This window comes from Glycine soja, chromosome 9 (genome assembly GCF_004193775.1).
Source record: "Glycine soja cultivar W05 chromosome 9, ASM419377v2, whole genome shotgun sequence".
Classification (NCBI taxonomy): Eukaryota; Viridiplantae; Streptophyta; class Magnoliopsida; order Fabales; family Fabaceae; genus Glycine; species Glycine soja.
The window spans coordinates 42,490,003-42,634,181 of record NC_041010.1 but is presented as its reverse complement, the minus strand read 5'-3'; the positions used below and the strand labels follow the sequence as shown (position 1 = coordinate 42,634,181).

Genomic DNA, 144,179 nt, shown 5'->3' with positions numbered 1-144,179 from the left:
AGTTGTTGAGTCAAGTTGAGGAAGAGTTTGGATATGATCATCCCATGGGTTGTCTTACAATTCATTGCAGTGAAGATGTCTTCCAACATATAACTTATAGACTGACATAGATTAGTCTAGACATTTTGTACCATAGGCATCTTTTCAACTTGTAAAAGTCTCCCTTTTCTCAAGAAATAGTGGGAAAGACCGTTAATTAGAAGTACAAATTTATACAGAATTTTTTAAAAATTTGTAGTTACTATGAATTTAACTACTCAAGAGCTTTTATTGTTCATTTGTTACAATAATCATTTCTCCCTGTGTGAGCAAGGTTATTTGCTGTAAGAAAAGCAAACATGATTTCTATCAAGGATAAAACAAAAGTATTTTTCCTAGGACCAAAGAGAAAGATAAATTTATTCAAGACAATGTCAAAATATATTTTTGGGTTAATTATATTTTTAATCCCTATACTTTTCCCTTGTTTTTAACGTGTTAAACGTGTTTGAAACACGAGTGTGAGATCATGGGTATTGTATAATTCATGAGCAGTGTTTGTGTGTAAAAAATATTTTAGGAGTTGGACATGAATCAGGAAGGTGATGCCCTAACGGATTCTTCAGAGTCTAAGCCTTGGGGGTAAAGACACTCGATTTGAGTGTTCCTTTAAACATATGTTGATCCTATATGATTGGAGCATTCTTGCAAAACGGAGTGACCGTGACTGGTCACTTTATAATTTTACTTAGTGAGAGTGACCTGACATACTCATTGTATGGTGTGACTTGTTATGTACTCCTAAGCGTCCTAGGGTGGTTTTTCACTGACATGATATCAGATTGCATATAGGCTTGAGTCTTAGTGTATCTATTGCATAACACTTGTGTATTTATTAATATTGATTGATTTCGTGATATTGTGTTTTGATCTTTGAGTACGTGAATAATGTGAAAATGAATGAGACGTATTGTGTTGTCATGTGATGTTACACGACAAAGTGGTGGAATTACGTGAGCTATGTTTAAGTAAGTTATATCTCATTTACATGATTTGTATATCTAGTTGTCTCGTTTCTCTATATTAGTTAGAAATGTGAGAACTCACTCCTCGTGTGTTATTTGTGTTTGGATCCTGTAATGATCTCGAACTTTGTGTTCGTGAAAGTAGATAGTTAGGTGAATGACTATGGAAAACCTTATGCTAGAGGACGTGGAAACACAATATTCTGATAGGATGTGACATTGGGATATAAGTTTTTATATTAGTTGCGTGAAGTCTTGGACGACCTTGTTTGATCCAAAATGATTTTATTATTTATTTGAACAAGTTTTATTATGATGCGAGAAAAATAAATGTGAACTTTTTATCCTTTTGAAAGGATTTTATTTAAATGTGTTTTAAGAACTTTTAATTAATTATAATTTCTTATTCCTTTTATTGTTAATACATATATGTATGGGGTAGAAGGTGTCACAGTTAGTTATAGATGTTATCCATTGAAATTGATGAGAACAGAACAGTAAATTGAATAAATATTATTGATAAATACTAATCCTGACTATGCCAAGTTCAAATTGCAGAGAAAAGTGAACATTGTAATCAATGAACAGAGTACTTAGCAATTGAATTCGTTGTCATTGCTAAAAAATGGGATAATCTTTACCAACTGAGAAGATGGCTATTGTATAAAATGTCTCCACTAATCTACGTCAGTCTCCTGCAGTGAGATGTACGTATTATCCACTCAAGTGAGAAGTTAAATATAGGAAGACATCTTCACTGCAAGGAATTGTGAGGCCAAACTCTTCCTCAGCTTGACTCAACAACTCTTGGAATGAAGGTTGGTTCAAGTATGATATGGGGATCACAAACCGCTTCTGTTTCTCTCCAACATAAACTGCAAGATATCCCTTTGGGACTTGTATAGATTTTGAAGCTGTGAATGATGCCCGTCGAATAGCAGGTAAACGGAAACCCATTTTTGTCCTTGTTTGAAGGAAGAAGAAAATCTCAAATTTACAAATAATGAATCTAAAAGTTGGTGCTTGAGGATGCCAATGACTTGTGTTGTTTGTGAAGGCAAAGGATAGTGTATATATATAGTTTTAAAGATTCCGTAGAAACTAAATTCACAGAAAATGATTGTTAGAGGATGGAGGGCAAACACATGAGATATCACGTGGACATGGTGTTGCCACTATCAGGGATAAAGTTGTGTAGACGTACGCGCGTGTTTAACCCCACCTTATCAAAACAATGGCACACTAACCATAACGTGCCTAAGTGAAACCAAACCTTTATTCATGCATTAATTGGTATTTCATAATTTTGTAAACATGCTTTGGACATGTTTACGTCATGTTGACAACGCTGCCTAAATTAATGCTTAATGTTGTACTATAGCTGGAAAGAAAGTAATTTCTGGCCGATGAATTTTGTAAGGCTATGGATAGCAAGAGATCATATGTTTGTTCTATTTCAAGTGGATTCGCTCCAGAAGGTGGGGCCCGTACGTATTATCTACTGTAACATGTTGCATTCATCCTTGAGAAAGTTCTCCAAGGCAACACCATATGTGCCATTGTCTCCCTGTGGATCCCATGACTCTAATTATATCATAGCCCTCACCCCTCAATCATCCATGTAGCTACCGATTTCTTACAAGTTCTTTCATCTTTATATATATCTTTGGTTGCAAGCATTTAGGACACCAAAAATATTCACATCCTAAAGCATTTGAATTTCAAAAACTTGCATCTTATTTACAAGTCCTTATTTTCAACTTTCTCTTCCCAAGTATCAACGCATATAACAATGGGTTTTCATTTACGCGGTATCAAAAAGGCATCATTTGCAGCAGACCAAGCATCTTCAAATGGTGTGGATGTGCCAAAGGGCTGCCTTGCAGTCTATGTTGGAGAGAAAATGAAGCGGTTTGTGATCCCTGTATCATATTTGAACCAACCTTCATTTCAAGATTTGTTGAGTCAAACTGAGGAAGAATTCGGTTATGACCATCCAATGGGTGGTCTCACAATTCCTTGCAGAGAAGATGTGTTCTTAAATACATTGAATAGGTGCTAATCCGATGTACACGAGGCTGATATGTAGACGTGTAGACCCAATTTTTTTAACATTGTGGCTAATTACCTTGAAAATATTCTCTCTTTTTTGTTATCTTACTTGGGCAAATGTTCATCTGAATGAGCAGTCTAGGAACATGTTTTTTCTCACATTTTCATTTATTCAATCTGAAAATTGAAGGCACTAACAAGCAGAATGTTCACTTTAGCTTCTTCAAATGATAAAACTGAAAATTAATTCTTTTCTTGATCCTCCGAAAAAGAAAACAAGAATTATTTTCACTTATAAAATCGATTTTCTTCCCCTTGTTTTCTGAAAGTGGGAAAGGTGCATGTAATTATATATGGCCAAAAATATTACGATAACAGAACGTAATTATTAAATAAGAAATTTGTTAAAAATGTGTTAATTAGAATAAAAAAATCCCAATGCATCAAATTTAAATAAAATTATTAACTATGCATTATATAAATAAATGAAAGGCTTAAATATGTTCCTTGATCAAGGATGAATTTTCTTTTGAATTCTTAATATTTTTTGTGCTAGATCCTTGGTATACTAATTTTTTTGTTTTGGATCTCTACTGTTAATTTAATGATCAGGTGTTAAAAAATTAACTTAAATATATTTTTGGTCCTTAAAAATAACTAAATTTTGTTTTAGGTTTCCAATAAATTTTTTTTGCATTGATCCCTGATATAATAAAATTTTTGTTGAATATCTGTTGTCAATTAAGTGATTAATTAATTAATTAAATATTTTTTTGTCCATGCAGTTTAGCATTTTTTTCATTTTTGTTCTTGTATTTTTTTCTTTTAGTTTTTATAAAATGTGTTTGTTTTATTTTTTTTATCCTTAAAACGCTTTAGATAATATTTTTTTTTACTATTTAAAACAGTTTTTGCTGTTAATTTGTTTTACAAGGACGAAAATAAAAAACAAAGGCTAAATTGCAAAGACAAAAACCCATTGTTATATGTGTTGATACTTGGGAAGAGACCTGTAATAAGATGCTAGTTTTTGAAATTCAATTCAAATGCTTTAGGATGTGAATATTTTGTGTTGTCCTAATATAAATGCTTGCATCCGTTAATATATAAAGATAAAAAAAAAAAATAGTAAGATATCGTTGGCAACTTGAATGGTTGAAGGAGGAGGGCTATGAGATAAGAGTCATGGGACCAACAGGGAGACAAGGACATATGATGTGGCCTTGGAGGACTTTCTCGGGAATCAATGTGGCATGTCCAACCTTTCAAAGTGAGTCCACTTGAAATAAAGTAGACTAATGATCTCAAACCTTATCTCAGGAACATATATATTGGTCTATGATCTCTCGCTAACGATTCAACAGCCAGAATTACCATCCAGCTGTACTTCGATCAATATTAGGCCACGTGAAGAAAACATGTCCAAAGCATGTTTGCAAAAGTATGGAATACCAATTAATGCATGAACAAACCTTATATAGGTTCTCACTTAGGCACGTCAATCTTATTGGGTTACATGCATGTGGAGGCTTTATATAAGTTGGCCATTGTTTTGATAAGTTGGGGTTACACACTACTTTATGATTGACACTAGTACTGAAGACAACTCCACGTGATACCTCACATGTAGACCCTCCTTCCTTTATTTTAACAGTCACTTTCTCTGGAAATTGGTTTATAGGGAATTTTAAAAGCTATATATACACTATCTTTTGCCTTCAACAGCAACGCAAGCCATTTGCATCCTTAAGCATCAACATTTGGGTTCTTCTTCCTTCAAACAAGCACAAAAATGGGTTTCCGTTTTCCTGCCATTCGACGGGCATCATTCAACGCTAACCAAGCAGCTTCAAAATCAGTACAAGTTCCGAAGGGCTATGTTGCAGTCTATGTTGGAGAAAATATGAGGAGGTTCGTGATCCCCATATCATACTTAAACCAACCTTCATTCCAAGACTTATTGAGTCAAGCTGAGGAAGAGTTTGGATATGATCATCCCATGGGTGGCCTCACAATTCCTTGCAGTGAAGATGTCTTCCAACAGACAACTTCTCGCTTAAATGAACAATAAATCCCACACTTTAGGAAACTAACATAGATTAGTAGATACATTTTGTACAATATAGGCATGTTCTCTAGCGTGTAACAATTGTTACCAATTTTTGAGTAATGACAACAAATTCAATTGCTAAGTACTTCTGTTTATCATTTATTATGTTCACTTCTCCTTGCAATTATAACCATAGACAGGATTAGAAGGTTGCTTGTTGCAAAAAAAAGAAAAGGCTTGATTGTTCTCATAATTTCCACAGCATAAATACCAGTGCTTCACAGTCTGGGAAGGCAGGGCAGAGCTAAATAGTATCTTGCTTCGGTCAAAGAGAAACATCAATTTATTTGGGATGGGTTTCAAAGGTTTTTTTGGTTTTATATTGACACACAAACATAAAATTAAAATTCGTGGATCCAATCATACACAAGAAGCTGTCCCTGCTAACTGCCAAGGCACTTATAATGGACTTAATATATGAAGGATTCTTGTTCCCATTAATTTCAATGAATAACATCCATGGATAATGAAATTTCATATTCATTTGATATATTGTTTGTCTTATATTTACAACGATTATCCATAATTCTTAACTTAAAAAATAAAAAATCATTGATCATTGCAGTATATATCAGATTTCGGGGCTAATGCTAAACAACTGAAGGCCAATTGGCAATTACAGTTTGACTGTTTCTTAGCAGGCATGGATTACTTGTAATATCTTATGAAGATCACATAATTATATTTCAATTTTATGAGAGAGAGAGAGAGAGAGAGAGGTTTCCTATTTTGGTTTTTTAATTTTGTAACATTAGAGAAGGAAGGAAAAATGGAGCAATGAATGCATGAATTAAGATGCTTAATTTTTGTTTTCCTCCAGACTGGTAATATCTTCAAATGGTTCAAGGTTTGAAGAGTATTCAATTAATGAAGAAAACCAGTCACTAGCATATTGGCTGTAAAACCAACTACTGATCATGTGAAAAATGGCGCTGCTGCTTGACTAAAAGAAACCACAAACCGTTTATGTTTATCATATATGGAAATGGGGTCTCCCTCATATGAGTGATTCAGTTGTGTGGTTCACAAAGACTTCTATGGATGAAATTCGATCTCGTGTCAGGCCATGTTTCAGTGACTACCATGCACTAAGTAGGGGTGGTTCACAAAGATCTAGGAGCCAGATAAAATTAAAGTGGTTCAGGTTCACAAAGAATTCTATTTTTCAGTGACTTCTATGTTTCTTCTTTATTTCTCCTTTACGTCAATCATTTAATTTAGACTATGTTTCTTCTCTTCCCGCCTCTTTAGGTAGTAGCTATTTTTCATTGAACTTAGCTGTAAAATAAAGAGTTAATTGTTTTATTTCAATTTTGTACATTAAGAATTATTTGATTTACTCTAAAAAATAATTATTTAATTTCAATCAACATATTTTTAGCTAATTAATTTCTTTTCAAAAATTATTTTCAGATAGATAAATGTAGAGAAAATGTAAGAAAAAATTTCTAGTAGGAAACTTCTCATTCAGATATATATATTTTTACACTTGCCAAGATAATAAAAATGGAGGGAGAGAATATCTTCAAGCTAAGAAACTATGTTACAACAAATGCTAAAGTTTAGTCTATATCTATGCCAGTTTCATCTTCATGGGATTAATTAGCAACTATTCAAGCGAGAAATGGTATCAATGAACACAGCTTCTCCACAAGGAATTGTGAGACCACCCATTGGATGGTCATACCTAAATTCTTCTTCAGCTTGACTCAACAAACCTTGAAATAAAGGTTGGCTCAAACAACCCAAGCCATTTGCATCCTCAAGCATCCACATTTAGGTTCATTCTCTAAATTTTAAATTGTTCTTCTTCCTTTAAAACAAGCACAAAAAATGGGTTTCCATTTACCTGATATTCGATGAGCATCATTTGCAGCTTGCCAAGCAGCTTCAAAATCTTTGGAAGTCCCAAAGGGCTATCTCGCAGTGTATATTGGAGAGAAACAGAAGCGGTTTGTGATTCCCATATTCTACTTAAACCAATCTTTATTCCAGGATTTATTGATTCAAGCTGAGGAAGAGTTTGGATATGATCATCCCATGGGTGGCCTCACAATTCCTTGCAGTGAAGATGTCTTCCAACATATAATTTCTCACTTGAATGGACAGTAAATTATCTCAAACTATAGGACACTGACATAGACTAGTTTAGACAATTTGTACAGTAGGCATCTTCTAACTTGTAACAATTGTTACCAATTTTTAAGTAATGACAACAAATTCAGTTGCTAAGTTTTTCTGTTTATCAATTATGATGTTCAGTTGTTCACTTCTCCCTTCAATTAGAATGGTAGAGAGAGTATTACATGCTTGCTTGCTGGAAAATAAAATAAATTTATAAAGACTTGATTGTTCTTATAAATTCCAGAGCATAACAAATGATGTACTTCGCAGTCAGGGCAGGACAGAGCTAATAGCATCTTACAATGGCCAAAGAGAAGCATTAATTTACATGTAAAATTAAAATTCATGATCCCAATCATACATGAGATTTTGCCCCAGCCAAGGCAGTTATAATGGACTTAATTTGAAGTTTTATTGTTCCCATTAATTTCAATGGGTAACATCCCTGGCTAAAGATTTCTATTATAAAGATTTGTTGGCACAAGAGAAATATACGAAATCAGAAACGTGAGAAGTGTTTCATTCAACTGCAGAATGCTTTGTTTCTGATATAGAATATTTGCTCATAAAAGACAGAACAACAAGTTCCTGCTACCTAACAGGTTAATAAGCCACCTGCCAACTTAATTACAAAGCTTAAAACACACTCTAAAATACTTTAGTCTAAAAAATACATTAACTACAGCATAAGACAAAAAATAAAATTACACATCCTAAAACTGTAGAGTACATCAGATATTTCAGCAGTTTAAGATTATCGTCTGAAGTCAACATAATGTCAATTTTATAAGAGAGAAAGATCCCTTATTTTGATTGTTTGATTTGTTAAACAGACATTGCAGTAGGATGAATATATGGCATAAGATACTTTCTGTTTTCCTACAATGAAAAACATGAGTAGTATCTTCAAATGGTTCAATTTTTTAAGAATATTCAATTAATGAAGATCTGCTGTGGCCGTAAAACCAACTATTTAACATGTTCATGTAAAGATGCTGCTGCTGCAGCTTGGCTCACAGAAATCACGAATCGTTTATCATAAGAAAATGGGGCCTCCCTCATATAAATGATTTAGTTATGTGGTGCTGGTGTGAAATTATGCAGGTGTGAAATTATCTATTTCAGTAGTGACATGAATTCGAGCTCCTGTTTTTGCTTAGTATATAATTTATGGATGAAATTAAATCTCATTTTTCAGTGACCACTATGTACTAAGTAGTGATGGATCACAAAGATCTCAGAGCCAGATGAAATCAAAAGTGGTTCAAAAACACTTATATTTTTCATACTTTACTTTTTGGTGACACATTTTAATAATTGACTCTTTTTTTTCCTTTCTATATCTCACTATTACATCACACATTAAGTCATCTTTCTTCTCTTCCTATATCTTTCTAAAATAGTTATTTTTTATTGAATTTATTTTTAAAATGTAGAGTTAATAGTTTATATCAATCTGATACATTAAGAATTATTTGATTTAAATCAACATATTTTTAGCTAATTTCTTATTCAATAATTAGTTTTTTATCCTATGTTTTTTTCGCCATATGGTTACAAACACCTTGCTCTTTTTCTGCAACATGGGGGAAAGAACCAATTTTATAAATGAAAATAATCCTTGTTTCCCTATTCCCTTTTCAGAATCAAGATATGAATTTTCCATTTTATCATTTAAAGATTCCAAACGGAACATTTCAGCCTATTACTTGGATTTTCAGACACATAAATGTGGAGAAAATGTGAATGAAAGGTTCATGTTCCCAAACTTCTCATTCAGATGAACATTTTTTTACAGTTGCCCAAGTAAGATAATAAAAATGGAGAGAAAGAATATTTTCAATGTAAGAAACTATGATACAAAAATGTGTCTAGTTTAGTCTACGCCCATGTCAGTTTCATCTTCATGGGATTAGCACCTATTCAAGCGAGATGTCATATCTAGGAACACATCTTCTCTGCAGGGAATTATGAGACCAACCATTGGATGGTCTTACCCGAATTCTTCCTCAGCTTGACTCAACAAATCTTGAAATGAAGGTTGGTTCAAGTATGTTACAGGGATCATGAACTGCTTCATTTTATCTCCAACATAGACTGCAAGGTAGCCCTTTGGAACATCCACAGCTTTTGAATTTCCCTGGATTGCAGCAAGGGAAGCCTTTCTGATACCAGGTAAACGAAAAGCCATTGTTTTATGTGTTGATACTTGGGAAGAGAAAGTTTAGAAAAGAGGTTGGTAATAAGAGATGCTAGTCTTTGAAATTCAAATGCTTTAGGATGTGAATATTTTATGTTGTCCTAAATGCTTGCATCCATGAAAATATATATATATATAGATAGATAGATAGATAGATAGATGTAAAAATTAGTAAGATATCGTTGGCTACCTGAATGATTGAGGGAGGAAGGCTATGAGATAAGAGTCATGGGACCAACAGTGAGACAAGGGCATATGGTGTGGCCTTGGAGGACTTTCTCTGGAATCAATGTGACATATCCAACCTTCCAAAGTGAGTCCACTTGAAATAAAGTAGACTTATGATCTCAAACCTTACCTCAGGAATATAATGGTTTATGATCTCTCGCTATCTGTTGCCTTATAATTCACCAGCCAGAATTATCACCCAGCTGTACTTCAACATTGGGCCACGTGAAGAAAACATGTCAAAAGCATGTTCACAAAAATACGGAATACCAATTAATACATGAGCTGACCTCAGGTTCTCACTTAGGCACGTCTCTTTTGGTTACATGCGTGTGGAGGCTTTGCGCTGGCCATTGTTTGATAAGGTGGGGTTACACATTTCTTTATGCTTGATAGAAGTACAGAATACAACACCATGTGATATCTCATCTGTACACCCTCCTTTTAACAGTCACTTTTCCAGGAATTTCGTTTCTAGAGAATCTTAAAAGCTATATATACGCTATTCTCTTCCTTCACAAACAACACAAGCCATTGGAAGCCTCAAGCATCAAAATTTGGGTTCATTCTCTGTAAATTTGAGATTGTTCTTCTTCCTTCAAATAAACACACAAAATGGGTTTCCGTTTACCTTCTATTCGACAGACATTATACAACGCTAACCAAGAGGCTTCAAAATCAGTAGAAGTTCCAAAGGGCTATCTTGTTGTGTATGTTGGAGAGAAACACAAACGGTTTGTGATCCCTGTATCATTCTTGAACCAACCTTCATTCCAAGACTTATTGTGTCAGGCTGAGGAAGAATTTGGATATGATCACCCCATGGGTGGCCTCACAATTCCTTGCAGTGAAGATGCCTTCCAACATACAACTTACTGCTTTAAGGGACAGTAAATCTCACACTTAGATTGACAAAGATTTGTACTTTGTAAAGATATTTTGTACCATAGGCATTAGGCATCTTCTCTAACTTGTAACGATTATCACCAATTTTTGAGTAATGACAACGAACTCAATTGCTAAGTATTTCCATTTATCAATTACAAATTTCATTTCTCTCAGCAATTAGAACCGTATACTGTCTTAGAAAGATGCTTGCTGGAAAAAATAAAAGACTTGATTGTTCTCATGAATTCAACAGCATAACAGCTCATGTGCTTCACAGTCTGGGCAGTGATAATAGTATTGTGCTACGGCCAAGAGAAACATCAATTTATTTTGGACGGATTAGAAAGATTTTAAAGTTTTACACTCACACACAAAATTGTAATTCATGGCCCCAATCATACACAAGATGCTGTCCCTGCCCCTGTGAACTGCCTAGGAAGGTAACAATGGACTTAGCCCCGCCTTAAAATTACTATATTTGATAATCAGGTAATAGTGAATTTTATGTTCAGAGTTGCAATATATCATTCAACTTTCTCACACAAGACTTTTATATATGGTGATTTTCTGTGTGCTATGTACCATTACTTGATCCCACCATACAACAATGTTTCAGTCTCCAATTAAATTATATGTTGCATTTTACTTTGCGTATTCTTCAGAACTCACAAGGATGAGTGGTTGAGGTTGTTATGATAAAGAATCGCATTGGTTTGACTGGAGACATTGTCATGTACAACCACTGAATTGAATTGAAGCTCCTGTGTACCAGACAGTTAATGTGCATATGATTATCAACAGTTGAAGTCATTTCTTTTAGCTGTCATGCAGCATGCATACTTTATTATGATTAATCCATCAAGTGACCAAGAGATATGTATGAGTTGAATTTCTTTATGGATTACTACTGATTACTTTATCACTTGCTTATTTTTCATTGATTAACATGGCAGTAGAAACTCAAGAACTTCTCAATACTCTACTGGACCTTTAAAAATACTCTGTATGAGCAAACTAATTGTTGGGTTTTTTGGGCTCCCTTCTATGTGGAGTAAAGACCCAAATAAGAAGACCCATTTTGTTTCACTTATTTAAGTGGAGAGGATTCAGATTAAAGAGAGACACATATTGAGAGATACGCGAGAGAGATTCATTTGAGAGGGCAAAACAGTTACAAATCATACAGACAGAAGGAGAGGGAAAATCATTGTGATTTTCGCATACTCACTAGAGAGTGTTTTTCATATTGTAACTGCGAATTTGTTCACCATTAGATCGGGCTGATTTTTGGACAACAGGATCTACTCGCGTGATACTTCAAATTTTTCGGTTGGATTGGGAAAAAGATATCTATAGAGAGATAAGTGTTTCACATTATCTGCTCTATATTTTGGGATTTTATCTTCTTGTCTCTATTGTACCAATTGGGGGGTTTGTTTTGATTTGACTGTTTGTAGCATGTTTTAGTACACTTGTTTGAGGTTCTCTTGTATCTTCATTGATCATAGTGGAGTTATTTCTTTGGTTTGGACTACCCGTGACTTTTATCCTTGCATTGAGGGGTTTTCCATGTTAAACAAATTGTGTCTTTGTTTTCATCTATTTTGTGCTCTATACTTTATTGGTGCTCCTCATAGGTTCTTACAAGTTTGGGGAAATTTATTTCCGCTGCTTATTCCTCTTTGATAGAGTTTGTTATTGTGTTGGTCTATTTCTCCATCAGAGTGGTATCAGAGCCGTTGGTTCGACTTGGACCGACTTAGACGAGTAAGATGTAGCTAGAGTATGTGGACTCTATTGGCTATACTCATGAATGATAATGACTTCCGCTGGAGGGGGAGACCACTGAGTCTACCATGTGGAAGAGACTCACACTTGAGGTGAAGTCTCACATCAGGTAGAAATGAAAAATTTGAACACCATATAAGTGAGGAGAAAACCAACACTAATTTGACTTTGCAAGTTATTTTTGTCTGCCAAAGAATATTAGACGTTTGAGCTCCTGTTTTTGTTTGAAATATATATGATCAAGTTCAATCTCATTTTTTAGTGACTGTTAAATTAATCAGCTGTAAAACTTCTTTAAATTTCCATTTTACTGATCTAAGTTAGGTTGCTTATTTCAGTATGTTTGCTTGTGTCAATGGTAATGTCCTGATTAGTTGTTGGTATGGGTTTAGTCTGATTTTGGGAAAAATTGCACTCCTAATGACAGTGGGTGCATGCCTTTTGCTGATGGCGTCTGCATGCATGGGTATGATGATGGGCTGTCGTTTATCATTTATTTTCACTTAAATATGAACCGAAGTATGGAGAATAGTATCGTTATGCAGCAAATACGAAAATTGCTCTGCTCCCCCATTTTCTTCTACTCTGTTTAGTGTTTTTATGGTTATGTTGCTATTGCATGCTCTAACTGTCCACCTTAAAAAAAAAAAAAAAAAAAGACCACCGTGTACTTGGTAGGGATGGATCACAAAGATCTCGGAGCCAGCTGAAATCAAAAGCAGTTCAAAAACAATAATATTTTAATACTTACATTTTCATGACACTTATTTTTTAAAATTGACTTTTTTTATGTTGCTGTTCCATCACTCATTTAGTCGTTTTATTTGTCAGGCCTGGACGAACCTGGTACATACCCACAAGTACCTAACACATACCGGGTATGGGTATGTACCCGTATGGCATGACTTTAGAAGTACCCATGCTTCAGATGGATTGAGATGCCTAATTTATGTTTTCCTCTGAAAAAAGATGGGTAATATCTTCAAATGGTTCAAGGTTGGAAGAATGTCCAATAAATGAACAACCCATCTCTAGCATATAGTCTGCTGTGTCTGTAAAACCATCTAGCATGATCATGTGAAAAATGGTGGTGTTGCTTGACTCACAAGGAAATGGGGCCTCCCGCATATGAGAGATTCAGATGTGTATGGTTCACAAAGACTTTATAGATGAAATTCGATCTCATGTCAGGCCATGTTTCAGTGGCTACCATGCACTAAGTAGGGATGTTTCACAAAGATCTTGTAGCCAGATGAAATCATGTTCAGGTTCAAAAAAACTTCTGTTTTTCATAATTGACATTTTCTCTTTGGTTCTCTCTTACATCAGTCATTTAATTTAAAGGCTAAAATATGTTTTCAATCCTTAATAAATATTCGAATTTTGTGTTTGGTCCTTGATAAAAAATTTCTTTGCATGAAGTCCTTAATAAAATAACAATTTTAATTTTGGTCTTTGATAATTTTTTTTAGTCCTTGATAAATTAATGATTTTTGTGTTTGTTCCCTAATAAAAAAAATTTCATTTGTTATTAGTCTTTTTTAAAGAGACTAATAACAAATGAAAAAAAATTATCAAGCAACAAATACAAAATCACACATTTATCAGCGACTAATAAAAAGTGTCAAGGACTAGAAATAAAATTTTTGTTTTATCATAGTACAAAAATGAAGAAAAAATTTATTAAGGAACAAACACAAAATTCGGATATTTATTAACGACCACAAGCATATTTTAGCCTAGTTTAAACTTATTTATCTTCTCTCCCTATTTCTTTATAAAGTAGCTATTTTTATTGAACTTAGTTATAAATTGTAGGGTTAATAGTTTTATTTCAACTTGCTACATCAAGAATAATTTGATTTAAATCAACATATTTTTAGCTACTTAATGTCTTGTTCAGTAATTATTTTAAGATTGATAAATGAACAGAATATAACTAATTAATGTTTTATCATAAACTGATTCAGCTTATTAACTCCCAGGATGATTTTGATATTGACAAATAACAAGGAAATGAGAGAAATGATAATGGTCATAAAGTTCATATTTGTATTAACATTTTTACACTTGCCTGAGTATAATAACAAAAAAGAGAAAATATTTTCAAGGCAAGAAAGTGAGTTACAAAAATTGTGTTAAGTACTATATGTCTACGTCAGTCTTATCATCGCAGGGTTAGCACCTATTGTTCAAGCGAGAAGTAATATCTAAGAACACATCTTCTCCACAAGGAATTGTAAGACCACCCATTGGATGTTTATACCCAAATTCTTCCTCGGCTAGACTCAGCAAGTCTTGAAACGACGTTTGCTTCAAGTATGATAAGGGGATGACAAACCGCTTCATTTTCTCTCCAACATAGACTGCAAGGTATCCCTTTGGCACGTCCATGGCTTTTGATGATGCTTGGTTTAATGATGCCTTTCTGATACCAGGTAAACGAAAACCCATTGTTGTATGTGTTGAGACTTGAGAAGTGAAGGTTCTGAAAAAAATACTTGTAAATAAGATGAAAGTTTTTGAATTTGGAATGCTTCAGGATGTGAATATGATTTGTGTTGGTCCCAAAGGCTAGCAGCTATGAACATATATAGATGTAAGGATATGCTATTTGGCTACTTGAATGAATGGTGGAGAGATATGAGATAGGAGTCATGGGACCAACTGAGAGACAAGGGCATGTGGTGCTGTCCTATGAATACTCTCTAATGGACCCCAACCTAATTTGTTATAATAGATAATAAAAGTCCCACTTTCAGGAGTGTATCCACTTGAAATAATAAATCATATGTATGGCAACAAACTTCAGGAATATAATGCATGGTCTACAATCTATATATATCCCTTGCCTCATAATTCATCAGGCAGATATTAGTTAGTTACCAGCTGTAATTCAGCATTAAGCTGTGTTTTCAAAATGATGGAAACATGTCTAAAGCATGTTAACAAAATTATGGAGTAACATTCAATGGATCATGAACAAACATTGGGCTTCGGTAGAGCTAGCGAGTCCTATTTGGTTGCAAGTGCATGCTCTATGCTGGCTGTTGTTTGAGAAGGTGGGGCCATGCACTTATACACAACTTTACCCTTGATATAGAAGCGTCTAAGACAACACTACATGCATGATATCTCAACTCTGTGCCTTCCATCCATTAATAATCATTTCTCTTAAAATTTCGTTTCCATACTATCTTGAAAATTATAAATACACTTCCTCTTGCCTTCACAAATCACTGGCATCATCAAACATCAATATTTAGATTAGTTCGTGTTAGATTTGAGATCTTTGCCCTGCTCTTGTTCCTACAAACAATTACACAAAATGGGTTTCCATTTACCTGCTATTCGACGGGCATCATTCAACACTGACCAAGATCTTCCAAATCAGCTGAAGTTCCAGAGGGCTATCTGGCAGTGTACATTGGAGACAAACAGAAGCAGTTTGTGATTCCCATATCATACTTGAACCAACCTTCATTTCAAGAATTATTGAGTCAAGCTGAGGAAGAGTATAGATATGATCATCCCATGGGTGGCCTCACAATTCCTTGTAGTGAAGATGTCTTCCAACATATAACTTCCCGCTTCAATGGACAATAAACCTCACACTTTAGGAGAATGACATAGATTAGTAGAGACATTTTGTACTATAGGCATCTTCTCTAACTTGTAACATGTTACCAATTTTTGAGTAATGACAACGAATTCAATTGCTTAAGTGTTTCTTTTTATCAATTACAATGTTCACTTATCCCTGCAATTAGAATGTAGACAGTATAGAAGGTTGCTTTCTGGAAAAGAGAAAGAAAAAACCTTGATTGTTCTCATAAATTCCAATTTCCACAGCATAACAAACAAACCGCTTCACAGTCAGGACAGGACAGAGTAGACCTAATAGTATTTTGCTTGGGCAAGAAGCATCAATTTATTTAGGAAGGGTTTCAAAGATTTTAACTTTTGTACACATAACACATGTAAAATTAAAATTCATCCCAATCATACATGAGATTCCGCCCCTGTCAATTGTCAGGGTAGTTTCAATGGACTTAATAAGAAGGTTTAATGGTTTATTTGTTCCCATTAATTTCAATGGATAACATCCATGGCTAAAGAGATTTCGTATTGACGTATGGTTTAGTTTATTAATATAAAGATTATTGTATGAAGACCGCGTAATTTCAGTTTTATAAGAGATTGATAGATTCCCTTTCCTATTTTGGTTGTTTGATTTTTTAAACAGACATTACATAAGAAAGAAAACATGGAGCAATGAAATGTATGGATTAATATATACTTTCTGTTTTCCCCAAAAAAAACAGTTAATATTTTCAAATGGATCGAGGTTCAAAGAATATTGAATTAATAAAGAACTGGTCACCAGCATATCATCTGTTGTGGCCATAGGTAAAACCAACATGATCATGTGAAGATGATACTGCTGCTTGACTCACAGAATTCAAGAATCTTTGATCATAAGGAAATAGAGCATGCCTCAAATAATGTGTTTCACAAAAACTTTTATGGATGGAATTCAATCTCGTGTGAGTCCATGTTTCAGTTACCAGGGATGGTTCACAAAGATCTCGGAGCCAGATGAAATCAAAGAAGTCCAGGTTTGCAAAAACTTAAAATTTCCACACTTTACTTTATCACAACTGACTTAAAATGACTATTACATCAGTCATTTTGTTTTAAAGTTATATATTTCTTCTCTTCCAATCTCTTTCTAAAGTAGTTTTTTTTATTGAATTTAGTTATAAAAAGTAGAGTCGATATAGTTTTCTTTCAATATGATATATCAAGAATTATTTGATTTAAATCAACATATTTTGAGCTAATTTCATATTCAATAATTATTTTGATCAGATTGATAAGTTAAGAAAAAATTTGAGAAAAAGCTTCATGTAGGAAACTTCTCATTCAAATGAAAAAAAATTTACACTTGCCCAAGATAACAAAAATTTAAATGAGAAATGGTACTAAGAACACATCTTCTCTGTGAAGGTAAGAAACTACGTTACAAAAAAATCTGTCAAGTTTAGTCTACGTCTATGTCAGTTTCATCTTCAAGGGACTAAAACCTATTTAAATGAGAAATGGTATCTAAGAACACAGCTTCTCTGCAAGGTATTGTGATACCACCCATTGGATGGTCATACCCGAATTCTTCCTCAGCTTGACTCAACAAATCTTGAAATAAAGGTTTGTTCAAGTATGATACAGGGATCACAAACCGCTTTATTTTCTCTCCAACATGGACTGCAAGATATCCCTTTGGCACATCCACTGATTTTGAAGGTGCTTGGTTTGCAGCTAATGATGCCTTTCTGATACCAGGTAGGCGAAAACCCATCGTTGTATGTGCTGAGAATTGGAAAGATATTGTTGTGAAGAAAGAGTTGTAAATAATATGCAAGTTTTTGAACTTCAAATTCTTTAGGATGTGAATGATTGTTGCTGTCCTAAATGCTTACAGCCATGAATATATTATATAGATGAGAGAATTTGTAAGAAATTGTTGTCTATGTGAATGATTGAGGGGGGAGGGCTATAAGATAAGAGTCAAGAGGGTGTTGCCTTGTAGGACTTTCTCAAGGATGAACCTAACATGTTATAATTTATAATAGGGGTCCCACCTTCTGGAGCAAATCCACTTGAAATAATACAGAATGTGATCTCTCGCTATCCATAGCCTTATAATTCATCAGCTAGAAATTACTCTCCAGCTGTACTGTCCTTCAACATTAGGCTGTGTTATCATACCAACCTGAAGAAAACTTGTCCAAAGCATGTGTGCAAAATTACGGAATACCAATTAATGCATGAATAAACGTTTGGTTTCACTTAGGAACATACGTCTCAGTTGTTTACAAGTGGAGGTTTTATGTATGCCAATGTTTGATAAGGTGTTGGGGTTACACAACTTTATCCTTGATAGAGGAATTGAAGACAACACCTCCTGTGTGTGCCCTCCATCCTTTAACAGTCATTTTCTGCGAATTTAGTTTCTAGGGAATCTTAAAAACTATATATACACTATCCTTTCCCTTCGTTAACAACACAAGTCATTGACAACCTCAAGCATCAAAATTTAGGTTCATTATTTGAATATTTGAGATCGTTCTTCCCTCAAACAAGGGCAAAAAAATGGGTTTCCGTTTACCTGCTATTCGTCGGGCCTCATTCAAGGCTAGCCAAGTAGCGTCAATATTTGCACAAGTCCCAAAGGGCTATCTTGCAGTATATGTTGGAGAGAAACAGAAGCGGTTTGTGATCCCCATATCATACTTGAACCAACCTTCGTTCCAAGAGTTGTTGAGTCAAGCTGAGGAAGAGTTTGGATATGATCATCCCATGGGTGGCCTGACCATTCCTTGCAGCGAAGATGTCTTCCAACATATAACTGCTCGCTTGAATTGACAATAAATCTCACACTTCAGGAAACTGACATAGAATAGTAGAGACACTCTGTACAATAGGCCTCTTCTCTAACTTGTAACAATTGTTACCAATTTTTTAGTAATGACAACAATGAATTCAATTGCCGAGTATTTTTTTATTATCAATTACCATTTTCTGTTCTCTCTGCAACACTATTATCGGTTGCTTGCTGGGAAAAGAAGACTTGATTGTTTTCATAAATTCCACAGAATAACAGCCTATGTGCTTCTCTGGGCAGAGATAATAATATTTTGCTATGGCCAAAGAGAAGCATCAATTTATTTGGGAAGGATGGTTAGATTTTTTAAGTTATATACTGTTTACGCTGAAATTTGGTAAACAATCGCTAGTCTAAGTTAATTGCTTGCGAGATCAACTAGTGAATCTCAGGAGCATGCCATTTGTGTGTTTGCTTTAGATGTAAAGCCTTTAATGTTCATCGTTGCAACAAACATTCATTGGTTTGAAATTTGTAAAAGGTAAAGTTCTTTGAAAGGAACGAAATGCTGGAAGTAAATTGACAAAAGAAAAGTAAATTGCAGAATTTAAAGGATCAGCGAATTCATTCGATCGAATGAACCCTTTGAAAGACAGGAATTATAAAGTGAAACGTAAATTGCATTGCACTTGAAATGTAAAGTTTACAGAAACTTAAAATGGTTCACAATCATACATTCCCCTTGCGTACTCGTTTCTCTCTGCGCTGGATACTTTGAGTGTATAAGGATTTGTAGAAATGATTTGCGACCTCCAAATCTGCCTAAAAAACTGCTATATATAGACATTCGAAAATAAACTGCCCTAACGGTCGAACACTATCCTAATGCCAAGTGTCCTGTTACGTACACCTTGCATGCACATAACTGCTCCTTAGAACGGTTATCCATATTGCTCGAAGTCGAACTAATTTTGTGAAGTTTTGTCAGAAATTGCGCTAAGTCCAGAAATCTTGTTGCCTTGACTTCGATTCGACCATATGCCAGCTCGATTCGTCCAATGGTTCGAAGCCCTCTTTCTTGTCTTAGCCTTGTATTTTGTAAATACTTCCTTGAACCTGTGAATCCTTTTCAATAGACTCTTCTTTCTTTTCGACTCAACAGAATCTGGCAAGCTTCTTGCTCTTTAATACGCTTCAAAATTCAAGACGACATCTAATGCGTATTTAGAGCATATTTTTAGCTCATCAAAAATATGGGCTAACATATACACACGTGTAAAATTAAAATTAATGACCCCAATCGTACACAAGATTTAGCCCCTGCCAAATTGCGAAGGCAGATAGTATCAAGGTTCATTCACTTAATTGTTCCCATCAATTTCTATGGATAACATCTATAGCTAATGAAATTTCATATTCATTTGACGTATGGTTTAGTTTATGTATGCCTGTAGATGCTGATCTTATTTCTTCAATGAAAAATTTAGCCATAAACCATGCGTTAAAATTACCAAAATTTGATGATCAGTGCAGCATTTATCAGATTTCAGAGCTAATAATGGTGTACAGCTGAGCTGAAGGCCAGTTACAGTTGCTCTTCAAATTTTCTCATCGTAGCAAGCTCAGTGGCTAAAGTGGAAAAATATCATAATAAAAAGGAAAGAATAAAATTTATTCAGTGCTTAAAGAACCCAGGAATCCTTAGGTTCTTTAACCAAAGGCTTCAATATTTGTTAACCTAATAATGGATTTATACCTTGTTAGGATCGATATACTACAAGTTTCCAACGTTCTTATTATTTTAAAACCTCTGGAAAACTCAAACTTTGGTTTGGTTTGTCTCTATCAAGTATCAACTGTATTTTCATTTGATTATTTAGCCTTCAGGGCATGCAATTGAGTAAATCAAAAAATTAAACATTATATTATTTTTTAGACTCCGTTATTTATACGTAGCTATCTATAGTTCCACACAACCCTATGTCACATAACTATCTGTAGAGCAACATAACGTAATGGATGGCTCATTTGTACGGCTATATATTAGGTACTCATAGCTAGCATTAGTTAGAATAAAATCATTAAAAGAAGTTCGTCTCTTGTCTTCAAACCGTGTGATTTAATAATTCAAATAGATTTTAGGGTTTATAGAGTACCAATATCTGCCAGTTGGCTTATAGAAATCATGAACACAATATTTGATACTATGTTTAGAGCATGTCTGAAACATGAGAAGTAGGCCACCAAGGTCTTTTCCATAAGCAGAATTTAATTACTATATCTCAATTAATCTCTGATGTTAACCTAACCAAGACATATCATGTGAACCTTAATGAACCCTGTCTCTCCCTTGACCCCATCAAATAGTACATTCACCTTCCAATTCAAGAGACAAAGGCTATCTATATATCTGTGTGTATGTCATTGAGCATACAAGCAGCACAAGTCATTCTTACACTGAATCAGCAGAATTCAAATTCATTGCATTCTTTCACTAGTCCTATGAGATCATTTTGTAGTTCATTGAGTGTAGAGCAAAAACAATGGGTTTTCATTTGGAAGACGGACATAATTTACTAGCCAAGCTGTTAGCAAGGTTGTGGAAGTCCCAAAAGGATATGTTGCAGTTTATGTTGGAGAGAAAACAAAAAGGTTCACGATTCCCATAGCATTCTTGAATCAACCTTTTGTTTCAAGAATTGCTAAAACAAGCTGAAGACGAGTTCCACTACTATCATCCTATGGGAGGTCTCACAATTCCCTGAAAAGAATATGTGTTCTTAGATATAGCTTCTCGCTTGAACATGCTATAGTCCATATTGTTCTGCAGAAGAGTAACATAGAGTAGTTGTGGTTGAGACAAAAATTGTACAGCAGGCATTATTGCTTTTCATTTTTATGTTAACCCAGATGTTGTAAAAAAAGTCATGACATCTCAATGATAATCTACCAAACAGACAAACAGTTATGATGAATTTATGAAATCCTTACTTTTTATCTATCTATCTGAATGAATTAAATACATACAGCACAAGCACGACAATCATCTTGCATATTGCCTCTCTTAACTGATCTTTTTGAGGTATTGCCACCAATTTTGCATTGCTGCAATCTCTAACATCTGTCACAAATTAATCCTTTACTGAGGCTCTATAGAAAAATGATATTGTATTGTTTTTATTTTTTTCATGATATATATTTAATGTTACATTCATGAAATTCCTTTGATATTTTAAATTGATACCAGATCATTTTTACTGTAAGTTCTTTCCTCAGCATGCATGTTATTGTTATTCACGCATTCCTTTTTCTGATTGTTGTAAAATTAAGCAAAATGATAAGAAACAACACATTTAAGAAAATAAAAACCTAACATCTGTTACTGCCTACTGGATTATTGAAATATGTCGTTCAACAGTGTCACGTGAGACATGTATTTATGGTGCTCCTCAATCTATGAGCTGTATAAATCCAGGTCGCATCTGTTATTACCCAAGTTGCATAATCATGTATTCCAACTGGCAATTTGACATAACACCTATAAAGATTTTCATTTTCATTGAAACATGATAGAATTTGGAAAGAAAGTAAGAGTTGTTTGGTTTAAGATTCAGCGAAAGCCAAGACAAACGGCTTAAGAGAAGTTACAAAAAGAATATAATAGAAATGTCATAATTTCTTAGCCTTAGGCTTCACCCTTTTAGAAAAGGTGAAGCACTTTTTTTACTTTTAAAAATTAAAATGAACTTAACATGTAATAAAATCTTAAGGCATGTGGCAATATTTACTTTTAGGGGTAAAAAGTAAATGTTAATAATAGTGAATTTCTCACCCTTATTGTTACCTGCAGCAGTCAAATTAGGGGTGAAAATGAAGAAAGGAATATACCGATGCAACAATGACAAGAAAGGAATATACCGATGCAACAAACCAACAATGTCTCAGTCTCCAATTAAATTGTATGTTGCTTTGTACTTGTTTACGTAGTAAATTGTGGGGTCTTGATTCTTGATGAAGAGTGCAATCAAAAGTACTTTCCGTGCTGTTCACAAGGACTTGTCATGCAAGCTGTTATCACAATGAATGGCATTGTACAAGTACAACCACTGAAATTTAAGTTTCCAGCAGCTTGCAAATGTGCAAATATTTATTTATCAACAATGAAAGCATATAAAGGTGTGAGAAACTGAAAATGTGAGATGTCTGGTGCATCTTGAACATTTAAAACAGGGCATTAAATAGCTTAAATTATAATTAGGTTTTTTGCTGTACATGCAATTCTCTTCCATCTTCAAGCAATAACTGTATCGGCCACTCTTCTTTAAAGTGGGCCATTTACTACTTAAAAATCTTCAGCAATTAAGTATTGATAAAGACATATAAGACAACACCACATGGTTCATGATCCCTTGTTTGTCACTAGACCCAAATAGCACAATAACCTTTCAATTTGGTAAGCAAGGTGATCCATACAAGCACCATATATATATATATATACCCCTCATTCCACTATCAACTATGCCATAGAGCTAGCATCAAACACTTGTTTGTCATACAAGTTCTTCAAGATCATTCTATAGTTGTGTTGTGTGTGTGAAGTAACAAACAAAAAACAAAAACCATGGGTTTTCGTTTGCTTGGTGTTAGAAGAGCTAGACAAGCATTGTCAATTAAGGGTGCAGAGGTCCCAAAAGGATATCTAGCCGTGTATGTTGGAGAAGAAAAGAAGCGGTTCGTAATTCAGATAGAATGCTTGAACCAACCTTCATTTCAGGACTTGCTAAGCAAAGCAGAAGAAGAATATGGGTACCATCATCCAATGGGTGGCCTTACCATTCCTTGCAGAGAAGATGTCTTCTTACATATCATGTCGCTTCTGGCTTGAATACTTCTCAACAAAGATACCAACATACATTAGTAGTAGTATGATATATAGTATCTAGTTCAAACAAACAATTTTGTAGAGATTCTTTTTTTTTCCCTTTGCATTCATGCAAAAGTGGAAGATGTGTAAAGGAGCAAAAGTTATTGGTTCCATTGATTGTGTTGAGGAATTTAAATATATGCACACTTACTGCGTTTGAGGCAATTTTTGGTTGTTGCATACTCTGTTACTATAGCACCTCACCAAAGTAAAAAAGAGGGGGGGAATCTGTGAACTCACTTAACTGTTGACACTTGCACTTACTCGCTTTTATTCATCCCGCAAGCTCAGTTTTTATACGAGTTTACTGTTCTAAGGGCTGCGACAAATCTAAGATTTTTTAGTTTTCAAAAAATTTTAACCAATTAGAAGGAGTGTGTTCCTAGCACTCCACCAAAACAGAAGCTAATACAATTAAATCAGATAGTTTATAAGTTTCTAGCTTTTCAACTCCTAACTTTTAACTTATAAGCTTTCAACTAGCTTATACACTAGTTTGACCAAACATATAGGGTAGGAAGGAAAGTTGTTGATTTAGGACCCATTTGGGATAGTTGCGAGCTTTGATTTTTAGTTTTCAAATTCAATTTTCAAAACAAAATATGTTTGGATAAAATAGAGTTAAAATGATTTTTAACTCATTTTCAAAATACTGTTACATTCATTTTCAAAACAGAAATAGAAACACATTTTCATTATATATTTAAACATTTTTTCAAAGGTGTTTTTGTATTAAAAAAACTAGTATTATAAGGTTTGAACTTAGCCAAATAAGGGATGAAAATAGCAAAGCCCTTCTTGATTTTTCACTACATGGCCTAAAGTGCTCTAACAATTGCAGCCGAAGGGCCTGGCCCATTAATGTAGGACTCTGCCATCATCACCACGGTTCAATTTTTTAAAATTATATTTTATTCGTTGTTTAATGTATAATAATTATTTTTCAGGGTTAGGATTTCTTCCCATCACTTTTGTAACTAGAGAATTCACAATCCCCTTTGTAAAAAAAAAAAAAAAAAAAGGAATTCCCAATCCCCATTTATTAACATTCAATCTTAACCTGTCCTCTTTCTTTTGAGCTCCCCTCCAAATTTAGAAGCTCAAGTTCCTTCCTTCTGTTGGGGCTGATGGCCTCACTTAGTTTCACATTAAGCTTTGGGTTACCAAATGTCCTCTGGTATACGAATATTTTGTAAATTGTAAAGTAATGCGAGACAGTGAGATATTCAACTATTAATACATATATATTCGATTTATTGATTAACACCCTAATGTATGTGCATACTTTACTGACATAATTCTATCAATTTTAATTTTCAAGTTTTCAACCCCACTTCATTTCATTACAAAAAACTCCTTCCTCTAAAAGAACAACATCATTATAATTTATTTTGCTTTTATTGTACAACAGTAACAGCAGAAGAGCAGGGGAAGAAAAATATATATTGAAGAGAATACGATAACAGTGGCTACCTGTCTGTATATATAATTTTTCAGCAGAGGAAGTGTGTATTAAAACTCATTGAAATTTGACCAAAAAGGAATTCAACATTTCTGTTAATGACTATCTCACTTACAAAAGAAGGATAAATAACAAATAGAATTGTCTGTCAAGTGTCAACTAATCTATGTCAATCTCCTTCAATATGATTGATTTATAGCCCATTCAAACGAGAAGTGAGGTCTAGGAAAGCATCTTCCCTGCAAGGAATTGTGAGACCACCCATTGGATGATCATACACGAATTCTTCCTCAACTTGGCTCAGTAATTGCCGAAATAAAGGTTGATTCAAGTATGAAATAGGAATCACAAAACGCTTCATTTTTTCCCCAACATAGACTGCAAGGCAGCCTTTGGGAACTGCTTTGGTTACAGCTAAAGATGACCTTCTGATACCGGGTATCGGAAGCCCATTGTTTTGAGTTGAAATTAATGCACAGAAAAACACAATACAATGAAAGCAAGAAAATGTTTGAATTCTTACTTAGTGAGTGACTTGTGTATTGCTTGAGAAAGTCATTATGAATGAGTATATAGACAGATATGTGAGTCAATCTATGTGGAAACAGTAGTTCTCTGACGAAGTGAATATATGGTTAGCGTGCAATTTGATGCTTGATGGGGTCTAGTGAGAGATAAGGGGTAATGAGGTGTCACATTATATTGTCTACATGAATTTGGCCAAGCAAGGATTACTTGAGATTTGAGAAAATTCGTGCCAACCAGCTGGCTGGCTGCACCTTTAGAAAGAGACTTTACAGCCAATAAGCAAATAATTGAATAATAACCAATACAATAGCCTTCTTCTTATGCTCCAGACAGGCTCAAAACATATCATATTGGTTCTTCATGTTGATAAACTACCACTTCCCTGATGACTAAAAAAGTAAAACAAATTTCTACTGTACTGTGGAGTGGTTATGTAGATCTGTTTCACCCTCCACATAACAAAAATAGGGCAAGAAGAGCATCCATGATATAGTATAGTCCCTGCAACACATGACTTAATATAGAACCAAGCCAAAGTTTGTGAGCTTTCCTACTTTCTTAATATGTATGAAGTACTTAGATACAAGCCAATCTTTAAAGAAATTGGTCAAATAACTTATATGCTAGTAAATATTGAAACTTTGGTTTCTTAATTCACCTAGACATATTCTCTTTTCAATTTTCCCCTTTGGATACTGCACTATTTAGAATGAGAAATTTAAAATTTTATTGCAATTGCAGTTGACTTTTAAATAAAGTAGCACTCAAATCTGAAAAAAAAACAGAAAATACTGAGAGGAAGGTTGAGTAGTTGAATTCATTGTCATTATACACAAAAAAAAAAAATTATGTTGTGATTTTGTCATTCTGATGGTCTTTCTTTTTCCTATTTCTCAAAAAAGGGAAATCTTTACAAGTCGAGACAATGCCTATTGTACAAAATGTCTCCACTAATCTATGTCAGTCTCCTACAGGGTGAGATTTACAGTCCATTCAAGCAAGAAGTTATATGTTGGAAGACATCTTCGCTGCAAGGAATTGTGAGGCCACCCATGGGATGATCATATCCAAACTCTTCCTCAGCTTGACTCAACAATTCTTGGAATGAAGGTTGATTCAAGTATGATACAGGGATCACAAAGCGCTTCATTTTATCTCCAACATAGGCTGCAAGATATCCCTTTGGCACGTCCACTGTTTTTGAAGATACTTGATTTGCAGCAAATAATGCCCTTCTGATACTAGGTAAATGAAAACCCATTGTTATATTGATTGCGTTAGAGACTGGAGAAGAGAATTGTCTAAGAAAAGACTTTAAAATAAACTTTTGAATTTTGAATGCTTCAGGATGTGAATGATTTGTGTTGGTCCTAACTTCTTGCAGCCATAAGTATATATAGATATGTAAGAAACCATAGGCTAGTTGAATTATTGGTGAAGGAGGGCTATGAGATATGGGACCAAATGAGAGACAAGGCATATGGTGTTGTCTTAGAGGACTTTCTCATGATTCAACAATACATGTTATAGTAGAAAATACAAGTCCCACCTTCTGGAACAGATTACCCCACTTGAAATGAAACAGCTGCTTCTATGAAAAAAGAAAATCTAATTGATCATGTTAACACTTATCTGTGGTGGCAGGTAGGAGCCACAAACTTCATTTATGTAAATTTCACGCTGTGTTTCTTAGAATTTGATGTACAGAAAACAAATGTAGTTCATAATGCCTTGTGATCATGTATTCAATGTTGGTTCTCTTCTTATCTCCAAAGACGGTTTCAGAGCTACCAATCAGCTCGGCTCAGCTCAAGCCTCAATGTTTACAGATTGCTTATTGTCACTTAGATATTAGTTGGTACATGGTAGATATATATCTATCTATATTATTATCATCTTCTTTAAAGAAACATGTGAAATGTCTAAAGCATGTCTATCATTGAAAATACTATAGCTCAATATTAGATTTCACCATTGCTGATGTATTTATGTTCAAGTGGGTAAATCTGTTCGCCATTATCTCAGAAGGTGGGGTATGGTATGCACTCCCATTTATCTTCCTAATCCTTGAAAGCAACCTCTTAAGACAACACCATGTGATTATGTGATCCCTTGCCCCTAAAAAACACTCATGGTGGAATTGGATTGCTGTTGCAGAGGGCCCATTAGTGACTATATATACACTATTTCTAGTGTTCTCAAGCAACACAAGTCATTTGCATCCTGAAGCATCAGGGTTCAAATATTTCTTTCCCATACAAGTCTTTTGGCATCACTTGGCATATTACTTGTTTGTGGAGCCAAAAAAAAAACAATGGGTTTCCGCATACCAGGTATTATTAGACAGGCATCATTTTCTGCAGCCAAAGCTACTTGCAAGGGACTTCAAGTCCCAAAAGGCTATCTTGCTGTCTATGTTGGAGATAAGATGAAGCGGTTTGTGATTCCAGTATCATACTTGAACCAACCTTCATTTCAAGAATTACTAAGTCAAGCAGAAGAAGAGTTTGGATTTGATCATCCAACTGGTGGTCTCACAATTCCATGCAGGGAGGATGAGTTTCTAAACCTCACTTCTCGCTTGAATGAGCTGTGAACCATGCTATAATGGTGACTCAGATAGATTAGTTGAGCCAAATTTGTACAGAAGAAACTTTCTTTTATTGTGAATATTTTCCATATTGTTTTTTCCGTTGTATAAACCCGCTGAAGTTGGAAATTTTGACTTGAATGGGAATGTTAACACAAGATATCTGTTTCCTTTTGTCCAGTCTCAGTGAATTCTGATATATACAACTACAACAGTATCATTACCAAATTTCATTTGGCATAGATCAGTCAGCCTATTATCTTTTAATAGGGATTAACTGCTGCTAATCTTTTGGAGATATTGCCCAAACTTAATAAAATAGATGTTCGGTACATCTGCTCTATTGCATTTCAATGTATGTCTTTGAGCTGAACATGGAACACGGAACACAGAACACATTTGTTCTTAAACAGCTCTAGACACTTGTTATATTTTTTTTATAATACGAGCTCATTTAGTTCCTACATGCAACATCACAGAATAATCTTGAGTTAATTATGTGTTCCTTCCTATTCTATCATCACTGAAAAATCACCCTCATTTCCTAATGGTCATTGATTCTTACAGTTTCCTAATTAAGCAGCACCATCACAACGATTATTTTAGTTGTTTCTTTGGCATAAATACATGGATTATCACTACAAATTACCCTGAATTTCACAACAGGAATATTTTGGTGGAAAGTGATCACCTAACAGTTCTGTTACCCATGGCCAATTTTTTTCTCCCATTCCTACTTATTTCCATTTACAAAATTAAAATTGAGAACTTAGATATCTTATATTTAAAAAGTAGTTACTTCGACCAGATAAATATTTTTGGAGGATACACAAGTTGATCGTGCCAATTAGCTCAAATTGAAAAATTATTTTCAGTTGATTGCACGGACTGTTTGAAATTTAAAGATTTGGCATGCACCCCTATTGTTTATCTGTGAAGTAACTATGATGTTCTTTTTTTCTCCTTTTTTGGATGTAAAAACTATGAATTTATTATTGGAGAAGTGATTGGAAAACCAGATAAAACCTCACAAAAACTTCATGGCTCAATTGTGATGTAAGCCATCTCCAAAAGAGATACATCATATCATACAACTCTGCAGTAATGGTAGAGCATCATGGTTGGAGGGAGGTGCAGTCTATGTCGCATATGACATAGTTCTTAATGCGAGACTTTCTATATAAATCCTTAACTTTTACAATACTCAATATCAGACTTCTCCCTTATCATTTTGGAAACCCTCTCCCTTATCACAGATATTATTTTAATTTAAAATGACAAAATCAGAGAAAAAGCATTGGCTATTTGACTTTTTTCCCAAGTACACACACACATCCCCCACTAATTTATTAATCAAGCATTACAGAAGAAGACATTACAAGTTAACAAAGGTAAGTGACTTCAAGATCATGTTAATCCATTGGATTATCTTATCTACAAGCGGTTCTTGAGGCCATTCATTGATTATCAAATCCAAATTCTTGTTCAACTTCACTCAGCAGGTGTTGCGTTGAAGGTTGGTTCAAATATGATATAGGAATCACAAACTGCTTCTTTTGGTAATCTCCTACTTAAACTACAAGGCAGCCCTTTGGGAAATCACTGCGCCTTTGAAAACCAGGCAAACAGAAATCCATTGCAGATCAAGAGAATGATTTGAAAAAGAGTTGTGTAAGAAGATGCTAAGGACTTGACTTGTTTGTGACTCCAACCACGACTATCCCTATATATACACATAAATAGAAGGTTTTAGAAAACTCTTAGATACAAAAATGATTGATGAAGAGTAATCCAAATGGAGGCTGGTGAGAAACATGTGTGAAGGATCACATGGTACTGTATACACTAGAATGTATTTTATCAAAGATGAAGAAATTATTAAGTGAAGCTGGATGTTCAAACAATTTTTTGAAGGACATCCTAATGGTAGCCACTTGATAATTAAAAAAGAGAGAAACCTGCAAGATCAAAACCCAATGCTTAATTGTCTAAACAATTTAATGGCTGACGTAGTGCTCTAGACATAATAACTTCAGACACCATGTTTGGTTCATATTGAACAGTCAACTATAATACTACCATATACTAGAAAGAAACGTTTAGGTAGATAAGGCGTTTGAAGTTGCTGGCATATACTTACAATTTTCCTTCAAAAAAATAGAGAATTAAGGCAATAATACAGGCAAAATTCGTTCCTCTACCTTACATGTTGTAACACCCGTTTTTTTTAAATAAATTAAAAAGAAATTTATTTTAAAAAAATAATGAGTTTTCGTAATTAAATAAATAAGGAGAAATAGATTTATTAATTAAAATAATGGTTTTAAAGTAAATAAAACGAGACATAGTTAGTTTTTACATTTACAGGTTTTCACGTTTTCCCTTCCTCCCAAGTTCGTTCTCTCTTCTTTATCTCTCAAATCTTCTCTTTTTTCACATACACCCAAATTTGTCCTGATAAAACTACGATTACAAACACGTTAATCGTTGGATCGTTCTCAAATTTGGACATCAACTTTGGAACTCATTTTCATACATACCCACTGTTGGGATTTACGAAATAATGTCTACAGACATAAAAATACCCCTCGCATGAAGACAATGAAATTGAGACTCTAATATCTCTTCTACTTCTCTTTGGCGCTTGAAAACCCTGGCAAAACAACTAGAGAAAAAGCTTGAGAAATCTTAGGGAACCGCTAGAGATGTCACTATCACTGCCGGACCACACACGTAAGTCCGCTTAGAAATAAGGAATGAGTTTATCGCAATTGGGGTTAGAATTAACATATATAGGGATCATTATAAAATCGAATTGGGATTTGTTTTGAGATGTTCACTATATTGTAATTTTGCCTTTATGATTATAATCATGAGATTTTTATGTTTGACAGACCAATTGATATCCAAATGCGAATTGGTTGATAAAATTGAGTGTTCTTGGTGTTTTCGTGTTTTTGAACCTATGATTTTGATTCCTTTTATTTTGATATGATTATGTGAAATTATTTTAAGAGTTTTACTTCGCATGTTGTGAGAAGTATTTTTATATAATTCGTTTGTGTTTTGGACAAGATTTACTAAATTAGCATTGTTTTGGCCTCCTCATAAGCTTATTACGTGTTGATCTGTGTGTGAGCGTGTGTGTTTATATGATTCATTAGGTGTGATAACATGTTGTGTTGGAGTATTCTCGCAAAAACAACATGACCCTGACTAGTCTCCCTACGATTTTACCTAGTGAAAGTAGTTTGACTTACTAGTGTATGGTTTGTCTTGTCATATATTTTTAAGCGTCCAACGAGGTTTTTCATTGATATGATACCACATTAGATATAAGATTGAGTCTTAGTATCTATTGCATAACGTTTGTGTAATGATCATTATAACTTGTTACGTGATAGTGGATAGTGAATTGTGTGAGTGTGAGATAGTATGTTGTACTTGAGATGTGTTGTTCTGAACACATGATTAATGTGAAGGTGTGAAATGTGAAATTGTAATTAAATCCTTAGGACTAGTGATGTTACGCAATAAGTGATAAAATGTGCGAATTATGCTAAGTTGAGCTTGTTATACTTATATTATATATATGTGTGTGTGTGTGTGTGTGTGTGTGTGTGTGTGCTTTCATTTATTTATCTTTACCTGTTTAGGAATGTAATAACTCACTCCATGTATGTTATTATTGTTTGAATCTTGTGATAATTTCAAACCTTGTATTCGTAGGAGCAGATGATTATGTAGATGATTTTAAAAAACCTTGTACTAGAGGATGTTGGGACACAACGCTTATTTTCATACCCTTATTTGATAAATTTTCAATTTGAAGAATAACGTGGATATATCAAACATGTGACTTTCACATTATTAACACCACACCCTAGCCAACTGAACTAATAGATCAATTGTGTTATAAAATAATTAATGTTGTTATATATAACACTAAATTTTTTAATGTATATTTAATATACATATAATTTTACATAATAAATTTTATAACAATTAATTTTGATCTAATAATATATTTTTTTACATATATAAATTGTAAATAAAAATTATAGGTATAATAAAAATTTATATATGTAAAAAAATACATTATTTAAAACCAAAGTTATTACTGATTTGCAATCCGTATGAGCTTTATGGAAGGACAATGTTGAAATTATCCAAAATCTACTAAGTGTACAAAAAAAAACATGGGTGCAGGAAGAAAAATCCTGAATTTGAAGCCTTCAAATCTTGATTTTGGGCTTTTGTCTTGGCAGTAGCCCAACTAAATAAAGGTTAAAATGCAGAAATGGAGTTGGCCTGCAATACTTGTTCTCCTAATTTTGTGCCAGCTCAAGAAAATTAAAAGAACTTTATTAACCATAACTTTCTATATTTAAAAAATTATATAATGAAAAATACTACACACTAAAATCAAGTTCCGGTGAATTCACCAAAAAAAAAAAAAAAAAGCAAACCTTGTTTTAAGATTATGGAAGGGCTAAAGGAATGCTAATAGAATTATAATCTATTACTCTGAAATGCCAAATTTTCTTTCACATTCCTTGTCGATTTTGTGTCTTTTAGAACTGTTTCACAAATTGAGCCTAGTCATGGGTGGGGTGGCCACTAAGCTTTGAGCGAGATTTGTAAACCGATTAATAAACTTCAATTTATTTACTCGTTTAGTCTCTATACTTATATTATTTTTACGTGTTAGTTCTTATACCTAAAAACTATCTATTTTATTCCTTACACATGTACTTTTGATATCATTGTAGTTCCTCAGGAAAATTGTCACAAATTTTCTTGCGATTATTAAATGGTCACAAATTGGTCTCACAAAATAAAATAAAAAATTAATGGATAAAATTTGTAGAGGCTTACACTGTCTAGAAATTTGTACTTGTTTTACACCACCAATTTTAATTTTTTATATAATTTTAACAGATAGGAACCAAATGACTAATTAAAATTAAATCATTTTCTTTTTATAGTCAACTATTGTTACACAAAAGTTTAAAGTGTTTGGCCTTCCAAAAATCGGGTCCAGTACTCAAATGGTGGGAGTATTTCACGTGCGGTGTTGAAAACAACTTTTATGCAATCACATGGACGTTTTCAGTTTTCTATTCAGTGGCTCTATTATTGGACTGCTTTATGAATTCAATGGAGGAGGATGAATATATAGGTGAAAAACAGATTAATTAAAGTGAAGTTGCGCTAACTAATTAAGCAAGGCATTCTTCATTTCCTACAATCTGTTGTGAAATGTGCAGTGCTTAATCCATGTAGTTAACAATCTATTAATCCGTCGCACCAAGTTACATACATAACAAGCACCTCACTACACCGAATTTGGCTTTTACATTACTTACTACACGAAACACTTGACACTTCAACCATATGAAAGTTGAGTTTGATGTGATGGGGTGCATATTATTATGTAACTCTGTATGGCAAATAGATTATTTACTACACTAAACTATGTACACTTTGAAGAGGAACTCAATCTGCTTATAGAATAATTGACCAATTGCCTTTAAGCTAGAAAGCCAATGTGATTGCCATTAATTAAATTATTTTCCCTGCGATCGATTCACGTTGAAGAGGAAACTAAGATATATATAAGCAGATAAAAAACGCTTCCTTTCTATTTTGAGAAGAGGAGGGTAATTGTTGCAGTTTAATTTATGCAACTGTATAAACCAATTAAGTTATCATCCTTCCTTTTGCAAAAAAAAAAAAAAAAAGATATAGCAGGTCTAATAGAGGGAACCACCCTTGTGTGAAATAATTGAGGACCTATTGTTCAGCTTTTTGTTTGGAAAAATGACGTAGTGCTTACCCATTAACTATTGAACTTATTTTGTATATGTTGGTTATATTTCTAAATGATGTGCATATATAATTTATGAATTGATGAAAATCATTTTCGTTTTAATTCTCTTTATATTACCGTTTGCAGTCCCGGCTGGGTTAAAGAACAAAATCAAACTCTAGCTACTATAGGTTATTGGATTGAGTAGGATCACGTTTAGAAATAATGTTTGCCTGCTTGAATTAGTCCAACATGCATGATATTAGGTAGGTGTGAATCGGATAATGGAATTTCATTATCTAGATTTGACGTTGTATCTACTACTATTTAGGATGGAATTTTTAAAACAGTACAATTTAGAAAAGGGAATGCAATATATTATTAGATTAAGCCAATTTGGACCAAATTAAATCAAGGATTAAGTTGAACCTAATCCAAAGATTATGTGAACCAGTTGATAGATAGGCATATCTATCTATTATCCACAACAGAGACTAATGTCTAGTGATGACAAAAAATTGCTACTAAAGAGCACCAGTCTAAATTCAAAGCTCCTTTTAATAGGTAGGTAAAACCAGTTCAACATATTTTCCAATTGCATGTTGGCATTTCATGTCAAGAACGTGCCTAGAATAAAAAGGGGTAAGGCATTATTCGTTCAAAGCAAGAAACAATAATCAACAAGTAGTACAACTTTTAACTAGTACCACACTTTTTTTTTCTGGCTCCAAAAATTTGTGGGTCCTCATGTTTTGGTCCAGATTAGGCACACTCATGTGAAGCTACCGCAAGTCCTACACCTGACATGTTTCTAAACATTCTTCATAGTTATCAAGCAATTTTAGTTAGTGCATGGCATACCTTGACCCCCTATATATATGTAATGTATTTTCTTGAGATGGCAATTCCAACCCAAGTGATCTTATCTAGCTCTACCACTTAATAATAATATCTTTAGACGTTGATTCATATATATCTAGCTTTCTAGCTCCATCATGAAGACTGGAAACAGATTTGTGGGGATAGCTCATGCCAAGCAGAAACTTCAGAGAACACTTTCACAAAGAATCAAAATGGCTTCAGCTGTTGCTGATGTTCCAAAAGGCCACTTGGCAGTGTACGTTGGAGAGAACCATAAGAGGTTTGTGATTCCAATATCTTACCTAAGCCACCCTTTATTCAGAGACTTGTTGGATTGGGCTGAAGAAGAATTCGGATTCAATCACCCAATGGGTGGTCTCACTATTCCATGTACTGAAGATTACTTCATTAGTCTAACTTCTTCTCTTAATTAATTACTATTACTAGTTCAAAAGCTGGCAATGCTTTCATTGGACATTGGTTATTTTCATTTTCCTAGTGGATAAGGATTACCACCAAGTTAGATTAGGCCTTCCATTCACATTTTGTTCTAGAGATTCTCCTTAATCCAATTGCATCCCAAGTGATGATGTCTTCAAAATTTGTATATATTTTTTGCACAATTGAGTTTCAAGCAAATTTATGTTTCCAAATATTGCTCTGAAAATTTATGTGTAACCTTGGATTAGCGTTGTCTCCATTTTAAAAATTTAGGCTTAGAAATGAAATTTGAAGTAAAGCGTGACATACATTTGCCTGATATACTGTGTTACAGACTAATTACGGTGATAAGTTCCAAAGGCCAATGGATTTTAATCATTTGGCTAAGTCAACAATTAGAATTTTGGGATATACTGTTTATCTTAATTCAAACGATGATTATGTGTTTAACTATGTAGTCTGCTCTGTCACTCTGTTATTATAGGGTTAAGCTTCACCAGATATACTCATCAGAGCTAATATGCTCTTTTGTATAAACATCAACAATAACATGATTAACATCATGAGCTTCATTCTACAACAAAAAAAAAATCAACAATAACATCAATATACAGTTAAGAAAGCTATAATTGTTTTAAAATGTCAAAGTTATTTTTATAGAAATTTGTTTCAGCGTTACTTGATATTCTTGAGACTAGAGAATGGTGCTTTATTTTATAAAGAAAACAAAAGTTTTAATAGTGGAATTTGAGCTCATCGCCCCTAGTTTTGTAACACTCCCAGTATCACACCAGAATGAAAATAATTTATTTTTTTAATCTATCACTTAAAAACTCTATAGTTAAATGTGTTTCACTTTAAGTAGTTATGAGACTGACTTTCTAGAAAGTTCAAAAAACATGTAAGGTAAGGAAGGAGACAAAGCATTCGGGAAAGTCTTGTGTTAGTTTGTGGGAAGAATTATTGATCCTATAAGGGTTACTTGCGGAGGATTTTGACTAGTGGAAGATTCTAATTGATAAGAAAATTGTATCATCGTGTGAAGTATTGTAAAATGTGAACCGTCAAGAAGTCAACATCAGATCTATTACAAGTTTCATATTTAACTTGAAAATCACATAGTCATTTGACTTATTTACAAGAAAATGTTTCTAAAAATATTCACGGATTAAGAACGAAAATATACCTAAACCCAAAAAACAATATAATTGAATCAATGTTTTTAAGCCAAGTTGACTTATCCCAGCTTGTGATCCAAGTGGTGGCATTAGGGGATCAATGTTTTTAAAATGTATCAGCTACTAAATTGGTAATAGGAAAAAATGTGATTTAGTTTTATAAACTTTTGATAAAAGAAAAAATAGTCATTACATTTAAAAGTGGTAGTCTCGATCTTTATATTTCTAAAATGTGGTAATTGTATTTCTCATCAAGTCAAAATAAAGGATAGGTCAAGATGAAATTTACTACATTTTAAAAATAGAAAACTATAACCACTATTTCAAAATGTAGTGGCTAAAATCAATTTTGTCTCAATCTTAACACTTCTTTTAGTAGAATGGATTATCAAACAAATAGAAAGGAACATTAAAGTAGAAATAGAGAGGAGATAGATTTTACAGTGTGTTTGATAACTTTGATAACAATGGAATAGGGTGAAAGAGAAATAAAAAAAAATGAGACTCACACCTTTTTATTATTTTTTAAAACGAGAAAAATAAAATATAATAGAATTTCATTAAAAACATAACCCAAACAATTATTTGATTTCCATAATCAATTGGTTGACACTATGACAATCAATTTTTAGGACCAATATGTCGATTATCAAGTTTCTATAATTGATTAGCAATTTGATTAATCAAATTTTTTTATTTCTATCTTATTTATTTCTTTTATATCTTCTAAAATCAAATACTTTTATTTTTATTCTATTTCTTATTTATTTTCATTTACCCAATTTATTTTTTCCTTATTTTTACAAAAATATTAATGTCTATAAATATATGATAAGAGCAAATCATATCTTAATAGACACTAATATCTCTGCACGAACCATAAGTATTTTCAACACCAATTGTTTAACGAGTTGTTTATATTTAGATATTATTATTTAATTTTTTTTTACCATTAGAAATGATTTACATATCATATTAGGTTACTTAAAATTAAGTCTCGATTGTTTATATAAATAACGGTTGCATGTGAGTTAAAAAATATTTTCTTACCATTTTAAGGAAATAATTTAAGAGTTACTTAAAATTATATCATTGGAATCAACTATGATGTGTCATTATAGAAACCAATTAACATTAAATAAAGAATTAAAAGTAGGTTACTTAAATTTCACCCATCAAACAATGGAACATATAACCATTCAATATTCATTTTCTACATTGTTATATACTAAAATTATTATGAACTGAATTTTCCTTCAATAAAAAATTCTTTTTAAGGATAATGCCAAATAACGAGAGCTCAATTTTATTTTAGTAATGTCCAACAAATTATTAAAAAATCTAATTTAGTTATTAAATAATATGCATTAGTTATTATAAACTCATAGTATGTGCTTGAATTCCTACTTATAAAAAAACAAATTAAGATGGATAGGTATTTTTTATATCCCTCTAAATTAATAAGTAAAAATTTGATTTTAATCTTTATAAATATGAAGAAAAAATTCATTTTAATATTTCTCAAACGCATGACATTAAACCATATGAATGAAAAAAAATATGACATAAAATCATACATCAAAGGTCTTCATAACACCACTGTTATGTGGTAGTGAATGACATATCATTGATTCATTTCCATCTATTCAAATTAAATGTGAAAATAAAAGAGATCACTTATGAGACATCTAAATTAAAAGTGGGGGATCAAAGTAGGACATTTAAATTTGAGAGACCAAATACATGAAATTAAACATATTTTAAATGACTAAAAATATATTTAATCATTAATTTAATTTTAAAACCATAACATCTCATGTAGAAATTAAGAAAGAACATCTTTTCAACATTCGATATGGCTGTCAAGGTTGATTAGCTGTCCTAGCTAGCAAGCATTGCGAAAATGCATTGCATATATGCATCCTCCTCGTTTTAGGGTATGCAATGTTTTGGGTTAACTGAAGTATTTAACAGTGAAGCATATATAGTAAGTGCACGTACTTTATTTAAGGAGCGAGTGCGAGTGTGAGGGTGCAAGTTCCGTAAAGTGGGCACCCTGGACATTGGACGTGGCCATCTTTCATCATTTATTCACTATTCATAACTCATTATTTTGGATCATAAACAATTAAACACTACAGAAATTCAGCAGCCAGAACAAATGGCACTACTGCCAGCTTTTTTAATCCTCTTTGGTGTGTCATTTCATGAATTAACTATATAAATTAAATATTCAAGAAAAAATATTTAGGCTTAAAACTATAGTAATAACATTTTTTTTCCGGAGTCAGAGAGAGAGATCATGAGTGTCTCTGTATCTCATAACTTATTGGATCGAAGATTAATTAATCTTGATCACTGTGCGTGGCTATCACTGAAATTATTAACATATAAATTGATTGTGAAATTTAACTTTTTATTAAAATAATTACAAACAAATAGAAAAGTATGAGTCTCATGACGATCTCTATCTCTACCAAAACACTAATCAATCCAGGGTTGATCTTATTTATAAATCTCATTTCAGCGACCCAATTAAGGAAAACCTGCTTCATCGATCTAGGTACTGCATGTATAATTTCTTTGATTTTTGGAACTTCCAAAATGCCATTGTGAGTTGGACATGGTCGTCTCACTTGCAATATACAATCATTCTCATGATTCCAATTTCCAAATATGTAGAGACACATGCATATCCTGCATCCATAACATCGGGTTCTAGTGGTCCACAATGTATTCTACTAAAGGAAGAATTAGTTGATGAAGACGCCATTTATAATAATATCACCAAAAGATACTGCATGCATAAATAACCATAAAATATTATAAGCAAATAATAAAATAAATTTCAAAAAATAATTATTTGAGTAATATACATCATAAACTCAGAAAAAAATATCAAAAACTATATAATGTAATGTAATTAAATAAAAACATTGCAAATTTGTTCAAGAACGCCAATTAAACGAAAATTGATACTTTTTTGTTGATAAAAAAGTGGAAGAACAAGAACTCACCAAAACTACCAACAGGTGCCAATATACAGCATGTAGGTTGAAGTTATCAGCAAAAACTTACCTAAAAGTTATTGTTGAAGCCTAAACTATAATAGTTTTATCTGATTATAGCTAGTCAATAAGTACTTAATTAGTTTCCAGTAAAAAAAAAAGTACTTAATTAGATATCAAGAGATCTATATAAAAAGACTTGTCACCAAGACAAAAAAAAAAGTGACGTCATTAGGGATTCAAATCTACATCTATAAAAAGGAAAAAAGTTGTACTGAATCTTTTATTTTTAATCTGTTATGTCAGCTCATATTGTCGTAATATCATTTATCTCGTATTAATTAACGAAAACTTATAAGTATATATGTAAAGAAATAATTAAACAAAATTTAATTAATCAATAGAGATACATATAACAAAGAAATAAAATGAAAAGTATATCTCCTTCTCTCCTCCACTCGAGAAGAAAATGATTTTTTATCACGACAACTTCACGTGAATTATTTCTTTCTTCTCATCTCAAATTAAGAAAGATACATTGATAATTGTTGATATTGTATTCTTTACAGTTTCTCTCTCTCATGACAAACGAATCTAGCTAAAAGAAGAGAGGAGAAAAGGTTGAATTCCAAATATATATATATATATATATATATATATATATATATATATATATATATATATAAAGAAATTGAAATAATTAAGCAGAAATAATAATTGACGGATTCTTGGCATCTATGCAAGCATTCATCAAATTAAATCACTGACGTCAAGAACGTGGCCACTTCCGGAACATTAGAAAAACAGTACATGTTTTAGGGGAAAACTGTGGGCAAGTAGAACGTAGAACGCCAAATTGAGCCTGTGACATGCTGACAGCACTAATATCTATAAGACTATAATGCAATAATTAATAACGGTATATCATATCATATGCTCAAATTTATCAATGAAAAATAACAATATATAATATTTCCTTATGGTTTAAGGCAAGGTTTTCCTCTCTCTGTACGTTGTGGTTCATTCAATTACATTTAGAGTTCAAAGATAGGCATTCGTCTACTTCCGGAGAAGTTCCAACATGTAAGGCTAGGCAAATTTTACTAGTGAGGTCTCATTCAACTCAAGGCATCAGTTTTCAGGAAAAAGGTCAAACATTTTTTTTATGTCCCAAATTAAAAGGTCATTTTGCGTCGTTGTATGTGGGAAATTAATGAGGAATACAGTGAGCGGTTTGTGATCCCATTTGTGATCCCAATTAATGAGGCAACCTCGATCTGTTCCCAGACTTGCTGAGTCGATGGAGCTAAAGAAGATTTTTTTTATCAATATATAGGAATTTAACATAGTATTAAAATATTTATAACACTTATATTTTATTCAATCAACTGAGTTCAATGTTGAAAAAGAGTTTAATTTGGTTTTTACCATCCAATTCAATGAATAAATCTTGTGATTCCATGTGCAATTGATGATTTTGTAAATCTCATCACTTCTCGTACGTTTAAAATCGTTAATAGGAGTAGTTTGATTGCGTCATATATAGCCACAATTTGTATTTAATACTTACATATATTAAATGTACAAGGGAAGATCGAGTATCATTCTATCTGCATTATTTTAGAATGCAGGCAACAATGATATTTACTTTTCAAAAATGCAAAGCATGCATGTTTAAATCACCTATAACAGTTCTATCTAACTTAAGCAATGTAGTATGTTAAAAAAAAAAAAACGATATCACTTTTCGCAGTTACAGATAACTAGTAATTGGATTGTTTGGCACTAATTAATTGGATTGAAAGGGAAATATTGCTTTTAGGTAATATTTCTCTCAATATTAACCTTTGCTTCATTCTTCTTTTTTTGTGAAAACCTTTTGCTTCTATTTGTTTAATAACTTTAAGTTAACTATAATGTGCAATTAATAAAATTAAACCCTATATTCTAAATTTAATGTCTCATTTATTTTTTTAATTAATCCTCTCTCTAACCTCTCCTGTATTATTTATTTCATTTTATTTCCTCAATTATTGCTATTTACATTTATATAGTTAATCTTAAATTATTTTATTATTAGTATTTAAAAAATTCCATATTCGTAAAACTGAGTTTCATAACTTTTTTGTATCGTCATCTTATTTTAAACTCAAAAGTCAGGTAAAATTATTAATATAAATATTGATACAATGCATACAATTAATACTTGCAAATTCTTGTGAAGAGTAACTATATACTTTTTGATACACCAATATTATTAGATGAAATTAATGTGTAATCTGTTAAATAATGTGGGTCTTATATTTTTATATAATAAGTCTCAAAACTTTTTTTATAATAATGTAATTAGAGTTTAATCATCAATTCTTTGAGGTGTTGAGATTAATCATCTAAAAATGTTTTATATATTGATCAATGATTGAACTCGGATCATTTACTACGAACTCAACAAACTCAACATGTATTGTTAGTTAAAATATATTCATTGGGTATATATCTCGTAATTTTACCCTAATATAAACCAAAGTATTTTCATTTTAAAAATATTTTTTATTTACATAAGCAATTAATATTTTATATCTCGATACCTTTTCAAATTAGTTCTATATATACGTACCATCATTTAATATTCTCAATAAATTATATAGTTGTATTTATTTAAATATGAAAATTTTCGATTAATAAAATTTAAATTTTGTTATAGTGGATAAAAATTGTAAACCATTTTTCAATAATAATAATAATAATAATAATATTCCACTGATAATTATAATCACATTGAATTATTCATATTTAGTATTCATAAGAAAAAACAGAAAATTGGACCAAATACCATAATCTAAAGGCTATACACTAGCAGGAATATATAGTTTTTGTAGTTTTCAAATAAAAAAAAAAAAGAGGAGATTGAAAGTTTTTAATGGATACAAAAGCCACACAAGATGACAGAATAATTAATGACATGTATATAAGATTGTTTCCACAAACCGGAAATTATGGAACAGACCAAATGACCGTCCTAGACTCCTTGGAGATTATTATGCGCCGTACGTGTAAATTTTGAAGAAGCTAGCATGCAGTGAATTCAGCAATATTATTAATTAGCACAGGGAAATATGTCCCAGTTATGTGCGTGCTTCCTCATGATCGATCTGTACCGGCATGGCAAAGACAACAAGTCTATAACTATTGTCCTATGAATTGTCTTTCATAATCTTAACATTATTATTTGGCCAAATCAGACAGTATAGCATGCCTACATGTTCAATCAATTTCAATTCTCTATCAAATTAACTTCAATTTGGTCACGAGGTTTTAACATCAATAATTCAGACTACGTACTTACCATCCTCATCGATTTACTAATTAATGATTACAGTGGTTTTATGTCCAGTGTGTTTGTTGGTTGCCGGTTTTCACCCGCAAAATGCGAAATAAGCTAGGTTCACGGGTTATTATATTAGATTAAAGAAGACATTAATTGCAAACGGTAAAGAGGCCAAGTATATATATATATTGTGAGTTAAGAATGTTCTAATTAGAACAGTAACAGTAAACTCAACACCCTCAAGTTTTTTTTTTTTTTGTCCTTCCTTTTTTTTTCAATTCCAGTATGAACAACAAAGTTTTCTTGTAAGTATTGTGTGCAGCCGCGCACATACTAGGACTCAAATTAAACAGGAATTACCTCAAATTAGTTGATTTATACGTTTAGTAGGAGCTTTTTTTTTTTTTTTTACTTTGAATATCTCAGTCGTGTTATGAATAATAAATTTTTGTTCTGTATTTAAGTATTTATGTTTTTCATAAAAAAAATACTATAATATTTGTCAAACCAACAAGTTTAACCCTACACAAACCACCCATAAATGCAAGATACCAGTTGGATCGGAAGGGGAAAAAATCTCCCAGCCCAACCCACTTTCAACGAATGGGCCAAGGAAAAAGATGTCAATAGGCTTTTGGAAAACAAAGAAGAATAAAATAAAACGAATACCGCTATCTTCGGGTGTCATCAAGAATCAAGATTGAAGGGACCCATCGATTAATAAATTATAGTCCTTATCGCATGGAGTTATAGTCATTCAAGAAAGATTCATATCTTTGGAAGAGCTATAAATCTAATACTATGAATTTATGATGATTGATATTGATGAATACCAACGTTTTTTATGAACGTACGTACATTTTAATTTGCAAGGTTAAGGTCCGTTAAATGATGATCTAGTCCTGTTGCTGTTGGGTTTTGCCCTAATACTAATTAATCTTTTGGCAGTGCGTCACATTTACATTTTGATGATATCCTACGTTGCCACAAAGAAATTTTTACATGATTACCAGTCACGTACGTACCGACTCTGACAAACGTACACTGCAATTTGCACCGTCTAGATATTGTTCTTTGACTGCTTTCTAATTCTGGTTCTCTTGTCAGCTATCACCTTCATTTTCTAGAACAATACATACTATATTGCCTTTAGATTAAATATTCATTTTTGCAAAACTAGGATTGCGTTGCATATGTTCTTAAATGCATTTCTAATGAACTAATTTGAAGATTAGTGTAACATATATACTAGTGTAGAATTTTTTTCGTTGGTTATAACATACTAGTGTGAAATTACAATTATATTTTCAATTTGATGTGTCAACTCTTGTTAAATTTCTTTTCACAAGGAATCAAACTTTTTAAACATGTAGTTTTAATGATACTTTTGATCTATATATATGTTTTTTGGTGTCATACTTTTTTTGTGTTTTAAATGGTATCTAATGTCATAATTGAATTACATACGATTATAGCTAGGCTAATAGGCTTGTGCTATGTTGTGTTATCTTTGTAATAGGATAAAAACATATCTAAGGAGTGGGGCATGGAAATCAACGGTGTAATGACTAGTGGACAATAAAAGCTAACTGGTGAAAGCATAATCTAAAAACGAAAAATAGAATTAAAAATGCTTTAGAGCGGTTTGAAAAGTATTTGGTTTTTCATAAAATTTTCCAACTTTCATTCTTGTTAACTTCCATCTTACTATAAGTTTTCGCGTAGAAATTTGATATGAAATATTAATTTTAAGGTAGTTTATAATTATAAAATTTTAACTGTGTTATAATTAATAGCCCTACATTTTGCTTTCAAAACAACTTATATCTATGTATAAAAAATATTTTTTTATTAAAATTATATACTTTTTATATTATATGCTCATTAAATTTAATGTTATAGTATCTTTTTTTATTAATTTAAAAAATAAGTTTACAATTTAAAATATTTTAATTAATTTTACAATATAATATAATAAGATTATACTAATCGAATTCGTATGATTATAACATTGCCGTGTTATATTTGTACGTAAAATTAAGGCTGAAAACATATCTAGAGAGTGGGACCGTAGAAATCGGTGTAATGACTAGTCAACAATAAAAACTAACTAATAAAACATCTCACCAGAAAAAAGGAAAATTAGTAATCTTAGGTGTTAATGCTTTTGTTGTTTGTAAAGTGTTAATGCATTTCATACTTAAACTTCCATCTTTGCTAACTACCCAATCCGAATCTTGTCGATCGGTTCACTGATCAAGTCTAAAATCCCTAAGCATAGTGTGTGTGCATGCCTGTCTTTATTTTGTTACAAACTTTACTTATTTTTTACGGGAAGTAATTTTTATCCTAATTTAGTAAAACTTTAGTTCTCTTTCAAAAATTTTAAAGCATAAAATGATAGAATGAGAATGCACTTCTAATATTAGTGGGCATGAGAACAATGACATGTTGGAGTTGTCAGAAGTCTGCTAAGAGGATTGATACATAGGTCGAAAGTCTGCTTAGAAAATTACTACACTGGTTCGAACCGCAAACAGTTTTACTTAATTTGTAGTTATTCAATAAGTCCCAAACGTCAAGGAATTTTCCAAAGAAAAAATAATCTAGAACAAACAAAATATGTCTCGGGCTCATCTATGGTGAATAATATTCACTATTGATCGCTTTCATTTCTTCTGTGGTGGGGAACTTGCGCAAAGAAACTTTAAAATACCACTTCAGTTTCTGACCACTCCACTTCAATATCTTTTTTATATTGATAGATGTTATTTCAATCAAGACGAAATTTAAGTTTTGTTTTTTCTTCTTCTAATATTTTGTGATGTTCTTTATTAAGAGTTTAATCTACATATATTTTAGCTGTTTTTTTTTTCAGTTTTAGCATGTCATAAAATAAAGGAAGCAAATTAAACTTAAATAATTCAATATTTTAAAAAAAAATAGAAAAATTAAAATTAAAGAGTGTGAATAATCATTTTTTTTCTTTTTCTTTAAATAAAAATCTAAATAAGATTTAAAAAATAAATAAATAAAACAGTATGAATAAGCATGTTGGGAATCCTAGTAGCCCCACCCAGCCAGATAATGCCCATGAATGTTCAGTATTAATCTATTAAATTAAGTGAAAGTCGATCTATGAAAGACACAAGAAACAAAAGACTAGTTTTTGGTAGGCAAAAACGTTGGAGGGTTCAATAATATATGAATGTGGAGTTACAAACTTATTTGGATCTTCTTGTCGTGCCTCCATGCCTTGCTGAACTGAAAAATCAAATTGGAGCTCGTTGTTTAATTAATCAAAGGTCATCTTGCCACAATTTTCATCTCAATATTTATTATTTTTTATTATCTTTTTTTTCTCATATTATATTTATACTTTAATTCGATCATTTTCCTCTCTAAATAATCAAATTATTCTCTATTAAAGATAATATTATTTAAGTCGAATAAAATTATTATAGTTTAAATTAAAATAACTTTCTATTAATTGATTTACGTGTTGATGATTTTTTCTCTCTTTATATTAATTAAAATACACTATCCACCCATCTTTATCCTTTTTTATATAGATCACTGAAGTGGCTCCATAATACACATCCACATTTCTTTCTCTTCTACTTCTTTTTGTATTTCTCTCAATTCAAACAACTTAAAAATTATTTATTTTCTATTCATTCTCTCTTCTACTATACTTGTCTTTTCTTACAATCAATCATCATCAAAATAAAGCATAATTAAGTGCCTTCTTATGAACGATCGAGGAGGAGGATTAAAAGAAGAAAAGAAAAGTCATAGTCCTGTATCTATATATCCGTAAGGAATCTTCCTAGAGTCAGGTAACGACATGGATGGACACTTATCGTTTTCAGCGTACGTACGGCACTCTGTTATACTCCAATGGAATTTAGCTGGCAGCTCCTCTGAACAAAGCCATGTGATTCTAAAATCAATATTATTATGATGTGGGACCCTCCTGAGTTGGACATGTACGGCTTTCCACTCTGTGCTCTACCATCCTATAAATATTATCCAATACCACACTCTTGTTCAACTTCATAACCAAACCATTCTATTTTACTACACAAAACAAACTTCATTGAACTTTGTTTGATTTATCTCTATTATATATGATGGGTATTCTTCGTTTGCCGTTTATGGTTCATGCAAATGCAAAACAGACATCATCGTCGTCATTCAAGTCCAATGTTCCAAAGGGGCACGTGGCAGTTTACGTTGTTGGGGAGTTGCAAAAGAACAAGAGGTTTGTGGTTCCAATATCGTATTTGAACCACCCTTTGTTTCTTGATTTGCTGAACCGCGCCGAAGAAGAGTTTGGCTTCAATCATCCCTTGGGGGGACTCACTATTCCTTGCAAAGAAGATGCTTTCATCAATCTTACCTCTCAACTTGTCAAAACTATTTGACCACTTTAATTTGCCTTTTCATTCTAACTCACTCATTTTGACAAACAAAAAATCTTCTATTTCTTACTACAACTATGTTCGCTCAAAATGTATTAACTGTCTGGAGAATCAAAATTAATTGATCGCCATGCCAATTGTAACTAATTCTACTCTCTTGTCTCACCTTTAAACTCCGATCCACAATTTATTTTTTTATTGTTTTAAAACCGTTATTGAAAATTAATTTTCGTCTCCACAGTTCAATTGCAGCCGCGGGGCGGCATCTTGTAGTTTCTAGTTTATTTATTTCTTTATATAGCGAAATGTAGTTACTAGTTAGATAAGAAATGAACGAGTTGAGATAATTGGAGTTATTAAATGTTTGAATATATTACAGTTATAAATCGATTTAAATAGAGGCCGCCGATATAGGCGAGTCGCCAACATGGTGGAGAAAACTAAGACGGGTTATAGACTAAGACGAACTATAGGCTCTGATACCATGTTAGATTTCAATTTAAAATCAATTGGCACTAAGTGAAGTTGTCCAACACATATATAAACTGCACTCCAAGAACTGTGACAAGCGATGTGAGACTTCCTAACAAATATATTTTTCATAACTGAGATATATCTTCTTTTTTTTAAGATCGTTACTTATTCAATTTTTTTTTATATTTTGCTACATGACATTTCTAGTTTTTTGGCTTTGGTATCTGACATTAGTGTTGATACATTAAGTGATAATGTGACAAATAAAATATTATATTATTATTGTCACATCATTGTCATGTCATCCAATAACATTTTATTGTTGTTGTTATTGTCGGCTTAGTCGACGCTAACTTTAGATCTGAGATTGTGCAAAAGGAATTGGGATCATCTCCACTCTACTACTCTCCTGTTAACTGGAGAGGTCCATGGTGGGGTTTGGCATCTTCATGGTCATTGGGCAATAGGCCCGCCTCCGCACCAGCCTCACCATTGTCCTCTCGATCCTCTCTCTGTCACCATTCTCCTCATTGTCATCGGCATTACCATCAACACAACACCCGAAAAACCTTCCTCTTAACCTGGCTCACTTCCGTCACCACCATTTTCATCCTTGCCTTCATCGTCATAGCATACTAGTCCTACTCCATTTTCAACGTCGCTGTTGTCGCTGTCTGTGGACCGTGGAAGAAGATGGAGTTATAGTATTGAGATAGATTTTGTACAATCTCATATCTGAAGTTAGCATCGACTAAGTTGACAATAACACCAATAAAAATATGGACACGTTATTCGCTAACATGAATGTGATGATGTGAACCAAAGTCAAAAAACTTGAAATGTTAGCTAACAAAATTATATATATATATATATATATATATATATATATATATATATATCTTGAATAAGTAACAATCTAAAAAAGAGATATATCTTAGAGAGAAAAATATATTTAAGTCATTATAAATTGTCATACATAATAAATTTGTTAACATTTAAATAATTATCTTAAAAATTATATAAGCAATTATCTTTGATTTGGCTGACAACCAGGGTTTAAAAATTAAACTCTTTGTATATTGATAAAATATTAATTTTATATAAAAAGAGATATTGTAATTTTATCACCAAAATCATTACATTATTTTTATTTAAATATTTTTTGACTTTTAATTGACCTAAATTGTTATCCAAAAAGTTTATACACTATCAATCAATTAGAATTCATCCTTATTACTTTTAAGATAAATATGATAAACATAACAAAATTATCAATACATGATTATTTACAATTGGATGAGAGTGTATAAAACTTTTAAACTATCAAGGCATGTATTATTTATTCAAACTTCTTTATTTTCTTTCTTTTCTTACTTTACATAAAAAAATATCTCTTAACTACTTAAAAAACTACCTAAAATCCCTTCAACTACGGGTGTACACGGGTTGAGTTAGGTTAAGTTTAAAAAAAACTCATCATCCAACCCAATTAAAAAATCTGGGGTTGGACTGGGTTGGATTCTAATGATTTTGTTGTCAAACTCAACTCAATCATGATCAAATTCAATTCAATTATGATCAAATTAGTCAGGTTTGGTCAATCCGGTCATGAAATTTAAAAATTTAAAAATTTAGAACAGATTTTTAGAAACAATTTTTTTAAATGTATAATATAATTATAAAGAATATGCAAATTTTTTGCATAAAGAAATTTTAGATTTTCATTATTTTTTTGTATTTTATTATAGGTTAAATTGTATTTCAATCCCTTACTTTTTTAAATCCATGATTTTGGTCCATTTAATTTTGAATTGTGAATTTGATCTCCTAATTTTATAAATTGACAATTTTGGTCTCCTAATAAATTATTAACTAATAATTATGATTAATAAAATTATTAAATTAATTATAAAATTAAATAAAAATTATTAATCATTCAAAAACTTTAATAAAAAAATTATGAATCCTAATGTGGTGTTGTTGTAAGTGAACTAGCTTACAGAGATGAGGTGAAAGAGGTATTTACAGAAAAGAGGAGGAACACAATATTGTAGAGAATTAGAATTAATAATTTTTTATTAAAGCTTTTAATAATTAACAATTTTTAATTAATTTATAATTAACTTAATAACTCTATTAATCAAAATTGTTTGTTAATAAACTATCAAGGGGACCAAAATCGCTAATTTATGAGACTAGAGATCAAATGTTACAATTAAAAATCAAGTTGACCAAAATTATGAATTTAAAAAATTAGAAAAATCAAAATTACAATTTAACCTTTATTATATTTTTATTAATAATATTAATATTTTTATTATTATTATTATAGGATTGGATCGGGTTGGATTAGAGGTTGACAACTCACAACCCATTGTCCAACCCGAATATAATCATGTCCATATTGAATTACATTTAATCTAACTCAAACACTTTTGAAATCTAACCCAATATAATTGGATCGGATTGAGTCATGGGTCAACATGGACCTGGGAATACTCTTACCTTCAACTTAAAATTAATTTTGAATCCTAAATCAATTTCTCAATGTAAATGAATATTTATCTAAAATCATGTTAATTGATATTTTCAATACGATTTTAAATAATTCAACCTTAATCCAAACACACACTAAAGGGACGAGATCATTATCAAATAGAATGATAGAACATAGTAGAAGAGCTTATATAAATATCAATGAAAAACATCTGATTTTTTCCCATTTGCCTATTTTTTAGTTTACATTGGAGAATTCTTGACAAAAAAAATACATATAACAACAGCACATACATGAAATATCTGGATCTCTATCATCATACATATATTTATATATAATCCGCGTTGCAAAGGCCATGACATAGCTGCAGGTAATCACAAAAGAACGAGTTCTGTGCCATTTGTATTCTATCGCGGGTATGACCTTGTTCACCAAAATGAACTTGCTGAGATGTCCTACACTTTCCCTGCTCCTAGCATTTATTGGCCTCAGCACTCAAGAAGGCATTATCTGCTTTCTTGGGTCTAAATCACTCTTCTATTATACCATTAGGATGAAGGAGCTTTCAACTTATATATTGAAAAACCATTAGTGGAGAGGGGACAGGAAAGATAGTATTAGGCAAAAATAATACATGTACACTTAATCCAAAGACAGATTGCCAGTTCGGATGTTTCGTTGCTGATTACTAATACTTTTGCCCAGTCGTGATAGGGATGAGTTCCAATCACCTGGTTTTCCACTGAATGTTGGAGATCCCATATTAACACTGAATGGATATGCAAGTTTCGGCTGAAACCATTTTTTCAGAGCCAAACCACCAATTCTAAGCTTCCCATTCGATTCACTACCCTGGTGAGGAATCTGAAGCCTCCTCAATAACGCTCCAACTGCTTGGCCAGCTCTGAAGCCAAAATATTGCATATTTGTCATACAAATTTCTTAAACAGTATTTTCTGAACACATTGTACAAGAGAGAATTTCAAACTAAAAAAATTGAATAACTTCACACAATAACACCTTCCAATTTTTCAGTCACATGTAAATCAGACATTTATGACAAACAATCTCCATAAAATATAATGCAAACAGCAAAAATACTCAGATGAACCTGCAAGTAAATACATATTACCAGGGGTAGTCAATCACCAGCTTAAAACTATTAAGAAAAATTTAAGAAACTTGAAATTTGACTTGCTCGTGCCATTTGACCACTGACCACTTAAGATATTGTATTTTACATATACATCTTGTTACTAACTCGTGGATGTGTCAAATACGGAATGACTCACAAAAATCACTATCAGTAAAATATACAAATGGCAGCCAAAAAAATATGCCATTTTGTACAAATGTAATGGATCATCAATGAAAATATAACACATGTAATAACTAATAGACATGATGTGTTTTCATTGGAAAACAGCACCAACAGAACAACGTCCATTAAGATTTCCCTATTTGATTTAGCAACCAAAAATATCTATATATAGGCTTCGTGCATTTAAACATAAAAGTGTGTTCCTCTGACTCAACAAATTTGGATAGTAGTTCATATTGTACGTTTGAAATATGGATTGTTGCAGATATGTGGGGCAACTATATGGTTAAAAAACATGTTGACAATGGATGCATTTGTGATTGACTATCTCACCTTCCTCCAAGGTTAATATTCTTCTTCCACTTCGGAGACACAACTTCTGTTTTCTCTACAGGCAATAAAATGATTATATTGGGCAATCTTGCACCTGCAAAGAAGATTTCATGGGGATCCCGACCAAAGAAGTCAGTAGACGATATGTAATGTAATATTTTCTACCATTGTCATCTGTTGGTTTAGTAAACACGTAGTAAATACACCTATGGTAATTATTAATAAAGTTTACTTAAAAAAAGATGGTTAAAAGGAAAAAATAGAATCCTGAAATAGTATATTAAAAGAAAAACTGCAAGTTGTAGACTTAAATCATCACCAATTGAAAATTTCAAAATGGATCACCAAGAGATTGATCCATTTTGAAACAAGGTTTTGTTCACAATATTTGTTGCATAGTACCAGAAAACAAGTCCTTATATTGTCAGCAAAATCATAAAATAGAAGGAAAGATAAAGCCGTACTATGGGATGCAGATTGACTAGCTTATGTTTGATAATCATGTTGTGTTGAAGCAGATAATGATACCCAAGTAAATAAAAATAAAGCATATTTTTGTTAATCGTCTGTTGCCAGCTTTTCCTTTCCATACTATCATAGCAAAGGAATCAGAAAAAATGAAATATCAACTTACACCGTAGATTGAATTCATTTCCTTATCCATATATCAGTATGTTTCATGTAAATAAACTCAAATTAGCAAATTAACTCATTTTTAAAGTTTCAATTGATCTCCCAAAAGAATTATAAATAAAGATAAGAATAGAAAATCTTTCTTTGAATGAAAAGTTCAACGAGTAAAATGTAGCACGGTATTATTAAATTATGATAATATTACCTGCTGCTAGTCGATGCTTGAGACCTTTCAAAACTGTTATGAGGTATACCTGTTAACATTTTCATGGATTTAGGGATATGGATTTAACAATTACGGTAGCACAAATGTCTATCTACTGCATATGTTTGCTGGTCAAATTTGCAAATGTTTCAGATGTATACAAAGTATGAAAGAGACGTGAACAGTGATGAAGGAAAACAAGAGGCTATTGTATCCATCATTCAAATTTTGGAGCAAATCTGCACATTAGTATCATAGTAGATTGCATATATACACCAAATATCAAATGTGGTTATAAAATAAAACCTAAGAGTACTGCACACATACAGAAAAAAAAAAAGGTAGAAAATCTCCCAAAAAAACGAGTAAAAACTAAAAGATAATTTAATGTAGGTAAAAATATTTCCATTTATTTATCTCCTGTGCAAATTATATGTGCAATGACTCTAAAGCACTTTTTTCTGCAACAATGTGAATGAACTTTAAGCTTGTTAGTTAATCTTGGAATATAGTAAGCATAGGAAGGCTTTGGTGACTATGGGATGGGCTGGGCTTGGGTATGTTACTTATACCTGACCTAGTTCCTATTGTTAGATAGTGAGTTATGAGACTAACTTAACCCTAAAAAATCAGCTTATAAGATAAGGATTGTTCCCCACTAATATAGTTTATCTCGGCACTATCTTTAGTTGATGTGGGACTTCAACATGTCCCCTTTTGCCCATAGCTAGCCGCTATGTGGGACTTTCAACACACCTCCTCTATATAGGGGTGACCACAATTTAGGTGGCTTTTCCAACACCTATAAATGGAAAAACAGTGATTGTAATCCCCAAATACAATTGAGTTAATGAATCCGCCACATAATTTCTCTCTTTCTCTAGCCTTTCACAGTTAAGAAGCAAACCTTTTATGCAACATAAATAATAATTGGAGTTAGACAAGCTCACCTCAGCAGTAGAAGCATTCAATTCCTTAGCATCAATAACAACAGGACTCACTTTAAGGGATACAGATGGAACAACTCCGTGTGAAGCAGATTCCTACACAATTATTACAACATCGTATGATGGTCCAGGTTCCATTAGAAACAATAAGACATAATATACTGAATAGAATTAGTTTCAGCTCCATACTGACCTCAAGTATTGAAAAAGCACGAGGATCATATTCACCAAATCCATCCATTAATGAACAGAGGTTTGAGCTTCTTGAAGTTTCCATGCTTACTCCTAGGTTCTCAACAAGTCTATTTTTCACAGATGTATCATAAGGGAGTTGCAGGCATCCCAGAATTTGCGACAATATTTCACTTGTAGGTTTTTCACCGGCTTCAATTGTTTCACGATACACCATTAAGGCCAGTGATGTCCTTTATAGAGTAAAAGCAGCATTAGACTTCCACAAAAAAAAAAAAAAAAAAAAAATCTAGAAGAGAAGCCTGAGAAAATTAATGGTCATAAAAACAGGGAATGGAGATTTACAGACTTCCTCATGTTATTAGTTAGTTTCTTTGACAGAGTCAATTGGGTAAGAATGAGAAAAAAAAAATTATTTCAAACAAAATGTTATTGAAATGCAATAGTTTCACTATAAAAAAGCAGCATCCTGACATGCATAAATTGAAAAAATAAAAATGTAAAAGAATGTCTATGCATAAATAAACAGTTAAATAATCGTGTCTTAAAAGACTTGCAAAAATTAAAGAACATATACCATTTATTATCAACTTGTGGCCGTCCTGAGTCAAAAGATAAAACAGGCTCACCAACAAAGCAAGCCTTCTCAAATCTTCGCTGGCACATTCCTTTCAAAGAAATCAAAGCGCTATCAGAATTTACAAACCATAAAACTCTCAAGGCATAAAATATGAATAGATTTGAGCCACATGATAACCAATATCCATGACCTTTTGCTTGAAGTTCTCAGAAAATTAAGAACTAATCCCATAAATAAAATTCAATGCATATCATGAGAGTAATGCATTTTTTATTTATTTAGGTGGAGGAATAAGAGTTCATCCTGATTTCTATATTTTTTTAATATGAAATGGCCTTATAGGAATATTTCCTATGCAATTGCACACAATTAACTAACAGGAAAACATGCAAATTGTGAAAGAATATGTAAGAATCTATAAAGCCAATATACTCCAAAAAAATGACAAAGTATTGCTGCTATACTTATATACGATACAAATACATGTATGCTATCCAAGGAGTATTTTCCAAAAGAAAATTATTTTCTTAGAAAATTATTGATACATTTGGAATACACCTCTGATGCTTCGAATAGGATTAAATTACACAGCTCCAATACAAGTCTATTCTCTTCCTTTATATCTTAAATATATAGCGAAAAGAAGGCAAATTTATAGAGCCAAAACTTCTTTTCAATAGGACTAAAAATTATAGTCACAACTCACAACTTCTTTTGAACAGAACTATGATGCTTTTTTGTGATGCTCTAATAAAGGTTGGGAGAAAATACAAAATTTTATGAAATGTTCATCGGGGAAAGAACATATTTTGATATGGTCTTTTGCTATGATCACAAGTTTCTTTTTCTTTCTTTTAAATAGTGTTCACCATCCACTAATGTGATTGCATATTAATGAGAAAGGATATGTCTCTTTACATAGTAAATTTATGTAAAATGTTTTTGTTTTTAATTCATATTAACAAATTTAATGCTAATCATATCATATCTTGAATTTTTAAGAATTTTTCATATCCTGTATATGTATCATATTGTACCCATGTTGTATTAAGTTATAAGTATTTGGGCTTTAAAGGTAATGAAACAAAAGAAAAATGCAAGAGAATCTATAACAACAATTTTCAATGTATTTGCAAACATCACATAATGAGACAACAATTTTTTAAGAATATAGCTCCTAATGTGGAAGGTAAAGGTATAAATAGAAGTAATGCAATAAACAGGTCATTTTAAAAGCAATATCAAAGAAAAAACTTGATTAAGCTGAACAATATAGGACCATAATTGAATCTAACAAAATCCAATGAGACTCACCAATTATGCATCGACACATGATGAGATTAGGGACTACACCATCTTTTTTAGCTAGAGAAAGGAGCATCTGAGCTGCCTCCATATCATCCTTTCTATCAATGCAGGCAAAATAGGAAATTGGTTGAGAAAGAACCTAAACTAAACATTAATTTGATGACACAATCCTCTTACTTAGACCACTTACTTCTCACTTGCCACTATAAGTATTGAGAATGTGATACTGTTTGGGCGCAATCCTAATCCTTTCATTTCAAATAAAACCTCCAAAGCCTTCTGAAATTGATCTCCATCACCTGTAGGAAACTCTTACAATGTTTAAACTCCATTTTCCCACTAATCAGCTAAAGTTAAACAATGCAAATGCACAGATCGGGGAAACAACTGCAGCAGCTCTAAAATTGAAAACAAAGTTGGAAGTAACCATAATTCAAGCAAAACTAAGGTAGAGAGGGTTGCCACCCATGTGTTTTACAAGAAATGCTTTAGGAAAAGAAACATTAAATAAAGTCAAATCATTTTGGAATTTATCTTAATTTACACTGCCCTTATCATATCTTAATAGTTATGTCATATTTTGGCACTTTGGTTATAGTTTCAGTTAGCAAGTTACTGAGTTCATCTACAAGTTTGTTAAAAGTTGCTTTCTGTAATTAGAATTTCAGTTACCTGTATAAAAAAGTACTCAGTAACTGTAATGGTGTTGAGGCAGATTAGCATTTTCACCATAAAATTCTCTCTATTTTTCTCACTCTTTCTTACCACCTCTCCATTATTATTCTCTCTTTATTCCTCTCATTTTTTTAATTCTGGTTGCCATATGTGACAAGTTATTAGAGTTGTTGCATTGGCTAAGAACTTGAGATTATATTCCTAGGGGCATTTTAGTACTTACATTCAGAGTTTTAAATTCAGGTATTTATTTGTCTGTGTAAGTAGTGGCTCATTTCCTTGTCAACACTTGTCCCAAGTCGAGCTTTAGCTGTTATTACCCAAGAATGAATGAAGAGTACATTTTCAAGGAAATGTTAGCTTTAGCTGTCTAGTCATGTGATGAGTCTCCTTTGGTCTCTCTTATCTCTCTATCTTCGGATATGTTTATGTTTACTAATCCTATTAAATTAAACTTCCCTGAACTCACAGACCTTTAAATTTGCAGTTATTTTTTTAAAAGGAACTACTTTTCCAAGCTATTGAACAGCTTCCTAATCAAACATTTAGTGCTGAAGCTGTGAAGCATAAAGAATTCACAGCTTCAAGAACCTGAATGAATGTAATGATCAACAAAAGAAAGAAAGAAAAAAGTCAAACTTACAAAGTGCAGTGAGCAAAGCATTAACTGTTGAAACTGTTATTGTCAATTTAAGAGATTTAAGATATTCATATAGCTCCAATGCTTTCTGCCAATTTCTTGCCTGGAATAAGCATTTGCCACTAGTTAGTAGCATGGTGAATTCAATGCAGGGGACAAAAGATTTGAAGAAACATAACTTACATGGAAAAGAAACATAAACGTACACATCTGTTGTCTCAGGTCTACTTGTACTACATCTTTTTTAGTTTCTAGATTCAGAGTCATCAACAAGAACAAAAAATCCTTAATATACTACACATAAACTAAAATATTCTACATCCATACATTTCTTAATTAAAATCAATAACTAAAATGTCCAAAAAATTATAAGAAACCCATACTTCATTACATCCCCACTCCCCTAGTAGAAAACCTAATAACAGTCATTAAATGAATTGAATTTCCTAAATTAATGACTTTATTAAAATAAAAATAAAAACATTTCAAATGCACTCTACTGTCCATAAACAGACCTTCAATCCATTTCAGTTCCTTTACCTTTTATTATGCATACTCTACAAAATCCATAATCCAATTTTTTTTATTTCATGACTAAAAGATTGCCCTGGGTAAGACCAGACTCATTAATGATTTTTCATATTCATCCATGCCAATCTTGTTTTCCTTTTCTTTTCAACTAAAATCATATTACTTAACCAGACATACATTGCTACAGGCACCCATCAATGAGCTATATGACATTATTCCAATAAGTATTCCTCCTTTACGGGCTTCTTGCAGGACATCAAAGGCAGCATCCAGCTTTTTAGCATGACCAGCAACATCTATTAGTGCACTCAGAAATATCTGCATGATGAACAAACTTCAGTAAGCAAACAACAGCAGAGAAAGGATAAAACTTTGCATACAAGAATCAATTCAAGAAACCACCATAAAATAAAAGCATTATTATTAAGCTTTTATTTACTGCCCATTATTATTATGTTTTAAAATCCACTAAAACTAAAAGATTTTAATAATACATAATTCCATATCAAAAACATTTTTTCAAAAAAAAAAGGTACCTCATCTGGGAGGATCCCTTTCTGGGTCATGTCATTGTATACAGTATGAGCAAATTCCCAATCTCCAGTTTGGCTGCAAGAATTAATGGCAATGGTGTAAACTTCTGGACAACCCTTTATGTTATATTTTTGTACCATCTTGTACACTTCTTTTGCTCGTTCAACCTGCAAAAAAATAGAATATTGTTAAACATTAAATAGATTTAGAGTACAGTACAATAAACAGTGATAGGGGAAGAAAGAAATCACACCTGACCAGCTTTTGTGCATGCTTTCAACAATGCTCCTATAGTTACGTGATCAGGGTCGATGGGCTGTGTTTCAGCTGTCATTTCTGCTAACACATCAAAAGCACGATCTAATGCTCCTGATTGGGCACAAGCAGCTATAAGTGCATTGAATACAACACGATCTGGCTTCACATTCTACTGCATTAAACATCACATCAGCATGTACAATTAAAAAACTGGGAGGAACTCAACTCATACCACTGTGAATATAGTTCTTTAGAAATACATTTTGCAATAATTGTACCTTTGACCTCATAATTCCATAAGCACCAAATGCTTTAGCCACTTGCCCAGCTCTAGCACAACCATCAATAAGTGCTCCATAGGTATGAACATTAGGTTCCACTCCAGAATTAACCATCTTGTGAAACACCTGAGCATACAGATTAACATTTTTAATGGATACGGAATTTACAAAAATATTACATTTAATAATATCATGCTATGGTGAGTTGAAGAGAGATATTGTACTTCAAACATTAGATCAACTTTCCCACTCTTTGCACAAGTTAATATCAGAGTGGTATAAAGTTTGCAATCAGGTTCTAGTCGAGCATCCTTAAGAAGCTGCAAAACCTGAAAAGCCCCTGAATACACAATACAAATGCCATGAACTGAAAAGATGACAAAGAAGGAACATTTTAGAGGGTAACTAACCAGGATATTTACCTTCTGAATCTTGGGAGCTTGCACACACTGACATAAGCATATTAAATGTACTCAGCATTGGATTTGGAATGAGCCTAATGAAATCAAAAGCTTCTTTGACAGCCTTTCGTTTCTTGCAGATGTTAAAAAACTTAGCATGATAAACCTATAACCAGAAAATAGGCATGTAAGAAAAACATAATATTGAAGAACAGAATATCAAGTAACAGCCAGAAAGACGCATGTACCTTAGTCATGTCTAATAAACCCTTTGTTTCCATATCTTTAAGCAATTCTACACATTCATGTAACCTAACAAAATCAATGTACTTTGGGATAAGCTCCTCAAGCTTAAAAGTAATAGTAAAAGTAGGTCAGATGGGCATCATGATCATGATATAGTCAACAAATAAGAAAGAGGTGAAGGGAGGAGTTTCACCTCATTGTTTCATTGAAAGCAAATTTGTTTCATGTCTAAAATTCCAGCTAGTAGTATTCTCATAAATTAACAAGATTCTGTTTATCAGTGCTCATAGGAGGCAGATCAGGTTAGCAAATTACCTTTCAACTTTTAGCAAATTATTATATTTGCTTAGAAGCTCTGAAGGATCCATTTTTGGACCATCATGCACCCTGAATTGACCATTTGTCTGATCAACATGCACGTTGATCGAGTGAGCATTCAGAGGCAAAAAATTTTTACTGTTGTGATCCATACTGTTCCTTTCCATTTCTCTTAAAGAGATGCCACCTTTCCTCAAGTTTTTACTCACATGTTGTGGAGGGTAGCCTTCTTTATTATGACTGGAAATTTTAACTGCTCCTTTGACATGTTCTGAATCAATAAACACGGTTTACATAGAAGTTTTCTTTATATTTTGGACAGTTCATCATGATACTATGTAAAGATTTGACCAATTATAACATGGATGAAATGATATGATAATGCATTTTCTTTCATGTAATTACCTGCACTTTGTAGAGGAATATCTGTAGATAACCCTGATCCTTTTAGTGCGCCATTTCCCATCACTGAGGCCAATCCTTTTTTATTCATAAAAGAAGCACGGGGAGATAATGACTTTAAACTACTAAGTGGTGTCATGGATCTGGTTGCAGGCTTGTTAACCTCATAAAACATGTACAGCCCTTCCCTAACTGATTCACCAAAAAGGATATCATTGTCGATAGCACCAAGTTCAATTTTTTCTTTAGTATGTTCATCGACTGTTGTCAGTGCATTGTTTACAGAAACAGAAGAAGCAGTATGTTCAGATTCAACCATATTCAAAGGCAACTCATCATCAGAGTCAACTTTATCTTGACTTTCTTCCACTTGTATAGCCATTTCCTCAGCAAACTCTAGAGGTTGTAATGAACTTGGTGAGAAAGGCACAGATAAAAAAGCCTCATCCAATACCTTGGAACCATTATTATCCTTATTATTATTATTATTGGCACCAGAGTCAAGAACAGAAGAAGATGGCGACTCCGAAGTCTCGGTGGCGGCAAGGGCCACTTCTTGCACCACTGATGATTTCAAAAACGGAATGTGGATTTCGTTGTCCTCAAAGACACGGAAGTCTTCCCCATGGTGATCCTTCAACTTGCCAATCTCAGTCAGTGTGTTTTTTTCCCTTTGAAATTCTGTATAACCAAGAATCTCCCTATCAATGATCCGGTTCCCAACATTAAATCCTTGCGATGATAACGCAAATTTCGCATGTCCCCGTCTCTGTATTTGTTTGTAAAAAAAGAAGTCAGGAAGGTGCTAATTATAGAAACAGAATACACGCAATCAATTAACAAATTACATTTTTTCGCAGCAGAAATACTCTATCTAAAAGACAATAAAAGAAGTGTATCTAATTATAGAAAGAGAATAGAAGCAATCAATTTACGAAGACAAGGAACTTTGACAGCGACATTTTAGCAGCTTATCAATATCACTAAATAATGCATCTAAATAATCTAAGCTGAATAATTTCCAAACAAATTGATACAAGTAAATTTAAAAGAAGTGAATTAGTGAAATTGGATGACCTGGTGGTTAAGAGTGGTCTTATTTTTTTTCTTGTTGAGAGTGAAGTGGAGCCAGGAAACGGCGGAGAGAGTGACGACGATAACAACGACGATGACGGAGTGGGAATGGAAGGAGGCCTTGAAGACGAAGCGCGGGGATTGGAAGCGAAGAAGACCTAAGTTGCTGTTGTTGTTGTTGTTGTTGTTGTTGTTGCGTTTGTTTCTGTTTCTGGAGCGAAGAGAGAGTGGCGTCGGAGGAGGAGGGCGGAGAGTGTGTGTGGAACCGAGGAAGTGTGTGCGGAGAGCGGAGAGGGAGGGAGTGCGGGAGGTGGTTAGAGTGAGGGCGCGGTGGTGGTTGAGAGAGAGGTTAACTTCCATGGATGAAGAAGGAAGAGAGAGAGAGGAGAAAGTGGATTAGCATTTACTAGCAGCAAGGAGAGGAGAGCAGATATAGTATAGTAGTAGCTTGTTTTGAAGCAGCAACCAGAGACACCACTTCTTTCTTGCTAATCCATTTCCCTGCTGACGTGGCGCATTTTTGTTTTTCCGTTATGCCACACTGTTTCTCATTGCCTCCAATTCCATAAGATAAATATAATTGGGAAATTTAATTTTAAATTCAAATAATATTCATATTGTCCATAAATGACTATAATTTTGTCAACATCTTTTCTTCTTCCAAATAAATTAGACTTGAATTATGTATCTTTCAACTTCCAAGCTACTTCTCCTATGCGTATAATCTTCTCATGCTACTTCATGTTTTGCTAGTATTCAATCTAGAATGAAGATGATACTTGCAATAACACTTTGATCATTAAGTTAGAGGAATTTACATGAGTTGATGAGATCGATGTATTATATGTTTCTATTCAGGTCTTAAACGTCGTTTAAAGGTGCAATGATATTGGACCTACAACTAAAAAGAGTCTAATTTTCGTTTAAAAAAAAGTTATGATTTCATAATATTTTTTATATTATTCTATATTATTTTTATAAATAAATTAAAGTTTGTTATTTTATTTTATGTCTCTTTTTTATTCAAATTAAAATGTGATATGTGATTAAAAAATATTACTAGTTAGCTTTCCTAACATGTTAAGTCATAAAATCATATTGGATGAATATAATTTTCAACTTTATAATATATCAATATATTGAGAAAACATAAATAAAATTAAAATTATAAAGAAATTAAAATTAAAATTAGTATATTAATAAAAAATATATATAAGCTTTAATATGAAATTATATAATTATATTTTGTTAATGATAGTATATGATAATGATGGAGTTAAAGAATTTTCTTTGAAGGACTAAAGTTAAAAAATAAATTAAATCATAAATATAATTAATATTTATAAAATATATAAATAAATTAAAATTTATAAAATGAGAGTCGAGATAATCATTCCTCCAGTAATAACCTCTCCTCTTTGGTTGTTTGTTGAAGATTCACGTCAACTTAATTATTGAGCAGGTCACGTAGTAAAAGTACTCGAAGGACCGAGATACTAGGTCAGCCAATACAAATTTCTTCAGTAAGGTGTCGTATCTAAACTTTTTAGAGAGAAAAATGTAGTTGGACAAAAGTTTTAGATAATTAGAATTGATGAATATTTGGCGTAAATAGAATGATGAATAAATTTTTTGAGAGAAAAAAAGATAACTTCTAATATTCACAAATATTTAAAGAAAAATATTATTTAATGCTTTTTTTATAATAAAAACATTACAAAGAAATGTAATTTGTTAAGAGTGTAGAAGTAAAAATATGCAAATAAACAACATATTTTTACATGAGTTTTATTGATATATAGGTTATGTTGCAAAAAGAATATTTAAAAAATTAGTTGAAAATTGAAAAATTAGTTAATAATAAGAAGTTGAAAAATCAACTTATCGAAGGGTTTAATAATATTAGCTTGTAAAGTATTTAAAAAATATTAAATGACAAAAAAATAATATCATGATTTATTTAAAAAAGATAACAAAAAAAAATTAATAAATATATCAAAGATAAAAATAAAATAAAATATAAAAAAATAATATTTTTAAAAATGTTACTAGTATTTTAAAAAATATTAAAAGTTACATAAAAATTATTAAACAAAACTTATTTATTAAATAATCAAATAAAAATTTTAACTAATAAAAAAAAACTAAAATCTTATATGATCAAACATAACCATATTTACTTATTTTTACTTTTGTAGCTCACTCGTAAGAATTCATTTGTGTTAAATAACATTATTAATATTTAAAACATGTTAAGTACTAAATAGCATTATTATCGCTGTCTCGCTGAGTGTGTGATTAATTGCTACGGGTTGTTTAAAAAAATTAACAAAAAAAAAATATTACTATTATCCTTTATCACTTGTTAAAATAGGTTAAATATACTAGTAACGAAAGAGCACTAAAGTAGCAGAAGGGAGAAAAAGGTGTAGAGTCTCGAATAAACAAGTTTCTGTGCACAGTACAGAGTTTATCCAATTATGAAGCCTTCTCTTCTCTTCATTTCCGATAGAAGCCATGATGGATATGCTTCTATCTTCTTCTTCTTCTTCCCTTAATCTCATCAAACCCTTTTTTTTCTCTTCTCCCTCGATTTGATTCCGCCAGATTCTCGTCAACGCGCTGTTCCTTCACCTCAATTTCTTCCAGCATGAAACCCCACCCCCTCCATTATCCTATTCTCCTCCCAAAACCCTACCATCCCTTATCCCCTCTCCGTCTCCGCTCACTCCGAATCATTTCCAAAAACCACCAAAGGTATGTATCAACCACCAATTTTATTATGCTCATTTCAATCTTCTATTGCTCTATTGGGAATCTCTTTTATTTTACTAACATTTTCTATTAATGTTACTCTTTTTGGGATAACTTACTCTCTTACTTTTGTAAAATTATTTGCCTTTCAAGTTCGGACCTTACCAACAAATCGGGATTTCCTATTATTTTATAATAATCTCAAGTTGCATGTATGTTGAAACTTGGAACTTAAGGCCCTGTTACGTTTCTTATGTACTAGCAGTTTTGATACTCATGATACTTTTAATCTACTACAGCTCTGTTTTGGTAATACGGTTTCTTTGTTGCTGGCCTCCAATTGAATCATAACCAAACTTAGCTTTTTATTCGCCGTGTTTCTCAAAGATCATTAACATTCTTGTTGAAACCTGATAATGCATGTAAGTAATTCTTCGCTGTTGAAATAGCTGGTGAGTTGGACATGGCCGTATGTGGTATGCTATTATTATTAAAAATATTCATGAATCATGATATTTTTTGGTTCAAGGTTACAAGGGTTTCTATTATATAGATAGACTCAATGCACGCAGTTATTGCCTCTTAGATGTTTGAACATTCCAGTGAAGCTTCAAAAATATAATAATTTGCTGTGTTTTTCTCAGGCAATAACAGCCCGAACATTTGCAATACTCTCTGCTCTTGTTTTGCTCTTAATCCAACCAGCTTTTGCTCCTGCAGCTTTTGCAACGTTTCAAAATGCTGCCAAGACCAGTGGCCCTGCTGCTGCAGCAGTTGGTGGAAAACTAATCCGCACTGAGCTTCTAAGTAGTGCTTGGACTGGTTTCTTTGCCGGTTGCTTGCACACACTATCAGGGCCTGACCACCTTGCAGCTTTGGCTCCATTGTCAATTGGCCGAACCCAAATGGAGAGTGCTGCTGTTGGAGCCCTTTGGGGTTGTGGCCATGATGCCGGTCAAGTTATCTTTGGCTTAATATTTTTGCTCTTAAAAGATCGACTTCACATTGAAATTATCCAAACTTGGGGCACCCGTGTGGTTGGCCTTACCCTGCTAGTAATTGGTGCTATGGGAATTAAGGAAGCTTCAGAAGTGCCTATCCTGTGTGTTGCCTTAGAAAATGGTGAATGTGATGTTAGCGTCTATGAATCACGCGATAGTAATCCTGTTGTAGGAAAGAAGAAGATTGGTTTTGCTACTTTTGCCACTGGAATAGTTCATGGACTGGAACCAGATGCATTGATGATGGTGTTGCCTGCCCTTGCTCTACCTTCACGCTTGGCTGGTGCTGCATTTCTCATCATGTTCTTACTGGGAACTGTTGTTGCAATGGGGAGCTATACGGTATTTATTGGTTCATGTAGCGAGGCACTAAAAGATAGAGTACCTAGAATAACTGAGAAACTCACTTGGGCTTCTTCTCTTGTTGCAATAGCCCTCGGATTTGCCATCATCACTAGCCAGTTTTTTGGGTTTAGCCTGTATTAGTACCCACGTTATTCAGCCACCAACCCATGGCCCATTAATTGGTTAATTATACCCAAATCATACAAGACAAGGTCAGCAAGGGCATAAATGAAGAAAAATCCATTGAAAAGTTGTGCTTTTGCCATCCTTCCTTTGGGATGAAAAAAAAAAAAACCTACCATTCCCTCTTAATTGTGAATGGCTAACTATTACAGAAATGTTTCTCATTTCCTAGAAGTTCTATCAATTATCATAGATGCTGAAATAATATATATATATCAAAAAGCATTAGAAACTTAGAGATGGTGACAGGAAAACTTGTAGGTCGAACTATTCAAGAGAGATGGTGAAGAGATATCATATGCCAGCAAAAAAAGGGTTTTGCATGAAGTTCTACTAGGGATGATTTCAAATTTAGTCGGGCTAATGAGTTATTTCTTGGAAATGTTGCAAAACACAAAAAACCCAACATAGGCCTTATTTATGAACCCATTTTCTATTTCCTCTGACATATATGACTCTACTTTGAACACTTGGATTTCGTTCCAAACATTAGAAAATTTGACTAAATCAAATGAACCCAATATCTGCTGGGCTCAGCACTGCTTTGGTATTTGATTTTCTTCACAAGTGCCTTCTTCCTAGTGGTCCATCTATCATGCACAAAGTCTTTGTTTAGTTTTTATTTATTTTTAATTAGGGATGGTAATTGAATATAAGTCCGATGAATGATTGTAAAAAAAAAAATCTCACTGAACGAGTATGCCTGTATGGGTCCATATATAAGTATTTATCCCATAAAAAATTGCGAGAATAGGTGCAGGTACAAATATCTTACCATCCAACTTGCCTCCTACAATCACATGTGTTATTTAATATTAAGTTTTTTAAAAAATATCATATTCCACAAATCACTATATATAACTAATTGTATTATTTTGTACAATACTACACAAATCATTATATATAACAAATATTAACCAAATTACTATACACACTTTTTTTTTTACTTCACAAGATTACTATACTAGTTAGTGTTAATATCACTTTTTATATACAGTACATCTTAGCGAGTGCAAGTACCAAACTTATAAGTTTATAAATGATTTATTTTATAAATTTGCTGTTAGATTTAAATTTATTTAAGTGGTTATATTTGTTACAAGTACTAAATATACATTATATTTTACCGGTATCCTTGGCTCATATGATAATTGGTGTAAGACAATTTCATAAGAGATTGAGTTCGAATGTTGGTAACATCCAAAAAAAATATACATTATATTTTTAATTAAGTTATTATTTTATATTAAAATTTAGTCAAATATTTTGTTTTTATGATTTTATAATAAAGGTATAAAAAATATGGAAATAAAAAATAAATTACTCTTGGTGTGTAAGAGTCAAAGGACGCATGTATTTTTTTAAAGTTTTCCAATAAGAAACATAAAAACAAATATAATAATATCTTACCCAAATTCTATCAATTCTCTATATTCTCGAATCATGATTTTATGCCAAGCTTGCATACTCTGTGCTCTGCAAATTCAGCGGAGTCTATGACAATAAAAATAAGCCAGGTCACACTCACAGATCCCAATGTCAGTGAAGGTTAAGTCTAAGAGATCCCTCCTTAGTGTTACTAATTTGGTGGCATAGACGTGGCTTGAAAGCAATACTAGGGAGAATCTATGCACACATATAGGTTTATGCTTATTAATGTGCTTTGTTTCTTGCGCAAGTGGTTTATTCTTAAAACCAGGTCTAGTCAGCGACTAATCCTTAAGGTGACTGTGTTTAATTAACTGGTTGACAATTCTTAACAAACACTAATTTGACTATTGTGAGTAATTTATATGGAAATTTCAATTGTGCATGCACGATTAATCAAAACTTTAAAAACTGATTGATTGAGACCCTTGATTAGTTGTTGTACGAATAGCAACTACTACTTGTTAGTAGCATATAATTCTGTCAGTGCATTAAATGCAGCTGGGTTTTTTGTCGCTTTGACTAAGTGCCATTTTTAAATTGAATAAAAAATTTGACACACCCTGTAACAAGGATGCTTCCCTCAGTCCAGTAGTATATCTAACAACAATGTGTTTCCATACATTAATTGTTTTATTATGTACATATACTAGTGTACAAATTATGTACTTGAATGTGTACGCCACATTAAATGGAATGGAACTTATGGAAGTATAGACAATAAGATTTTATTTTTTTACTCAGAAACTGAGCAACCATCTTGTTAACTCAATTCCAGTAACTTAAAACATATGTCCATCTAGTTGCAGGTTTTTTTTATTTCTTATAAAAACCTGACAAACTTTCAAATTCACTTAGAATGTGTCTAAAGATTATTGAATAATCAAAGAGATAGACCATGCATATGCATATTCAATAGTCCATAATAACATCTTTAGAAGAAAAAAATCAATTGCGGTCATAAAACAACTCTTACAAATGGTGATTAGTTTCATGAATGGTTCAAAAAGACATTCAACACGAGAGAATACTTTGTGATTTAAATATATATATATATATATATATATATATATATATATGACAACAACTGAAAAAGTTAAAAGGTTGATGTAGTATACATAATATCAACACAATTTGTAAAAATAAAAAATTCGTAAAAATAAAAAATAATTTCAAAAAATTTATAATAATTCATGTATTCTCCTCGACCACCAAGTAGACATAAAAAACTTGTAAAACTATTTTGGCTGCATTATAAACTCAACCTTTTCGGATATGTCAAAATAGGTTATATAGTTTGTATATGAGATACATTAACTCATGTCATATCTGTACCAAAAAATAATCATATGTCATACTTCATTTTCTTATGTTTCAGATAATTTAATTTTTTAAAATAGTAAACCATTTTAAAACATTCTAATTTAAAAAAAAAATTGTAATCTATTGAAGTGCATTGCAATATTAAGATAGACGAGTAATCAAGAAATTAGTGATTGTGTGATTCTGATCGCTTCTATTTTTAGGTCCATTGCTTTTGACCAACACAAACAAATTAGTGTCGACTATGGTAGCAGCAACATTGAGATCATCTATTTGTTGTCATTAAATTTGCTATTAACATTGACTTTACATTATTAGCATTGTTGATTTTGACTGACACTAATTTACCTTTTTATAGTGTTTATTAAAATAGTAATGTAAAAAAAATGCATAATAAAGTGTATATATAAGAGACAGTTTTTAAAAATATATGTTTTATGCAATACGAGTGCACCATGTGTTCAAATCAAAACACAATATAATTGGATATTAACAAAAGATACAGTCCCAACCTCAACAATCATGGGTTAATTAGGTATGAATTTTTGTCGGGTCCTTTACAACCTTGCTTATATTTAAGTTTATGAAAATAGGTTAGGTGAACTAAAATTGATTTTCTGTTGAATGAGTTTGACTTATTTTTTAAATCTTACTTTTAATTTTAACTTATTAATTTGATGTATTTTTTTTTTTTGCTTAAATATGTTTAAGTTCCTTGATAAATTAATGATCAAATTTTATTTTAGATTTTTAATAAATTTTTTTAATATTTTAAGTTTTTGATATATTAAAAATTTTATTTGAGTCTTTATCATCTGTTAAATAATAATTTAAACTTTTATTTTGAGTCTCTTTTGTTTGAAAATATGGGTAAGTGGGTTGAGGAAGAGTGGGAGTGGAGGGTGTTATGGAGGAGGGATGATTTGAGTGGGAAAGAGAGATAGTAGAGAGGTTACATGAAGATCTTGATAGAGTGAGGAGAACATGTGGAGACGAAGGGTGGATCAAGGTGGTAATTACTCGGTGAAGTCAACATACATAACTCTTCATGATCGAGTCTTTGCAAATGAAGGTGATGAGATTTACAAGGAGGTTTGGAAGATTAATACTCCACCCAAGATCAATATCTTTCTATGCAGGATGTTTAGAAATAGACTTCCGATAGGAGAGAATTGAAGGAAGCAAAATTTGTTAACAAATAAGATTGATGGTAAATGTCTTTTTTGCAATGGTGTGGAGGAGACAATCTCACGTTTTTTTCATGTGTAATACCGCAACAAAAGTGTGGTCTTATTGTTATGTGTGGATGGACCTCAACATGGTCACTCCTGCTGATCCAAGCACGCACTTCTATCAACATTTCCTTAATCATCATTCAATGAATGCTAACAAAAAAGTGGAGGTATATTTGGTGTGGTATTGTGTGGTCATTATGGCTTAGAAGAAATGCAATATAGTTCAGGGGAGCTGCGGTTAACATGCTATAAGTCATTCAAGTTGTAAAGTTCAATACATGTTCTTGGTTGAGGAACATGGGAATTTCGTTTGGCTACTCATCCGTGCAGTGATGTTCGAATGTGAGGACTTGTCTTGAAAGATAACACACACAATCATAGGTGATCACTGTATGAGAAATATGACAATGTGACTGAAGGAGTTAATGTCGTAATCAAGTGTAGGCACAATGTGGTAATTATGAGGGATAGAAAATATTTATAAACAAGGGATGAGGTGATTATAATGTATTTATGATGCATCTTGTTATAAATAGGCTATAACCATCTCAACTTGTACTTGGGTTTCTAGTACATTTATGATTTGTATGTGACTGTGACATTTCTGGTGCCTCTTTTATTTTATTACAAATGATTGTATTGTTGAAAAAAAAATCATAAATAATGTTAAAAATATCAGTTTATAAGACCATAATAATTTTCACATCGGTTTTACAACTAATGAAAAGAAAAAAAAAATGGCTGTTAAAACCACCAACAGACAATACTTAGAATTGCCGGTATAAGAACCGATTTTCTTCAATTACCCAATGAGCAGTGATAAAAATTTATCGTTGAGGAATTCATATTACTATCTTCAATTCGTATTAAAATTATTATCAAGTCTAATGAAAGATATTAGTCTCTTACAAACTAAAGTTCAAATTCTAAGAAAAATACCTATAATAAATAAATAAAATTATAAAATGTGAAATGAAACAAGAATTGATCAGAACTATGATTTGATTTGAGTCCTTTCAACAATTGGTCTGCATTTCAATAAGTAGGTTGAAGTAGAATATTGTGAAATAAAGAATTAAATTGATGTTATATATTTATTGTTAATAAACTATGTTGATATAAATTCAAATTTTCGGAATCAAAATGATTTTACAACATTTTTTTTTGTTTTTTGCAAAACATAAATTCATGTTACATTTATTTTTTTAATATATATATATATATATACTAACAAATTATTGTTAAAACCATAATATTTGATTTGATATTTGATAGGAAAACTTGTAAACAAAAGAATTGGCTGCTTTTTGTCCCTCTATCACTCTCTTATGTTATGGATAAACATAAGCATACCTAGCTAGTAAAGAATGAAGGGTTTGGGTTTGGATAAGAATATAGAGTAGTTAAAAAAATGCATATTATGCTGTTAATTAAGTGAGAACAAAAAACAGTAGTTAATTTTTTTTTCAAATACAGGTTATTTTTTTCCCGTCTCTTTCTTTCTCCTAATATATGTGTAGAGAGAAGTATACAGTTTTTTTTTTTATCAAAAAGAGAAGTATACTGTTAAGATGCAGAAGATCCAATTCCAATTTTGTATAAAAAGTTATTCACAGCCGGGAAAGTTGCAAATCAATGGAATTATATCAGCGTAGGGTCATGGCAAAGAATTAAATTTGTTCATTTTTGTCTTCACTCCCATATCCCACCCCATTTCATTTTGTCCAATTCATTCCTATAGAAATATACAATTTTATAATATCACATAATATGGAGAGAGAGAGAGAGAGAGAGAAGGCAACATTGACAACATTTTCCATTATTGAAATGCCAAAAAAGTGGGGATGCACATATATTTTATGTTTTTGGCAATAGGATCCATTCAGTAATAGGAGAAAATTGAGGATCTAAGATGCCAAAATGAGTCCTATTTAGTTAAGGGAGACTTTAAAAATTAAAAAGAATAATTTAAAAGAAGAAGAGGTTTTGAACTTATCTGATTCGATGCAATACAGTGCATACAAATTGCAATAAACTGGCATTGACCCCCGGTTTTAGTCCTATGAGTGGTTTTCCTTTCCAAGGACTCATCAAACTCACGAGTTCTGGTTTGTTTTGGCCCATAGGAAATATGATCACAGATTTGGTATTGGTAGTGGTTACAGCTAATTAAGTTGTTTCAGGCACATAACGACTTGGACAAATCGACAATAGCATTAATGAGAGATAATGACCAAAGTCTACGATTCTTATATATATAGTTCCCATCCCCCCCCCCCCCCCCAAAAAAAAAAAAAACACGCGCATAAACTCACTAATTATATATCGACCAGTTATATATATATATATAGATTGAGCTATAGTGAATCAAGATTTGAGTCAAATTTGGTTCATTTTGAATTGCACCTGGTCAATGATATATATAGTTCTAGTATGTACTAACTAACTTATATAACTAGTTATATGGCAAAATCATTTCTATATATATGTTTCTCTAGCAACTAGCATTCACAATCGGTCTCTATCTATTTTGCCCTCCCGGGATGGACCTACATCTCTAATATTAGGGAGGTACATGTCTCCGTACAGTTTTAAAACTTTTTGATGCTATAATAATAGCAATAACTTGTCTTTAATTTGATAAAGTTGGTTTTTGATAGAGAAAATATTAAGGGAATTGAATGAAGGATGTCAATTTCACCACGAATAGGCATGAATATTAATTATTATTAATTCATTCCGGTGGATTTATAATTAATTTTATGACCCAACACTACTGTTCGTTAAAAGGGGACTAAAATCTAGCTAGCAATAGCGATTATGTAAAGCACTTGTATATATTTTTTGCTACATATATTATTTTTATCATTTTCTGGATGTGTATGAATATAGAGCCAAATGGATGAAATCCAACAAAGCTTCTAGGGGATTGGGGTTAATTACATCACCTTCTTCATTATATCATATCCTTGTCTCTTGAGCTGAATGTCCATTTTCATCAAGTGTCACAATTAAGTGGAGTACTAGCTGGTGGGAAGTAGCATGTCTCTATCGCTACCTCTTTTCTTTTCTATTTTACTTTTACACACGAAAGATACAAAATGATAGCTGGAGCCAAGTTAGAACTCCAGAAAAGGAAAGGGGGGCCAAACATAATAATTAAATTGAATTAATTTGATTTCTCATTTTCTGGCATCCACAGAGTTCAATTTGTTCATTCAATCAAGCTAATTAAACCCAGTTATCTATCTATCTTTTTACAAAACAAATAAAAACTAGTCATCGACGTACGTATCCATATGCCTGCTTATGCCACTACTTTTGTGACTAATTAACACTGTTATGCCACGCACACACACTAAAATGGATATCACTTGTCGGAAGTGTATAACATGGGAAAATATATATGATATGTACTGCATGCACTTTCTTCTGATCTTCTTTTAAATGGTTTATATGTGCAACTTATAATTAGTTGCATTTTATACGGTTTCTTTTATAAAAGATTCGGTTGATCTTTATTAATTCCTTGTCATGCATGCCGTGGTGACACCTAATAATTTGTTTGTCTTATTATGATGTTTATGACAGTTAATTATTGAATGTGAACATTTCTCACGATAAATAATTAAATCATAAATCATTACTTTGTACTCAATCCCTAATTATTATATTAGGATGTTTAATTTTTTTTTATACACATATATAGTTGTAAAAAGTATCCTCAATCATTCACTAAGATTAATCTTCTTTGGTTGATTCAAACATTCTCGAAAGTAAGTTTTTCCTTATTAATCAACTTTTCTCTATACGCATGAATTCAGATTCAAACCTCTAATTACTATACTCAAAGCATTTGACACATCACCAATGGACCAAGTTTCCCCCCACATACTGTGATGTTCAATTTGGTGTGAGATGATATAATTACATATGTTTTAATTCTTAATTACTTTGCGTCACATAATTGAAGTTTCGATGGTTAGTTTTGCCTCAAAATGAGAAAAAAGAAGTTTGAAAAAAAGTATTTGGGAGATTACAGGCTTTAGTTAATGTTATTTTCCTAATATATATCAAAGATTGCTTTTTTGAGTGTCATGGATTGTTTGATGCATAGAATAAATTTAAAGCACGATATAAAAAAAAACACAAAATCTAGCACAATAAAACACAAAGCAACAACTATTTTAGGAGATTAAAATTGATAAATAAATTTTGAGCTACTATAATAATTTTTTAAATGAGAAATATTAATAATACTTTCTTTAACACTCTATCTGATTAGTTAGAATTTTGTTGAAAATGATCAATTTTGGTAGGTTTTATTTTTCATTTAATATAAATCAGAAAGAGAAAAATATTAATTAAAAAATAAAATTTATCAAAATTAATGATTTTCAATACATTTTAATTGATCAATTAGTGAAAATGCAATTATTGTATACTTCAAAGTTGAATCCCAATTAAAAGTAATTGTGGCAGCTAACATTGTCAAAGGATGGTGTTAGATCAAATATATATTAAATATAATTTTTTTACATCAAAATTAGGACTCCAGGCTCTCTAGTAGTATCCAAAGTATTCATACCTATTTTAGTTTTTTGGATCAATTATAAGATTAATTCTTGATCCAAATTTAATCATATTTAAAATTTCTTATTTCTCTCCAAGAATTAAATAAAATTTAAATGTTATTGGAGGAGACGGTTTCCATGCCTCCTTAAATATAATTGTGAATTTTGATAATAAAAAAATATTGTGTGTAAAATTATTTGGCAATATAAGTGTATATAATTTTTAACTTAGATCGGTATAACTAATTCATTCTCTTTCAAAAAAGAGTTAATTAACTATCAAGGGAATCTGAACGATACATATACTCGTTTAGTTTAATATATAACAATTATTTTTGTATTGAATATGCTTTTCATGGTTTTGCGCATGACGTACAAAGACAAGTAACGTTAGCATGGCATGGCCACTTGCACCTTTATCACTCGTGGTCATTATAAAACAAATCCATATATGAACATGACATTAAATGAGCTCATGCATAATTCAACAATACGAACTTAGGACATTTGTTTTAATTATATTGGACAATGAACAGTAATAGTTATTTATCTTATCCGCACCAAGACAACTAATATATCAAATTAAAATAAGGGGAAGAAAATTAAAATACTACAGCTATATATAAACAAGCCTGGGATATATTGAAGTCAGAATGCCTCAATTGCACTTGGACATTTTGACTCCCCAAGAGTCAAGTTTTTCATTGATCTAACATTATGGAATCTTTGCATGTTGTTAGCATGCTTATAAATTAATTGCTTACAAACAATATGATGCCGTGTCTGTTAAGGAAATGCTAGATAATATTTACATATTTGAGAGTAAATAAATGACTATTTTTTATTGATAAATATAATGGTTAATGTATTATTTTTTTTAGTGGGAGAAATCAAACCTATAATTTAAACTTATTTAAATGTGGACTTTGTTTAACACTTAGTTTAAGTTGACTCTTCTTCTAGATCAAGTAGTTAATTAAATGGATTGAACCATAAGTTCAATCCAAAATAATTCTAAAAAAATTTAAATATATTTTTTTTATCTTTATAATATATTATTTTTTATCTATTTTTGTTTAATTTTATTTCTTATAATATTTTGTTTATTTTGAATTATTTTCTTTGAAAAATATTTTTTTATAGGTACTAAAAGCAAATTATCTACATATTTCAAGTGGAAAAAATGAATATAATAGAAAGCAAAATAAAAAAAAATCAAAACTAAAAAAAAAATAAGAAGACCGTTTAAAAATATTATAAAGATCAAAACCAAAAAATCAATATATTACCAGAAACAAAATTTGGATTCAACCCTTCTGAAAAAAAAAATATTTAAGTATATTTTATCATTAATATTATACTAAGTCGTACACACTTCATGTTACCAAGAAAAATATTCCATCTCTTGCTCCGAAATTCCTAGACAAGTTATATCCTCTCAAAGAAACATTGCAGTAGCACCCAATGCCAGTACCAATGACGATATGGTAAGGTATAATTTCAACATTGTGAGTTAAATAGAGTATATATAGATACTAACCATTTCTATCCCAAAGAGCCACTTTTGTTTACTTGGCTTATTCATGTCTTTCTTCTTTTTACCCTTAGGTAGTATATTCATGTTAATTTATATATATTTCTTTTGTGCGTGTAATCCATATCTCTTGAGGCTTTTAAAGAGAGTCACCTTCCATTCCATTGAAACCTGCACCAAAATTATTTGAATGATATAATTGTTTGTGCACGTATAGCCGTCATAGTCTAAAATCACAGGACAAAGCTATCCGGTGTAGAGGAAAAAAAAGTGTACTCCTTGACGAGTTGTTAATTCTTTTCCATCGATTAAGATTAAAGGTGAGTTTGGTTGTAATGAAAAAAAAAAAAGAAGGAATGAAAGTGAATACTGAATAGATAAGAAGGGGATCAATTGAAAAATAGAGGTTATTTAACTGAAGAAAATTACAGTGAAACAGAGAAAAATAATTAAATCAAAGTAATTTGATAGATAAGGAAAAAAATGACTCTTTAGGATTGAAATGGTTAATATCCAAATTAATTTAATTGGTCAGTTTTGGATAATCGGATTTTGCGGGCTGATGGACACCCTTATTCAAATAAGTATAGCTCAAAATATATATAGGTTCAATTTTTCATATTACCCAGCATTAAAAAAAAACTCATTAAACTCTTTTCTCTTTCTTTTTTTCATTTTTTTCCTTTTCTTCTATATATTTAACTATTTTTACATAGTCATCAGAACAAAAATAGATATTCACAAGATTCAACGAAATATCAACGATCAAACAATTGTTCCCAACACATCAAAATTTGTCAGTTATATATTGAGATACAGGTACCCTAGCTAACACGTGTCAATTACTTACAATAATTGAAAAAAAAAAAGGTATTAGATGGTATCCAAGACAACATTTACATAGATATATAAATAAAATACTACTTAATTTTACTCTTACTTGATGGTATTTCTCATCTAAACTTAATTATTTTGACACTTTAATATTTTATGTTGTTTTACAATATGTCTTTAGTAAAAACCATAAGGGATAGATAGTTAGGTACTAATTAATTAGAACTTGACCATCTATTTAAATTTTTCATTTATAATAAATATTTTATAATTTAATCATTTTTAAAATGAAAAAATAGATTACCATAAATTTATTGTCCTAATCTTTCATTTGTTTTTACAAATATTTTTTATATAATTTTCTTAATTTAAAATGAAAAATTGTTGTCTCGTTCATTTTCTTCCCAAACCTCACTTCCGAATATATTCTTTGATTTCTAGTGCACTCTCATTCTAATTTGTAATAAAAAATATTTATTTATTAATATTTTTAAAATGGTCATTACTAGGACTAAAAAAAGGTGTGTTAAACAATTATGTTGTTAATATTTCTCTTTAATTTAAAGTTCAAATATTAACTTTTACTTTGAGAACGCTAGTGGGTTTTTATTTTATTTTATTAATGTTGGAGCACGGAAGAATAAATTAGTAAGAAATCCACATTCCAACTTGGTTTTGCTTCTATCAAAAAACAAAAAACTTGGTTTTGTTCGAAAGCCAAATCTGTACGAAGACGCAAATAATTTTAACCCTATTGCATAGGTAATTGAAGAGAAAAGAAAGAAAGAGAGGTGTAATTTTAATTGTTGATTTAATGTTTTTAAGTAAAATACTAGTATAATTTTAATAGGAAAAATAGTGATTAAAATATATTGTTGTTGTTGAATGAGGGAATTAAATGTGCAATTATTTAAATTCAGATAAAGTGTATATAATAGGACTAATAAATTAGAAAGGGAAAGTATATTATATTTGACCAACCTACAACTGCATATTGACTTATTAATGTTAAATGTCTTTAATAATTATACAATCACCTAACATTCTAGCGATTAGAATCTGTTTGTCTTTCACATCTTAATGATTGAAATTTGAATACACACCAAGTTGCTCGATCGGTTAGAGAATGGTTGGATCGTCAACATGGGTCAGTACTGGATTGTACTCCTCCTCTAAGTTCATGCACTTGGCAACTCTAATTTGTTTCATTTCGTGGCTTTCCCTATTTATTTATTTATGGGAGACAAATTCAATTATGATAAGATGTGTGGGCTCTCACAGGTGTCTTGCTGTTGTAGCCTTTGCTTGGTCATCGTCCACTATATGCAATGCATTATTTTATTATTCAATTACATCAAGTTTTAATTTTGTCCCTGAAAACATTGAGGGCTGTGGGTGCCCAAGCCATAGGTCCACTGGCTCGTATGGTTTTAATTTTTTTGGGGATTCCCTTTTGGTAGGAATTACAAAGTATTTTTTATAAGAAACAATTATATAGGCAACGATACTCTTTAATTTTAAATAGACGATTAAACATATATTGACTCCTCTTTCATTCATTTACCTATTGTTAAATTATCAAAGAAACGTTCTTTATGTAGAATACTATTAAAGAAGTTAATTTAATTCCTTCAATGATTTAATAATATACGTGATCAAAAAAATAGTATGAAGTAATATGTATAACTAATAGCACACAAATGTTTGTCCAAAAAAAAAAACTAATAGCACATAAATGTGGCTTGCTTGCATGTTGTTGGGCTAACATATATATGGTGGTAGCTTATTTGTAAGTAAAAAAAAAAAAAACGTATGTTAATGATAACAAAATATTAACTATCAGTGTTGTCTACAACTTTTTGTCGAACAAAACATGTGAGATGGGGAATTTGTATTTCCCAAAAAATTCAAATGGAATATAATTGAAATGTATAATTAAATCACATAATGACTTTTTAAAATTTACATAACATTTGATTCTTGATTACCTATTAAATGTAAGGAAACGTTTGTTTCAAGGAATCAAGAAAGATTCTAGAAAAAAACGATTTATAGAATATTGCATTCCTATATTTGGTAGAGATTTAGTAAAAACATTCTTAGAAAAATTAATTTCAAGGATATAAATTACTCACATTTGCTTCTTATTATTTTGTTTAATCATTTAATTTATATTTTAGGTTTGATTGGGTTCTTTAATTTTTAAAATTGAATTAATTTGATCTTTTTGTCTAAATTAAACTGATAATGTTAAAAAATATATTTTATAACGATTTAAAATTATTTAGTGATAATTTTAAATCATAATAAAGTGTGATTTCTTAATATCATTAACTCGAACAATAAAACTAAATTGAATTGATTTTAAAAATAAAAAAATCAAATTAAACCTATAAGAAACTAAAAAATTAAATTAAACCTAAAAATAAATTAGAAGATAAAAACTAATTCAACCTATTATTTTCATGGGAATGATAGGTATATGGAATTCTCAGATAAATAAAAGTTATTTTCTACAATAACCAATAATCATCTACTTATCCTCAGCTCGTTCTAGAAATACAACCGTATTCCTTAAAACAAATGCTCTCTAATTATCAATATTTATTTCTCACATCCTCAAATAATAAAAGTCTACTCACATTATTTTTTAAAATTGTCATATGACCTAAAGAAAGATTTTAATCTTTATCATTATATATAGAGAGGGAGAGGGGGGAGGCTCAAACGTGTAATTAAACTTTAGTAGTCTCCTTTTGGACCACATAAATCCAATGTAACAGGAGGGACAATAATAGACTTTTTACAAGAAAATTAAACTATTTTATAGTTGATATGCACTGTTCTCATACACAGGCTGTGTTCATAAAATATTTAATTTTATATAATAATGATTGGAAATAAACAAAAGAAAAAGTGAGGATGGTACTGTGTTGTCATCTAGCTAGTGTTAATTTATGGCTATTCCTCTTCATTTTCCAAACTTTTTCGTGTCATGTAAATGTAAAGTATAACCTTGTGCGCATGCGGATGTGCCCACCAAAGCCCAACGATAGAGAAGAGACCAAATGGCCATGGCATGTTAAAATTTGATGAAATTAATTAAAATAAACAAACATCTCATTCATATCATACGAGAAACATTTAACACGAAATATTGTGAGTGGTTAAGACAAATTATAGGTTTGGTTTGGCCGGGCATAGTTTATGTTACTCAGAACTTTTTAACCGCTTCAAACTCAGCTATAAAATTAATTTTTAATTTCTTTTTCATAATATTATTATTATTATCCATATATTTTTTTAATTTTTTTTAGTAAAACGTTGACCTTTTTTTCTATATATACGAATATATTTTTGTGATTTCTTATTTAAACATGATTTTAATATAACATTTTTCTATTATTATATGATTATACATATAATTTTAAAATAATATCCTTGTATTTAATACGGGGATGAGAAGATGGATATACGTTCCAGAAGTTTGTGAATACTCTGATGCGTATTCTTGTTGATTTCTTTTTTTCAGCTTTCTGGTCCTACTAAGATAAACAACAAATGAAGTACTGATTGTATATTCAAAAATCAAAATCACATTAGAATAAGAAAGAAAGAAAAAGTTTAAACTATGTATCTTTAGAAAAGCAAAGTCGTATTTAAACACTAGTACGTGTACGTGCATCTTTAGTTGAAATTGATCATAGATGGAGTTTTAGACACTTCTAGAAGTTTTTTGTTTCCAATGCGATAAGTTATGCAATGAATATTGTCCAAATCTATATGACAAATTGACAAGTTGAATATTTTTTCTAGAGAAATGGGTAGGTAGCTACAATTGTATCGATCTTTAGGTAGCTTCTTGCACCAATTAATAATAGTCCAACTAACAGTAGAAAAGAAAATGGATTTGCAGATTTATCGTTCAGTGAAGAAAATGCATCCCTTTTTCGACGATTTGGGGGGCAGGGGGGACGTAGCTAACATGTATCTGCATCTAAAATTATGCGACGATAGTATGAGACTATGAGTACATATATAATTATTTATTTGTTATTTTCAACTTCTTTCTGCTCCGTTCTTTTAACTTACAAGATATTTTTCTAAGGAGGAAAATAGAATAAATTTGATTAAGTATATGATCTGAACTAAAAGTTATGTACGTAGTTCTAAAACATGCCAGATGTAGTGATAGATTATTAGATGCACGCACAACTAGACACTAGTTATTCATGTAATAAACTTAATTTTGAGAAACATGCACGACCTCATAGACACTAACAAAAATATTTTCTTCTTTTTGTTTTCGATTTTCTAAACAGGTTTTAAGAAAATGTGAAAAATTCGATATAAAAGAGTGTTTTTTTTAGTAGTAGTTTCAAAATTGATGTGATAAAAAAAAAAGGCTTTCTTTATCAATTATAATCACAATTTAAAGTATAAAATATTCTGCATCATTACTCTCAAACACCATTTACAAGAGACAGAGATAAGAGGGTTAAGGTTTGAAAAATTATAAAAGAGAGAAAGAATATACCTCGTGAAGGAGTGATGGAGGTGCATTTCATGAGGCTAGTGTTTAAATGAAAGACAAACACATCAATAAAAAAAAAGCACACATATTCAAATAAACGAAAAAGATAAAATATAATGAGGAAACATAGACGGAAGCCATATTATAAAGACGAAGATCAAGGATACATCAGTCTAATTATCCTTTCTAAGACGTCTTGAGGAGAGTATATAGTATGAGTTCAATCTTGATCTTCTCTCTGTACATCTTAACGTTGTTGATCTTTCTTGTACTATTAAAAAATTTATTTTTAACATTGATTATTAAGAACTTTTAACATTAATTATTAACCGATATTAAAATTACTGACGTTAATTTATTAACATTAACATCAGTTGTTTAAAAATCAATGTTATTGTAGCAAAAAATAATATCGATTTTTCAAAACATCGATGTTATTTAGTAACAACATTGATTTTTTTAAAAAACCAATGTTGTTTTGTGATTTATTTTTAAATAACATATTTGTTTTTCTAATTAGCAACTTATAATTAATTTATATCACAACTTATCGTTCAAAGTTGTATAAAAACACATAAAATCAGTCATGTATCAAAAGTTATAAACAAAATATATTAATATATCATGCATCAAGAGTGGTTATAAACATTTCTAAATAAAATAACATATTATAAACAAAAAATTACAAATTGATAATATATTAGAGTAATAATGTAATTTAATTACAAACAAAACCAAAATAAAACAAAGTTAGAAGTTGTATCTGTAATTTGAGTTCTGGGAAGCAAATTTTGTGTTTGTGCAAAAGTCTTTCATCCATTTCCAATTTTTGCAGTCTTCCTTTAATGACTATAAACTATTTTACACTTCGTTCCTTCTAAGTTTAGATGGATTAATCTTGCAGCTTTCATAAATGAGTTCATGTACTCGACACATCCTAAAATGCAAAAGAAATTCATATTAGATAATTATATGATATCAAAAGTTGACATACAGGGAAGAGTACTTAATTACTCACCAAACTACTGCAAGTCACTTTATACTCAGTTAGAAGGACTTTAAAAGTGACTGAGTTAGGAATTTGATGGTACAAGAAGTATCATTTAGGAAATGCTTTTGGTTCAGAGCTGCTTTTAAAGATAGTGAGGAGGAAAATACTCTGTCCATAGTGGGTCAATATGACCTAATGATTTCCAGTGAGCTCATATAACTTTCAAAGTTTTGTCCATCCAACAAGTAGAGTTGGCTCACCAGATCTTGATTATATGTGACAGAGTGCATGTTGTCACTAGGTATAACAGATGTCAGGTAGGCTCTAGTTCATCCTTCCATCTTACAGCAAATGACCTACCCATTTCATTGTAAGGCTACATTTAACAAGCAAATTAATATAAGCAAAAGTACTGTTATATATCAAGTCATGTTTATTTTAGAATAGTCTTGAAATAATTTCTAACCTGATCAATAACATGAACAATGTTGAACATTTTATCTAATTCTTTGTTAATCTTCATCATTGTGTCATTTCCTTTCAGTTATGTTAATGTTCATCCATGGTTTATAAACTCCATTTACAGTATAAGCATGACATTAATATGCATGATACATTTGACATAACTATATGATATCAATAAATCTGCACAACCAAGAATTTTCTCACTAGCACAATATGATACCAATATGATATTCCTATTTTGGGGGCCTAAGATTGTGGCAGAATTCTCACACCAGCACAAAGTCCCATTAACAAGCACATACACACAGAACCATGCAAATCAAAAACAAAACTGTGCAACCAAAGTCTATTTTCTAGTAGTGTGTACATGAAGCTATTACCATATACATAACCCAGAAGGCCACAACTATATTCAATAGGATGCACTACCATAGCTTAAAAATACATGTATAATTTAACTTCCATGGTAATAACTGCAAACTAAGCAAAAATAAAAAACAAACACCAACCCTACCATAGCTTACAAACACAAGCTAATCGTAATAACAACAGCACTACCATAGCATTTACCACCATTATTAATTTTCAGAGAGCATATTTTCAAACATAAAGCAAAGGCGTTGCGATGCCATCACTACCTCACATGCGTTTCGTCTTCTTGAAACCAAATAGGACATATTTGTCGCGAGGTATGGAGAAGACGAAACACAACTAAGGTGGTGACGACAAAACGCTGGAATGCGAGGAAGAGAGAAAGAGTGAGTCACTGACCAGAGAATGGAGAGCATGCAAAAAGGAAGACGAAGAGAACGAGAATATGATGGCAAGAACGATGGAAGAGAGAACGGAAATGGAGAGCGCGACAAGAGGAAGAAGGAGAAAAGGTGAGAAACACCGATGGAGAGACGACGACAACGCGACAACACAAGGCAACAACGAAAGAGTGAGAAGGAAAAAAGGCGAGAACAAGAGGAAGAGAGAAAGATAAGAATGAGTGCGAGAAGAGGAAGAGTTTGAATATTTAATTTAACTAACATAACATCGGTTTTGGAAAAACCGACGTTAACGTGATTTGGTTAACATGTTTTTGAAGAAACTGACGTTAACATTAATTAATTAACGTTGTTTTTAAAAAAATCAATGTTAACCAACTCGCTTTAATGTCGATTTTTCCAAAATCAATGTTAACGAAATCATTTTAACATCGATTTTTAACAAAAATCAACGTTAACCAACTCGTTTTATTTACGAATATGCTATTGCATTTTTGTTAATATCGATTCTATAAAAAATTGATGTTAACATAACAATGTTATATTCATTCTTTCTACTAGTGTCGTATAGAGTATGAGTTCAATCTTGATTTTCTATTTATACATCTATTCATTTTTTGCTTTTCTAAATGGCCTTTATTATGAATGTATTCAACTTTTAAATCCTAGCCTCATAAAATGTTATAGTTTAGATTTTAGTCTTTCTAAATAGTTTTTGTTCTGAAAAAAGTCAAATAACTATCCCAAGTGATGACACTAACTTTATGCATGAACCTGATTCACTATTTCATGAGGGTAATCTTCTCGCTAATTATGGTTCTATTTTCAAACCTTAGTCTCCTTTGTTTCAAATCCTAAACTTATTTGCTTTTTTCTTATTAGTGAAGTCTTCATATGATGAAAAAGACAATTCTACTTGATGTACAGGCAAAAAAACATGCACATGTATATATATATATATTCTTTAAAATGAGTGAGTTTTTATTTTTATTTTTATAACTTTTTGTTTTATTTTTCGTCACTCTAAGACTTGCAATTAGTATTGGTCCTATAAAATGAGAGAATTTTAATTTTGGTCCATGTAAAACATTTTTTTTTCATTTCTCGAAAATCTCAAATCAAGGTAAAAAAAATTAGAAAATTTTAAAGTAAAAAAAAAAAAAGCATTCATCTAAATTAAGGAATTTAGAAAATATTAGAGGTATCACTTGTAATAGTTGCTTGACATTTTCCTTAAATACATGAATAGTTAACGAATGTTATTCAACAGAAAAAAATGAATGTCTTATGACAAGAAGGATAAGAAATAATGATTTCATATTTTTGAGGATGAAAATCAAAGAAAAAAATATATTAAAAAGACTAAAATAAAAACTCGATCATTTTATTGAGATTGAAAATATTTATATATATATATATAATATTACTTATTAATTTTATAATTTATTTCCATTATTGTCTCCTCCATTACATCTTATCTATTTAATTTATTCTTATTAATATTAGGATATTTATCATTAATAATGAAATACTTTTTATTCTAATTAAGTTTTAATTTATAAATCTATCTTGTTCAAATTTGAAAGTAACTATGCTATTCCTGTTTAATTTTTTATATAGAAAAAATATTTAGATTTTAAAATATTAAGTTTCACATGTGAATACTAGCACATGATGTTCAAGTTTAGGAATTAGTTGATCTTGAAAAATTAAAATATTATATATAATAATTATGCTAAACGATTATGTTTTTGATGTTGTATGGTTTTGTCTGGAATTTTCAATTTAATTGTAACAATTTTTAATAAATATTTTTCTATTAATACTTAAATGAAGTATATGTAGTAGGTATGGGTATGAATATATAAATATCTAATAGGTCGAATATAAAAATTAAAATTGTTATTCTCAGAAATATAAAGATGAAAACAAGCATATTTTTTTAAAAAATATATATATGCAAAGACATTTACTATGATAACTTAAACATACTCTATCCATTAGTTTGGAGATAAAGAGAATGGAGAAAAAATAAAATAAAATTCACACTTTTAAATTTTACTTTAATTAAAAAAAATATTATTTTTTTCACTTTACCGAACCATACCTAAAGTAGAAAGTGGCATTTGAAAGATTGGTTCCAACTTGTGTAGGCGAAATCAATGCTAATATGATATCAACCATTGATGCCATGGACAACATTAAATTTCGATTCTATTTCAACTTTTTCTTGTTGTGTGAATGAATTTGTCATGTTATATATCGATAAAAGAAAACTTAATTATCCAATTTTAATTAAAATTTTATAATAGATAAAAATAAAATAAAAATCAATCAATTATATTAAATTAAATTTTAAATATAATTATAAATTCAGTAAAAAATCTCACATTTTTTAAGTATCGAGTCGATCAACATGATGTTTTCAATTAAATATGGAGAGACCCAGCTCAACAAACATTGCATATTCTGGACTCTTGTCCATCTTTTGTTTCCAATTTTTGCTTAGCTGATGTAGTGGGTATCACCCATCCGAGACATTAGTTTCCCTTCTTTGTTTCTTCTGCTTTCCCACAAATCAAGAAAAAGTTGCAATATGTAAGACGCTGTGGATGAATACTTGGTACGTACTGCGATAATTAAATCCTCTCCTATATTCAGATATTGTTCAAAATTGAAATTAACTTGTCCTTGTCTGCTGAAAAAAAAAAATGTGAACGAAATTCAGATGTAAAAATTGAGAGACAGAGAAAAAACTAGAGCATGTCAGCAGGGATGGGTTTACATTAAGTAGTGCCGGACAAGTAGGGAAAGAAGGATCCTAGGGGGGGTTTCAATTAATTGCGTTCTAAATTTATTGATGAATAATTCAATGTGGTCGCTTAACTTGAGTTGAGAATCATGCTAACTTGTGTTATTCGACAAACTGCTTTATTAACCATTATCTTAGGATAAATTAAAACCTTTTTTTATATGTAAGAATTCAACGAAAGAATTTATAATACTAATGTATTTTGTTTAATCAATTCAACTAGATCACATTAATAAATTAAAACATTCTTTAAAAAAGGATAAATTAAAAGCATAAAGATTATATAAAATAAATCGATAATATTAAATGTTATTTTGAAATTAAAATATTATATTTTTATTATTTGTCATTATTTATAATGATCACTAATGATCCGGTAATTAATTGCAAAGTCTTATCTTGTGTACAGTTTATAAATGTTATCCTTTCTCAACTCACCAAATTGTCTTTTAACACGATTAAAACTGTGATGGGCTTTCAAATACCTAAACACAATGTCTCATATGGTGATTTTAACCGTGCCTACAAGCTACAAGTTGAAATAGTTAACAATAATTATGTGTTAGATAGTATAAAAATAAAACTAATTATTATTTAATCATACAAAAAAATATTATCTCCGTCTTCTGGTCCTTTTTATATAAAATAAGCAATAACATATTTTATATCACTATAAAGTATTTCTTATAAAAAGGATGGAGGTAGTATGTGCCAAAAAAGTATATGAAAAAACATTCAAAAACATACATCCAAAAATATCGTATATAGTTCTTCGAGCCAGTGTTTTGAATACACGTGCATGTGCTAATCGTGAATATAAATTTGTGGTGTACGTTCTATTTTGCTCCAAAACTAAAGGAAAGATGCTTTGTCTGTTTTCTGAATTCTGAAATTCGTTTTCCAATGCTCATTTTTCTTAAACTGTGGAATTGTACATTTGTATATGCACGCACTCTGCACAAATACATACGAGAAAGAAAGTAAAGTTGGCATCATCCTTATCTCTTCTACTCCTTAATTTCTCCACTTACGTGGCTTTCATTGTCACATATATAAGCATGCATTTAACGAGTCTTGCATTGCATGTCAGCAAGAGTTCAGAGTAGCTAGCCTCGCGTTTCCCACTTAATTGCGAGTGTTCTATGCGGCTGGGAAGGGGAGAGAGTGAAAGAAAATAAAAATAAAAATAGTAAAAACAATGAGAAAATGAACTTTAAATTCGTGATTAATTATTAGTTAAATTAATTTAATGAATTATATGTCAAAATAGGATACCGGCATTCTTGATCATGATAATTGTCATAACACAATTTTATAAGGGACTGAGTTCGAATGCTAGTAACAAAATATATCAAAATAGGATTACATTACTTCATTGTCACCCTTACTAGAGTTCACTTGCAATCAACAGATATTATTGATGGAAGTATATATATATACATATATATATATATAGAGAGAGAGAGAGAGAGAGAAAAGAGATTTTCGGATACGTACTACTTTATTCAAAGTCAAACGATCAATGATCAGATCAATCGAAGAGGTTCATTCTCATTCTCATTCTCTTGTGACGTTCAAGTTATATATATCACAAGGCACGATTAAAAATTCTCCAGTTCACGCATTGAATTCAAATTATTTTGCTTGAACTTCCAAGTTTTTTAAAAAAGTTAAGAGTTGACATACTGCGTTAATTTGTTAGTATTTTATTGTTATGCGTGTGATCGGACGCAAAACTACAATTTTGGAATGCCTAATTACTCTTTTTTTGTGATTCTATTATTAATTTCACATTGACACGTAGCGGGTGATCAATTCCACCACATGCATATATCATGTGCTGCATGCAAACGTGTCAAAAATCCAACCGTAATACATAGGTTTTCAAAATCTATGTGGGGATATGCTATAGCTTCTTGACATGATGATTATGTTATAAGGCTTTTCTGATAATTAACTGTCCGAATAATAGTCAACGAATCAACAAATAAAAGATTTTAAGTACAAAATATTGAGCTTAATATATTTTTTGGTGTTGAGACCTTAATATATTAAACCTAAAAAACTTTTAATTTAAAATATTTTTTTAACAATAACTCATAGCAAAACTGCATACAATAAAAGTATCACATCTTAGTTTAATCTAAAAAGGGGATGTTGAAATACGAAAGTTTAATTAGTCTTTGTAATCAATAGTTTTGAAAAATCTATCGTTGATTTGTAACTACGACTGCTTCACATCACTCCTCGTATTTATTTAACACAACTAAGTCAAAATTGTTTAATGGAATACATAAGCAGGGTTTAGTGGATTAAATAAAATTTTATTTTCTTTAAATGATGCGGAGCCAAAGTTCGTCTTAAGAGCAAGCAATAGACATGTGCTGGGAAAGACCAAAATGTAATTAATTAACTGCATAAATAACCATAAAGAATTATAAATTACTTTTGATATTAAATTAATAACCCAAAAAATAAGGCCTTGATAGTTTGACTTTGAAAATTGCTAGTATTTTACATGGCCCTCTTTCAACAAACTGAGTACGAGTGTGTGTATATGTAGTTATTATTATTATTTTTAAATAGCATACTCATGTAATGTAGTAGTTTGTATTTAATTGATTTTCGGTGTATTTAGATTATATTTTCAGATGGATCGGTTTTATTATTTGTTCTTTTATATTTTTTTAGAAGCTATGTTCTTTCTAACTTTAATGAAAGTATTAAAAAAATTATGACTTTTAAATAACAATTCAATTATCTTTTTGGAAAAAAAGAATAATTCAGAAGTATTTTTAGTTTGAAAAACGCAAACAGATAAATTAAAAAATGTTTAAGATTCTCAACTAAATTAAATAAAAATATTAAATTAAAGTATATTTGGATTTAGTAGTTCACATTTAAAAAGTTAAGAAAAATCATATGAATTGATGCATATATCAATATAAAAAAAAAATAGTTGTTAGATTTGTCTCTGTTAATCTATTAATGCAAATGTTGTCTAGCTAGCTAATATAAATTAATTGAAATATTAATATTATAACTATTATAAGTAATGTTGACAATATAAAAGGTTATACTAATAGATACTATTGTAGCAGTAAGAAAATAAGAAATTGGCCTTTATTATCAGCATATTGATTTATTATTAGTATATATATTTTTTCTTTCTTGTTGCTTGCAACGAGACATTAGTTTCTTGAATTGTAATTGACTTAAAGGAAGTGATTAATTAATGAACAATGCTAAAATATTTTTTCTTACTGGCTATATCTAACAATGCCATATAAAACTTAGCAATGCAATAAAAACTTTGAAATATCTTACATAACAATTTAATCTCTTATGATAATTAAGTCATAATATAGTATGAGAATAAATGATCAAGTGTTCGTCTTATAATCCTTATTACCCTCGTTCTTCTTATTAAAAAATTTAAACTTTTAAACAAGGTGAGAGAGTCTATGTATTAGTGTCTTCCAAAGGGATTGCTGCATCAACAATGACCGAAACAGAACAAATAATTTACTAAAAGAAAATAGCAATTTATGATTTGGGGACCATTAGAGTTGAAGACTTTTTTTCTTTCTGAATGCATGGATGAGTTAGTTTAAGGTGGGTGGCAGCCTCATTAATGTAAAGGCTCAACTCACACCATCAAACCTACTCCACAGATAGTTGAAATGTCCAAACAATATATTTCCAATAGCCATAAAATTCTATATCTTTTTCTGAATTTGTTACCAGATGTCCATCTTGACCCAAACCTCAGATTAATTATAACACAGAATTGGATTTTGCTGTTTGTGTCCGAAAATGAGTTGCTACTTCTACTTTATTGTCAGTAAGAGAGGTTAGGCATAAAGTGGAGTGATGGAAGCCATAAACAAAACAAGTAAAATGAAAAATGACTCAACAAACAAAGTGTTGTTGTATAATTAACAGATAATCACATTCTTTAAATACATACTTGATCAGAAGTTTGATTTTCAGCTTTATACTAATGAAAAATATTTGTTTAAAAAAATTACCTCCTTAAATAAATATTTATATTTGAAGAAATTAATCCTTAACTATTAAACCTTGAACAATCAAAAATGAGAATTGGCAAGGATCAAAAGTTGTCCTACATAATTGCATAAAAAGATATAAAGAAATTAACAGAATCCAGACTTATACGGACAATGGGAGTAACACAAGAAAAAAGGTTTTTAGTATTTAATAGAATCCACACTTTTGGCTTTTGTCATGACTAAGGGGCACTTTTATCAAAATGATGTATTTTTTTTCAATTTTTTTATTTGAGGTGGATTTTAAATTATTATAAAAAATGAGATAAGAGATAAGTTTTAATATGTGTTACGATTTTTAAGTTATTTTGATTTTTTCATTTAAAAGTGTAACATTTACTATGATTTATTATTATTTTATTTTTTTTTAATTGAAGTCGTAAAATTTTTTTTACTACTTTAATTTAATTTTTTTATTTATGACTTCAAAGTTGTATATATTTTTTTTAATCTTACCACTTTAAAGTAAGTTTTTTTTTTAATTTACTTCTTGAAATGGTAAGTTCTTTTTACCTTTAAAGTTTTTTCTTATATAATTTTTCATTTACTTTTTTCTTTTGTTTTGCTTTCAATTTTTTAAAAAAATTGTAAATGATTTTATTTATTCAATTATTTATATATTATTTTGTATATTAAAATTTAGATAATTTTTTAATAATGTTATTGAATTTCATTTGTTTTGTAAATGAAATAAAAAAATTAACATAATGTTATTTAATATATTTTTAAATATTTTAAATACTTAAATTTTAAAAAGCTAAAATTTTATAAAATAGTAAAATATTTTGTTACTAATATTAACTTATACTTTATGAAATAATATTACTTATTTTTTATAAGAAATTTATTATTAATAATATCTAATAATTTAATAATAAAGGCAGTTGTTAAATTAAAAAAATATAATACATTAATATAAAATAAAAAATATATAAATTAAAAAGAAACATAAAAATAAAAATTAACATTAATATAAAATAAAAAATATATAAATTAAAAAGAAACATAAAAATAAAAATTATATTATATATATTTAATAATTAAATAAATAAAATTATTTATAATTTTCAAAAGAAATTGAAAGAAAAAGAAAAGAAAATAAATAAATAATTCTAAAAGAAAAAACTTTGAAAATAAAAAAAGTTACAACTTTAAAGTGACGTGATTAAAAAAAGATTTATGTGACTCCAAAATAATAAGATTAAATATATATATATATATATATATATATATATATAATTTTAAAATGATAAATAAAAAAAATTAGACTGAAATTATAAAAATTTTAAGACTTCAATAAAAAAATAAAAAATAACAAGTCATATTATATATTATGATTTCTCATTTAAAAGTCACGTGTTACGATTTATTCGATCGATAATAATTTAAAATTACCCATATAAAAAATAAAATAAAAATTACTTCCATTCAATAAAAGTCTTGCGAGGGTCGCTCGTGTATCTATCTCTATGATTAAATTGACAAATTAAGCAAATTAAGAACCCTTTTTTAATAATTTTCTCTCTCTTGAGGCAGTCTCAGTCCTCTCTCCCTACAGAAACACCTATCCATGATACATGTACGGTCAACCAAACTCCAACTCTTATGTGCATCCGTATACACTCTTGTGACACGTGCTCTCTCTCTCTCTCTCTCTCTTTCTTAAATTAGACCAAAACTTGAATGAGCTGGAGGGAGATTCCGTGTGTGGAAATCGAGCTGTAATTGAAAGCCTCCCCTTTCTTTTTCCCTCCTTCTCACCCTCTTCCTGCTTCATTTGCTTCCACTCTAGGAATTAACAGCCTATAAATACCTCAAATGTTCAACTCCTTTTGTCACACACACCCTCTTCTCCTTCTTCTTCTTCTTTGTGTTATCCTTCACACACCTATTACAAGTCAAGCCACTCAACTCACACTAACATAAAAACATGGAACTAAGCACCATGTTTTTCCTGTGTGCTTCTCTTCTCTTCATTGTTCTCTTCTTCAGGACACTCATCAAACCTTACTATGTCTCCAAACGCCGTGACTTGCCACTCCCACCTGGCTCCATGGGTTGGCCTTACATAGGAGAAACCTTTCAAATGTATTCTCAAGACCCAAATGTCTTCTTTGCCTCAAAAATAAAAAGGTTCAACTCACTCTTCATGCCAACAACTCTTTCACTTTCTTTAACGGACAGACATACAGAAATTTCAAATTTTTTTTTTGTTATCTAGGTTTGGCTCTATGTTTAAGTCCCACATTCTAGGTTGTCCCTGCGTGATGATTTCCAGCCCCGAGGCTGCCAAGTTTGTGCTGAACAAAGCTCAACTCTTCAAGCCAACATTCCCAGCAAGCAAAGAGAGGATGTTGGGAAAACAAGCTATCTTCTTTCACCAAGGAGAGTACCATGCTAACTTGAGAAGGCTTGTTCTTCGCACCTTCATGCCAGAAGCCATCAAAAACATCGTACCGGACATTGAATCCATTGCCCAAGATTGCTTAAAGTCTTGGGAAGGCCGTTTGATCACCACTTTCCTTGAAATGAAAACGGTGAGTGAGCCCTCCAAAACAGACACAGCACAAAACAGAGCTAAACAGAGCTCCTCTGCTTTCCTTCTCTGCTCATTTTTCCTTCGAAAACAAAAATAATAATAACAAAAGAAAAATTACCCATTTCATGTCTAATTCCTCGTTGGTTTTTTTTAACAAAATAAAAAAAGAAGGGGCTTTTACGGTTTTTGATTTTGGGGTCTCCTGTCCTGCAGTTCACCTTCAACGTTGCTCTGCTTTCAATTTTCGGAAAAGAAGAGATTCTGTACAGAGATGCTCTGAAACGGTGCTACTACACTCTGGAGCAAGGGTATAACTCAATGCCAATTAACGTTCCGGGAACACTGTTCCACAAGGCGATGAAGGCAAGGAAGGAGCTTGCACAAATCGTGGCCCAAATAATCTGGAGCAGGAGGCAGAGGAAGATGATTGATTACAAGGACTTGTTGGGTTCATTCATGGATGAGAAATCAGGGCTCACCGACGACCAGATAGCGGATAATGTTATTGGCGTCATTTTCGCAGCTCGTGACACCACCGCCAGTGTGCTGACGTGGATCGTCAAGTACCTCGGTGAAAACCCCAGTGTCCTAGAAGCTGTTAATGTAAGTGTCTCTTGTTTTTTCTTTCTCAAAGAAAATTGAGGCTGAGGGCATAAAAATAGTAAAAAGTAGTTCAAAAATGATTCTTCGACACCTCAAAAGAGAAAGCACTGAGGGTAGATATGATAGGTAACATGACGTATGAAAAAGAGAAAAATAGAAAGAAATATGCATTGTTCGGGCATGCATATATCATTCTTCAAAGTTGTTTGGTCTATTAGCCTTGCCTTACACTTTTTTTTTTTTTTTTTGAATTTTTGGACTTGCCAGGAGGAGCAAGAGTGCATATTGAAGAGCAAGGAAGAAAGGGGAGAAGATAAGGGTCTAAATTGGGAAGATGCCAAAAAGATGCCAATAACTTCAAGGGTCATTCAGGAGACTCTAAGAGTTGCTTCAATTTTGTCTTTTACTTTCAGAGAAGCAGTAGAGGATGTAGAATATCAAGGTCAATAATCAAATCTGATATTTTTAGTTAATTTTTAACCCAAGATCTCCTTTCCTTTTTTTTCTCACAGATTCTATGTTGGTAATTGTTTTTCTATAGGGTATCTTATTCCAAAAGGGTGGAAAGTGCTACCTCTATTTAGGAACATACACCACAGTCCAGACAACTTCAAGGAGCCAGAAAAATTTGATCCCTCAAGATTTGAGGTAAGTAATTATTGTGCTGTTTACCTACCAAGCACAGTTTTGTTGCTATTCATTCATGTGTGATCCCAAGTCAGTCAAGACCTTGAAATTGAGAGATTCTTCTGTTTAATTATTTGCCAGGCTGCTCCAAAACCCAACACTTTTATGCCATTTGGCAGTGGGATCCACATGTGTCCAGGGAACGAATTAGCCAAGTTGGAGATTTTGGTCCTCCTACATCATCTGACCACAAAGTACAGGTTGGTAAACTTAATCACGAGTAATTTCAACAACCCTTTTTTAGCCATAGGCTTTGAATAGAGACATATTATTCCAAATTAGGGGGTTTCTAAACTAGCGTGTGCTGCTTCTATTTTTTTCTGGTGCAGGTGGTCTGTTGTGGGTGCAAAGAATGGGATTCAATACGGCCCTTTTGCTCTTCCCCAAAACGGCTTACCCATCACATTATTTCCCAAGAACAAGTAGATATCACTCAAACAATGGCTTCATAGTAGCTTTCTAAATATGGAAAGAATTGCTTCATAGCTCTCAAAATTGGTTTCCATATTGCAATTGGATAACCAAACAAGGGAGATCAACTTTTCCCTTCTTTTTGGCCAAGAGAAACCCAAAGGGGTAGTCTTGACAATAGCATACAAACAGGAAGAATGTCAAGTGTATATAGAGGAGGAGGTTTCACAGCCTGAGCAAATAGTATTAAGTTCTTTTCATTTTCTTATTTTTTTTATCCTTCAAATGTGAAGAAAAGTCCTCATAAGATTGTATTGATGCATTCAACTAATTAGTTCTGTATCCATAAGAATGCCGCAAGGCCAAAATAAAAGTTAAATTTTGGTTCTGAGAAAAATGAGTTTCAAATTAATACCACAAAACTTTCTGGCAAATCTTAGGTAATAATACACTTTATAATCTTTAACAACAACAATAATAATAATAATAGTTGGGAGAAAATAACAGGGAAAATGAAAAAAAAAAAATACGTGCGTCCCATCTTGCAAACATGCATTCAAATTCAATTATTCAAATCTTGAATAACACGGATTTCTTGTACCTCATTTCAATCAAAGTCAGGTCCCCTGAGATCCGAACACATGTCGTTTTAATCATACAAGCAAGCATTATCCTGCAGGTACTCTCCAACGTAAGTCTTCTACCAATTAATTTCCTTTTCTGCTCATAAAAGTCAAAACCATCTATTTTTCTCAATCGGGTTGGTTTTGTAAACTCTCGAATCAAGTATTGGTTGCAGCAATTGTGACATACTTCAAAGTACTAAGTAGTACTATATCCTTATAGAAATATACTTAAAATAACATACACAACGAGAAAAATTATAGAAATGTGTGTTTTATTGGAGTTGTATTGGAGAACAATCCTACTTTGCTTCTAATTCTGATTTTGGTATAATATTTAACGGTTACGTCGGTGCTACCATCCATCAATATCCACGTATGAAACATTGCAGTTCCTAATTGTCTATGTTTTTGTAACAAGATAAACACCCCTTTATTATGGCTTCAGAATTTCTGCAGTTAGTGTTTCCAAAGTTGCTCATGAGTCATGAGTCACGAGCATGTCATAGTTATCTAATTATATATCTAATTCCACACTGCTGTTGGTGAAGAAATATCTAAATGTTGGAAAGCTAATTCAAGTTAATTCATATGCTGTTTCCAACCATAACTTTCGTGGCAATATATATATATCTATTGATTCAGTTATATATTATATGGGTTTGATATTTGATGTTGAGAAAATAAAATGGTAGGTTATGTGGGCCTTGAACTTGCACCGCTTAGCTGTTAATGGATGGTTTGAAAGTTTCTGTGCAATCAAACCAGGGCACATAATGTTAGTTGGAGTTAAATTACACTTTTTTTTAAATAGTAAAATTTTAAATTGAATCTTGTAGACATAAAAATACATTTAGACAGGAAATTTCACTATAAATGATTACTTGATTTTTAATGAAAAAATATTTCACACTGCAATAAGGACACTTGCTCATATTATAATATCTTATAATTAATTTAAAATAAAGGTAAGTTAATTCGAATGTGATTTAATGACAATCAATTATAGAATCTAAAATTTTTCAAAGACCTTTTTGATAGCTTTCTTTTGTCTTTATTTTTCTCTTCTTGCCTCATCCTATTTCCTATAAATTTATCACTTTTTTTTTTATTTCTTCATATCTTTAAATTAAATGTTGATGGGCATATATGGTGTTCATCAAACATTTTCTTAAAAACAATATAAAATTGAATTGCTATTCTCATAACTGAGATCACAATAGACAATGATTCAAACATATTTTATTGTAAAAATGTGGAGTGATTATTAAGGTTTATTTTGAGGAAGTATTAGAAAAAGCTTTTAAAAAAGAAAAAGTCTTTAAAAATAATATTTTTGGGTTTGATAATCGATTAATGTTATAGCAAGTGTTAACACATTATAACGCCCGTTCAAAAATAATTACTTCTAATCAAATATGCAGAATTCAAATTATTTTTAAAATATTTATTTTGTCCTTTCAAAGTAATATTATTTTTGAACGTTTTCTTTATATTTTATTATTAAGAATCTTCATTATTTTAAAATATTTAGAAATCAAAGAATTCATGAATTTTTTTTTACTTAGCTTGAGAAATTAAGTTATTTTACACTGTCATACATAACTCTTTTTGTCAAAGCAAATACGTAAAAGAGTAGTTAGACAAATGTAAAATTTCTTACGTGAATTTTAAAGAGACTTTCCATCGCTGTAAAATAACCTATTTTTGGACTATTTTTGATCAAGATCAAAGTTGATTTTGGTTTACTTTTAAGAAATATAATTCAGAATAATTATAATTCAGAAATATTTTTGAATTTCAAAAATGCTAAAAACACCTTAATCGAATAATTATAATTCAGAATATAATATACATTATATTTATCATATTGTCTAACTTAAAAAAAGTATTCATTTCTCTTCAAAAGTTTCTAAGTTTCTCTTTCTTTTTTTATATTGGATAAAATTAAATGTTATATATTTTTTTCTTTTAAGGACAAATATATTTATTTTGGCACAGTTAGTTGAAATTTGACTTTTGGAGACCCGACAGAATTCTTTTTCTTCTTATTCATGCAGGGACGGGCACGTAGTGCCTATCTGTTAGCATTTTTTTACTATTGTAGAGAAATATTAAAATTGATATCATTTAACAGTTTTTATTTTTCAATAATTTAATACGGTTTATTTAACATGAGAGTTTGAATAGAGTAGTAAATAGTTTCAAAAGAAGATAAATAAAATAAAATACTCTAATACTATATATTAAATATGTAAATTAAATGGGATATTCCCTTTATTTTTTTCATATGCAATATACTAATTGTTAGTCATATATATATATGTGTGTGTGTGAGAGAGTTTGTTAACTTACAGCTTTTTGTGTTTTAAAAAGAATAAGTTAGTAAGTAAGTTATACTTGTACGTATTTTAAGGAAATTTATAATTATAATTTATTTCTTGTAAAAATTAAATGGATATAAATCAACAAATCTTATATGTATTTATTAGCATATACTCTCTTTTCTTTTTAGAAGGAGTAAATTAGTAATTTATATTCAAATATATTTTTAAAAAATTTATAGTTATAATTTATTTATTTTAAAAAATAAAATTGATCCCATATATATATATATATCGTTTAAGTTGAGCTGGAAACTCTGTCAAATTGTTAAGTCATTGAAGTTCGACAACCCCAATTATTAAACGAACTCGTTCCTGGTTTATATTTCTAATTTCCAGTTTTATTCCTATTAAAACATACCATATTTTAATTAAAACAGTCAGTCAAATAAAATTACGAAAAAAAGTCAGTCAAATCTTCATCTTCTATATTTAATTATTTTCAAACTTTCTCGATTGAGAAGAGATAGTTCCAAACAAAGCAAAAATTTATAAAATAAATACCATCAATGTCACTGGCTCACTAGGTAAGCATCTAATACTCATTTTGGTATATGATTCTTATTAATTTGAGTGATAGAGTATCTTTTACACCTATTTTTAATAGAGTCCAAATTTTAATATATTTTTAGATGAATCAAGACATTTCGGGAGTGAAAGTTAATAACTCATTTTTTAAATTACTGAAATTCATTTAAAAGGTTGACATCATTCAACAAATATGAATCATAAATTAAATTTATAAACATATGCTTAAAGGATAATATAATTTACCAGTCATATTACACAGTTTCCGGATGTTGATTATCTGAATCTATTAAAGTACACTGGCCAACACTTCTCAAGAGTTTAACCTTGAGTCAACAGTGCAACTCAGACACAATCTACTCCCTATACACTATCCACATCCACTTAATATTTCAGACAGATGAAAATCATTACTTAGCATGAAGGTAATGGGTCCGGGCAATGCAACCAACTCACAATCAATGATAAAAGGCAAAAAGGAGAAACGGTTGCCTATAATGTCATGAAAGTGGTTGAGCTCCAACCTTTATATGTGTCCTTTTCAATAGAAATCATCATCTTTTAATTCAAGGACATAAAAAGAAGAGATTGTGCATTATGACTTTGCCATGATTTCTAAGATCTTAGCCAAAAATGCTGACTCAGAGCTCTCCGCATCTCTCATAACAAGAGCCCAAGTGTCCAACGTGTGTTTTTTGATTTGTTGTGAATTTAATTGCGAGATGTCGATAGATATGCCCAAGATACACTTCAAATCTATGACAGCTATACAAAATATATGATTCCTTAGTCAGTTTGTTCAGATCTTAGTTCTGCCATATCTGGGATATATATGAATACACTATATATAGCACCATTATTTGGTTCTTTAGACTATAGTTTTTAGATAAATGTTAAACGATGGGCTATGTATCAATAATTTTTTATTTTTTTTTCAAATGTTGTGGATTGAATGAATCCAAGTATCTATCTAACTGTTTGAGACTATAGTCCTTGAACATTAGGTGAGGCCCTGGAGTTTCGGTCAGACGGTGTAGGAAGTCAATTCTAATAAAGTTTCAATTTTGGCGTTAAGTCCATTTTTCAATTAATTGAATGTCAAAGTATTAGACAAGTACAACGAAAAATTCAAGAATGGAGGTTGAAGATTTTTTTTACAATTTTGGCAATTTTATGATCTTGTAGTTTCATTACAAAGATAAGAACATAATAGACATAAACCTTAATAGCAAAATGATATGGTAGTTCAAGCTAGTTGAAACTTGAAACAACAAAACAACATCGGGCTCAAGAAGGAAGGGAAGTGAAGAAAATAAGTTACACAATATATTGACAGAAGAGGCTAGCTCCACAATGTGATGAAGATTTAAATTTTCGTTTTAAAAAATATTTATATTTATTATTTGACCGTTTCTCAAACAAAATTATGATAAAAGAAATATGTATATATATATATATATATATATATATATATATATATATATATATATATATATATATATATATATATATATATATATATATATACACACACACACTAAGTTTGAGCGCAGAACATCGAGTTGGAACACTTTTGACTTCGGAAGTGGCCCTTCTTGGAGGTCCATATCAACCACATGGGGCAAGGCTATTGGGTTAATAAGTCCTTGTTAACAAGTTGTTTGAAATTTCAATTAGTTGAATATGAGTGTAGAAGTTAAGGTTGAAGAGTCTTACTTACATGATTAAGATTCACTATAATAATGTTTCTAAATTAATTATATATATCAAAGAAGTGTCCACTCATGTGACCAGTTCTAGACACGTGCGCTCTGAAATTTCTCTAGCTAACATTTTTCATAAATGAATAGCCAAGAAGTTTACATATGTTCTTTGCTTATAGTGACTGTGCCCTAGTTTGAGGTTGAAGAGACTTGGAGAATGCTAAATAACTAGGAATCAAGATTAAAAAGAGTTTATGGAAAAGTGTTACTAATATAATTTATTCTGAATTTATAATATATATAAATATAATATAACAATAATAACGACAATAATCTCATTTGTTTTCTATATTTTCTTTTTTTTCATTTTAATAATTTAATTACCTTTAATAACTGCATACACATTTGCATAATTAATTAAAAGAAAAATAAAAAATAATCAATATATGAAACTGATTTCCTGCAACACATTTTAAACGACATGGGATATTTTGTTCTGGTACAAAAACGACGTAGGATATGTATCACGGCAATTGGTTGTATTCTCTTATTGTTGCACTGTATTTGAAACTGGATTTTTGTGTTTCAATACAAAAAATTAATACTTATTAATTTTAGAATATTTGTTAGTAGGATTTTTTTCTTGTTTTTTTCTTGTTTTTTTAATAAGAAACCGGTGACGACAAATGATTCAGATTTAAGTCATTTAAAATATTACTTCAGTTTCGTTCCTATAGATAAAAAAAATATTTTTAATATGATTGATTTTTATTTTTATTTTTTGAAATATTGCATAATGAATGAGGACTGAGGAGTATTAGTGTAGGCTTGCGTACTCATTAGTCATGAGACATGACGGCTAGCTAGACTTATGAATTGTGATTGCCTTGTTGCAGTCAAGAAAGTTAATTATTTTCATGCATAATAGATATTAGATAATACCAATAGTAAAACAGAAGATCAAAATTTTAATTTCAACTGGAAAATCTCTGAATGGGATATGTGTTTAGTCTATTTAACTAAAAAAAACATCAGTGTCAAAGAACGTTCATAAGAAGATAAAACCAAAAAAAAAATCAGTACAATCCGCTTCGAGCCAAGAAATATGAGCTCACATGAAGTTGTGTTGAGGTTGTTTAAGGATTAGATGACATAATTTTAAATAGTATTTTTTGGACTTATTTATAAGTATAATTTTTAATTTTTATGAACTTTAATTATAAATATAATTTACTATTAAATTTATCATTAATCAAATTATTACGAGTGATTAAATTATCACGAGTTAAATTTCATACTAGGAATATTTTTTTATTGTTTGACAATATAAAATTTATTTTATATTATTACGGCATGATTATATATATATATATTTATTGTATTCATTCACTGTGAATGTGAGATGGATGAAAGGAAAATAACAATAAAAAGTGATGAAGAAAATTCAGAAATATAATAGATGATGTAATGGAAATTAAAGAAAAAAAATAAAGATTTATTTACTTAATTAGTCTCTATAATAATAAAAATTTCTATTCTAATTTTTATACTTAATTAAAAATATCTCATTTAAATAATTCCTACTCACCATACCCTTTAAAAAATTAGTCTTTCTACATATATCATTTTAATTACTTGTAGTCCTTAAGGCGATGATTAAAAATTGTTATGTTTTTAACTGTAGAAAAAAAAAGTTGCACTATATGGACCAATTAAATAAAAAAATAAAGATAAGAGAAAGGTAAAGGTGACAATATTAAAAGCTTTTAGGCAAAAATAATCATGGTTTTGCTGGACAAGATCAACTAATTGAACCGAGAATCGATATGATGATGGGTGTCCAGACATTCTTAGGCAATAATTTAATCGTTTACATTAACTAATAATTTTTTAATCCTTATTTTATATTATTTTATTACTTAAAATATCATATACTATTAAAAGCATAAAATTAATCGGTTGCCATCACAATTAAACCATTAAATTTTGAATTAGTGTATTCACTTGTTCAATCATAGGTGTAATTTTAAAAACATTGAAATAACATAAAGACTACGTGTCTTCATTGTACTTAAATGACTTATCCAATTCAAAAGACATTTGCTTCAAACCGTTATGTGACAATTAAGTTGAGATAATATTTTATGAAATCTAATTTGTTGAATGTAAACCAATGGCAATTCAATCCATATGGTTGTGAAAGTCATATAATGCTGTGTCTGTGTGTAACTTAGAAGCTTAGTATCTTAATTATCTTGTACAAAACTAGCACATATACAACCGGATGAAAACTGAGATCGAGAAAGAAGATAAGTCTCTTTCCTCGTTTTGTTTTTGTTGTTGTCTCCTTCTTCTTAAAAGCTAGTTCTCTGCTCCTCGTTTTTTTAACGTTGCAAAGATGATGGTCCTAACTCCCAACCTAAGCTATGGTGGTGGACTGTGAAATAATGAGCAGTGGAGCTCGTACTCTGCACTGAAGCTATAATAATGCTAAATATATATGACGTGGTGTAGCCGCAACAGTAGTGATATTTGGAACATATTGCACTCGCATGCACGCACGCACTAGGCGCACGAGAGAAACCAAAAGTGGTGGAAGAAACAAGAGACACGTATATACTATATATATGTAGCTTTCCACGTTGTCTCTTAATTTGTTATTTCACAATGTACTTTTCTCGTGTTAGGTTCCTTTCACCTATGAACTATTTTTCTAGTTACTATTGAAAACTTGGACTAAGAAAAATCATAACCTTAGCTTCCCGTTATGCGCCGTTAAAGTTGAATCCCATATATATGCATGTTACATGATGTTAAGAGCTAGCAGCCTAGCACAATTGCTCAAAAATCTAGCTACCAATGTTGTTCAAGTATTATTAATTGTTGAATGTTAAGTGTTAGAATTTTGGTAACAAGCATCACAACATCTACATCATGCAATCGCCATTTACATTTCCATCAGAATTAATGCTGCCATTTGTGATAAATCCGGATAACATATATATTTCTATGGTGGTTAATATATAAGCAAAAAGGAATGAGGTGCATATTTTTTTTCTTTTTTTTTTTTGTATTTCAAATGTTAGGAATCTATCATATCATACACTGGGACGTTTACAAAAGGCAACCCATTAGTGCCACTTAAGTAAGAGGTTTACAAATGCAATACTCAAGCAATATAATTTGGCATGATAAAAGGTTCTTTGCTTTTGGCTACATTTTAAACCACAGAAAGTGTTGTTGGAGCCATGATCAGAATAGATGGTCCTATTGCCTTGTGAGAGTATTTGAACTTTGTATATAACAAGATGAAAGCATGTAAATCAATGTGCACGAGAGGATGATTAACTTTAATTTGTATCAGCATGCATATGAAAGCGTGCTAGACGGGTTATACATCAAGAACCAAATCACCACTTTTTGCCCTGTGTTCTAAATCCCATTCATGTGATGAAATGCTAAGGTTAAGAGATTTTCACATTACAACATCTTACTCAGCGCACAAGACATGCTTGTATTCCTTGAGGAGTCACAATCCGGTGCGAATCATGTGATTATGCTTTTCCTTAAAGAATGAAGAGAAAAATGTTCGGCCACTTCCCAACCTACATCTGTTGGCTGTGTTATCAAATTTTCATTAAACTGGTTTATAATTTAATTGCCATATACATTCAAGTATTTAAAGAGTTGGGTGAAGATTTGATCTGCTCCCTACCTTATCACTACATAAAAAAATGTCATTTACTAATAGGAAAAGGGTAAAAAAAAGTTTTAGAACTAATTTCATTAATATAATCTTTGTTTAACAAATTAAACTATTAGTACAGATAATATATTAAACTTATTAATACAATGTATTAAATGCAAATAATTTTTTTTCAACCATGTAATCATGAGTTTTTGGCTTTTCAGTGGAACCTCAAGGTATTTTCACAAACATTGACCATTTAGGTTTGTTATGAGACTTATTATCAATTTTCAATAGTATATTAAGGGAGGATTGAACCTAAATCATCTCCAATAAATTATATTATTAATATAATTTAATATTCATATTATTAGTTTAATTTTCACTAAACAAAAACTATATCATCGAGGGTTGATCCAAAACTAAACTATTTTTGTGTTTCCCTACTCAAGTGCTTTTTCACCTCTAACGTAAAGAAGAAAAAGGCTCAATGGTAAAATTCATTTGGATTTCATACTTAAAAAGTTCCAAATGCACTCAAAATGTGGAATTTGCACGTTAATGACATCTACCGTCACGTCGTTTTATATGGTCCCTTATGTTTTGTAGTTCCAGAATGCCTAATATTTTTGGATCATGTACGGATAAAGTTATCAATAAATATTCTAAGAAGAAAAAGTAAAATAAAATAAACTTTTTTTATAAATTAAAATCAAATTATACACTTCAGCTTTCTAGAAGAAAAATTAAATAAAAAAACTTCTATAAAAATTATTAAAATTAAGTAAACTAGTTAATTTTAGTTTATAAAAACAGAGAAAAAAAGAAAACAAGATATATATTAATATCGTAAAATTTATTTATATGTTATTCAATTACAAATCACTATCACTTGTATAACAAATTTGTTAATCTTAATAATAATTATCCTAAAAGTCACACCAAAACTAATATTTAATTGATTAAGAATATAAAATTATTTACAATAATCATGTATATTTATTAAACTCTATTGATTTCCCCTTAATTATCTAAACTAGTCTTAAATACACAACTTTGATTCCGAATCTCAAAGCCAAGCCTACATACGCATACTATTTAATTGGCCTTTCTCTTCCAAGTGCATAAATTACTAATACTACTATTACAAAATTGATAATTCAGTATCTACACGATGCATGCTCATGTTAAATAAAGAGTTTAATTTGATTCACGTAAAACTTATTTTGGGGGGAGATAACTGTATATTATCACTTTTTAAACTCAATTGATAATTCAGTACCTACATAATAATGCACGCTCATGTATATTCATTAAACTCAATTCATGTTACATCATCATTAAATCCTATGTTGTCATACTCATACCATTAAAGACCTTTAGTTATCACCATTAACTTTTAAAGACGTGCAACAATACTCAAGTCAAAACATGACGAGAGAGCGAACGCAACAAAGGAAACACAACTGGGCCAATCATGAGCACTACGGTATTTCCATAAAGGAATAGAATAGATGAAGTGATGAACCTAACCTCGTTATCACTCTAAAATCATCACAAAAACAAATGCCGTTCACATCATCAAACTGATATTATTAACCGCAGTGACGAACTTCTCATTGTTGAAAAAACATCCTATGGACATGGAAAACTGCACATAAATGTTTAAAAAAAAATAAAAAAATACAGCTTTGGTACAACAAAGATGACCAGGGACTTCCTACGTGTAAATAACAATATGACCGAGTGCATGCGAGGAAACTCGTCCATTCTATAGCTACAAAAAGCTATTCTGTAATGAGTTCAAGCTTTAACCTGGTTCGGTTCTGCCATCATTCCTGGACATTGAATCACCCCAATCTAGGAGGCCGCATTTATCCATGCCTGATAATAACTTTATATTATTCAATTTTACGTGTATATCAGACAGTAAACTGTTTCAGGCAAACTCGATAAAGCAGCAAAGTTGCTAGGCAATCTATCTTCAAGCATCATGATCTAGAATTGGCTTAGTAAACAGATTAGCCAAGCAAGTCACTGAACAAGTTAGGATTCTGACTTGAGGGCTTCACACCCATCTGCCTCACTAAAGCATCCTTCTCCAAAGAATCTTTAGCATCTGGACCCTTAATAGATTGTGGCAACGGCTTCACAATTGTTTCTTCACGAGTAGCTTTTGTAGCTGCATTTGACAATTCAGATAAAAGATTTACATCATACCCCCCACTCACGGGTATAGAGTCGCCACCACTGACAGTAGTCTCGGCATAGAGTGACATAATATCAGGGGCATTTGTAGCAGCAGCTACATTATGATTTGTTGCAGAATTAGTGCTTGGGTCAAGAAGTCCTTCCAATTCCTTGAATGGGTCCACAGAAGGAGGAGCCGTAGTGACAGTTGGTTCATCCAAGTCAAGCAAATCAGCAGGAGGTGGTTGATGAATTGCTTTTTCCACAGCTACTTCATTGGGTACAACCGCAGCCTTTGATCCCCGAGATCCGTCTGCAGCACTTGCACTAGATTTTGAAACCTTGTGACTTGTAGATGATCTTTTCTCAGGTTTAGTTGAACCACCAAACAATGAAGCAGCAAGCTTTTGCTTTTCTGGAGTAATCTCAACCTGTGTCTTTCTTGAATCATAAGTATCATGCACTTTTGAATTGACAGTTGTAGCACCATCCACCAGAGTTGCCCCACTCGTTGGTTTTTGGGAAGTAGAATACGAGGCAGAGGCAGATGATGTTGAAGATGAATACGTTGGTTTACCCCACTTCTTCTGAACACCATCAAGCCGTAGCTTAAGCTCTGATGATCCAACCTCAGAAGTTGATCCCACTGACGAGATATGGTGGGTCTCCCTGGAAGACAATACCTCGGGCACTGGAACAATGTCTGCTGAAGATGCAAATGAAACTGGAGTAACTTTCGGTTGCATTGGAGGCTTTGGAACTTCATATGCCTCAAATCTTAGACCATGCTGCAAAGTTTCATGATGATCTTGGCTTCTGAAATTTTTCATATTCCCCATTCCAGCACGCACATCCTCAGGAATATAGGATTCAGCACCTCTTTCTAAAGACTGCTGAACATACCCATTGAGGAAAGAAAGATTCTTATCAACCTGCATAATAGATTCAACATGTCAATACTCTTGCAGCAGAAAAATAATATATAACATGGATTATTCCCAAGCACAACACTTGCTATTGTTTAGTGAAATGAAATTGCTATGCAGTGCATATATATAAAAAAATAGCTGAAAATTTTCGTTTTGGCACAAATTAATTGAGATTAATCAACGATCATAAAGAAACCAGAATAAATATCTGGGAAGAACAAAAGCTCAAATCTCAATTTTTGTTAAAAAGAAATCAAAATTGCATGTGTTTGTAAACAAGACAAATCACACTAACCAAAGGAATGATAAAGCAGCTATGAGAAATTTGCATAACACTATTTCAATCCCAACAATCTCATGTATTCGGTCCCTCAAAAATTATATTTTGGATAGTTAAGTAGCATTTTGATTTCCTATCAGTAATTATGCAAACATAAACCAAATCTAACCAACAATATCATCCTTCCCCATGAAAAAGAAATAAAATGAAATCACATCATATTAGGAAAAAGTATAATGTTATTGCAAAGCTGTTTCCTAAAATTGAAAGCTTGAATTTGACAAAATAAAAATACATTTTCTACAAGTAACAACTGATAAAATCAAAGTCTTGGATTGCAACCATTGAATAACTTAAATTTCAGATCAGGCATTAAAGATGCTATCTATATATGTAAATTAGGATCCGTTCTATAGACATATAATTGAGACAGAAATATATAAGAGCACAGTGAAAATGATCAAGACATTAAGAAAATGAGAGAAATTTCAACACTGTTCTAGAAACTAAGTCTTGAGTTGTAGAAAGTTATACTTTAGCAGATTGATTGATTTTTCTTATGATGTTTGCAGAGGGATGGTATCTAGTTAATGAATTAAGAACAAACTAGGCATTTTTCTAGTCACATAGAGGAAGCCATGACACCTATCAATCATAGAATAGCCATAAATTGTTGGAGTTGTTGCAGTTACTGAAAAACATGACTTGTAGAAAAAAAGCATGAAAATCTTATCAAGAAATGCTACACTAGTGGATGCTGAAATTTGGTTCTTTTAGAAGGCTTTCCTTGACTAGTTTTTGTTTCATGCACTAAACACCAAAGAAAGAGAAATTTCATTCATTTAAAAGGCTTTCCTTGGTTGCTTTTGTTTCATGCATTAAACACCATAAAAGTGTGCAAATAGATGAACACAGATGTAATATCATAATTCTAGATGAACATAGATGTAATATGATAATATCAGATTTGGCACCCAAGTGTAGTTTTCACAGTACAACTTGTACTGATTTATATATAATACAATATTACTTTTGCTGATTAAAAAAAATATCATAATTCTAGGTGAGAAGATTCTATATTAGCAATAACCTCAATGTCTTCACAACTTGCATCTCGTGGCATTATTGTTTCAACAGCTTGTACATCCAAACCTATAAAGGCTTGCAATTCATAAGCACGTTGCTGCAGATCTGAAGAGTGGGATGCCAATAATTCTTCAATCAACGATTGGCACTGCAAGTAGACAAGAAAGAGTTACTCTTCATACCAATAAAGGCATGAACCATATTTAGCATAAACTGGTAAACTATGACAGGAAATTTTATTTTTATTTTAAGAACATCCTACCCATATGCAAAATGGCATTTGAATCTAATCTATCAATTACAATAGTGAAAAATATTAGATTGAAATGGTGATACACAATGCTGACTAAATTATCTTTTTTATATTAATAATTTGGTCAAGTACTAGTGTATCATTACAACTATAAGCCTGAGCACACTAATACAATAAGACTATTAACTCTAATTAAATATGGAAACAACAACAGATGGTCAGAACTTCATCTGAGTTCGAATCCTACTTAGAGGTCTACTAGAGATCAGAAATTGTTGAAGAAAGAACAAAAGAAACATCTTGTTCTTTCCAGGCGATCGGAAAATAAAGAAATAGTGAATTTATTTAAGATAATTATGTACTTACAAAATACCGTCTCAATTCATCCTATTTCATCATATCCGGGATGTGATATGGTTTCAAAGGGAGAACTACACTCAACATATTACAAATAATTCAGAAGACATGCTAAGATATTTTAAATATTTTCAAAATAGTCTGAGATATTCTAATATTTTTAATAGGAGAGTCAACAGTTGAGCCAGAGAATCTCATTGTCACTGGCTACTTTTATCATTGAAAAATGTGCTTGGAATTCATAAAAATATATAATTCAAGAAATAAATGTTTAAAGGGAATTTATAGAAAAAAATAAATTTTTAAGATTTAATGCTCATATTCCTCGTGGTCAACTTTAATATGTTAGATTATCAACCAAAACAATAACAAACCATAGAAAATAAAAATTTATGGGTCAAAATAGATACGTAAATGACAACATCATTCATGCAATTGGAAAATGCCTAAAAGGGACTTCTAGAAGACTATTTTATTGAGGTGGGACTCTTTTGTATGATGAGAAAGATGGGCTAACATAGCAAACATTACAAGGGATAGTCTTTATATAGCCCTCAAAATTCAATCATTCATTACTATCACAGAAAGCCCATGAGGTAGAAAAGGTTTTTGACCTAAATTCTTTCAGCATATACCTCAGATAGGATATCCACTTTCCTCCCGGCTGCTACTTCAAATGCATAAATTTTCATCAATGCTGAAATTGCATAAGCCTTCACAAAAGCAAAAAATTAGTTCCGATTTGAAATAGTGCAAGCAGACAGATTGAAATTAGAGCAAGGCATAGGATGGAATGGATACAATAGAACTAACGATAAAAAAAAGTTGAATGATGTAACAAAGTTCATGCAGAAAACATACCCTCATCAACATATAAACTAATGCTAGAAACATAAAAATAAAACACTTAGCATATATATGTAATTAGAAATACTTCTCACGTAAGTGAGCACACCCAGGGCAAAAATTATTGCATACTCACCTAAATCATTCAGTCAGGAATGTAATGTAATGGAACATAATACCTGTATACCCATGTATTTCTCACGATAAATAATAAAGTCAAACAACACACAACTTATTAACACAAGTCAAATGTAGATTTGGACAGGCAAGCATTTAAATTATCAAAATAAAGTGAAGTACTTGATTATTGACATTGTTATAAATTGCAGGTCGGGGAAACGGCTGAAAGCCAACAATCCACTATATCATATAGCAAAAGTTGCATAGCGATTGAAAGCTTGAAATATATGATATATGTCAATTGTATATGTATAAAAAATTAAGTTGTATGCAAATAAAATAATGCATAAAAATTGGCATAATATTAACTCAAAAGTTCAATTGGCCAAAGACTCATTAGAGATGACAAGAGGATGCAAAGGGTGAATAAACACTGATGGAGGAGTGGAAGAGTCCTTCCCTGATCCATACGTAAAGCCATGAACAGAGGTCTGCGTATGAGAGAAGTTTAACAGGTTTTATGTGAGTGGGGGGAGTGGGGACACTGGAACTGAGCGGGAAAAAAGTCAAATGCAGTCCCACATCCATTTCTCAAAACTGTGACGCGCACAACAAATGTGGCAAACCCTATAGCCATTTTTGTGGAAGGCGCACTGGAATGGAATTGCGATTGCAGATTCGAGGGATTCCACAATGCAATAATGCTATAGCCACTATTTAACAACACTGTTAATGAGACTGAATTAGTTGGAATATAGAGAGAGAGGATATATGGGGTAGAAGAAGTAGAGCAAATCAAAGAGAAAAAGCCTAGCAACCATAACATAACTTGACTAATTTCTTAATAATATGGATGCATTTTCTAAATAGAAAGAAAAGTTACATGAAGCTTCAAACATAAGTAGATTTATTATGCCTAATTTCATATCAATACCACATTACTGTGATACTGATGTCAATATTAAAAGCAATCAAAGTATTCCTAAATTATGCGTTTTAACTTTTCCCCCTTTCCTTATAAGGGAAGTGTTGGCTTCCAATAAATACCTTAACATTTTCATCATTGGAATATGCCTCTGCAATGTCACATAACTTCCCACTGATATAGGAAGCAGAATACTTTCCATCTACTGTTCCATATTCCCCCAGAACCCAACAGATGACCTGCAATCAATACTTAGAGAGTTAAAGTTATTCTACAAACACTTTCAATTTCTTCGGAGTAAAATGAGAAGGGAAAATCCAAAGCATAAGTGGGATAGAAAGTACTTGAAGAAACACTGATGGAAGCTTTGGCTCTCCTATAATGCGCAAATATGACTCAACCTACATGAAACAGCATCCATTCAGTAACATATTTATGCATATATTCAGTTTCATGGTGGACATATCAAACAAATCAGAGCAGTGATCAAAATAACATACAGCAGATGATCTCAACTGACTGTCTGCAGCATCATCATCCTCTCCAAATCCTTCAGCAATCAACCGCATCAAATTATGTGCCACCTTAATATTAACAAGATCTCCAGCATGCTCAAAAACTTTATTCATGGTCTGCATAACCATAACACCAGATATTATTAGTTATCAATGAATGTATGCAAAAAAAATGTAAAATCAATAGTATTGAGGCAAGTAATTCAGTTACCTGTATAAACCAATAATTACTTGGTGCAAATTGCTCAGCAAGTTCCACACATCGAGATGCTATATAAGTTTTATAATGGTCATCACTCATGCTAATCATGTAATCAATCATTCTGTCAACAATCACTTCCACATTGGAGGACTTGGTCATTTTGTATAACAGTTCAAAAGTTTTTCGTTTCAGACTATCATCTGGGTCCTGAATCACATACATCAAATTTTAATCAGAATTCCAAAATTGAGCATGATTAGAAGAAACTATGCACAAAACTTTGTAAACAACAGGGGGCATTGTAATTTTTATTTTATTTTTATCGACAGATGTTAATTGTTAGTTTTTTATTAGCAGGAGGGATTGAACCTGCGACCCTTCCCTCCTTCCCTTCTTTCTTAACCACCCAGCTAACATAATACATCCGGCGCCATTGTGATTTTATGTGATAAACATCATCAGGGTACTTATCCACAATTATATGGACAATATTATGCCCCATTTCTTGCCAAAAAAATATTAAGCATACAAAATTGAATAGCTCGTGAATATAGCCCATTTCAGGGACCAATTATAATAAATATCTGGTTCTCAAAACTCAGTTCTAATTGCTAGTTTAGTAAATTTCAAACATAAATGAACCAAAAAATATAGATGTCCCCCTTAGACAATCATGGATAGTGACAGCTTTGTAAACTCTGGGTGGACCCATTTAACAGATTTGTATGTGATAATTAATATACCATTACCCAAAACCAGCATTGAACTTACAAAATTACCTACAGCATTGATCATCATATGGTTTGAACTTGCAGACTAAAAATGGAAACATGAAGTGAAACAAGCATAGAATGATCTGATCTGATTTACACCAAAGCTAAATGATCTCAACATTATCGAAATTCACAACAGATTGATTTTTATGAGCAACATCCCTCACCTCCAAGCAGTCAATGACGGCAAGTTGGTGCTGTTCTGCAATATGTGGACTTAACTTTATCAACCGACCAAGGGCATCAATGCCCATGTACTTGAGATTATGACTGTCACTCTGCCCACATAACAATTAACAACATACATGTAAACACACAATAACCAAGTCCACTAGCAATGTCACATTGCATGTAAACTCAACACATCTCCCCAAACCTTCAAAAATTTTGCGATTACATCCGCAGCAGCCTCTAATAACTTAGGATTGGGATATATAGAAGCAACACAGCATATGCACTGATAGAGAACAGCATTCCCTATGTTGGTCATCGAATCACTCCTCCTGATTATATCACCAAGCACAGTGTACATGTGTCCACTAGCTTGCTTGTCGCCACTTCCCAGTAACGCAAGTATTTTCAGCAACTTAATCTACAAAAGGAAAGTAGCAAATCTAAGCAAAAGGAACAAGTAACATGCAGAAACAAAACGGTCCTGACGTCCTGTTTGGATAAACTTGTCCATAAGCACTTATATCCAAACAGGAGCATTAATTAATGTTGAATTTAATAGAACCTGAATGAAGGGTGCAGGCATTTGGTGATAATCATAAGTCTTGGGCAACCTATGTTCTGCGACTTGCTTGAGAATATTAACAAAGCTAACGACAAGGTCCTTAAAAGAGTTAACATCATCGGAAACGATATTAGAAAGCGGGCAAAGAGAAGCGCCCATTACACCAGGATCGTTATCGAACAACCGCTTACGGAAATTAGAAAGCAAATGCGAAACGGAGGACGGAGATTTGAGGTAGAAGCGGTGCAGCGCCATAACGGCCTTCTTCCTAACGGCGTCCTTGGAGTGGTGAAGAAGCTCGACGACACGAGGAAGCACGGCGGGGATGGTCTCCTCGTTGATGAGCCTGCAGACGGCGTTAAGAGCGGCGCAAACGACGAGGTAGTTATCGGAGGCGAGGTCTTTCTGGATTGTGTTGACGATGAGGATGATGAGGTCGTGGTCGTCGCTGAGGAAGAGCGTGAGGGCGAGGTAGCCGGTGCGCTTCAGGAGGAGGGAGTCGTGGTGAGTCATCTTGACGGCGTGGATGTATCCGAAGGAGGCGTCGTGGCCGAGCATCTCGACATAGAGGAGGCGGATGATGTACTCCTTGATCTTGCGTTTCGGAGTGTCGGCGTCGTTGATGCGGCGTTTTAGGGTTTCGATCTCGCGGAGGACGATGCAGTCCTCCTCGGCCTTGGATCGGGACTCGCCGATGGACTTTATGAGTTCTAGAAACTCCTTCGAGTTGCCATGATTATTGGACCCCATTGCTCCCTCCCCACCAGCTTCTTCAACTGCTCCACCTTTGAATGTATGAGAAGAAGAAGAAGAAGAAGAGACTGAAAGAATGCTGCAACAGCAACACACGGCGTCGTTTGGAGCTTCCGGGTGTCGGAGAATGAGAGAGTGATCGCTGGCTGGGTCCCCCACTGTAAAAACCACCTTTGGACTCATTTCATTTCATATCGTCATTTTCTATTTTTTTACCGCCAAATTCAATATAGTAGTACGGCAGTGAAATGTAATTAAATATGCTCCGATTCAATAGGAACAAATAGGCTCTATTAACCAGAAAAATGAAAGTTCAGCAAAAAAAAATATATATATATATATATATATATATAATTTACCTAAAAAATTAAGAAAAATTGCACGGGTTTCACGAGGAATAAGAACAATGACCAAACTACCAAACTGACCACTTATATATCTAATATCTTCACCTGCTCCTCCTGTGAATTAAAATGTGATATAGTAATTACAATTGATTGATGTCTCTTGCAATTAAAATGTCATATGATAAATACAATTGTCTGATGTTTCGTGCAGGAGTACTTCAACCAAAAAGGACTAAAAAACTAAACATGAAGATAAAAAAATCAATTAAGTTATGAATATGATATTTCTCACTTTGCTTTTAGTCCCACTTAATTTGTTAAAAAATAAAAATAGTCCAACTTAATATGAATTTTTTTAATTGTGAGGTAAAAGATGTCTGTGAGCGTCCTAAATAAAATACAACATCATACAAGCTTTTATGAAAAAGACATATACACACTTGGGTTAATCTTCATATATCACGGCATTCAACAAATAGACTTTTATAGAATATTGCATTTCATTAATATTAACTCTTAATTGATGACATTTTTCTGATTTTTATTAAGCAGCTATGGTGCAGCCACATCTCTACAAATATGCAAGTTTTTTATTGTGTCTATTGCATTTTTAGTCATGTTTATCTCCTCCTATAGTGTCTTGGAAATTAAAACCATAATATTAGACATGATTGTTTCTTTACTCCATTACATTCATAAAATTGTGTAAATGAACAACAACAATGTGTTTTGCAAACGACAAAGAATAAAATACGTGAATATGATGCGTTTTACGTAGGATATACTAAAAAAGCATACGGTAAAGGTAGAAAATTTAACAAAATCCTTATATCACTAGAGGTTTCACAAATTCAAAGAATGTAGGTCCTAAAGAAGAAGAAAAGGATAAGAGAGTTGTTTTGATAAGCTTCCACGACATGCGAGTTCAAGTGTCTTGGAAATAATGGAATCCATAAATTAGAGAAGTTGCTTCAAAACTTTTTTACTATTTTTTAAATGATTTTTCAAAAGATCCATACAGCAATGATGTTTTATGAGATAGAGGTCCAGGTGTAAAAATTATTAGATTTTTACTTGTTCAGAAATATAAATACTAAATGGTATTTATTTTTAAAAAATTAATATACATTTTTTTATTTATATGCTCAATATTCTCCAAAAGAGTTCCGTCGATGATAGACCAATTTAAATCCTATATATATTTTTATCGATCAAATCCAACTCAAACCCGTGGTGAGTTTGCTTAGCTCATAGATTGTGACTCATATATAACAGCTTTAACTTGAAGCACAAATATAAAAAGTTATACTCGTTACATGGCAAAACTACAAAACAAAAAAAAAAGAAGCTAAAAGAGTATTTTATTAACTCATACGAGTCAGACAATGCATTTATTTAATGTCACCCGACATTCATTTTTAGAAAACAAATAAAAATCCACAATGTATACTTTTGAACTTTGCTATAAAAGCCTAAGGAGTTAACAAGAAATTAAAAGTCGCAAAACTATTAAAGAAGAAAACAACAACATAAACTTTTTTTTAGACAAATTATTTATTTTTAATACATATTTAAAAAGATTTATGAAAAGTTTTTAAGTAACCCATCTCAACCTTCCTTTCTGTGTTTCCCTAATTAAATATGTAAACAACTCCTTTCTTAGTGTATCTTGGTATAACATGAGGTGTAGCACCAGTGTCTATTATCCGCATACTCTTTTTAATACAAGATTAATCGGATCTTAATCACTGAGAATGACAAAAGCATTTCCAATGGAACTAGAAACACCCTAATTAAGTATGTGAACAACTCCTTCTCATTTTGTTTGTCTTTCTTATCCTTTTTTCAAACAAAATATTTATTTTTAATGTGTTCTATTTTGTGACAGTGATGACACTTTATATTCCTAAACTTAGACCTACTTTTGCTTTTCTCTCTACCACATCTACTTCTTTTTTATTTCTTCAACTTTTTTTTTGGTTTTTAGTGACAAAATCTAGACAAACAAAAATTGGCGTTTCCTTTTATCTTTTCATTAAGAGTATCACTTTATGCTAGTTGTAATGAATCAACTCCATGAGGGGCTGAATTTGTATTTGAAACCTGAAATGTCTCTTACTTAGGCATAGTAACTAGCAACCATAGTCTAAAAAACTCATAATCAAACTTGATGCTCACCTCTTACAATTGATCAATCAACCATTGGGATTCATTCAAGTGATCTAAAATGAAAGTCCTTTCCTTATATTTTAATTTTACTAAAGAAATCAATAAATACAAATTATTATTCCTTAACTAATAGGCATATAAGGACTCAAATTAATCTCCACCCATTATGTTTTTGCACATGTGTTGACATGATTATAAACATTGTCTTCTAAGAACTATGAAATAAAACCACACGCTACTACAAAAGCGCGTTTTTACGACGTTTCTAAGACGGTTCTCAAGGATCATCTTAGAATAAGAGGCAGTGGCAATTTTGTAATTCGGAGGAGAAATAATATTTCTATGTCACACATTCTAAGGTGGTTACAAATAACCATCTTAGAATGTAAGCTGGTGGCAATGTTATAATTAGCAGAAATAAGACAACGATGATTATCTCGTAAGCCCATCTTCGTATACACTAGTAATATTGCATCCCTGGCCCTGGCCCATAGCTACGCGAACTACTTTCGAACCAGAATCAAACACTCTAGCTAGCCGCAACACTGTCTTGTGCCTTAGGTTACGCCGTTAAGACTCTAGCTTGCGCCGTGAAGCACTGTAGTTGAAACCCCTCTCTCCTTGAAGCATTGTAGCTGAAACCCCTCAGCTCCAACATAATGTTATTTAATAAATTTCAGTTTGCATTATTATTTATCAACACATCCCTTTATCTCGATAAAAATAATTTTCCATTTCCCATCCTTCATTTGTTTTCCCTCACACTTTTCTTCTTGGAGGGAAAAAATCCAAAAAAAATTCGGATAGGGAAGAGTATATCTTCTTCTTCTTCCACTAGTGAACAAATCTAGGGTTTTAGTCTCTTCCTTCAACTTATTTACTGTGAGTTGATTCATTCTTTTCCTTCATTTTTTTTCTTTGATTTGTTTTTTTCTCGTTAAAGGAAAAAGTCATTGCGAATGCATTGCTTGCCACGAATGCATTGGAATAACCACCTTAGTATCTCAAACATTCTAAGACGGTTATGCAATGACTGTCTTAAAAAGTCAAATATGATTCCTACATTCTAAGACGGTTAGGCCAACAATCGTCTTAGTATTTATAATATTATATGACGGTTGTGCGAATGACCGTCTTAGAAAGTCTAATATGTTTCTTACATTCTAAGACGGTTAAACCAATAACCGTCTTAGTATCTGTAACATTCTAAGACGGTTATCGAAATAACCGTCTTAGAAAATCGAGTTTACTAAGATGGGTTAGGACCTAAAACAGCCTTCGAAGGAAGAAATATTCTAAGACAGTTATTAGTATACATTCCTTTCTAAGACGGGTCCAAAATCGTTTTAGTATAAGGTGAACCATTTTACAACATCCATTTTTAAGACAGGTGAAAACTGTCGTAGAATGTCCTAAAAAATCGACTTAGAAAACTGTTGTTGTAGTAGTGATAGTTTTTTTTTGTGTTTAAGATCCCATTTTTCATCAAGCTTAAAATTTAGCTAATGAGTAACAAACATGAGGATACACATATCTTTTACAAATAGAAACCCTTTAGTTTCACCATTTCCACAAGTAATAATCAATGTGATTCAAATAGACTAATTTGTATTTGCCCTCAACATGCAAGTTAAACAACTCCAAAGTCAAAGAGTTATGATATCATTCTAATGAAAGGAAAACACCAAGGCAATGAGCAATGAAACTCATTCATTTACAAGAAATTGTGAATAACAACATAATATGGAAAAAAATTGAGTAGCACAAATAAGTTAAGATACCTTAAGATCTTAACATGGAATCCCTTTAATGTGATAGGTAAAAATCATGGACACAAATCACACAATCAAGCTCCAATTATAATTATAAAAAAATGTGTACAACAAAGTTCTAAACAACCATACAAGTTGTGCTCAATGACCAATCAAATAACTAATGCAAGAATCTTGCAAATAGAGGATAAAAAAAAGATGAAAGAACTATAAAATGTGTATGCTATGTGAGCTTAATATCTTCCATCACAAACAACAAATTAACAATTCAATTGTTCAATTTAAAGAACAAGATGTCCTATTTTGCTGACAATTGGCCTAATCTATCTATTAACAAGGTAGCAATGCGGTTTTACAATTATTATCTTATGAAATTGTAAAAATGGTGCTCCCTCTTCATCTCTTAAATGTTGTAGTTATTATGTATTTAAATTGGAATCTTTCTCAATACTCTTATTTAACCCCTCTCCACTTAAACAACTGAAATGTAATTTTATTTTGGATTTTTCTCCACATAAAAAGAGCCCACACCCAACAAATGCACCTTGACATATTCAAATAATGAAATAAGATTTATATTCCATATATTATACTATACTTTATTATATTTTATTTCAAAAAAAAATCTATTTGATCTCATCTCTTTGCATCCATCTAAAGTTAAAATATAACCCTGATGAGTTAATTAAACCATTTTATTACACTTAACCACTTATTAACAAAAATCTATATCAAAATCATACACAATTCCTAGTTTTTAGTTTTTTTTTTTATAAAAATTCAATACATGCATAATCATATTGTTTTTTTTCCAACTACTGTAATTAAGACTTATGACTTTTAAGTGGGATTATCTTGGAGTTCCATAAACTTGAATTCTTTTGATTGATTATTTAATTAATTATCAATCAAAGATTTAATTATATTTAAAATTAAAAATTCATGGTGGCTCCCCAAAAATGTATTTTAAGAAATACACGTATTAATTGTATATTTAGTCAACTTTTATTTGAAGGGAAGGAAAGCCCGCTTTTTATCGCCTAGCAAGCAAGGAGTGTCTTCCTGTTTGCGACCCTTAAATACTAATTTTGCTCTGCAAAAGCAACACACGCGCGAAAGACAACCGTTTAGAAGTTTAAGCCACCGATCGATTGAGAGAGCGAGCGAGCGAGGGAGAGATAAACCCTAACGTTAGAAGATTCGTAACACCTCCCAAATTCTCCCTTCATTTTCCCTCCACCTGCTTCCGCTTTGATTTCCGAACCACTGCTTCCACATTGTTGCTACGCCGCATGGCGACTGTATCCTGCGCGAACCTGGAATCCTTCATTGGTTGCTTCATATGCTTGATTTCCAAGTGCGAGATTCGCTACGAGGGCGTTCTCTATTTCTTCAACATTCAAGATTCCATCATCGGCTTGAAGGACGGTACGTTCGCCCGCCGTTTACGTAAATGTGCAACGGAACCACCGTATCTTTCATTTTGCGATTTTCTTTTGATGGTGCCGCGGTGCCTTGTTTGGTTAATTTGGATGATTTAGAGCTTCGTTTTCTGACGCTGGAATTGATACGATGAGAAATGTTTCTTTAACGTCTGTTTCATGATGGAATGTTAGGTTTAGCTTAGAAGTAAGATGGTATTTGAATTGGAAAAAAGGATAAATATATGGTTGGAGCGATCGTGGCTATTCAGTTTGTTTGAAATGAAATGTCTCAGAAGATATCAATGGATAAAGTACTTTTCTTGAGCTGAAAGATTTAGCCAAGAGGAATGCCATTCAGTCATTGAGTATGTTTGGGTTGACAATGGAATTAGAACCCAAGATAATGCACAATCTGCTGCTCCAGACTCCAGAAATGGAGCGTGCTGGTGAATGGTGATGAAAGGTTTTAAATTGCGGCTGGGAGATGCTATGAACAAATGTGGCTGATGCGACTGCAACAACACTCCAAAAACCTTACTGTTGCAGCCAAAACCCTGGTTGCGGACCCTATTTTAAAACCTTGGTGATACTATTTGGAAATACGTATAATAGAATTTGTTTAGGTTATTTGTACTGACTTTATGCCTAAAATGCTGATGATGGATGGAGATTGCAGAATTAATAGGTTGATGATGGCATACTTCTGCTTTCTTTTTTTATATAATTTTGAACCGTGAGCCGCTGTCATTGTCATTGTCCTAGTTCCTATGGCAGAATGTACAACACAATCAAGTAAACTCATATAGTTCTTCCTTTCGACAATTTGGCTTGCCTGAATCCTATTACATTTTAGACTGATGATATCCACAATTTGTTGTCTGCACTCTACACCATCTTTTGTAGGGTACTCATGCTAGCATTTCCACCTCTATTCAATTTGTAAATATTGGAAAGCTGCCAGTCACCCTTAGCCCATCTTAGTTGCAGCCTCTTTGAGGGTTGTCTTAATTGCAGCCTCATGGATGGTGCTTAGTCCCACATCAACTAAAGATATGGCTTAAATAGAGCTTACAAGGCTTGAGCAGTCCTGACCTTATAAGTTGGTTTTGTGAAGTTGAGTCAGGCCTTAAGCCCACAATCTAAGAGTAAACCTGGAAGGACAGGGACCTATGATGATTTCTTTACATTATGGAAAACATGGTTTCTTGTTCTGATAAACTAATACTTAAATGTTACCTCTTCCATTTCACCCATTCCACTGATGATGATTAAATTTTGCCTCAGTCATGAAAAAAAATACTATATTACAAATCTTGCTAAAGGCTTCATGTATCACTGCCTTATGGGCAATTGGGTATTTGTACACCTCAGCAGCATTTTCTTTAAATGAAATAAACAGCCGAGTTATGAGCTATTGATTTTTGATATTATGTATTGATTCAATAGGCATTTATGCAGGTAAGCTATGGTATGAGTATCCTTGTCTGCTTGGAATAATTTGAAATATATATGCTTACGCATTATTTATGCATGGAATTAAAATTGATATTAAATATTCAGCTAATTAGTTTGTAACCCTAAGATGAGTTTATTATGTGGCAATCCTAGCTTAGTCCCATTCTCCTGATAGTAGTAATTGTTTAATGTGAAAGTTTCTTTCTAACATGGAAATCCTTGTGATATGAGATTGCAGTTAGATCCTATGGAACAGAGGGGAGAAGAAAAGATGGTCCACAAGTTCCTCCAAGTTATATGGTTTATGAATACATTCTTTTCCGAGGAAATAATATTAAGGTAATTATAGTTTTGTTATTTAACTGATATATAATATGTGAAATATTGGGTACGTTTCTGATTATTGCTTTGAAGTATCTCACCCCACCTAGTTGAATAAGGCTTGGTTGATGTTGTTGTATAACTGTTATATATCTTGGTTTCAGGGTTCTAAAATATCAATATAATTATGAATGGTCTGTTATTGGGATTTTAAACTTTTAATGTCTTTCCTTATCATTATTCATCAGCAAGTTTCCATTAAACATAATCTTTCTCATAATAGAAGACATTTCTGTTGATGTGCATTGTTTTCAATTGCAATATTGCTCAAACTCATAGGTTTTGGTGTAATTGATAGATTTTGGGTGCTTGTGAATTGTGATCTTTCTTTTATACAAATTTTCCTCTTTAGGTTGATCATGTTTTGGTCAGTGATGACTGATGTGCCATATAATAAAACCCTCACCGACAAGATTGTTTTTTCTTTTCCTCTCATTTGTTCTCATTAAGAGTTCACCTTCCTAATTTCAAACTAATGGCTTATCTGGTATGCTTGTTCTTCATTAGTTGCGAGAGGGGGTGATTGATGACTTTATGGCCATTTAAAAGTTTGTTGGAGAAATTATAAGGAAATTTGATTGATCAAATCTCTCCTTTGAGTTTTGCTAGACAGATAAATTCTACCATAGTGGATGATGATTCAGTTCTGTATGGAGTGGAGTTTCTTTATTTGAAGTTTTGCTTGACATAAACAGATGAAGATTAAGTTCTATATGTAGTGATGTTTTGAGAACTTCAGAATGAACAAATCTAATCTGAAAGTCTAGAACAATTAAGAGTAGACAAATGGAATGCACTCCACAAAATAGTAATCTTAAGCTACTGACTTATTTTGTCTCTACATAATGTAACATGAATCCATATCAGTAGCAACATAACTACCATTTGGTCACAAGAACTTGTCCTTTATGCATGCCAGATATACTTTTCTAAGCTGTGCATGTTTTTATGAATTTCACCATTTCAGAATTTGCAGATCAAGTTCCCCGCCCCATCTTCCAAATTAGAAGAGCAGGTTTTTAGTGATCCAGCTATTATTCAGGTACCTGTGTTTAAGGACAGTACAAAATAAATTGTATTTTGAACTCATCTACTTATCAATGACTATACTATTTCTTTTAAATCATTTATCTCTTTTCCTTCTCAGTCGGAATATTCTGGGTTGCTAAGTTCTCCAGTGGTTGGGTTGCTAAGTTCTCCAGTGGCCTCAGTTGGTGGTAGAAGTTTGACAGAATCAATTCAAAGGCAAGATAGCCCTGCAATATCCAGTAAAGCCTTTCCTGCTGGGTTGCCTTCTCATCAGTCTGTAACTCAGCCGGGACCTTCAAATTCATCTGCTGCTACTCAAGTTGCTAGTCATCCATCTTTTTTTGCAGCAATGGATTGGCAAGGACCCAGTCGGATATCTAGCAGTAGTTCTCATTCTCTGCTACAATCTAGTTCTCGTCAACCCCCATCACTGGCAGCATCCTTAGCTGTGCAGAATCAGATGCAAAATGCAGAAACTCAGGTACCTATAAAAGGGGGATGGACAGCTTTATCAGACTATGGTCTACCTGTATCTTCTGCCATGGCTTCTCTCGTAAATCAGACTCATCCACCTTCTCTTACCTCTTTAAAAAATTCTGATTCTCTTGATATTCCATCCCTTTTGTCTACTAAGCCACCTGTATCATATTCTGCATCCATGACTTTTGATGGATCAAACATGCCTCAGTTTTCTTCAACGCTCCAAGACATAAATTCTATTCAAGCTCAAATATCTGGAAACATTTGTCCTGACCCAAGGTCAATTCATCCTCAACATTCTGTCCATCGTTCAGCTCCTTCATTTGTTGATTCTACTTCAGGTTCCTTGCCAACAGCACCATCTTTGTTAACCCCAGATCAATTTGCTTATCCTAGAGAACAGTTATTGTCTTTAACTCATTTGAATCCTACTCAGAAGGATATGGGTTCTCTGACTCTAACATCCTCTGGTTCCTCTGCATTAATGCCTTCTCCAGCATCTCAGGCACCACTGCTTCCACTACCAACTTCAGTGCAAAAGGTTAGAAATTTTTTATCATATGCTCTTTATGGGGTGGTGCAAATATTTTGTTATGGCTTGTTGGTCTGTTTTTGAAAACACAATTGCATGCACATTGTTGTACATAATGTGTTTCTTAATACCAACTGGAGCATAAAGAATAATTTAAATTTTATCAGGAATGGCTCAACCTTACTTGCTTTTCTGTTCATTTGTAATTGTAATAATAATGTTGTTTGGACTCTGGATTGAATTGAAGATCTTATGGGATGTGGATGGGACTGTAATAGATACGGGAATTCTTACCTCAAACCTACAATTCTGCATTTTTGAGTGATGGGAAATAAAATGGAAATTTGATATAGATTGTTAAAAATTCATGCCTTGCCCATATACCAAATTAACAGACTAACATAGCTTTGCCTATTGGGCTGTGCTTGTAAAATTGTACAAAACTTTATTGTTGTTCACTCACTTCTCTGGTTGTTAGTTAACATGTAAATTGCTTAATATTACGAGTTGCACTTTTCTCAAGTAGTGTTAAATTTTAAGTAGTCTGATTGATTTGTGAAGACTGTTTCCTAGAATATATAGAAGAATATTTCTTGTTTTCAGAGTCGCATCTGGAAGCTGCACTTTTTTCTTTCAAATTAGGCATAAATATAGGTATTTAAGTCAAACTTTTGTGGGTTGCATTTGCATGCATCTTAGTCTGCTGGGGTTTTGCATGTGCCAATAACTCATCAGGACAAAAAATCTGCAAACTTTGATAGAGTATTCACTACTGTTCATTTTACCATTTTTTGACCTACTTTGATATTTTTCATTGTACGATTGGAAAGTTAATGTTATTTTACCAATTTGGATAAATTTGATTACCTAACCTAAAAAGGTGGCTTTATGCATGAGTCTCAAATGTACATAGTCTCTTCACTTGTGAGTTGTGAGTAGAGGGGCAGTTTCCACAACTAGAAGCATGTGACTACCAGATCACATGTTAGAAAACTATGGAAGATGTTTAAATATTAAATAATAATTATTATTACAGGGACAGATATTTAAATTTAATATAATTAATTATATAATGAGGGCAAGACTTGGCACAACCATAAGATTGGTGCCTTCTGAACTGGAGGTCGCAGGGGGTAAAACTGCATATATCTGTCCTCTCCAAACCCCACTAAGTGTCATGCATTGGCTCCCTTTCTTTGTATAGTTATTTATATTTATTTATATACATGTAAATATGATAGTATTGGTGTGTTGTTGATTTTTGCAGCTTCCATGCACAGCTCCACAATACACTGAAGAGTCTGATTTAGAGGCCATCAATGAAAAGTTCAAAAAAAATGTAGTATGGGGTTCTTTTGGAAAGGCAACCACAAAAATTGAGGGAGTGGATAATGCTTCTCTCCCAGCTCTACAATACACTGAAGAGTTTGATATTGAGGCCATCAATGAAAAGTTCAAAAAAAATGTAGTATGGGGTTCTTTTGGAAAGGCAATCACAAAAATAGAGGGAGTGGAGGATAATGCTTCTCTTAGTTTGGGTGACAGAGAATGTCCTGGGGTGATACCGAACCCTAAGGTAGGACTCATAATGTTTCCATTTGATAAGAATTTGCTTTTGTTTTGAAAGTTGTGAAGCATGTGGTTTTTGGCACTATTGAAAATTGTTCGAACTTGAATGGATCTTATATTCTTGCCTTTCCTTGCAGACTGGATACAAGAAAGATGACTTTTTTGATACAATTTCTTGCAACTCTTCGACTGGTGGATCAAGGAGTGGACCAAATCTTTTCTCTGAGAGAATGAAACAGGATACTGAGGTCAGCAAACACATTAAGAACTGAAATTGCAGGGTATGAAATTATCCTTAAACTACAATGTAATATTTGATGTATTGTTTATCTGTTTCCTTTTCAGACATCTGACAGTTTCCAGCAGAGGCCTAATTTTACTTCTGGTGCTGGACGGGGTGCGGATTTCAGGGGCGCAAATAATTGGGGAAGGGGTTATGGCTACAATAGGAGAGGGCGTGGTCCAAACTTTCCTTTTTAGTGGTATCCAGATTTTCTGTTTAACTCCTGTCTTCCAAAGCTCCCGGCCAATTGTACCTATGTTTTTTGGGTGTTATCTTTGGCTTTATGTCAATGATGTTAACATGCTTTTGGAACTTTGATACCTGGATGTTAGAATGTCAAACTTACAAATGACCGGCCTTGTTCTTGTTTTTTTTGGGCTCATGTGCTGGTCTTTGACGTTTCAAGTAATTACTGTCCATAATTCTATAATCAGTGCCAGATGAACTCCTTACTGTTATATTGGATCAATTTTCTCTCCCCCTGTCCCTCAATTAAAGAAAATTACATCTTTTGAGACGTACATAGCCGTTGTCATCAAGTCCTAGTGTATGGATTTATGATAATGATGATAACTTTTAAAATGCTTATAATTATTTCTACAGTTCAATATCCCATGGTGGTGTTGCTTTTGTTGGGAATCAAAATAAGAAGTTTTCTGAACTTTATATATATTCTAGCGTATAGTGGCCGGACCATATTTGTATGTTAGGAATTCTTTTAAATGCCATTGATTTTATCATAGATTATATTTAGGGTAAATGCTATTATTTTCTAGTATTATTATTTCTACATCTCCCAATTACCTGCAATGGTGTTGGATGTTGACGATGAAAAGGGAGGGGACCAATAGAGGTGATTGAGAGAATGTGTATTGATAATGATAATGTTATTTTGTCTAATGTAAGCACCGATCTTTGTTACAATAAGTCAAGCTAGCGTTTGTGACAAGGGCGGCTAGATTTTCTATTAATCTCATCTATTGAAAAAGGGCGACATAGTACGTGTCTCGCTTGATATTCAGTCTTCTTAATAAGGAAAACAGTATGGACATAGTGCTAGGGTAGGGGCATATGATGGATGACCCACAGTTTGTCCTGTCACGTATTTTTCACATTTTATTGCCACGGGTAAACCACCGTTTTCGTGCAAGTATATAGTACTGTCATATTTGTCTTTAAGATTAAAGAAATTCTGAATAAGATTTTGAAAGCATAATCAATCAATCACAATAGTTTGAAATTTGGAAAAAATTGACTCAAGTAATTATATTAATATATGTTTAAAGTAAGAGATTAAGTTAAAAAAAACTTAAATGAAATAAAAATATTAGTAACTTAATTGAGATCTTTTCAATATCAGAGAATAATGTGAAATCGTGTTTTATTTTTAAAGATAAAAATGGTCCCTAATCTGAAAGCCGCATATTATATTGCTATATAATCAGCATTCTCCTCGATAGCATCTCATACTAAGCTAAACTTATCTTTAAAATTGAGGTTATAGTTAATTAGTTATTTTTTAATTCATATACAAAATCCTAATGATGAGAATCAAACAAAAAAATAGACATTGAAACAATACAAGAATTTGGTGAACCAATCACAAGGACACATGTTAACAAATCAAAGGAAATCTTGAACTAAATGATGGCAAATTTCATTATATCATATTCACAACTACAAGGAATAAAGTCCAAATTGGTCAATTAAATAAAGCAACTTGAGGAACGAATGTGTCTAATTTTATTTTATTTTATTAAATAAAGTTTGTAATAAGATGTTTAAAATAATATTGATTGTTGGTGTATTTTTATGTCTGCTGAGTGACTAAAAATGATAATTATTAAGTCACTTAATTGAAATAGTTATCAATAATAAATAATAGGAGTTAGACTTTTGATATCCTATGGTTAGCTATATCTATCTTCTATCTTGTGAATGAAAAGCAAATCAGATTACAAGTCATCTATTGTGAGTGAGACTAGTTCTCTTAGGTTGAATCTTTGAACTTAACAAGGATGCTTATCCTCGTGGCGTTGGTAGACTTATCAATCCTTCGAGTGTGACGCCTTCCCATTCTGATTTCTTTATTTTCATTCCCAAATTTTATTGAATCAAACCCAAACCCTCAAATTTCCAATTTTCGTTTCAATTAATCTCAGATTATATCTCCCAAAATACCTAGTCTTTTTCGGTGCTTTGTGAGTCTATCTTGCAATTCAGAAAGTATTTTTTCTCCTTGTTTTAAAAACACTCCATTCTGAAAAGTAAAACGTGAGATAAGATTATTTTTTTAACAATACGTGGTAGAGGCTGAATATTGGACTTAAATTTCATTCCTAGATGATCCAATCATCCACTTCCAATGGTTGTTGTCACCTAAGAATTATTTTAGGCTGTAATTGTGATTTTTTTTATCTCAATATTAAGAGTTTGATTTTGTTCTTGAGGTGCTATCTGGGGCCTGGCATACTTGAGGAAAGAATGGCTGCAACACGTAGAATTATTTATTTTGGCCTGGTTGTTCCAAGAATAATATCTTTTATGGGGGCAAATTATCATTCCTTGCGTGGCCTGGGAATCGTGGAATTGTTTAATTTTTATTTTTTTTAAAATGCCTCCAACACGTAGAATTGTTTAAAATTAAAGAAAACAATGGCTGCAACTCGTACAATTCTTTAAAATTAAATAAAATGATGCCTGCAACTGAGCACTTGAGAACTATAACAGACTAAAAAACTACAAAACAGTTGTTAATTATGCGGGTGGGATCCAAAATGTGTTCCTCTATGAGGCTCGGAGAGAATGTGTACAAAAGAATATGTCTCTTTCGTATAATGTAAGTCGAAAGAAAAAAAAGTTATTCCTAAAAGAAATGTCTCTTTTAGGAGCAGTTGATGTTCCTCAATCCATTTTATACTCTGAGTCTGCATTCTACTATAATGTATAAAATTCTTTAATCTCAAGTGTCACTCCGTTCCGTTTGTGCATGTATTTTGTTACCCTGATCTGCTTCATCATTGGTCTTCATTGTTAACAAAGCTGAACCCATTAACGATTCTACTGAAACTATGATCAATATTGCTAAACCAACGTAAATCCCTCCTTTGACAAGATAACACTCACCATTCAACCACCCTTCCCCATAGGCCTGCCTTCTGCTCATGCTTGTGGCAACAATTAATAAAATAACTGCAATTCCAAAGCTAAGCCTGCCAAACATGACCACTACCAATGTTAGTAATGTTCCAAAGGAAAAACTATAATCCCTAACATTTTTCTTAAGGGAAAGGTTATCTACGAATCATGTAATGTTGGTGTAATCTAAACATTTATGATATTTGAAGAACGGACCAGCTGTCTATGTTAATTCCTCGTTTCCACCCCTCCCCTACTTTTCTAGCTATGTAGTCTCCATCCTAAAAATGGTTCAAGCTTGCCAACCTTTGGCCAATAATGGCACACAGTTTCTGAAAATGATATAGACTTTATTTAATCGCCAAAATCAACACAACCTGAAGAAAGAAAATTCGGGTTTGATAACAAGATTGGATGGTGGTGTGTCCACTTTCTATGATGTGGTTACAAAAATCAAACTTGTTTTTAGAGCAAAATATGTCAATTCCAACCAACAGGAAAAATGATGACGACAATGTAGAAGCCAATAATTAAGCAAGCAAAGTGTGATTGTTGAATGTGATGTGCTAACAACTAACAACAGATATGCAAAAGATTGTTAACTCACCAAGATATCAAAAGCAGAATCCTTGCAACGAAAGGTATCTCAAACTTTGCGTTTCTTTTCCCTCCTGAACAATAAGTCCTGAATAATATAGAATTCCCAACGATTTGGGACAAAACCAAACAAACCAAAGATGCAACACCCAATCCAAATGCAGGACTTGATGGTAAATGACATAGTTTCCCATTCCATCTGAGATCCCCCTTCTACAAAACAAACAAATTAAAGCATCATAATTCAGAAAATCCTAACTGCAGAGTCTTAATAAATTAAAGTAGTGTAGACATCATGCACCTTGTTCCTCTTAGTCTCGGAGGCTATGCACAAGGTGAAGGAAACTAAGCCAAGAGAGTGGGAGATAACGATGCAGAAGATTAATGTGAATGTGAGTTTGCATTTTGGAGGAGTTTCCACCATGGTGGGGTGGTTGTTTCTGTGAAAACACTAGAGAAGAGAGAATAAGGGAAGGAATAACTCTTGTTTGAGTTCCTTCCTTTGTAGAAGTAGTAGAATAGTAGATGAGACTTCCTTCCCAATATGTCTATCATTGTTTTGAAGGAGATACCGTTCCTAACTGCATCTATCCTCGTCAATTGGAAAAAAACCAGCTAAACCTTTTCCATTTGTTTTGTAGCTGGTCTGGTCAACCGCTTGCTGAAATGGCAATAGAGATACAGATAGACACCAAGATCGGTGACAAAAATTGCACAAAATATTATTATTATTATATAGTATAACATGAGTACACAACAACAATTATCTGTATAGAATGGTCAATTTTCGAAATGATGATGCTAAGGACTCATAAGGAGGTTTCCTATTTTTCTCTACTTTATCTATATTACTAATGAATTAATAAATATATATACATAATTGCCCTCAAAATGAAGTAATATTGCCACTTTTATAGGTAGGCTTCTCTTCTAGTTTTCTTTCTATCGGTTTATGCGGTGAAGGTTCTCTTTATGCCACTTCTCAAGATAAAAGAAAAGTCTGTATTCCCTCCACGTTTAAACCCAAATGACAGATAGAAGTCTCTTATCTCTTTGAGGTTTATGTGGGGCCACATTGACATGAATTGGAAAACTAATTAATTATTAAAAATTAAAACCAAGGTGCCGAAGTTGTTACTTTGGTAGTTGTAATTGGCATTGATTGATTACCCTCTCTTTCTTTGACGTTTCCTCAAGATTCACTCTTTTAAAGGCCCAGATTTGATTCCTGTAAAGACATGTGGGCTTGGGAGAGAAAGAATCATCACCAATCTACGGTGCCTAACTAGTACTATTATTCTTCACATCGTGAGTTCCGTTTCAATTTGACTTGGACTTGTTTAATTGTTGAAACCCTATTCCCAATTCAAATTGCGTGTGGATTCGCAGCGTTAAAAAATATAGCTTTCTTCGTTTTTGAGACTTGCATTTAAAATATTCAACAAACCTTGCAAATGGGCGCTGGAGGAATATTAGTTTATGCCTTTTTTTTTTTACCTTCCATGTTCATCTGGGTCACGCTGTGCTTTTCTTCCTCCTGCACCCTTCCAGAAAGAATGAAAGAAAACGAAATCTAAATGTTTTCTTGTTTGATGACGATTGCAGGGGTATCAAGTTATCAAATGGGTGCAACTTACATTCCAATTTGTGAGAGTCTTAATCAAGTTTCAATGATAGTGGCCCCTCACCAATCTCCAATCCCATCAATCACCATAAAACAGATAGGGTTACTTTTTCTGAGTTAGGATTGCTTACCTTATTTGTTTATTGTAATTTTGGAGGTAAGAAAAAAAGTAGTTCCACATTGCAACTGATTGGTAATCAACGACTTTTTTTTTAAAAACATTTTGAGTTTCTTTTATTTTTGCAAAAGTGCTGACTTTGAAGATTATATATTTTCATTTTAGAGTGTCCTGAAGACTTTAACATTTTATAAGTAAGTTTACTAAGGTTTTGGGGGTTTAGCTGTAACAACATTAGAAGAATATATCTTATCCTATTCACATGAACATTTGTTTGGGAACTTTGCCTTGTTTGATCTGAAGTGCTTTCACGATACCATTTCCTTTTTTTTAAGGTGTCTGGCACATTGTCACGTAAGGAATAATGCCAGATTTCCATGAAAGATAATTGGAGAACCAGACTTCATGTAAACCAAATGACAGTGCTGTGTAAATACAACAGTAGTACTACTAGCTAGTCTAAGAGGGGAGAAATATTGTTGTGTATTATCCGTTTAATGTTTAGTCAGCTGAGATGATGTTTGCTTTCTTTTGATAGTGATTCTTTTATTTTGTGGAAGAGATGCTATTGAGAATTTGTGATGTTGTCACTTTATGATGAGAATAGGAGCCTGACTATCATGCCTCTCTACTTTTTCTGGCTATTGTACTGTGCTGCAATAATTCTGGGTTGCTTTTAAGTCTGACTGGATATGCATGAAAAATGAGTATTGATCTGAAGGCTCTTTCCTGGATCTTGAGGACTGTAGGATAAAATTTTAGAAAAATGATCATGCGTCTTGATGATAACAGCTCCTAGCTTCCTGTCAGTACCTACAGATTATGAGTAATTCTTGCTTACTCCAGATACATTACCCTTTTTCAAAACATAAATTTTACTTTAAAGTTATGATGGCAAAGATTCAATTTCTATAACACTGATCATATTTTCACTTGCTCATGGTATGGCTTGTAGAGTTTGTAAATTTCATGCAGGTTAAAGTGGGCAAGTCTTGGAAGGTATTTGCTTTCTCAGTACATAGATGAAAAGTTGACTTCATATTTTTAGCAATCTTTAAACAAAACCAATAGGCTTTGCTATAAATTAATGATATGATGGACCAGATTGTTATTAGTGTCATAGAAAATTCCTGATCCCCCTTTTGTGTATGTTACATTTTATCTGATATGTAGGTGTCAAAAATATATTTAGTGCTATGTGAGGACATGATGAAGATCGTTTGGATCACCTTTCCATTCATGGGGAGGAAGTACTAGCTGCACTCAGGGTGACTGTTAAAGCCTTATAGGTTTCCACCAGAATACAACAATGGCCATGAAAAAAACTGGAATATTGTTACTCTGAGTTATAGAACTGCTCTCTTAAAAGGATGTGACTCCTTTGAAGAAGTGTGGAGTGCACTTACTGGATAAAATACAGTAATAGCCATTGATTTAAAAATCAACAGTTGAGATTATAATAAAATATATGCACAAAATATAAAATAAACTATGAAGTTGTTAAATTTCGACCATTGCTTTTGTCACCAAGCAATTATTATTTGAACAAGGTTTTCTGCCCCAATGCTATGAATATTCAGTTCCATTGGAGCTACAGAAAGCAGCAAAAGATTTTTTTTTCTTCTCATTTACTTCTTTTCCTTTTAAGTACTTCAACAACAGATTGTGCTGTGCAATAAGCAATAGCTTGAACAGTAACCATTGGATTCACACCCAATGCTGTTGGGAAGACACTTGCATCTGCCACATAAAGGCCCTCCACTTCCCATGTCTCCCCTGTTGGATTCACCACTGATTGCTTTGGATTAGAACCCATCCGGCAACTCCCCATTTGATGTGCTGAGCACAATGGTGTTGTAAGGTCTGTCAATGACCTTGAACTTTCCTCTTTAACAAATTTCTCAAACTCATGATAGCTCACCTGCTTTACATTTAAGGTCCTCCCCTTATTATGATGTGTTCCAATTTCTTCAGCACCAGCTGCTGCCAGAATTCTCAGCACCTTCTCAATTCCTTTCTTTAAATTCTCTTCATCTACATCTGCAGGCTTATAACTGATACGGTCTGGTGCTTTTACAGTCCCTGATCCTTGATCCCTTGCCAGTGCAAATATATGAGCTGTTCTAGAAAACTTCCGCATTCGGTCTCTTATATCAATTCCAGAAGTCCATGGTGTGACAATTGAGAACATACCAGGATGCAATGAAGGTGTTTGGATCACTGCACCATATCCAGATTGTTCAAACTCTGCAACAACAGTTGACATTGCTGTCATTATCCCTCCTTCATAGCTCTTCTTATATGCCTCTGGCCACACCTCAGATTCAGGTGCATCTGGGAAGTAGCCCCATGCCATTACCACTGGATGAAGATGCAAGTTCTTCCCTATGTTCTGGTTCCTCAAGCCACTTCTTTTAAGCAATGCTGGAGTACTCAGTGCTCCACATGCTACAATTGTGACTTTGGATTCCACCACACAAACGTCTTTAGTTCCTTTATATTCAAACTCAAACGCCACTCCACGCGCAATCTTTCTATCCTTTCCTTCCTTTTTCTTGTGCAATACTTTTATTGCCTCACAACCTGGAAGAATTGCTCCATTGCCAGATTTCACCAAGTCCACCAACCATGTTTCTGAGGTACCCTTCTTCCTCCCATCCTTACAACCCATGCAACACCAGCCACAGTAGTGATTTGAAGGAGAATTCCTAGGAATGTTATTAACAGGATACCCCATTTCTTGACACCCTTTTCTTAGTATTGCATTGTTGAATCCTTCATCTTCAATCTCAGATTGAACTCCCATCTTCCCACAGACAGCATCCAAGGCTTCTCTATACAATTCACTCTCAAACAACTCTAGACCATGTTTGTCACACCACTCCTTGCACACATGCTGTGGGGTTTTAATGCATGCAGACCAGTTGATTGCTGACCCTCCACCAACAGTGGATCCTGATAGAATAAACACACCCATATCATCACTTGCAACCAAACCACCATTGAGGTACATTTGATCCATGGTTGGTCCTTCAAGAAGAGAAAGATTGTTCTTAGCAGAATAGCCTCCTTTCTCCAACACCAGCACTTTGTAACCAGCTTTTGCAAGAACACCAGCGATAACTCCACCTCCTGAGCCAGAACCAACCACCACTGCATCACATTGTATCACCAAAGAAGGACATGACAAGTTTGCGGCAGCAGCTTTATGCTTCCTACGGATGACCGATACAGGGAATCCGAATCGTCTTAGAGCATCTGCAGTGATGTCTTGTGGGTAGTTCAGATGGACTAGACCTTTGTAAAGGGGTCCTATCATCTCTTCAGCATCTTCATCTTCTTCCTTATCCTCTTGCCCTCCTCCTTTAGATGTTCCATCTAAAAAGTGGTTCTTCAACTGAGCTTTGAATTCTGGATCAGGTCCGCAGTATCCTATTGCTTTCCATGCAACGTTGTCTTCTGATTCATCTATCTGAAAGTATGCATGTGTCATCTCATAATGAGTACAAGGTTCCAAGCAACCAGAAAATCATATAAATTTGCACATTTAGACATTATACATAGTTGGGTCATAAAATTATACAAGAAATTGAAACTGAGGAGTGCTTTAAATATATATTTTGAAATAGATTATATTGATATAAAAATATTTTCATGCTATGCTAGGAGTATTAATTTAAGTGTAGAAATCAGACACACTAGCACTATTTCAGATTCTTTGAAATGGGTTGGATCGTCAGGACTTGGGAGGAATTGTTTGGGTCAGAAGCCCAAAAGAAATGCTTTGAACATAAACCTTTTGACACGCCCCTCCTCCTGAACACACTCACGCCCACACAAGCATTCGTATTGTTTTTGGGCATTTGTTTCTTGCACTCCCACTTTTGATTCATGTACCTCTTAATTATTTCCGGAATGCAAATTTATATAATATTCTGGAATGAGTGTTTCAAAATGCATTGGGAGGTGCAAGATTCAAATGGTTTTTGGAGTACTGAACAAATTGGATTGACAAATTTTGGGCCAATCTCGTGGTCTTGTTAACAAAAGTAGATAATGATTGGTGCTCTATGGAAAAGAGATCCTTATAGAAAAGAAAACTAGGTCCAATTTTCACAACGGAAAGAAGAGGCAAGTTGAACCAAAGTGCTGTTACTGGTTTTGCTCAAAGAATTAAAGCCTTTTCGTCTGTAGTAGCAGAAACACTAGCTCTCAGAGAAGCTACAGTCCTGACACCAAACTGCAACATTGGTGTACTGTACAATTTCTCCTTAAATTTATGTGGATGACTTCTGTAAATTTGTTCATTATGTTTGGGATATACTACAAATTACTAAGACAAAATATTGACAAAAATATCTTTATTAAGAGTCAGAATCTAATTATGAATTCACTTAAACATTTAAATAAAATACTAATAAAATGAGAATATTGTTGGGAAAAGAATAATGCTTTCATGGTTTTGTAAAACTGTACTAACAGATATTTTAAGATAAACAAGAAGACCCAAAGGGACATTATAATATAGGACAAAGGGCTTATTTGACACAAGATATATACTGAATTCATAACTTCCTTGTACCGCTGAAAGGAATCATCATCATGCTGGAAAGTTAAGTAATCAGTACCCCACAGGACCCAAATTTAATTTTTGTTGCATTACATGTTTCAATGTAAAATTTATATATGACTAAAATTAATTTATACACATTTCAAGTTTTAAGTATATAGTAAATCAATCCCACTTAATTTTAAAACAAACGAGCCTTTAGTTTTCACCACTAATGGTGACTTCTTGGACTAACTATCATTTGTTTTTTACCTTCCGGTATTTGTGGGACAGCCATCGGTTCTAACTCAAGAAATGCTACTCAAACAACATAGGAACAATTGGGTAGAAAGTGGAAACCACGTAAATAAGCACAAACTTACCAATCTCAAATTATAAGCATAATGATGGTGGAGTTAACAGTCTGTTTTTTTTTTTTGGTCTGCTAGGTAGTCCTTTACCTCAAGAAAAGATGAGCATAGGAGTTGAAAATTCGTTTGGTACGAAAGAAATGATAAGGCAACAGACAGGGAGAAGAAATAGGTGAGGAAATAGATTTCGTTATATTGGTAGATGAAAAATATGGAGAGAGAAAATAAAAAAGATATGGATCCTATGTATTTTTATTTCTTCACAAATTTGTGCGAAAATCAATAATAATTGCACTTTCAGTGTCTCATAATAATCACGGTGCTTTTGTAATGTGAAATCTTATATTTCCGGTCAAACATTATATTATCATTTATCAAAGTTTTCATAATCGATTATGAATCCTCATAATTAATTATGCAAACTTGCATAATCAGTTATCAAAGTTCATAATCACTTATTTCTATTCACCTTATTTCTCTCATTTCTATTTTCATCCATCTAGTTTTGCATTTATTTCTTTCCTTCTTATCAAACACACCATTGATAAATTTGGCTGGACTGTGTCCCCTACCAAGGTAGGGTAAATGGGAGTGAGTCAATGCAATTGGACTGTGATAACTACCATGCCCTAAGGCTTGGGATCCAAATCTTAGTTAAATTTCGTACCACTTTGATGTGGGACAAGGATACGTTAATTGTTGTTAATGTGAGATCCCCACGTCCAGCTCTCCAACCTTCCTCTCCTAGTACACTACACATGGGCCACTTTTGCAGTCACTTCCAAGGATGCTGCTATTCCTTTCTTCTCTGAGTTTTATTTTGTGTGACGATTATTACTATTGTTTTGGCTTTTGGGTGTTGAAATGGACATATAGCCACTATACTTTAATTACTTAAATATGACAATTTAAGACAATAAAAAAGCTCTTACTTGATCTACCATTAGTCTAATACAGTAGTATGAACATAAAATAAAATCTGAACAACATATATTTTCTTCAATCAAATTCTGAAAAGTGATAACAAAACCCCATGATTCTTACTAGTATTTTTTTATTTAATAGTAAATAGTAATGCGCACGGACGAGGATGCTTAATGTGAGCGTGTGTCCAACGTCAGCTAGGAATCAAATTTTAAGTAAATGCAAAAGTAAAAATAACATCTTTCTAAGGTCGAATAATTAAATGCTGTGAGTGATTTTTTTTCCAAAAAAAGTAAACGGTATTAAAATATTTCGTCAAGAAAAAAAATACTATATTTGACGTTTTGAACGAGTGAAGCAGAATTTAATAATCGAAAATAAGCAGTAAAAATATTATTTTGAATATTAACCTGCTCTTCTATTATAATTTTTAAATAACTTATATTTTTAAAAGTAAATATCTTTAATACTATTATAATAAAGACATCTCAAAGTGTAAAAACTCCATTAATTTTACTTGGGTTCCTTTAGGCCATCATTGATGGCTTTAAACTTTAAAGACAAGACAGATGAACCCGTGATTTGGTGGAAAATCTGTCACGTGCAATTTGGTGCATTAAGAACCATTTGATGTAACCAAAAAATGCTGTTACAAATGGATAGATTGATAGGATCGTCACCTCACCAACTGCATGCAATGGATTATCACATTCAAGTTTCAACCACTCCTACTTTTAACTTGCACCATGACAACACATTTTTTATTTTGTGAGACAAAAAGTCAAACGGGAAGCATTAATGTTAGCTCTCATGCAATTCCAAAAAAGGTAAATTTTAAATAACATCATTTATTTGTTTGTGATATTATTTTTTAATAATTTCAATAGTGAAATTTTATAAAGATCAGAATAAGGTAGAAAAAATAACATGTATTTTTTTATCAATTAAGAAATAATACCATTTTAAAAAAAATTATCAAAGTTTTGTCAGTTCTTAAAATATCTCCAAGGCAAACATGGCCAGAAGAAGATAAAATAATGTGCAAAAAGAAGTAACGGGAGATAATTATAAAAGTTGGTGATACCAATATCAGTATCATAGTTTTGGAAGGCAGGCCACCCCAGCCTTGTAAAATGGTCCAAACATATATACTTCTACCAACATATATACATAAAATGTTGGCCAGACATACTTATATATGTGCACCTATATATGCAAGGGATTGAGAGATTAAATAAGACATCGCACCAAAATAATAAGTTAATACGTAATTAATAGGTTTTAAATTTCATTTATTTCTTTAGAGTGAAGTATAACTATAAATTTATTTGTCCGTATCTTTCTACTCTAAATATCTGATGAGTATTTACCCGCCTTAAAACATTTAATATGGAAAAGTATGAAGTGAAAGGGAAAGAGCAAATATCTAATTTGAAGTACCTAAGCATGTTTAATTATGAAAAAAAATATTTAAGAGAACTTTGTAAAAAGTATTAGAACTTGCTTTTACTAAATTAGTATAATTTGTTTGTAAAATTACTAAATTAGGGTCGTTTTTTCTTTAAGGAAATACCAATTACCAATATGAGGGTAATAAGTATGATCCACTTCTATGTTTAACAATCACCAGAAATTACTGTTATAAACTGTTTGCGTAAAACAAATTAAAAGAAGTTTCACTCATAAAGTGTGACTTCCTTCATAGTAATAATTTTTTTTAAAAAAAATAATAATAATTTTTAATAATTTTAAAACTAAATTATATTGATAAAAACCCAAATATTTATTAAATTTTAAAATCCCATAAAGATTCATTAGGTGCCGCCCATTTATATATTGAACCAAATGAATAAACTAGCTACTATGTTACTATTGGAGAAATGGCGATAAGAAGCAAGGAACTGAAAGCACTTTAGAAAAAAGGGGCCGGGAGACAAAGCAGCATGAGACATTAAATGCTTTATATGTGTCAATTAAGGCATGGTGTGCTCCAGGTTGGTAGAGTTAGAAATTGAGGAATGTTAGTTATATTAACATTTTTCAATACATATTTATATTACGGCTTAAAATATATTAAAAGAATACGTAATAGTTAGTTTGAGTGAAACTTAACTGAGTTTGAACTTATTAAGAAAAGTCTTAAGATTTAAGTTTTTGGATGAAAAAATATAATATTGATTAGTAATTCATAAAATTGATAAATGTTTAGTACATACATTATGATTTTTAATAAATTTTAATTAATAAAAAAAAATATTCATTTTTTTTTTTTGCAAAATGAGTAATTACCTGAGTAAAGAAGATTAGGAGAGTGAGAAGTTTGATGGTCCTGAAGAGCATTCTAAAGTGACGAAGGTAACTGAGAGACCATGAACGCATAATCTTTTGGCGTTTCTGTAGAGATAAGTGAGGATAGGTGTGGATGAAGGGGAATTGGGTTGAGAGGCACCCAATGCCACAGAAAATTAATGTCCCATACCACGTTGACAACAGCCATAACACAAACTTCAGTAACCCTGTCAATGGGTGCTTCAATCTCTCACTTATCATGCCCCCAAACTGTGCATCATCACAAAGCAACATAACAATAACATTAGATTAAATGGAATTAACTAGCTATCCAAAAATTATAATAACTAGTAATATCTGATGTTTTAAATTAATTAAATTCTTTCTCCTAGGTTTTTTTTTTTGCTATAAATTTTATAAATGTATGTTTTACAAATGGCATATCGTAATAACTAGAATTTTAATTATACTCTGCCATACTGCAGTAGCATTTGTGATGTCATATATATGTGTACGTTATTAAAGTTAGTTATAACTGCAGTTGCAAAATATGATTTAAATAATATAACATAATAAAAAAATGACTTAGAGAGAAAATAAACGTTCATTATTAATGTATTTTACATTAAACAATTCATAAAAATGGAGAAATATACTATCATTGTATATTTCAAAATGGCATATCATAATAACTATAATATAAATTCGAGTGCGTCATTCTCCTGCATTTGTGATGTTTGACATAACATATGTCCTGAACTTTATAACTGCAGTTGCAAATTATGATTAAAAAACAAATAAATACAATAATTAACTTGGAGAGAAAAAAAAAATACATTATCAATGAATTTTACATTAAAAAATTTATAAAAAATATATACAGAAATATGCTGCAAAATTATCATTATCTATATATCAATTTTGCAGTATATTTCTCCATTTTTTGAGTGCATGTGTGTGTGTATATATATATATATATATATATATATATATATATATATATATATATATATATATAGAGAGAGAGAGAGAGAGAGAGAGAGAGAGAGAGAAAGAGAGAGATTAGCAAGGGCTTTAGGATATATGATATATAGAAAATTGAAGGGCGGGGAATAAAAGAAAGAGAAATTGTAGGGAGCTAGGAAGCTAGTCATACACGTTCAGGTGTTCCAGTCATGGAAGCTGAAATCTGGTAAAACTTGGTGACAGATTCATCAGAGGAGTCCACAAAGTGGTTGGCGACAGAAGGTAAGATAGTGTCACAGAGAGCAGTGAGAGATTTCATTTGCCTTGGAGAGAGAGAGTTGGTGAGGGGTTGCAATTTTTTTTCTCTCTCTCCATTGCTTAGAAGAAGTCTTTGTGTGTCGATGCTACCAAGCTCAACCACACTGTGATCCTTTTTCCCATCCATTCCCAACCCCAACCTAAAGCTACCCTTTCTTCCTATACTTCTGTCCTCCATGCTTTCTTTAATTTTCTTAACTTTGTTTCAAAATATATATATATATATGTCAAAGCTAGCTAGCTAGGTCACAGGTATAACACTGCATGTGGTTTTCAAACCTTTGGAGTTTATATATAACACCGTTTGAGAGATATAGCCACTTCAACCGATTTTTTAAAGGAAAGAAAGAAAATGAAACACATAATTAATGAGTATTTTTTCCCCACGGCACGATTCTAAAAGGTACACGTTTGAAAAATTGTTAAAAATTAATAAAGACGGAATAATATAATAATAGGTCAAATATATAGCAAGAAGAACAGTGATTTCTACTGATTTTGTACAGTTAAAAGATCAAATTAATTAAAGATTGATGACTGTAATCAAGTTTTATTTGAAAGTAAGCATGTACACGGAAAACATATTTTATCTTAATATATAGAATATTGTTTTTTTAACATTCTTTGAAAGTAATCCTTTTTGACATATGGTGAGACAAGCAGAAATTTGAACCTCTTGGAGCTTGTTTGGTAAAAAATAAATTAATAGGGAAGAGAACATGTATTTATTTTGGATTATTAATTTGATAGGAGATAGAGGAAGTAATTTTAGAAATGACGGGTCTACTGTATTGTTTTTAATTTTAGAAATGACGGGTCTACTGTATTGTTTTTAATTTATTTTCACTTATTTTTTTTATTTCTTTTTATTTTTCTTCAACTAAACACTTTTATTCCCTACTTTATTTCTCACTATTTTCAGGCATCTTTTTTTTTATTCATCTTATTTCTCTTTCCTTTTTACCAAACAAAACATTAGTATCGTAAAAAATCAGTTTTTTTTTTAGCTAGACTCGATCCTTGTTGGTTATATAAAAAATACATGCACCATATTTTATTTTCAAAATGATCATTGCAGAATATAAAATAAATAAAACTAAAGTACATGATAAGAGTCTTAAACTTCATTACTTTTTTTTATCGACAAATAAAATATCGATATAAATACGGTACCACTTATCAAGTGTACCGTACCAGAACCCATTTACAAGTAACTTTGCCAGACCAGGTCCTATGTGAATGAGTTCCCCAAAATTGGTTATAAGATATTTATGCAGAATATTACATAAATGCAACATAACCAACTGTTTACAAAAGAACCCATACAAACAAAGCTCCCCACTTGAATTGATTATCTCTAGTTCCATGTTCAACAATGGTTTGTCTCTAGTTCCATGACCTGATCTTCACGTAGTTGTTCTCCATTCTTTTCTTCTTTTTTTTCTTCTCTCTCATCTCTCTCTTACATACAAAATTAGTTGAAATATGGATTGATTGTTATTGTTGTCTCAAATATTTAAGCTTGATTTTAATATTCGAGGTTTGAGATGAGTTGGCGATGGTTCTTCCTTCATATGTGGCTAAGCTGCATGCAATAGATCGAGATGAGTTGAATATTTATAAAGACACTCTAACACTTAAATCAATAAAAAAAAAATAACAGAGAAGTATAGGTAATAAATGCCTATATATATATATATATATATATATATATATATATATATGATACTATTGATGTTGGTTGCATTTATAAAATAATCGAGATGGGTTGGATTGTGTAGCATAAGATCCAAGACTTCCTTGAAAGGGAGTTTTCACCTGTTTTGGTATAAAATGCTATCAGTTTACTCCAGGCTTAGGTGTGTTGTTTTCCATTTAAAGAACGCATCAAAGTCACATTGTCTGTGAATTGCTTATGATTGACTTTGCTCAATGTACCAATTAGTGGTTTGGACTAGCTGCAGTGGTCTATTTTAATAGGTTATTGGAAATTAAGAGTTCAGTTCGAAACAACATTCCCCCTCTGGTTATATATATATATATATATATACACTAGTAGAAGGAATATATGAGGGGTGATTATGAGGATTGGTTTTAGGTTTTAAAAATAAGTGACTAAATGAGAAAATAGTTATATTCAATTAAAATAATATTTAGGCAAAAAAAAAAGTCCTGATACGTGGTTACTTTTACTACATTATTATTATATTACTATATTTATGTTATCTCTCAATGTACATTTAATACATACTAAAAATATAAGAGTGGATAAAAATGCTTAAAAGTTTTTTTTTTTCATTATGTTATGAATCCATTGGTATTTTACCGATAACTAATCTTTAGAGAAACCTAATTAATTATTTTTCGTGAATTTTTTTTATTTATCAAGCTCGAACTAGAACCAACAATATTTTAAACAGTAAATGTTAAATATATTTTATATTTCTTAATTCTAATAAAATAAACATTTTTTTTAGTTTAAAGTTTCTATTCTTATTTTCTTGACAAGTTCTGTTGCCAACTACTTGTAAGCATTTGTCATAATACTAAAAAATAAACTGCACGCTGTAAACATTTTAAAAGAAGAAAATAGGTTGGATAGCTTTTATTTTCAATTATTGCTATATATTGGAAAATTTTCTTTAAGGATGAGAGAGAAAGGAACACGTGGTGATGATCCCAAATAAAATTCATAATAAATCTTAATAAAGAAATGAAAAGGGAAAAAGAAGAAGTAATGTTTTGAAATAAATGCAACTGATAACGCTACGTATTAACTCCCTCATCTGCCACCATTTAATTTGGGCTATTCGATTTTGATTACGTTTCTTAAATAAAAAATATTGCCAAAATTGATGTAGTGAATCATTTCCGTCCTGTGGCCTAAGGAAAACGTTTTGATTGATTATAAAATAATGAAATTAGTTATCATATTATATGCTCTACTAATTTGAGGTCCATTATGAATTGCATACCCCGGTTGATATGCCTAATACATCAATATCCTTTTCATGAATATATCACTACTCGTCAATTACTTATTTATGCTCGCATTCATGATCCAACCAATAACTAAATTTCGTGGAGGCTTGTATTATGTAAACCACTCGGTTCTACTTTGTATATGCACGAAAAAAAAAATGCACCCACATTTTTTCTTTATATTATTTTTTTTCTATTAATACAAAGTTATCATCACTAAAAAAAAAGTAACAAGTTTTTATGGAGAATCGTAAATACACACAAAATAATTATTTTTTTCTCAAAATAATTTATTTTATAACTAATAATCAATCATATTTAAATTTTAGACCACTTGATTAAAAAACACAAATTATTACTATTTATATTAATCGTTATTTTTATTATACTCATTCTCGTAGAAATTAATATCTTCTTCCTAGTTTAAAGATCATTAGTGTCCTCCAATCCAATGCGTTAAAAATTAATTTCACTCATAATATAAATTGTTGTTAATTCAAGAAAATTTTACATAAAGAAAATCAAATAAAAATTCTCATATTAGATAAATCTTTTCTCAAATGAATGCAATAAAACCTTATTTCACTGAACAAATTTTATAAGTTTCTTAATAATTAATGTTAATTTAACTTTTAAGAATTGAGACATTTCATTTCAAAGACTCATTTTCTTCTTCTTCTTTTTTGATGATATCAAAGACTTGTTTTTTTTATTATCAATCTATGATGATGAGCAATTTTGTATGTATTATTATTGTAAGCACTTGTTATAACTAGCAACAAATGCTTGTTTTGAAATAGGGTAATCTCTATTTATCTCAAAGTTTTTATTTTTATTTTTTACATTATAAGGGATAAAATTTTAAATAAAGTATAATGAAAATAATAGGCCGAAAAGAGTACTGACCCTAATTAACATTCTTTTTGCTGGCAATAAGCGATGCTGTCAAACATTTGGTAAGCTGTTACAAATCATGAATTTTTCGGCATCTATGTGAAGAACCATGCATGTACGATAACGTACAGTGCCAGTAGAGATTTACTGCATATTCATTTGCAAATTAAAATCATGCAAAGTAAGTTGATGTTAGAAACTGACCAACCTAATCTTCTCATCATTTTTTTATTCGTGGAAAAATAATATTAAGAAATTTATAATAATTTATATATTATTATTCAACTAACTGAATTAAACATTATTCATATTATATGATGATTTGATCACAATTATTTGAAATAACAAAATTTATTTTCTGGATTTGATTGGCATTCATTGCATGATTTGGTGGAATTTTCCATCGTGTTTCTAGTGGAGTTTGCCCGTGTTTTAAAATTTAGGGTTGATTAAAGCGAAAAGAAGAGAGAAAAAAGTCTATGAAAAAAAATTAATACGCACAATATGTTATGTGATTGGAAAAGATGAAGGGAAAAAATTGAAGTAATTTTTTTATTATTATATTAATGGTATAGAGTAGGCATGACAAATATAACTGTTTCTGAGGGGATCGACTTGGACCCGCTCAAACTTTGACAAAAAAAAATCGAGTTGATCAAGATTGGGTTCAAGTTTGAATTTTTTTTCGATTGAAAGTCATATTCCGAGATGAGATTGAGTATATTGGTCTCTGTTTCCGTCTCACTAATATTCTGATATAATAAATATTTTAAATTATTATCATAACCTTACAATA

General features: G+C 31.8%; 11 protein-coding genes and 2 long non-coding RNA genes across 14 annotated transcripts; 8 read left to right on the top strand and 5 right to left on the bottom strand.

Moving 5' to 3' along the window:
• Positions 1–4,773: 4,773 nt before the first annotated feature.
• LOC114366973 (auxin-induced protein 6B-like) lies at positions 4,774–5,251 on the top strand. Its single transcript, XM_028324032.1, has one exon. It carries the CDS (start codon positions 4,849–4,851, stop codon positions 5,125–5,127), a length of 279 nt encoding a protein of 92 aa, XP_028179833.1. The 5' UTR covers positions 4,774–4,848; the 3' UTR covers positions 5,128–5,251.
• Positions 5,252–6,768: 1,517 nt separating this feature from the next.
• On the bottom strand, positions 6,769–9,481 carry LOC114368513 (auxin-induced protein X10A-like). Its single transcript, XM_028325748.1, has 3 exons — positions 9,288–9,481; positions 7,016–7,136; positions 6,769–6,927 (listed from the first exon to the last, which is right to left on the bottom strand). The coding sequence occupies exons 1-3, from the start codon at positions 9,479–9,481 to the stop codon at positions 6,769–6,771; spliced, it is 474 nt and encodes a 157-aa protein (XP_028181549.1).
• A 16,525-nt stretch (positions 9,482–26,006) lies between these two features.
• LOC114425686 lies at positions 26,007–28,005 on the top strand. Its single transcript, XR_003669268.1, has 2 exons — positions 26,007–26,233; positions 26,596–28,005. It is a non-coding gene; the product is annotated as an uncharacterized LOC114425686 (long non-coding RNA).
• A 6,826-nt stretch (positions 28,006–34,831) lies between these two features.
• On the top strand, positions 34,832–35,603 carry LOC114367519 (auxin-induced protein 15A-like). Its single transcript, XM_028324720.1, has one exon. It carries the CDS (start codon positions 35,091–35,093, stop codon positions 35,388–35,390), a length of 300 nt encoding a protein of 99 aa, XP_028180521.1. The 5' UTR covers positions 34,832–35,090; the 3' UTR covers positions 35,391–35,603.
• Positions 35,604–47,044: 11,441 nt separating this feature from the next.
• LOC114368512 (auxin-responsive protein SAUR21-like) lies at positions 47,045–47,338 on the top strand. Its single transcript, XM_028325747.1, has one exon. The coding sequence runs from the start codon at positions 47,045–47,047 to the stop codon at positions 47,336–47,338; it is 294 nt and encodes a 97-aa protein (XP_028181548.1).
• Positions 47,339–50,467: 3,129 nt separating this feature from the next.
• On the bottom strand, positions 50,468–61,633 carry LOC114424984 (pentatricopeptide repeat-containing protein MRL1, chloroplastic-like). 2 transcript variants are annotated; one of them, XM_028391697.1, is made up of 19 exons: positions 61,189–61,633; positions 60,115–60,886; positions 59,707–59,980; positions 59,394–59,457; positions 59,167–59,311; positions 58,969–59,084; positions 58,742–58,870; positions 58,459–58,632; positions 58,208–58,372; positions 57,849–57,989; positions 57,144–57,243; positions 56,016–56,124; positions 55,832–55,923; positions 54,515–54,605; positions 53,939–54,170; positions 53,749–53,841; positions 52,799–52,847; positions 51,961–52,054; positions 50,468–51,210 (listed from the first exon to the last, which is right to left on the bottom strand). In XM_028391697.1, the coding sequence occupies exons 1-19, from the start codon at positions 61,543–61,545 to the stop codon at positions 50,949–50,951; spliced, it is 3,459 nt and encodes a 1,152-aa protein (XP_028247498.1). In that variant the 5' UTR covers positions 61,546–61,633; the 3' UTR covers positions 50,468–50,948. The 2 variants fall into 2 exon arrangements, with proteins under 2 accessions (XP_028247498.1, XP_028247499.1); XM_028391698.1 differs by having other exon boundaries at positions 60,115–60,880.
• Positions 61,634–63,783: 2,150 nt separating this feature from the next.
• LOC114368511 lies at positions 63,784–66,018 on the top strand (the record flags this gene model as incomplete). The annotated part of the gene is made up of 2 exons (XM_028325746.1): positions 63,784–63,942; positions 64,584–66,018. Coding segments are annotated over 2 exons (1,002 nt in total), but the record flags the coding sequence as incomplete, so codon positions are not given.
• Positions 66,019–91,764: 25,746 nt separating this feature from the next.
• LOC114424983 (abscisic acid 8'-hydroxylase CYP707A2-like) lies at positions 91,765–94,678 on the top strand. The gene is made up of 7 exons (XM_028391696.1): positions 91,765–92,174; positions 92,263–92,578; positions 92,794–93,183; positions 93,451–93,625; positions 93,725–93,831; positions 93,952–94,070; positions 94,200–94,678. The coding sequence occupies exons 1-7, from the start codon at positions 91,972–91,974 to the stop codon at positions 94,294–94,296; spliced, it is 1,407 nt and encodes a 468-aa protein (XP_028247497.1). The 5' UTR covers positions 91,765–91,971; the 3' UTR covers positions 94,297–94,678.
• A 10,088-nt stretch (positions 94,679–104,766) lies between these two features.
• On the bottom strand, positions 104,767–113,417 carry LOC114424982 (AP-4 complex subunit epsilon-like). The gene is made up of 10 exons (XM_028391694.1): positions 112,420–113,417; positions 112,060–112,275; positions 111,851–111,961; positions 110,920–111,117; positions 110,694–110,825; positions 110,538–110,594; positions 110,316–110,432; positions 108,938–109,015; positions 107,697–107,840; positions 104,767–106,329 (listed from the first exon to the last, which is right to left on the bottom strand). The coding sequence occupies exons 1-10, from the start codon at positions 113,353–113,355 to the stop codon at positions 105,229–105,231; spliced, it is 3,090 nt and encodes a 1,029-aa protein (XP_028247495.1). The 5' UTR covers positions 113,356–113,417; the 3' UTR covers positions 104,767–105,228.
• A 5,132-nt stretch (positions 113,418–118,549) lies between these two features.
• Positions 118,550–125,071, top strand: LOC114367385 (decapping 5-like protein). The gene is made up of 7 exons (XM_028324560.1): positions 118,550–118,888; positions 120,578–120,678; positions 121,688–121,762; positions 121,868–122,770; positions 124,029–124,337; positions 124,468–124,578; positions 124,676–125,071. Exons 1-7 carry the CDS (start codon positions 118,753–118,755, stop codon positions 124,808–124,810), a joined length of 1,770 nt encoding a protein of 589 aa, XP_028180361.1. The 5' UTR covers positions 118,550–118,752; the 3' UTR covers positions 124,811–125,071.
• Positions 125,072–127,273: 2,202 nt separating this feature from the next.
• Positions 127,274–129,261, bottom strand: LOC114424980. The gene is made up of 3 exons (XM_028391693.1): positions 128,650–129,261; positions 128,359–128,561; positions 127,274–127,825 (listed from the first exon to the last, which is right to left on the bottom strand). Exons 1-3 carry the CDS (start codon positions 128,770–128,772, stop codon positions 127,576–127,578), a joined length of 576 nt encoding a protein of 191 aa, XP_028247494.1. The 5' UTR covers positions 128,773–129,261; the 3' UTR covers positions 127,274–127,575.
• Positions 129,262–129,501: 240 nt separating this feature from the next.
• LOC114424981 lies at positions 129,502–131,595 on the top strand. Its single transcript, XR_003669172.1, has 2 exons — positions 129,502–129,656; positions 129,954–131,595. It is a non-coding gene; the product is annotated as an uncharacterized LOC114424981 (long non-coding RNA).
• LOC114424979 (long-chain-alcohol oxidase FAO4A-like) lies at positions 131,506–139,770 on the bottom strand. Its single transcript, XM_028391692.1, has 3 exons — positions 139,380–139,770; positions 138,224–138,493; positions 131,506–133,562 (listed from the first exon to the last, which is right to left on the bottom strand). Exons 1-3 carry the CDS (start codon positions 139,683–139,685, stop codon positions 131,715–131,717), a joined length of 2,424 nt encoding a protein of 807 aa, XP_028247493.1. The 5' UTR covers positions 139,686–139,770; the 3' UTR covers positions 131,506–131,714.
• Positions 139,771–144,179: the final 4,409 nt, after the last annotated feature.

Bases quoted from the DNA above. Each gene is read 5' to 3' on its own strand.
- LOC114366973 (XM_028324032.1), top strand. From the start codon at position 4,849: ATGGGTTTCCGTTTTCCTGCCATTCGACGGGCATCATTCAACGCTAAC.
- LOC114368513 (XM_028325748.1), bottom strand. From the start codon at position 9,481: ATGGCTTTTCGTTTACCTGGTATCAGAAAGGCTTCCCTTGCTGCAATC. The intron at 7,137-9,287 runs GTAAGACCATCC...TGGTTTAAGTAG, and splicing joins CAAGCTGAGGAAGAATTCGG to AATATGGGAATCACAAACCG. The intron at 6,928-7,015 runs GTAAATGGAAAC...TGGATGCTTGAG, and splicing joins TGATGCTCATCGAATATCAG to GATGCAAATGGCTTGGGTTG.
- LOC114367519 (XM_028324720.1), top strand. From the start codon at position 35,091: ATGAAGACTGGAAACAGATTTGTGGGGATAGCTCATGCCAAGCAGAAA.
- LOC114368512 (XM_028325747.1), top strand. From the start codon at position 47,045: ATGGGTATTCTTCGTTTGCCGTTTATGGTTCATGCAAATGCAAAACAG.
- LOC114424984 (XM_028391697.1), bottom strand. From the start codon at position 61,545: ATGGAAGTTAACCTCTCTCTCAACCACCACCGCGCCCTCACTCTAACC. The intron at 59,312-59,393 runs GTACATGCGTCT...TTCTGGTTATAG, and splicing joins GTTTATTAGACATGACTAAG to GTTTATCATGCTAAGTTTTT. The intron at 52,848-53,748 runs GTGAGCTTGTCT...AAATGTTAACAG, and splicing joins TGAATGCTTCTACTGCTGAG to GTATACCTCATAACAGTTTT.
- LOC114424983 (XM_028391696.1), top strand. From the start codon at position 91,972: ATGGAACTAAGCACCATGTTTTTCCTGTGTGCTTCTCTTCTCTTCATT. The intron at 92,175-92,262 runs GTTCAACTCACT...TTTGTTATCTAG, and splicing joins TTTGCCTCAAAAATAAAAAG to GTTTGGCTCTATGTTTAAGT. The intron at 92,579-92,793 runs GTGAGTGAGCCC...CCTGTCCTGCAG, and splicing joins CTTTCCTTGAAATGAAAACG to TTCACCTTCAACGTTGCTCT.
- LOC114424982 (XM_028391694.1), bottom strand. From the start codon at position 113,355: ATGAGTCCAAAGGTGGTTTTTACAGTGGGGGACCCAGCCAGCGATCAC. The intron at 112,276-112,419 runs GTTCTATTAAAT...TTCCTTTTGTAG, and splicing joins TGCCTGCACCCTTCATTCAG to ATTAAGTTGCTGAAAATACT. The intron at 111,118-111,850 runs GTGAGGGATGTT...TATGTGATTCAG, and splicing joins CCGTCATTGACTGCTTGGAG to GACCCAGATGATAGTCTGAA.
- LOC114367385 (XM_028324560.1), top strand. From the start codon at position 118,753: ATGGCGACTGTATCCTGCGCGAACCTGGAATCCTTCATTGGTTGCTTC. The intron at 120,679-121,687 runs GTAATTATAGTT...TCACCATTTCAG, and splicing joins TCCGAGGAAATAATATTAAG to AATTTGCAGATCAAGTTCCC. The intron at 124,579-124,675 runs GTCAGCAAACAC...TTTCCTTTTCAG, and splicing joins GAATGAAACAGGATACTGAG to ACATCTGACAGTTTCCAGCA.
- LOC114424980 (XM_028391693.1), bottom strand. From the start codon at position 128,772: ATGGTGGAAACTCCTCCAAAATGCAAACTCACATTCACATTAATCTTC. The intron at 128,562-128,649 runs GTGCATGATGTC...TTTGTTTTGTAG, and splicing joins CCGAGACTAAGAGGAACAAG to AAGGGGGATCTCAGATGGAA. The intron at 127,826-128,358 runs GTGAGTTAACAA...CATGTTTGGCAG, and splicing joins ATTCTGCTTTTGATATCTTG to GCTTAGCTTTGGAATTGCAG.
- LOC114424979 (XM_028391692.1), bottom strand. From the start codon at position 139,685: ATGGAGGACAGAAGTATAGGAAGAAAGGGTAGCTTTAGGTTGGGGTTG. The intron at 138,494-139,379 runs GTATGACTAGCT...GATGATGCACAG, and splicing joins TGACTGGAACACCTGAACGT to TTTGGGGGCATGATAAGTGA. The intron at 133,563-138,223 runs GTAATTACTCAT...GCATACTTTCAG, and splicing joins TCCTAATCTTCTTTACTCAG to ATAGATGAATCAGAAGACAA.